This window comes from Vipera ursinii (assembly GCF_947247035.1).
Source record: "Vipera ursinii genome assembly, chromosome: 16".
NCBI lineage: Eukaryota > Metazoa > Chordata > Lepidosauria > Squamata > Viperidae > Vipera > Vipera ursinii.
In genome coordinates this window covers 2212169-2355804 of record NC_139529.1, presented here as the reverse complement: position 1 = coordinate 2355804, position 143636 = coordinate 2212169, and the positions used below count along the sequence as shown (strand labels likewise).

The 143636-nt window shown below is 47.7% G+C and overlaps 2 protein-coding genes and 1 long non-coding RNA gene across 3 annotated transcripts; all 3 read right to left on the bottom strand.

Moving 5' to 3' along the window:
* Window positions 1–34484: 34484 nt before the first annotated feature.
* LOC310647728 (uncharacterized protein) lies at window positions 34485–37918 on the bottom strand. Its single transcript, XM_083375226.1, has 2 exons — window positions 37272–37918; window positions 34485–34786 (listed from the first exon to the last, which is right to left on the bottom strand). The coding sequence occupies exons 1-2, from the start codon at window positions 37678–37680 to the stop codon at window positions 34761–34763; spliced, it is 435 nt and encodes a 144-aa protein (XP_083231352.1). The 5' UTR covers window positions 37681–37918; the 3' UTR covers window positions 34485–34760.
* Window positions 37919–49257: 11339 nt separating this feature from the next.
* LOC310647543 (uncharacterized protein) lies at window positions 49258–135750 on the bottom strand (the record flags this gene model as incomplete). The annotated part of the gene is made up of 3 exons (XM_083374862.1): window positions 135205–135750; window positions 50219–51113; window positions 49258–49325 (listed from the first exon to the last, which is right to left on the bottom strand). Exons 1-3 carry the CDS (start codon window positions 135367–135369, stop codon window positions 49258–49260), a joined length of 1128 nt encoding a protein of 375 aa, XP_083230988.1. The 5' UTR covers window positions 135370–135750.
* LOC310647756 lies at window positions 53857–97425 on the bottom strand. The gene is made up of 2 exons (XR_014493937.1): window positions 97077–97425; window positions 53857–54809 (listed from the first exon to the last, which is right to left on the bottom strand). It is a non-coding gene; the product is annotated as an uncharacterized lncRNA (long non-coding RNA).
* Window positions 135751–143636: the final 7886 nt, after the last annotated feature.

The following is a 143636-nucleotide window of genomic DNA, read 5'->3' as shown; positions in this document are numbered from 1 at the left end:
AAGTTCCTCTACTTGCTGCTGCTGTTGGAGAGATAGATTGCAACCCATACTTACCTCAGAGGGGTCCCGTAGGACGAAGGTACCTTTGGGTTCTATTCCAGATGAAGGTAAATATGTTGAAAGTTGCTCCCCCGGAGGGAGGTTCCTATTCCAAATCTCTTTTTGTTTGTTTTTAAAGATTTATGGGTCCCTGTTCAGGGTGCCAAAATGTGGGATTCAAAGACCAGTCAAGCAGGGTGTCCCAAATATGTCTGTCTGCCTACGCAGAGTTTATTGTATTTATACAGTGTTAACAAACAGGAAATTACGCACAGCAAAAGCATTATCTATTGTTCTACTCCCTAGTCAATCTTAGAGAACATCCCAAACCTCCCAAGCGAGGGAAGAGTCTTCCTTATCTAGCCAGTTCTTATCTGGCTGGTTCTTGCAGTCCTTGGCAAGGCTAGTTAGAATGAGCTCATAGAACATGGGAATAAGATACTAAGACAGGCAGTTTGCTGCGCACGTCCCTTCATATCCTTGACCTCCATCTCTACATACCACGATTCCATGATGATAAGCCACCCTAGAAATAGTTTTCAAAGATTGTATCCCGCATAACTAACAAAGAAGCCAGGATCCACTCAGGGATGTTCAAAAGTGGCTTTCTGGGATATCCAAGGGCAGGGAATTTGGGGGATGTGCCCATTTATTTAGGTATGACTTCTTTTCTTACACTCGGAGGATTGTCCATCTCCCAAAATTACAAGGGAAAAATTCACCTACACATGTATTATAAAGCAAACACATCATGTATTATAAATCAAAGTTTTCTACACACACACACACACACACACACACACAAAGCCCGTTAAACAATGCCAGGGGTCTGGGTGTGCAAAGCCAGGAGTGAGGAAGCAGGTCACGTGAACAGAACCTTGGGTACTGCTGTGTCCCCCTTCAGGTTGCTGTATGTCAGAGGTGAGGAACGATGCTCTTTTTATTATTTGTGGACTTCCGCTTGCAGAATTCCTGAGCCAGCATGGACAGTATTTGGCTGGCTGAGGAATTTTGGGACTTGAAGTCCACAAGTCAAAAAAGGGCCATAGTTCTAATCTAGGCAATTGCCCAGTTCATCCCTTTCCTTTTCCCGCTGACCACCTGCAGAGGGCACCAGGAGCCTCACTCTGTTCTGCCAGCTGCAAACAATGCGACAGCAAGCTCAGTTAACTTTTGCTTCCGCCTGCTGGAAAGATGGCACTTGCAGTGCTTCCGCCCAGCACAAAGATGGTGCCTTCCAGCACTTCCATTCACAGGTCTTCTCCACTGCGGTCATGGACAATGAAGGAAGCTCCACTTGCCCTCGCCGCCCGGGCGGCCTTCCAGCTCCGGCCCCCACGACCCCCGGGCTGACCCACTGAGATCTTTGCTGTAACTACCCCACCGGCCATCAGGGGGTAGCAAAGGACAGCTGTTGGCGCCACCTGCCGGCCCTCGGGAGCCCAGCAGCCCAGATATGCTCGGTGATAGGAGGGGACAGAGAAATTGGCAGTGCTACCGGTCTCCATGCTGCCACTGTCCGTCGCTATGCCTCATGGGTGGGTGGGGCTGGTCCTGGTAAAAGGGAAGCCTCGTGGCTGCAAGGCTAGTTCAGCGAGGGGACCATGGAGGTGCTGGTGGGGGGTGGCGCTGATCTGCAACCTGGTTGCGTCCATCAAAGCCAGAACAAGCTCAGCCTTGGATTCACGGGGCAGCCCTGGAACCAGCGAGCCACCCCGCCAACAGGCTGTGCACACAGGAGACGGCCAGCACCCTGGGTGAAGTAAGCCTGTGGGGCAAGATAGTCAGCAGGGTCACCAGACTCCACTGCACCCAGGGACAAACGTTGCGGGTTCCAGGGCTGCCCTGTGGATCTAAGGCGGGTTCTGACTTTGATGGACGCAACCAGGTTGTACATCAGTGTCTGGTTGACCTGGGCTGAGCCGAGATGCCTTGGGCTGCCATCTCGGTGGCAATCCTGGTTCCAGCTGAAACCTTTACTGAAGGAGAGATAAGGAGCCAGAAACTGCCCCTCATAAAAATACAGATGGCAGACACAAAACAGACCAACAATTCTTCCACCTTTTTTCTGCTCCAGTCAACCACCAGCATAAATACTTTGCCCAGTTTGAGTCCCTCAAATACTTTACACAGCCATTTGTCTGAAATGGTATAGGGTTTCCTGTCTGGACTAGGTGACCTGCAAGGTCCCTTCCAACTTTATTACTATTATTAAGTTTCAGAGGACAAGGTGAATGGTCGAGTCCACCTGTTGAAGCAAATAGTAGGGGTAACTTTTTATCAAATCTCAATCTAGTGTCTCCCAGGGCTGTATTTAGACAAATGGAAAATATGTTTCTACGTGATGGGAAACAGGAAGGTGGGAAACGACAGGTGACAAAGACCACAGAAGCCCAGAACTGGTTTCCACCAGAGGCACCTTTTGCTTCAGTCTGATGAAGTTGAGGGTCTTTCCTTCGTAAGGGTCCAAGTTGGGGTAGGTCAGACACCTAGATTGTGACACGGCACACTTGTTCAAATTAGAAGATCATTTAAAGGCAACATTAATCTCACAAGGAGGTTTCTCTTAATGAAAAGAGCACAGGACACAAACAGTAGAAAAAGTACAAAAGAACAGTTGATTGGACAGAAGAAATCCTGTTAATCAGAAACGTGGACAGTAAGTTAAATATCCCATAACATAACATAACCATTTAAAACCAATGTATTAAAAGGAGAACGTTCGCATGGGAAAAGGGATCATGAGCATCATGAGCCACAGAAATCTGTTGTGAAAAGTTACCATTTCGGCCAGCTGAAACTTTAGCATGTACAAATGAAAAAGTCCTTTGCTATTCAGCCTGAGAGAGTGCCTTGATTTGCAGTTAGAAAGTTACAGGCACCTAGAATATTACAAGGTTATCATAAAAATATTAAAGTTACAAGAAAGCACAACCAAGTTCAAGAAACCCGTTGCTTGGCCTTCAGCAAGGACTGTATTCCTGCAACACAGACGTCTTCAGAGGAGGCAAAGGTTATGGCCCGCATAAGGAGAGACAAGGGTAAATTGACTCATTAATTGATTCAGTAATAATTAACTGATTCAATAATAAGTGGTTTGTTCTCTGTGTGGAAGGAGGGAGTGTGCCAAAAGGTACGGAAGAGGCAAGAGTCCTATTTCAAGGGGAAAATTAACCCAGAAGGGTCTGATTTCCAGGCCCATGGAAAGAACTGTGGGCACAATGGAAATTGCTAAGTTTCTTCAGAACATTCCAGTAGCAGCTTCTGAATCTCAAAATGAAATGAGAAGAAATTGTGATACGGGTTTGTGGAATTGAATAGACTTCTACTCATAAGATTACGTACCCCTTTGAAAAGTGTGTAAGATTCAAATTCAACTATTAGACATCGCAGAATAGCAAAATCATTAAACAGAGTAGCAATAAAGGGAACAGTAAAATGGTGAAACACAAAGGATGAGGTGGCAATGAAGGGTAAGTGTTCACACCTTCCAAACTCTAGACATATGGTTTCTCTCCTGTGTGAATTCTTTGATGTCTATGAAGACCCCTATTTTCAGTAAAGCTCTTTTCCCCCTGAATGGATCCTTTGATGTACATAAAGGCTTTCCTTCCAAGTGAAGCTCTTTCCACACTCCAGGCATTTATGTGGTTTCTCTCCTGTGTGGATCCTTTGATGTCTATAAAGGTGTCCCCTCAGACTGAAGCTCTTTCCACATTCCAGGCATTTATGTGGTTTCTCTCCTGAGTGGATCCTTTGATGTACATAAAGGTTGCTTCTCCGACTGAAGCAATTTCCACACTCCAGGCATTTAAATGGTTTTTCTCCTGAGTGGATCCTTTGATGTCTATAAAGGCTTCCCCTGTGACTGAAGCCCTTTCCACACTCCAGGCATTTAAATGGTTTTTCTCCTGTGTGGATTCTTTGATGGCTATAAAGGTGTCCCCTCCGACTGAAGCTCTTTCCACACTCCAGGCATTTTAATGGTTTTTCTCCTGAGTGGATTGTTTGATGGCTATAAAGGTTTCCCCTCCGACTGAAGCTCTTTCCACACTCCAGGCATTTATGTGCCTTCTCTCCTGAGTGGATCCTTTGATGTTTATAAAGGTTTCCCCTCAGACTGAAGCTCTTTCCACACTCCAGGCATTTAAATGGTTTTTCTCCTGAGTGGATCCTTTGATGTGTATAAAGGTGTCCCCTCCGAGTGAAGCTCTTTCCACACTCTGGGCATTCATACGGTCTCACTCCAGTATGGATTCTTAGATGCTTGTTAAGATCTCCATTTCTTTTGAAGGATTTTCCACATTCCGAGCACTGATATTTCTTTCCTCCTCCCTCCTGGATTCTGTGGCGTTTCCCGAGTCTCCCGCCTTTTCTGAGGGACCCTCCGCCCTCCAGGCCCGTCTCGGGGTCTCCGCCCGTTTCCTGCTCCCCGCTTCGCCCTCCAGGCGGCCTCCTTTCCCGGAGTCCCCTTCGGCTCATCCCTTCCGCGCCTTCCCCGCCGTCTCCTCCAGGGGCTGCTCCGCGGGGCCTCCTTCCTTCCTTCCTCCGCCGGGGTCGCCCGAAGTCCTGCAGGGGCGAAGGGGGAGAGGTGGGTCCCGGCTTCGTCCCTTCCCGGAGGGGAGTCCCAGTCCCGCCCGGGAACCAAGGCCGAAGCCTCGGCCTCTCAGTGAGACTTTCCGGGCAGGCCTCCCTCCCAGCGCCCCTCCCGCCAGAGCAAGCCTCGGGCTCCCCCCTCCCCCCTTTCTCCGCCAGAGAAGAGCTCGGACTGCGACTCCCGGCATCCCTTGCGCCCTACCTGGCTCCGAGCCCGTCCGCGACTGAGTCAATTAAGCGCCTCAGTTCTATTCGTTCCCGGAAGTGGAGGCGAGAGTTCCATGCGCGCCCTTTTGCTGGTTGCTCTTCCTCTTTCGCTTGAAGGGACCGCCCCTACGAGTCCTCCTGCCAATAGCCGCTCTCGCCAGAGCGACCAATCGGCGTCCTCCTTGCATCCATCAGCTACATGGCGCCTGCGTAGTAGCGAAGTCAGTCTTCGTCCCGGCGCAAAGGGGAATTCTGCTACAATTCTGGGGTCCCGTCTTCGCCCCTTCGCCCCCCCCCCGCATCCAGGCCGGCGGAGCTGACGGGCCTCCCGGGCTGCGTCTGCGTCCCTCCCTCCCCCTCCGGGGTCTCTCCCCAGGCAGGGCGGGGGGGAGTTGGGGGGGCGCTTCCTCCCTTATTCCTCCGGGGGGGCTCCGGCCAGGCTCCCCCCGCGGCCCCCAGGGCGCCCCTTATTTCTTCTTTTCTCTCTCTGATTAGTTTCCATCCAGTTTGTTATCTTGCCTTCTGATGCTTTGGAAGTAGGTGGACCCCATCTTCTTTGTGGCACCCCCTCAAATACTGAAATGCTGCTATCAGGTCACCCTTATTCTTTTCACTAGACTAGCCAAAGCCAAATCTTGCAACCTCCTCTCAAAGAAGCCCCAAAGAGGCAGCAGCGTTAGATGTTATACAGCACCCCAAATCTACCCCAGTCCAACGCACCCCGAGAGGCTGGGAAAGGTGGTCCTCGGGGCCATTTTCTGGCAGCGTCTCCTCCCCTTCGTCCTCCCCCCTTTCCTCCCTCCACTTTGCGAGGGCAGAACTGGGGGAAAACATTTCGAAAAAACATCATTGGAATAGAAATCTTCAAAATCAAACACTGCCTGCGACTCCATCTTCTCCTCCCGCCACTCCCTTGCATGGAGGTTCCAGTGTGAATGCAGAGGAAGGGAATGGAGAGGCAGAGTTTGACATGCCTGCTCTAGAGCATGTTGGGCAGACTACCTGGGCAGGTGGTTGTGAGGCGTTAATCTGGGGAGACCCAGCGCCCCACCTCCTTGGCAGGAAGGCAGGCTAGGAGTGGCCCTTCAAAGAAAACTTGGGGCTGAGCATCTCAGGGAGGGCCTGCAGATGGCACAAAGTCTGGTCCTTTGCTGCCCCCTGATGGCTGTTAGCAGAGCTGCTACTCTGATCTAATTCCATCTCAAGAACCCAGGTGGCTTTGGCAGCTCCCACAGTAAGGATGGCAGTTGGGTCCTTCAAAGTGCTCCCCTGACCTCTCTGGTGGTTCCTCAGCAGGTGCAAGGGCCCTTGGACCATGGGGGCCAAAAAGCAGTGGCGGGTGCGGACGGAAATGGCTCCATAGTCCCCATCTGTGCCTTCCTGGCCAAGAATAGCTTTGTTTGCCTAAAGTCACTTGCATCAGCTATATTATATGCCTAGGCAGAAAAGAAGTTTTCAGTGCCAGAGAAATGCTGTTCTCCAATTTCCGCTGCCTTCTATCAAACGCCAGGAACACTGGTGGTGTGTTCCTAGCCCCCTGAGGGTTTTTTTTTCCATATAGACAAATCCAAGATTGCTCCACCACCACCACCCCTGCTGGATACCCCGGGAAAAGTTCCTCATTTACCCAGGAAATCAGTTCCAACAACCTGCTCTGCAGCTTCCAAGCAACAGTCTGGCTGACCTGATCAGGTGTCAGGACCCACGCCGGTCCACATCTTAGGAAAGAACCTTTGGAGACAGGATTGTCCAAACAGGAACTTTTACTAAAACATGATTGACAGTGGATAATCTAGACAGGATCTACAAAATGTGTCGCAGATCGATATTGGTTTCTACTGCAGATATGCAAGACAGGATCTGCGAAAAGTATTTCTACAGCGGTATATCATCAGATAGCCATGATAGCGTAATGCTGGGGGCACATCTTCTGCCCCCCCACTCCCTTGCATGGAGGATCCAGTGTGAATGCAGAGGAAGGGAATGGAGAGGCAGAAGCTCCGATGAGCCAAACCCCCAAGAAAGGCAGGATCATTCATTAGATCAGTATCACAAGAGCTTGGAAGGACCTTGTAGGTTGTATGTATGTATAAATGAGTAAGTTAGAAGGGAACTTGGAGGTCTTCTAGTCCAACCCCCTGCTCAGGCAGGAAGCCCTACACCATTTCAGACAAATGGCTGTCCAGTCTCTTCTTTAAAACCTCCAGTGTTGGAGCACGTTCAGCTTCTGGTGGCAAGCTGTTCCACTGGTTAATTCTTCTCCCTGTCAGGAAATTCCTCCTTCCTGCCTGGCTGCTGCCTTCCCCTCTCAGTTTCCCTCCGTCGCTGCTTCTCCCGCCTTCGGGGGGGGCTTTGGGGAAGAGCTCGGCTCCCTCCTCGGGGCGCCCCCCCAGATATGGGAAGGCTGCTCTGCCGCCTCCCCCGCCCTTCTCCCCATTTGGTCTGACCCCCGCCCGGGAGGGCGGCTGCCTGGGGGCTGCGGGGGGGCCTGGCCGGAGCCCCCCCAGAGGAATAAGGGAGGAAGCGCCCCCCCAACTCCCCCCTGCCCTGCCTGGGGAGAGACACAGCCCGGGAGGCCCGTCAGCTCCGCCGGCCTGGATGCGGGGTAGGGGGGTGGGAAGATGGAACCCCAAAGATCAAAGGGAGCCCCTCGCTCCCCTTCCAAAAGAAAACCTTCGCTACTGCGGAGACGCCAAATGGATTATGGATGGAAGGACAACGCCGATTGGTCGCTCTGGCGAGGGTGGCGATTACCATAACAACTCCTAGGGGCGAAAGAGAAAGAGCTCCCAGGAAAAGGGCAGGCAGAGAAGTCCCGCCTTCACCTTCCGGGATCAAACAGAACTGGGGCACTTAATTCCTGTCTCAGGACTTCTGGGAGTTGAAGTCCACAAGCCATAAAGGGGCCAAAGTTCCCCTATGCTGGCTCAGGAATTTTGGAGTTGAAGTCCGCGAGTCATGAAGGGGCCAAAGTTTCCTCCATGCTGGCTGAGGAATTCTGGGAGTTGAAGTCCGTGAGTCATGAGGGGGCCATAGTTCCCCCATGCTGGCTCAGGAGTTCTGGGAGTTGAAGTGCAAGAGACATAAAGGGGTCAAAATTTCCTCCATGCTGGCTGAAGAATTCTGGGAGTTGAAGTCCACGAGTCATAAAAGCCAAAGTTGCCTACCCCTAGTATAGGATGTCCTGCTCAGGCAGGGGGCTGGACTAGAAGACCTCCAAGGTCCCTTCCAGGTCTGATTGCAAACCTCCCACCACTGTGCTTGGGGTCTCACCTCAGCCATGGCTTCAGAGCTACTGGGATTCTTCTCATGCGCAGTTTGCGGTAATCCCAGAGAGCAGAAAGGCCCATCTTGGCCTTGCCTTCTGACGGGGAGAGAGGAGCTAAAAAGCTGCTCTTCCTCTCTTCTGTCACCTGAATAGTCAGTCAGTGGATAGAGCCACCTAACCATCTCGTTGCTTGATGTGGCGTCGGCAAATTAAGCCCCTTCACACAATGCAATTCAAGAGAAGGGAGTGTGGAACAAGAGGGGGCTCCCCACAGTTTATTGGCTCACACCCCCCCACAACTTGATTGACATTTAAAGGTGCTGTGTTAAAAGCAGAATTTGTGACCCTGAAAATTCTTTAGGGAAATTTAATCAGAAGCTGTGGGTAACCAAAAGCAGTTACACCGTCATTGTTGGTGTCTTCCAGGTTACCTGTCCTACCAGACTATTGCATTTTTCAGAAAATAAGATTGGAAAAATTAAGATTTGCAAAGAAAACCAACTTAGGAATATTGGTGGTGACAGGATGGGCACCAAATGGGCCAAAGATGCATTCTTAGAAAAGAAAAGAATCCCCTTTGCTCTGCGCTGGCTTTCCAGACTTCGCCTTGTCCTCCCACAATCAACTGTTTCTCTGCAAAAGTTCAGAATGGATTAAGTCTTGCTTTCCTTAGTGACCAGCTGAGGCAGTTCCTTAGAAACCCATAACAGAAGGGCACCAAAAAGAGTAAGTCTTATTGCTTTTAAGCCTTCTATGGACAGGGTTATCGAATCAAAGGGTCTAGAGAGCTTCAGAGAATAACAGCAGTTCTTCCACAGTTCTTCAGCCTTTTTCTTTGCTCAGAAGTGATGATAAAAATATTAGGCATGCTCTACCGAATAACAAGTGCTAGCCAGGGGCAGGTAGGCATGCATTACATTTATACAACCACACACTTTAATAAAAGCAGAACGTAGAAGCCAGTAAAGAACCTCCCAGCTCCTCCATACCCAGCGTATCCCCCCTTGTCTGGAATCACTGAGGGTCTCCTGCTGGAGCTGGGGTTGGACTAGAAGACCTCCAAGGTCCCTTCCAGCTCGGTTGCTCTGTTGGCTGGTAAGAGAACGCCCTGCCTATGTCTAAAAGCACCTGGAGGGCGTCGCTGGGCTCCAGCATCGGATCTCGCAGCCAAGGAGAAGCTGGGTGGAGCCTGAGAGCAGCAGGAGCAGGAATCCCTCCAGCCTTTGGGGAGTGCATGGAATGCGGGGAGCCCCCCAAGGCCGAGGGTCCCGGGCCAGGCTTTCCGGGGGAGAGGGGCGCACTTGGGGGGGCAGCGGAGGAAAAGGTTTCCCTTTCTGGAGGATTCGACCTCAGGAGGCCAAGAGGTCCGAGAGGCCCAGATGTTAAGGGGGGACTGCCTGGATGCGGGGCAGGGAAAAGCGGACCCCCAAGTTCAAAGGGAGCCCCTTTCCCGGCTTAAATGGACTCCAGAAGATGGTAGAGGACAGGAAGGCCTGGAGGAACATTGTCCATAGGGTCGCGATGGGTCGGACACGACTTCGCAACTAACAACAACAACAACAACAAGACCAGATTGCAAGGGAAGCGATGTGAGACAGTCAGAACAATTGCAATTGGCTAGAGCAAGGTCCATCACACGGCCAATGAGCAGAGCACGGAACCAAACAGGCTTACCAATGGTTTTTTTCAAACCTTCAATGCTTTCTCTGATGATGCTGGCAGAGGACCAGCGAAAGCTTAGATTAGGTAGATATACTTTAAACAGTTACTTTTTATTGTTTATTATGATCTTTTAGCAATAAACAACTGTTTTTATCCATCCCGGTGTTCGAAGATTTTATACTTAAATGTATATATGTATATGTATGTGTGTGTGTGTGTGTGTGTGTGTGTGTGTAGAGAGAGGGGGGAGGGTCTGCAGCTCTCTTGGGAGAAAAGCACAAACAAGCGGCCATTGCTGCCTTTCCAATTCCAGTCCCTGCCATGCTCCAAGTGCTAAAGAGGCTGGACCTCAATTAACCTTTTTCCAAACCAGCCATTAGTCAACTGAGCAGGCAAACCATCCTTGGGTCAATCCCAGACACTTCAAGGCATTTTCTGGGCTGCATCAGATGGGGCTGCTTCTTTTTTAAGCTTTGTAGTGCTAGACATCATCTCTTGCATTTCCTGGTGGTCCCCCATCCAAGCCTAAGCAAGCTTTCCTTCCCAAGTCAGCCAAGGCTGCCCAGGTACAGACTGAGAGTCACCTTCCTGGAGAAGTTTCCCAGTGGAGTCCCTGCAATAAGCCTCAGTGGCAAGGGAAGCCCCGCACACATCTAGGGTCTGCTTAATTTGCCGGGTTAAATTGACACGCACTAAGCCTGTTAAACAACGCCAGGGGTCTGGGTGTGCAAAGCCAGGAGTGAGGAAGTAGGTCACGTGAACAGAACCTCGGGTACTGCTGCATCCCCCTTCAGGTTGCTCTAGGTCAGAGGTCAGGAACGACTGTCTTTTTATTATTTGTGGACTTCCGCTCGCAGAATTCCTGAGCCAGCATGGACAGTATTTGGCTGGCTCAGGATTTCCGAGAGTTGAAGTCCACAAGTCGAAAAAGAGCCATCTTTATAATCTAGGCGATCGCCCAGTTCATCCTTTCCCTTTTTCCGCTGACCGCCTGCAGAGGGCGCCAGGAGCCTCGCTCTGTTCCAGCAGCAGCAAAGAATGTGACAGTGAGCTCAGTTAACTTTTGCTTCCACCTGCTCCAAAGATGGCACCTGCAGCGCTTCCGCCCATCACAAATATGGCCTCGTCCAGCACTTTCACTCACAGGTCTTCTCCGCTGCAGTCTTGGATGATGAAGGCCGCACCACTTGTCCTGGTCGCCCAGGCAGCCTCCCACCTCCAACCCCCGGACCGCAGGAAGCACCAACAAAGGGATCTTTGAGGGACCCACTGAGGTCTTTGCTGGGGGGCACTGCGGCCTTTCCCGGCCTTCAAGATGAAGTACAGCCGAGCAGCAACTCCCCCACCGGCCATCAGGGGACAGCAAAGGATGGCTATTGGCGCCACCTGCCGCCCCTCGGCAGCCCTGCAGCCCAGATATGATCGGTGATTGCCAGTGCTACTGGTCTCCATGCTGCCACTGGTCATTGCTATCCCTCATGGGTGGATGGGGCTGGTCCTGATGAAAGGGAAGACTTGTGGCTGCAAGGCTAGTTCAGCAAGGGGGCCATGGAGGTGTTGGTGGGGGATGGCGCTCATCTACAACCTGGTTGCATTCATCAAGCCAGAACAAGCTCAGCCTTAGATCCACGGGGCTGCCCTGGAACCAGCAAGCCTCGCCACCAGGGTGTGCATACAGGAGACGGCCAGCACCCTGGGTGATGTCAGCCTATGGAGCAAGACAGGCAGCAGGGTCAACATACTCCGCTGTGCCCAGGGGACGGCAGGGCAGGGCAGGGGCACGTTGCTGATTCCAGGGCTGCCCTGTGGATCTAAGGCTGAGCAGGTTCCGACTTTGGTGGATGCAACCAGGTTGTAGATAAGCATCTGGTTGGCCTGGGCTGGGTCAAGATGCCTCAGGCTGGTCCTTTCTTGTTCCAGAGCAGGTCCCGGGACAGACGGAGAACATGGCGGGCTGGATGTGGTCTTGTGTTTGACATGTCTGCTCCAGAGCTAGACATATCCTGGCCAGTCCAGTAAATTTTGATTTAATTCACGCAACACTATTCTCTCCATAGGATCTAACACCTGCATTTGCTAAGCATGGCAGTGTTGAGCTGGATTTGTGGGGCTTTACCTGTTGTCTATGTCCAGCCTTCATTACTTCCTGGCTGAGTTCAAGTCAGTCTCTCAGTTGCCCCATCTCGGTGGCAATCCAGGTTCCAGCTGAAACCTTTCTGGAAGGAGAGATAAGGAGCCCGAAACTGCCCCTCATAAAAACACAGATTGCAGACACAAAACAGAGACCAAGAATTCTTCCACCTGGTTCTGCTCCAGTCAACCACCAGCATAAATACTTTGCCCAGTTTGAGCCCCTTAAATACTTTACACAGCCATTTGTCTGAAATGGTATAGGGTTTCCTGCCTGAGCAGGGGGGTTGGACTAGATGACCTGCAAGGTCCCTTCCAACTTTATTACTATTAAGTTTCAGAGGACAAGGTGAATGGTCGAGTCCACCTGTTGAAGCATAAAGTAGGGGTATCTTTTTATCAAATCTCAATCTAGTGTGAAATCAGTTGAAACTGATGCAATGAAACAGCATTGATAGTTCCTTGCATAATGCATCGGGTGTAAATTTTGATTTATGACTAGCATTCTTCAAAGTAAAAAAAATGGCATGGACAAAATCACTGCATGAAGGCTTTGTAGATTTTAAACCTACATTTGACTCCATTTGAGAAAAATCTGGATGAACATGGTACCTCTTCAGTCTCCCAGGGTTGTATTCAGACAAATGGAAAATATGTTTCTATGTGATGGGAAACAGGGAGGGGGAAATGACAGGTAACGAAGACCACAGCAGCCCAGAACTGGTTTCTACCAGAGGCACCTTTTGCTTCGTTGATGGTCTTTCCTTCATAAGGGAGCCAGTTGGGGCAGGTCAGGTACCTAAATTCTGCCACGGTACACATTGTATTAAAAGGAGAACGTTCGCATGGGAAAAGACATCATGAGCATCATGAGCCACAGAAATCTGTTGTGAAAAGATACCATTTCGGCCAGCTGAAACTTTAGCATGTACAATTGAAAAAGTCCTTTGCTATTCAGCCTGAGAGAGTGCCTTGTTTTGCAGTTAGAAAGTTACAGGCACCTAGAATATTAGAAGGTTATCAAAAAAATATTAAAGTTACAAGAAAGTGCAACCAAGTGCAAGAAACTCGTTGCTTGGTCCTCAGCAAGGACTGTATTCCTGCCACACAGAGGTCTTCACATGAGGCAAAGGTTACGGCCCACATAAGGACAGAAAAGGGTAAATTGACTAAGTAATAACCAAGAGTGTAGTTTGTTCTCTGTGTGGAAGGAGGGAGTGTGCCAAAAGGTACGGAAGAGGCGAGAGTCCTATTTCAAGGGGAAAATTAACCCAGGAGAAGGGTCTGATTTCCAGGCCCATGGAAAGAACCGTGGGCACAATGGAAATTGCTAAGTTTCTTCAGAACATTCCAGTAGCAGCTTCTGAATCTCAAAATGAAATCTCACCAATGAGAAGAAATTGTGATACGAGTTTGTGGAATTGAATACAATTCTACTCATAAGATTACGTACCCCTTGAAAAGTGTGTAAGATTCAAATTCAACTATTAGGCATCGCAGAATAGTAGAATCATTAAACAGAGAGTAGCAATAAAGGGAACAGTAAAATGTTGACACACGAACTCTAGAAATATGGTTTTTCTCCTATGTGAATTCTTTGATGTTTACAAAGACCACCACTTTCAGTAAAACTCTTTCCACACTCCAGGCATTTATGTGGTTTTTCACCTGAGTGGATCTTTCGATGTCTATAAAGGGTGGTCCTCTGACTGAAGTTCTTTCCACACTCCAGGTATTTATGCTGTGTCTCTCCTGAGTGGATTCTTTGATGAACACAAAAGGTGCTACTATCCCTGAAGCTCTTTCCACACTCAAAGCATTCATAAGGTTTTTCTTCTGTGTGGATCCTTTGATGTATATAAAGGCTGCTCCTCCAACTGAAGCTCTTTCCACACTCTGGACATTCATACACTTTCTCTCCACTGTAGATTCTTAGATGCTTTTTAAGATCTCCTTTTGAAGGATTCTTCACATTCCGGGCATTTATGTGGTTTGTCTCCTGAGTGGATACTTTGATGTCTATCAAGGTGTCCTGCCTGCCTGAAGCTCCTTCCACACTCCAGGCATTTATGTAGTTTTTCTCCTGTGTTGATTCTTTGATGTATATAAAGGGTACTGTTCTTAGTAAAGGTCTTTCCACACTCCAGGCATTTATATGGTTTTTCTCCAGTGTGGATCCTTTCATGTCTATAAAGGTTTACCCTCTGACTGAAGCTCTTTCCACACTCCGGGTCTGTCTCCAGTGTGGATTCTTAGATGCTTGTTAAGATCTCCATTTCTTTTGAAGGATTTTCCACATTCCGGGCACTGATATTTCTCTCCTGGATTCTGTGGCTTTTCCCGCCTGTCCAAAAGGACCCTTTGCCCTCCAGGCCCGTCTCGGAGTCTCTGCTCGTTTCCTGCTCAATGCTTCACCTTCCAGCCAGCCTCCTTTCGCGGAGTCCCCCTTGGCTCATCCCTTCGGGCCTTGCCCGCTGTCTCCTCCTGGGGCTGCTCCGTGGGGCCTCCTTCCTTCCTCTGCTGGGCTCACCCGAACTCCTGCAGGGGGGAATGGGGAGGAGGAGAGGTGGGTCACGGCTTCATCCCTTCCCGGAGGAGAGTCACGGCCCACCGGGGGAAGAAGGCCGAAGCCTCGGCCTCTCAGTGAGACTTTCCAAGCAGGCCTCCTTCCCAGCGCCCGTCCCACCAGACCAAGCCTCGGGATCCCCCTACCCCCTTCCTGCACCAGAGAGCCTCTCAGATTGCAACTCCCGGCATCCCTTGCGCCCTACCTGGCTCCCAGCCCGTCCACGGCCGGGTCTAATAGGTGCCTCAGTTCTATTCATTCCCGGAAGTGAAGGCGGGACTTCTCTGCACACGCTTTTCCTGGGAGCTCTTTCTCTTTTCTTGAAGTGACCGCCCCTAAGAGTCCTGTTGTGAATCGCCGTCCTCGCCAGAGCGACCGATTGTTGTCGTCCTTCCATCTGTAATCCATTTGGCGTCTGTGCAGTAGCGAAGGTTTTCTTTTGGAAGGGGAGCAAGCAGTCCCGTCTTCCTCCCCCCCACCCCGCATCCAGGCCAGTGGAGCTGACGGGCCTCCCAGGCTGTGTCTCTCCCCAGGCAGGTCAGGGGGGAGTTTGGGGGGTGCTTCCTGCCTTCTTCATCCAGGGGGGTTCTGGGCAGGCTCCCCCTGTGGCCCCCAGGCAGCCCCCATCCCATGCAGGGGTTGGACTAGATGGGGAGAAGGGAGAAGTTAGAATATTATAAACTACACAGTGGACAACAGTTGGCGTTACTATTCTTAGATGCCCAGAAGGCCTTTGATAATGTTAAATGGTCATTTTTATATCAACAACTTAATTATATGGCTATGGGTGAAAAATTTATAAATACAATAAGGGCAATCTATACTAACCAGGAAGCAAAAGTAATTATTAATGGGGAAACATCTAGGAAATTTCAAATACAAAAGGGAACACGGCAAGGTTGCCTCTTATCTCCACTGCTGTTCATATTGACACTAGAAGTTCTAACGAGAATAATTAGAAATGAACCACAGATAAAAGGATTAGATATTAAAAAGGAAACTTTTAAATTTCAAGCATTTGCGGACAATCTGGTCTTTATCATGGAGGACCCAAAACATTCAGGACCAAAATTATTGGAAGAATTAGTTAAATATGGTGAAGTCGCTGGGTTGAAAATAAATAGACATAAGACTAAGATGATTGCTAAAAATATGACTAACAAACAGAAAGAAAACTTGGCTAGAATTATGGACATAGAAATAGTAAAAAAAATACTTAGGAATCAATATCATGGCTAGATGCACTTCACTTAAAGAAGATAACTACGATAAAATAGTGAAACAAATAAAAGGTGATTTGGAAAGATGGAGAAACTTGAACCTTTCATTACTGGGGAGAATTGTGGTGATTAAGATGAACGTCTTGCCTAAAATCTTGTTCTTGTTCCAACTTGACTCAAAATTTTTCCAAAACTTGAACAAACTGTCATTAAATTTTATTTGGCAAGGGAAAAAACCAAGAATTAAAATGAAATATTTGCAGGACACAAAGAAAACCGGGGGATTTGGATTGCCAGTCTGGGAATTATATTACCATGCTGCGGCGTTAAATTGGATTAGAGAATGGATAATTCTGAAAAATACAAGATTACTGACTTTAGAAGGCCATGACTTACAATTTGGTTGGCATGCTTTTTTATGGAATGAAAAACAAGGATTATTTTCACATTTTCAAAAACATTGGATTAGGCAAGCACTATTTAACATTTGGAATAAAATCAGAAATTATAACTATACTAAAGTACAGGTCTGGCTATCCACCCTCGAAGTGATTGTCTATCCAAATCTATTTAACTTGGATAACAAAATTTCATATAAGGACATCATGAATAATGAGGGGGAATTGAAATCCAGAAATGAATTAGAATTACAAGGGATAAAACTAGATTGGTGGGCCTATTTACAGATTCAATCAAGATTCGGGAAAGATAAAAAAGAATGGGGGATTACCCAGGAAACTGCTTTGGATAAAATATTATTGGGGCCAGATAATAAACAGATAAAGAAATTATATAATTTGCTCTTGGGATATAAATTGTTTGAGGAACAAGTGAAGGACCCTATGTTGACTTGGGCCAAAAATTTGGGACATGGCATTGATCTTGACACATGGCAAACGCTCTGGGACAGAAATAAAAGAATAACTCTGGCCTCAGCCTACAAAGAAAATTTATTTAAAATGTTCTATTGATGGCATCTTCCCCCAGCACGCTTAGTCAAAATGTATAAGACAGTATCTCCTAAATGTTGGAAATGCTCCAAAGAAATAGGCACATATTTTCATACATGGTGATCTTGCAGCAAGACTCAAAGATATTGGCAAATGATTTGGACTTGGCTAAAAGAAATACTAAGACGAAAAGTTGAGTTTAGTCTAGAATTTTTCTTATTGGGCATAATAAAAGAGAAATACTCCAAAGAAGAGTTGTATCTGATGATTCATATTATTACGGCAGCAAGAATGTCGTTTGCCCAGAATTGGAAAAGGAGTGAAATACCGGTAGAAAACGAGGTAATAAAGAAAATTTGGGAGTGTGCAGAAATGGACAAATTAACTCTGGAAATTAAGAATAAAGATCAATCAGGCTACTATAAAATCTGGAATAAGTTTTATTTCTGGTGGGAACAAAAGGAAGGTCTCCATTAGAATTTATAGATTGGTTGATTGCTCTAGATATTGTATTATTATATATAACTGATATGTATTTTAAGTGTATCTTATGTGTATATATATATGTAAATTTTAAAAATAATGTAGACAAGAAGGTATGTCAGTCCGTTCTCACCGTGTCCAATGTTTTAAATAATAAATTCAATTTTTTTTTAAAAAAAAAGATATGAAGGGACCATGTGCATAATACTGCCTGCCCAGTATCTGTTATCCACATGTCTATGAGCTCATTCCAATTAGCCTTGCCAAGGACTGCAAGGAACCAGCTAAGATAAGGAAGACTCTGCCCTGGCTTGGGAAGTTTGGATGTTCTCTAAGATTGACTAGGGAGTACACCAATAAACAATGCTTTTGCTGTGCGTAATTTCCTGCTTGTTAACTGTATAAATACAATAAACCCTGTGTAGGCAGACAGACATATTTGGGACACCCTGCGTTGACTGGTCTCTGAATCCCCACATTATGGCGCCCGAACAGGGACAATAAATCTTTAAAAACAAACAAACCAACGAAAAGAGATTTGGAACAGGGAGCCCTCCCTCTAGGGGAGCAACTTTCAACATATTTACCTTCGTCTGGAATAGACCCCAAAGGTACCTTCGTCCTATGGGACTCTGCAAAGGTAAGTACGGGTTGCAATCTATCTCATCAGCAGCAACAATGTGTAGAGGAATTTACCTTCCTGCTACAAAATTCAGGGCTTAAAGCACCTGTGGCAGAGATAAGGAAGCTCATAGGAGAGATAGGGAAAAATTGTCTTTGGTATCCGGAGTGAGGGACGCTCCGTTTACAGGACTGGGTAAAGATAGGGCATACTTTACATCTTGAACCTCAGGCTCCAGTTGAGATATTACATCTATGGCTTCAATGCCGTCAAGCAGTGAAAAAATTTGGCTTTGATGCTTTGGCTGGACACCAATTGACCGCAACACCTCCACCTAATTATGATCAAAAAAAATTTTCCCTCCAAAGTTATCTTTAATTGGACCTTCAGCTCCTCATGAAGAGGTTAATTCTTCTGCTTCTTCACAGCCATTGTATACCGCCAAGAGGCAAATTTTAGAGGAACAATTAGCAAAAGAAGGGGGGAATGTAGAAGAAATTGCTGACGGGTCTGGTCCCTTTGTTCCAGTTGATGCTGAAATTGTTTTACCAGCGTCCATTCTACAGGTTTCTTCTGAATACGCTTACCAAGCGTTTGGAAAAGTATCTGTTTCTGGCAAACCTCATCAAGCCTTCTCTAACATCAGGCAGAAGGCTACTGAGCCGTATCCTGATTTTGTTAACAGATTACAGGATATCGGAACAGCCTTTTATCAAACCAATTTATTGGCAGCCGCTTTATCACAAGGCAGCAAGCCCCAAGGAAAGTGTTATAACTGTGGAAAACCTGGTCATTTTAAAAGGGAATGTCGAAACCCAGGGGGAGGGGGGATGTCTGCAGCATCTCACAGCCCTTTCTATCAGAGGTTGAAACCAAAAGCAAGTTTTTTCTTCTGTCTTTTTCTTTTAATCTGGCTCTTTGGACTATTTGATTCTTTTGTCAGAGGTGAGGACACCTCCCACTTCACAAAAAATCTCAGGTTCAATATTCCTTTTAGTCTTTCCCCACTGTCTTTTGAAGTTGGTGGGATAAATTGTAAGTAAAGGGAAAAAAATAAAGGTTATTCTTTTATAAATTGTATAAAATGTAACACCAATGAATTGTATCAAATGTAACACTAAGTTGTGGGGCTGTTTCCTGCTCAGACAGAAAATTCACAAATGGTAATCAACAAAGTTCTTTTGAAAAGCTTCAAAGAAGATAGGAGGTTGCAAGTAAACAAGATAGTGAGGGATGTAAGGAAGTTGTTACAATAAGTCATTTTGAGTGTGAAAAGCTTCAAAGAAAATCTTTTAGAAATGTAAATGACTTCAAAGACTAACTTAAGTTTCTTAGGGGGCATGTATCGGGAAAAGAAAGTATAAATGCCTGGGTTGAAACTTGCCCAGTGCGCTCTTGGAACACAATCCAATTTGGTAAGGGTCTTAAGAGGCCGCCTTTGCAAACGCTTTTATTTTTTATTTTCAATTTTATTTTCAATAAATTTTTGCCTTTGTTAAACAGACTTGTCTTTGAGTTGTGAGTATCAAATTTTGGGCTTTTAAATCTCACATAAGTAACCATAAAAGTTCCTCTCCTTTTAATTAAAAGGAGAACTTGTTTCTGATGTGTGTTTTGTTTTGTTACTTATATTTGTACATTTGGAACATTAAGCTTGGACTTGGAATGGTGATGTGAGATTTAAAAGCCCAAAATTTGATACTCACAACTCAAAGACAAGTCTGGATAACAAAGGCAAAAATTTATTGAAAAGAAAATTGAAAATAAAAAAATAAAAGTGTTTGCAAACACGGCCTCTCAGACCCTTCCCTTTTTGGATTGGGTTCAAAGAACGCGCTGAGCAAGTTTCAAACTAAGCATTTTATACTCTTTCCTTTAATTCCACCCTTTTTTTCTTCTACCTGAATTATTCTACTTTTAGGAATTCATCATTCCCTAATTTTTCTTCAAATTCCTGTGGAAGCAAGTTATTATATTCTGAGTTTTCTTTCCCCAAACCCTTGTTTTCTTAGCTTCATTATTAACATTGTTTTTTTCTTCCCTTTTTCAATTGAAGTTGTTATTAAAGTCATACTTTTCATTGTTCGCCTTATTAGTATTTGTATGAGAGGAATCAAACATGGTAAAAACATAATAGCCAAGAATCCTAATATTGCAAATTTTGCTAATTCTTTCCAATTTGCAAACCACCCTCCGAACCAGTTATTTACCCCATCTAAGGTCAATCCCTTCCAGGTTTGGACTGGGACATGAGCTAATTTTATCATTTTGTCTGTAATTTCCTTTACTACCTTACCACTCTCATCTACTTCAATGCAGCAATTGCTCAAATTAAATTTTCCACATACTTCCTTCTTGAGCTAATAAGTAGTCTAAGGCTAACCGATTCTGCATGATGTAGGTTCGAGACTTTACACTTTCCTTAGCTAAATGTGTTAGAGTACTTACAATGTCATTGGTAATTACTTCAAGTACTGCTTATAGCCTAATTACCCTATTTAGAATATAGATGGGCTCTCTGGCACCTAAAGTGCCATCTTCCGCCCATGTAGCTGGTCCATAATAGTTGATGATCTTCTCTGGAGTCCAATCATCATCTTTCCAGGTCCCAATTTTTATATCGCTTGGTTGTATGGCTCTTTTCTCTCGGACTTTATCTGATAAATCATATAGTTACAGTTGCAAGAAAAAGTATGTGAACCCTTTGGGATTACGTGGAGTTTTGCATGAATTGGCCATAAAATGCGCTCTAAATGTCACAACAATAGAAAAACACAGTCTGCTTAAAATAATACTACACAAACATTAACTGTTGTCATGTTTTAATTGAACATAACATGTAAACATTCACAGTGCAGGGTGGGAAAGTATGTGAACCCCTAGCCTAATGACTTCTCCAAGAGCCAATTGGAGCCAGGAGTGAGCCAACCTTGACTCCAACCAGTGTGATGATATTGGATGTGTTGCTGACAGCTGTCCTGCCCTTTAAAAACACACACCTGTTTTGGGTTTACTGGTCTCAAGAAGCACTGTCTGATGTGAACCATGCCTCGCAGAAAAGAGCTCTCAGAAGACCTGCGATCAAGAACTGTTGACTTGCATGAAGCTGGAAAGGGTTACAAAAGTATCTCCAAAAGCCTTGATGTTCATGTGTCCACGGTAAGACAGACTGTCTACAAATGGAGAAAGTTTAGCACTGTTGCTACTCTCCCTAGGCATGGTCGTCCTGTAAAAATGACTGCAAGAGCACAGCGCATAATGCTTAATGAGGTAAAGAAGAATCCTAGAGTGTCAGCTAAAGACCTACAGAAATCTCTGGCACATGCTAACATTTTTGTTGACACATCTACAATAAGGAAAACATTAAACAAGAATGGAGTACATGGGAGGACACCACAGAGGAAACCATTGCTGTCCAAAAAAAATATTGCAGCATGTTTGAAGTTTGCAAAAGAGCACCTGGATGTTCTTCAGCACTACTGGCAAAATATACTGTGGACAGATGAAACCAAAATTGAGTAGTTTGGGAAAAACACACAACACTATGTGTGGAGAAAAAAAGGCACAGCACACCAACATCAAAACCTCATCCCCACTGTAAAACATGGCGGAGGTAGCATAATGGTTTGGGGCTGCTTTGCTGCCTCAGGGCCTGGACGGATTGTTGTCATTGATGGGAAAATGAATTCCAGAGTTTATCAGGACATTTTGCAGGAAAACGTACGACCATGTCTGCCAACTGAAGCTCCGCAGAGGATGGGTGATGCAACAGGACAATGACCCTTAGCATACAAGTAATTCAACAAAACAATGGCTTCAACAGAACAGAATACGCCTTCTGGAGTGGCCCAGTCAGAGTCCTGACCTCAACCCGATTGAAATGCTGTGGCATGACCTTAACAGAGCGATTCACACCAGACATCCCAAGAATATTGCTACACTGAAACAGTTTTGTGCAGAGGAGTGGTCCAAAATTACTCCAGATCGTTGTGCAGGTCTGATCTGCAACTACAGGAAACGTTTGGTTGAGGTTATTGCTGCCAAAGGAGGGTCAACCAGTTATTAAGTCCACAGGTTCACATACTTTTTCCACCCTGTACTGTGAATGTTTCCATCTTATGTTCAATTAAAACATGACAACAGCTAATGTTTGTGTAGTATTAAGCAGACTGTGTTTTTCTATTGTTGTGACTTACATGACGTTTAGAGTGCATTTTATGGCCAATTAATGCAAAACTCCACGTAATCCCAAAGGGTTCACATACTTTTTCTTGCAACTGTAGTCCCAGAAATTGTTTTTGTTCGATGGTGTCAGAGAGTAAATCAAAGAAATACTCCCTATCAGAGGTCGATGGAGATAAAGAAAAGGAAAGAAAAAAACTTAAACTAACCTCTTAGACTTGTGCACATAGTAGTAGAGCAAAGATATGAAACCAAAACATGGCTGGACATGTGACAATCACCTTGGTTACCATGATAAGATTACAGTACAGGTGGAATAAAAACAAACTGAGACATGCCTAGCTGACAAGCACAAAAGAACGCAGTGACAACCCCTTCTTTGTCAGTTAAGCAGAACTCAGATAAGGCACATCTTCTTACGCAGATTCTCATGCTGAGCTGCAGGAAGTGGCTTGTTAAGCATATCAGCAATCTGATCATGTGTAGGCACATATTGCAATTTCACAAAACCCTGTTTAACAACTTGTTTTATATTTTTATAATGGATGTCAATGTGTCTAGACCTAGAACCTGTAAAACGATTCTCAGATATATAAACCACAGATTCGTTGTCTTCCATCACAGTGATCGGTTGAATTGGGTGTGTCCAGATATCTGTGACTAAAGCATCAAACCACGTTATTATTATTTATTATTATTATTATTATTTATTTAATTTATATACCGCCCTTCTCTCAAGAGACTCAGGGCGGTTAACAGGGCAATACGTAAAAGACAAATACAAAAGTTAAAATTATTAAAACATGATTAAACAATGCCCATAGTACAAATTTAAAATTAAAGTCATAATAACAAACCCACCCCGTCCCATCAGGCCCAGGCCCGTTAGAGAATTACATGCATCTGAAACACAAGCATATTTAGCTTCAGTAGATGAACAAGACACAAAATTCTGTTTACGCACATGCCATTTAGAAACATCATATAACCTGAAGTACTTTTACATGATTTCTTATCACTCGCCCAATCAGAATCTGCATAACAACATAACTCTGCATAATCAGTATGTATGGGTTCTAACAATAAATTCATGTTTTTAGTGTGTTTTAGATATCTCAATAATTTCTTAACACATTTCCAATGAAACTGTTTTGCCTTGCCTACATGTTGTGATAAGAGATTAACACTAAGTGCAATGTCGGGTCTAGTCCAACTGTATATTTACAGCAGCGACCCAATTACTGAGCGATAGTGTTTGAACTTCGAACTCAGGACTTGGTTCATGTGCCAAGTTGTGAAAATCGGTTTGCATGGGTATACTCACTGTCTTAGCATCCTTCATGTTGCAGTGATGCAAAAGTTGTTCAATCTTATCTTCTTGTGAGAGACTAAACCCCTTCTGAGTTTTGACAACCTGAACACCCAAATAAGTATTAATATATCCTAAAGACTTCAATGTGAAATACTTTTGTAAAGCTTTAGCAAAGTTCTCATTCATCTGCTTATTTGGACCAATATAAACAATATCATCAACATAAATAAGAACAATCTCATACCTATTATCAGATCTTTTAGTAAACACGCATTCATCTGTTTCGGACTTAGGTAAAGGTAAAGCTTCCCCCGCACATGCGTGCTAGTCGTTTCCGACTCTAGGGGCCGGTGCTCATCTCCGTTTCAAAGCCGAAGAGCCAGCGCTTGTCCGAGGACGTCTCCGTGGTCATGTGGCCGGCATGACTAGACGCCAAAGGCGCACGGAACGCTGTTACCTTCCCACCGTAGTGGTCCCTATTTTTCTACTTGCATTTTTACGTGCTTTCGAACTGCTAGGTTGGCAGAAGCTGGGACGAGTAACAGGCGCTCACTCTGTTACGCGGCACTCGGGATTCGATCCGCCAAACTGCCGACCTTCAGATCGACAAGCTCAGCATCCTAACCCACTGAGCCACCGCGTCCCTTTGTTTCGGACTTAATAAAGCCCATTGAGTTTAGTTTGTCAGTAAGACATAAGTACCACATTGCACCAGACTGTTTCAGACCATAAAGACTTTTGTGTAGAAACCAAGTATCCCCTTCTTGCTGTCAGAACCCTGGAGGACCTTTCACATATTTTTCTTCATCTAGGTCAGCATGTAGATAAGCCGTTTCAACATCGAACTGGAAAGCTTCTAAACCAAGAATAGTTGCAGTGGCTAAGGCAATTTTCACACTCTCAGTCCGAACTGTCGGTGAGTAAGTATTTGTATGGTCCTCAGGATAACGTTGAGTGAAACCCTGAGTTACAAGTCTGGCTTTGTACAACGACTTACCATTTGGCTTCTTTTTAATTCTGTAGACCCACTGAGTGCCAATAACTTTCTTGTTTGCTGGAGGGCTTGCAGGCGTAAACACTTGAAGTTTCTTTAGACTGTCCATTTCAGCCTGCATTGCCTTATCTTGCTCGGATTCAGGAAGATGTTTGATTTGTGTGAACTTATCAGGAGGAAGTGTAACATTACAAATCAAAGGTAAAGGTGCTTTCGTTACTTGCCACGAATACCGTTTTGGAGGGATCCCCTTTGTGGCCCTCTTGGAACGTTTGCGAACAACTGTCCATTCTTCTTCCATTTCGTCCTCATCTTCATCATCGTCGCTAGCATCAGCATCAGCAGCTTGCGAAGACGGAACAGTGGGTTGAGAAGAACTCGTGGAAGGAACATTCGCCTGTGAATCTTGATCACCAGGATGCATGGCATTAGCAGCATCATCTCTAGGAAAATAAACTCCAGGATCGTTAGAATGAATCCTGGACCAGTCAGCATCTTCCTCAAAAGTAGCGGATTGGGAAATCACTATTACATGACGGGAGTCAATATATTTTCTCCATTTTGAATTATCATGAATACCCATAAATCTCATTCTTTTTGCCACAGGACCTCCTTTCTTTCTTTGAGCTAAAGGAATGTTCACCATAGCGTATGAAACAAAAATATGGAGATGCGAGAGGTCAGGCTTGTGTCCATATAACATGAAGTAAGGGGTCTGATTTATTACACTACTCCAAGTACGGTTGATAATATGATTGGCATATTTAATAGCCTCACCCCAGTATGGGAGACTGAGGTTAGCATCTTCAAGAAGGCAACGCATCATGGTTTGCAGTACCCCATTTCTGTGTTCTGCTACTCCATGTTCAGCCGGAGTGTAAGGAGCTGAGGTCTGGTGTAGTATGCCATTCTTACGCATCCAGTCCTGAAAACGCTGAGACATGAATTCAGCACCGTGATCACTCTGAATTCTGGCGATGCAAACTTTGTGTTGGGTATAGACAAGAGCGGCAAAGTCTTTAAAGATCTGAAAGGTCTCAGACTTTTCTTTCATAGGAAATACATATCCATATCTAGAGTAATTATCAACAATTGTCAAGAAATATTTTTTTACCACCAATTGTTGGCGCAAAAGGACCCACTATGTCAGTGTGTACCAAATCAAAAATGCATGTTGACAGGCGTGTAGCATGCTTTGGAATGGCTACTGCTTTGTATTTGGATTTTTTGCAGACAGCACAATCCAAAAACACCTTACACCCCTTTAGATCCAAACCTCTTGCGAACTCTGGCATCTTCTTAAGAACACGGAAACTGGCATGACCCAATCATCTATGCCACTTATGGATACACCTGCAAAGGTTTACCTGTTAGTGAATTCTCAACATTAGCATTTTTATTAGTAACCTCAGGCTTGCTGTGAGCAACCTGTGTCTTGTTTTCTTTCTTGTTGGCTTTAGGAACCTTTGGAGTAGCAACAGGATCTCTCTCTGGGACATCTCTCACTGGGCCTGTGCTCTCCTCTTTTGGAGTCTGTATACTTGCTTGCTCTTGCGGCTTAGACTTTGGCTTTATGTAATAAACACCACCAATCAACATGGTTTCAGCAACAATATCTCCATCTTTATCTACATAACTTGCTTTTTCAAGGTGATGGACCTGGAATTTTGATACTCTAGACAAGTGACTCTGACTAAGTAAACTATTATTTGCTGATGGTACATAATAAACATCAGGAATAAATGCATCGAGCTCTTCAATATAAACAGTTCCTTTTCCCATGACCTGAACAGAATGATTTGAAAAAGAGTAAAGTTCACGAAGTTTAGGTTCAGGCTCATGCATCTCTGTATAAAGCTCCTTTCTGTAGGTAACATGTAATGCTGCTCCACTATCCAAAGTCCAAAGAAGTCATCTGTCGTACTCTGGTTGAGGTTGTGGATCGTTGGTTAAAGCCAATGTGGTAAGTGGAGCTTGCGGATCATGCCTGGGACCATGACAACCTTGTCGTCCGCCTCTACTCTGCCCCCTCTGGAATCTGTTCCTCTGGGCTGGTACGTGGCGGGCGCTGGAAACCGTTGGGGACATTCCCGGGTGGCATCTTGGCATCCTTGGAATGTAGGCTCTTCCACGGAAAGAACGCCTCGCTGGAGCTCTTGATGCAGGTGGTCCTCTTAAATGTGGCGCGGCTTGATTAAGTGCCTTTTCTTCAGTTAAAATTCTGCATACATGATCCACTGTGCATTGAGCAATGGGCCCCTGATTAATTTTGGTAATGGCATCTTTCCATTCATAATTCAATGAGTTAATAATAATACTGATCATTTGAAAATCATCAATAGGATAGCCTTTTTCACCCAGTTCTTTTCTTATTCATTTTAGTTAAATGTTCTCCAATATGTTCACCAGGTTTTAATCTCGAACCATGGAACTCAGACAAAAGCACACATGTAGACTCAATTGAAGTAGGCCGATAGCATGCTTCTAATTGGGCCCAGATTTGTTGAGCAGTTGCATCTTGTGAAAAAGTGAGCTGCAATTCAGTGTCCATTGACATCAATAATGTTGTGCATGCTTTAGTATTTAAGTCCCATATGTCAGGAGCCCATGGCTGGTCAGGATGATTAAAAACCAGGCAATGGGTACCTTCTCTGCAGAGCAAAAGTCCAACTTCACTGACCCATGCCTTGTAAACATTAAGTTGGCCTGCAGAGGGTGCTGGCCTTTGTATTTGAGAGCCCAGTGGTGGCTGCACTTGGGCCAGGTGCTGCTGTGCTCCATCAGGGGCTGGAGCTTGGATAGCAGCAGTATCAATAGGAGGTGTTGCAGCTTGGAGCAATAATTCATTAATAGACATCTGTGAAAAAGAGAGCTGCAATCTCTGTATATGCTCCTGCAATACAGACAGTAATTCATTTCCTTCTTGTAGAACAGATTCACCAGCAGATGGTGTTATAAGATTAGATTCAGGCATCACTGTAGTCTTGTATGTCATGTGATCCTGCACAACATCATGGGACTGTGACGTAGGTGCTTTCTGTTCCCATTCGTCTGGCACAACGCCCACTTGTGGGAATGGCTTTGGCTTGGAAGAAGAAGGCAATATGGCTGAATCTGGGATTTGAATCACAGCAGTCCCTCTTAGTCTGCTTAATCAATGATGCATATGCCTTTGCCTGTTGTAGTCTCTGTTCAAATGCCTCTATTTGATCAAAATAACTTTGCATGGCCTTCTCATGCAGAGTTTGTTCAGGACTAGGGGGGGTAATAAATTACTTCCTTCCCTAGTGAAACTTTAGGTCTGGCACCAAGCCACTCAAAATCTGCATGGGCCCCTTGAGTGTGAACTCTTTCTGGGGCGGCTGCTTGAGAGCTTATAAAATCAGAAGATGGTGTAACTGACCTTAAATCATCATCTTCTCCACGACGTGTAGCAGATGCGAGCGGGGTCTGCAAACTGGAAGGGAGATGCCTCTGTGAAATAACCGTCTCCTTTTCAGCAGACTGATAACGAGCTTTCTTCTTCTTGCCCTTCTTTTTCAGCATATTGCAGTAATTAATCACAGTGTTCCTCAGTCGCTGAACTAACTGACAAATAGCCTATACGCTTATCAGCATCAAAAACACTTATCTCTTGAAAGTAAAAATAAACCATCCTCTGCTACCATTGTCAGAGAGTAAATCAAAGAAATACTCCCTATCAGAGGTCGATGGAGATAAAGAAAGCCCGAAGCATATTCTACTGTAAAAAACACTTTAATTAGAAAGCAAAGAAAAACTCCTAACCGCTTACATGTTCTTGCACAGAGAAAAGGAAAGGAAAAAAAACCTTAAACTAAATTCTTAGACTTGCACATAGTAGTAGAGCAAAGATATGAAACCAAAACATGGCTGGACATGTGACAATCACCTTGGTTACAGCTGGCAGAAAAACAGACTGAGACGTGCTTAGCTGACAAGCACAAAAGAACGCAGAGACAGATGGGGAGAAGGAAAAAGCCTGGCTTTATTATTCCTAAAATACAAGATCCATACCACCCCTTGGGTAGATACCCATAGGCATATTTTCCACGTATTCAATACATACCTTCTGGGGCTGCCCAGTCCAGGGTGTCATTTTCAGGATCTTTTAAATAAGCCATCTCAGTTATTTCAATTAATGTCTCTTTGATACTCCACTTCCTCCCCACCAACTGTCATTGTTCCATACAGACAAGCAAATCATGTCTCCTACTGCTACTTTTCTATTCTTTCTTTGTCTTTCATAACATACTTTCCCTACTAAATTTGTAGTTAATGCTCATGTTCCCTCTTTTCCTTTTGTGAACTTGAGTTTTATTTTTCCACATTTCCACCACAATGTTATTTTTTAATTCTTGAGCCTCCCATGGCCATTGTTCTCCCATATTTGTTCCTCCACAAACAAAACAATTACTCAGTGTTAGAGTCTTAGCAATTTCTTCAGCCAATTGTACAAACAAACAGTGGGGGAGTTTATTATTAAAATTTTGTAAAACTTTTCAATAAATAAAAAAAAGAAATCCCAGAACTACTGGGGTGCCAAGCTGTGTGATAATCCCATTTAATTCCTATGGCCTCATTAATTAATTTTACTACCCTTGCCGTAAAATGCGTCCCCTGGTCACTATCTATTACTTCAGGAAAACCATACCTGGGTATTATGTTTTCTAACAATATTCTGCCCGTGGTGCTAGCATTTGCATTCACATATGGAAAAGCTTCCACCCATCGAGTTAAATGATCCACTATGACAAGCAAAAACCTTATTTTTCCTGCTTTTGGTAATTCAGTATAGTCAATTTGAATTCTCTGAAAAGGTTGTATTCCCAACTCCCTTCCCCCCATTGGTTTTCTTAGCGCTGCTTTATTTGTTTTTAGACAGACCATACATTTTCTAACCATTTTTAAGGCCAGGCTAAATATTCCTTTACATCTGTGTATCAAATCTATTAAAGCCTGTGCCCCCAAGTGTGTCCGTTCATGTAACCTCTCAATCAGATTTCTCATGATAGGTTTATTTAACATCTTTCTCCCATCTGGCAATATCCACCTCTCACTTTCTTCTACTTCCCATGTTTCTCTCTTTCCATATTTCTATAGTGCATTCTTGTTCCTTCAGCATTCTAAGGCTTGTGTTAAGGCATACAATTCACATGTTTAGGATGACCCCATTAGTGGCAATCCCCTTGTTTCCAACAATTTTAACGCATGCAGTTCACAAATCTGTGCAAACCAACTTAAAAACAACTTTTCTGTTTCTCCCTTCTATTATCCATTCATTCACTGCCCTTCTGGCACTCTGGCCTAACTTCTGTCTTTTCTGCTTCCACAGCTTCTATCAACTTTTGCAAGAGCCAACTGTTTCCCTTAGCTATTAATCAGTCCTCTACATTTCTCTTCTCCAAAAGTATTGAAGATTCCATAATCCTTTTTTGGAGTCAGTGTATATGTTCCCCTTTTCCTTTATTAACAATCTCAGAGCCTGTTGCAAGGCATAAAATCCACAGGTTAGTGCTGATTAAGGGAGGGAAATTCTCCCAGCTTCCACTTCCATTTTCTTTCCATTTAGTATCCCACCTTCATTGTGTCTTTTTTTCCTTCTTTTTCTTTTTGTTTTCCCAACTACTTTGCTATGAGCAAGTGGATACCTCCTTTCGGCTTTCTGATTTAAAATTATTTTATTTTTTTATTTTAATTCCATTTATATCCCGCCCTTCTCCGAAGACTCAGGGCGGCTTACAAGCTTAGCAGTAGCCTTCATTCTATGTATATGCCTGCTTATTAGGGCTTTTGCCCCCCCCCAAGCGGCATTATTACAAAGTCAGCTTTTGCCCCCAACAATCTGGGTCCTCATTTTACCTACCTCGGAAGGATGGAAGGCTGAGTCAACCTTGAGCCTGGTGGGACTCGAACCTGATAAATTACCCACACTTAACAAGAAATGCTAACCACCAAGACTTCCCCAAATGTCAATTTTAGACAAAAATGTCACTGGCTGCCTCTTTTCCCCCACTTCTGGGTCAAAACCTCCTCCAAGCCATTTCTTTGCCTATATTTACAAACAAATTACCTAGTGAAGAGCCAACAAAGGAGCGCTCACCAAACTGTTAGAGCTTGTTAACATTAGGCTCCTTTTCTAACAGTTTTCAATACAAATCTTTAATCAAAACAGCATAGCTCATATACAATCCCCAAAATTTTCTCAACTCCTTTGTTTTAAACAAGGGTTGAATTACAATTCCTTCAATGCTCTTAGGTATTATTTTCTATCAGTGTGTCCTGCACACAGACATAAAAACATAAAAATAAAAACAACAAAAAGCAACTCTACAAAAAATAAGCTTAATAACATTTTCTGAGTTACTGAAATAGTCCTATACCAAGCTTTAATATTGCTTTTTAATATAAAGTTAGTCAGATTCCAATTTAATCCTATTCCAATCAGATGGAAACAAATTTCCATCAAGTAGGTTAAAACTTACAAATCTAAGCAAAACAATTCAAAGTAATTTCTTTTGGTTTATGAATATATATATATATATATATATATATATATATATATATATATGTCTAATTAAAACACAATTTCCAAAAAAGATTGTCTAACAATTAATCTCTCCTCTTTCAAGTAAAAAAAAAATTGCAAGCTGAAACTGCAAGAGTGGGCATTAAATTTCACATCCACCCCCACTTCCTCAGACTGGAATTCTAAGCAGAGAAAAAAAATGCTTAAAATGACCAGCCCCCCCTTCTTCTCTCTCTCTCTCTCTCTCTCTCTCTCTCTCTCTCTCTCTCTCTCTCTCTCTCTCTCTCTCTCTCTCTCTTAAAGTAACAGGGTAGGGGGGAAGAGAAAGAGACAGGAGAAAAAGAGTAAAAGAAATTTTACAAAAATCTCACCACTAAAATTTTTTTTGCTCTCCTTCACATGCATTTTCCATAAATTTTCTCACACATTGTCCATGAAACTTGTCTCATTGTTTTTTTTCATTTACTTTTACAACAATAAAATCTGCAATTTACTATTCCTTTCACAGCCTGGGACTGGTGGGGGTGAGTGATGTTTGAAGGCTAACACACATTTATATATCAACAAATTAACTCATTCACTTCCATTCTGACTGCTTGCATAAACAATTTCACATACAAAAATTTCATTTCATACTTTCTCCAGACAAACCATATATTGTTAAATAAGTTAAATAAATTTGTTTGGTGTTATCAGAGAGGATTTTGACCCTCTTCCAAGTCTTGGAAATAACACAGAACAACACAGACAGACATATATACACAGATACTATTAAAACAACATTTATTTAGACATATGGCCTGTCCGTGAGAAAAATCATGAGGTGATTCCAACCGAACATGGTTTCTATAGGGCCCTTTAAACACCTATTTTTCTCACCATTCCAAGTCCAAGCTTAATGTTCCAAATGTCCAAATATATATATATAACAAAACAAAACACACATATCAATTTGGGGTTTTAGGCCAAAACAGGTCTCCCCTTTTAATTAAAAAGGGGAAAAACATTTATGGTTACCTCCAATTTATCCCACCAACTTCAAAAGACAGTGGGGAAAGACTAAAAGGAATTTTGAACCTGGGGTCTTTTGCAGGTGTAAAGGGGGAGGGGAAAAGTAGCACCCTCCTCACCTCATCTTTGACAAAGGGAATTGAATAGTCCAAAGAGCTAGATTAAAAGAAAAAGATAGAAGAAAAACTTGCTTTTATTTCTTTGAATTTTCTTTTCTTTAGGTTTACAACAACTACAACAATTGCCCATCTTCTTTCAGAGTTTCCCTGATTATGGTTCCCTGAGGTTCTCAATTTTATGGCCACTCAAAATTTTCAACACCAGTTCGCTTCCCTTCAGGCTATCCTTTCCCCTCGCGGGTTAAGGAAATGCAACCTTTCAGGTCCGCACTCGCTTTGGACTTACCAGTGTTCCCAGAACACAGCCCATCACACTCACACAGCCATTATCGCAGAAACCTCCCACAATCGATCTCCTGACCACCCAGGTACAATTGCGTGCTTCCCTCCTTCGGGGCAAAAGTTTCTTACCTGGGCCAGTGCACTGGATTAACTGGTCCTGGGCCTCAGTTGTTGACTCTCTTCCTTTTCTTTTCTTTTTTTTCCCCTATTCTTTGATTTTGTAGACCAGAATTGTTAATTTAGTTTGGCTCGGAGCCTGCAATGGGAAGCTAGATCTCAGACAATTCCAGGCAGTTGAAATCAACAGGCGCACCCCTGGACTTTACTGAGAACAGCTCGCCCCAAGAGGCTCTTTCAAGCCCCAAGTTTGGTTGCCAAGATTGTGAGATTTAAAAGCCCAAAATCTGATACTCACAACTCGAAGAAAAGTCTGGTTAACAAAGGCAAAGATTTATTGAAAAGAAAATTGAAAAGAATAAAGAAAAGAATAAAGAAAGCGTTTGCAAACGCAGCCTCTTAGACCCTTTCCAAATTGGATTGGGTTCAAAGAGCACTCTGAACAAGTTTCAAACCAGGCACTTATACTTTCTCTTCTTGATATATGTTACTCCTAAAAAAAACCCTTAGTCTTTGATGTCATTTACACTTCTAAAAGATCTTCTTTGAACTTTTACATCCAAAAAGACTTATTGTAACAACTTCCTTACATCCATCACTACATTATCTTGTTTTACTCACCACCTTTGAGATGTTCCTATCCTTTTTAACATTTCAAAAGAGCTCTGTTGATTACCATGTGTGAATTCTCTATCTAAGCAGCAAATAGATGGCCCCACATCTTAGTGTTACATTTTATAAAAGAATAACCTTTATTTTCCTTTACCTTGAAACGTGTGTAAGATTCAAATTCAACTATTAGAAATCACAGAATGGCAGAATCATTAAACAGAGAGTAGCAATAAAGGGAATAGTAAAATGGTGACACACAAAGGATGAGATGGCAATGAAGGGTACATGTTCACTAGACATATGGTTTTTCTCCTGTGTGAATTATTTGATGTTTACGAAGACCACTATTTTCAGTAAAGCTCTTTCCACACTGGAGACATTTATATGCTTTCTCCCCTGAATGGATCCTTTCATGTCTATAAAGGTTTCCCCTCAGACTGAAGGTCTTTCCACACTCCAGGCATTTATGTCGTTTCTCCCCTGAATGGCTCCTTTGATGTACATAAAGGTTGCTCCTATGACTGAAGCTCTTTTTACACTCCAGGCATTTATGTGGTTTTTCTCCTGAATGGATCCTTTGATGCACACAAAGGCTGGACCTCTGATCAAAGCTCTTTCCACACTCCAGGCATTTATGTGGCTTCTCTCCTGAGTGGATCCTTTGATGTACATAAAGATGTCCCTTCTGAGTGAAGCTCTTTCCACACTCCAGACATTTAAATGGTTTTTCTTCAGTGTGGATTCTTAGATGCCTTTTTAGATCTCCATTTTTTTTTTGAAGGATTTTCCACATTCCAGACACTGATATTTCTCTCCTCCCTCCTGGATTCTGTGGCGTTTCCCGCGTCTCCCGCCTCTTCTGAGGGACCCTCCGCCCTCCAGGCCCGTCTCGGCGTCTCCGCCCGTTTCCCGCTCCCCGCTTCGCCCTCCAGGCGGCCTCCTTTCGCGGAGTCCCCCTCGGCTCATCCCTTCCGGGCCTTCCCCGACGTCTCCTCCCGGGGCTGCTCCGCGGTGCCCCCTTCCTTCCTCCGCAGGGCTCGCCCGAAGTCCTGCAGGGGCAAAGGGGGAGAGGCGGGTCACGGCTTCGTCCCTTCCCCGGAGGGGAGTCCCAGCCCCGCCCGGGGAAGAAGGCTGAAGCCTCGGCCTGTCAGTGAGACTTTCCGGGCAGGCCTCCCTCCCAGCGCCCGTCCCGCCAGACCAGGCCTCGGGCTCCCCACTCCCCCCCTTCTCCGCCAGAGAAGAGCTCGGACTGCGACTCCCGGCATCCCTTGCGCCCTACCTGGCTCCGAGCCAGTACGCGGCTGAATCAATTAAGCGCCTCAGTTCGATTCGTTCCCGGAAGTGGAGGCGAGAGTTCCCTGCGAGCCCTTTTGCTGGTTGCTCTTCCTCTTTCGCTTGAAGGGATCGCCCTTACGAGTCCTCTTGCCAATAGCCGCCCTCGCCAAAGCGACCAATCGGCGTCCTCCTTGCATCCATCAGCTACATGGCGCCTGCGTAGTAGTGAAGTCAGTCTTCGTCTGGGGTCCCGTCTTCTCGCCCCACCTCCCGGGCTGCATAATCCCGTGTTAAAATGTCTGGAAGGGACTGGGAGCTCTGTCTCAGCTGCCACCCTGTCTGGTTGCAGCCTGTCCAGTTTTGTGACCAGGCGGCGGCCCCAACATAATTCAGCGGGGCTTTTGCCAGTGGCTGTGCAGGGGGTAGAGTGCTGGGTTAATAGGAACTGTGCCAGACGTTGGTGCCAGTTGCCGGAGATGATACGTCGTAATGCGTCTTTCATTGTCCTGACCATGACTTCTGCCAGGCCGTTAGTGGATGGCCGGAAGCGAGCTGAAGTGATATGTTTAATCAAGTTGCCCCTGGTAAAGATCTGGAAATCGGCAGACGTAAATTGTGGCCCATTGTCAGAGACTATGATATCAGGGAGACCGTGCGTAGCGAAGAGCCCCCTTAGCGCTTGTACAGTGCTAGCTGTGGTTAGGCTTTTGACTGGGATGACCTCTAGCCACCTTGAGTAACTATCTACTATGATGAGGAATAGTTGTCCCTGGAAGGGTCCAGCAAAATCAATGTGGATCCTTGACCAGGGGTTTTGAGCTGCTTCCCACTTATGCAAGGGTGCATGTGGTGGGGCTGGTCTGGACCGTTGACAAGGGTGACATCCAGCTACGTGTTCCTCTATATTTGTCCAATCCAGGCCACCAAAGGTAGCTACATGCTAACGCCTTCATTTTTACTATGCTTGGATGACCTTCGTGCAATGCTAAGAGGGCTTTGGCTCTGTGTTTTTCCAGAATGACCACCCTGCTCCCCCATAAGACACAACCAAGGTGTGTGGATAGCTCATTTTTCCTAACGAAATAGGCCTGGAATTCAGGCCCTGGACTCTGGCCTTGCCAGCCGGAGGTTGTCCATGCTAATACCCTGCTAAGGATTTTGTCTTTGATTTTTGCTGAGGCAATGTCCTTTACTTGCAGGGGGCAATCAGGCAGTTCTTCTATGGCCAAAATTTGTCCCCCAGGTGCTGGGTCTGGGTCAATATTGGGTAAGGGCAGCCTGCTTAACCCGTCAGCATGACACATTTCCTTGCCTGGTTTGTAAAGTAATTTGAAGGAATATGCTGATAAAAATGTAGACCAGCGCAGGACGCTTGGGGACAGAATTTGAGGGGTCTGTTTATCTATGGTAAATAGTCCCAATAAGGGTTTGAGATCTGTAAAGATCGTGAATTCCCTGCCATATAAATAATCGTGGAATTTTTTTACCCCTGCAACAATGGCTAATGCCTCCTTGTCAATCTGGGCGTAATTCCTTTCTGCCTTAGATAATGTCCTGGAGTAGTATGCAATTGGTTTCTGGACTCCTCCTCCTTCTAAATGGCTTAGTACAGCACCAACCCCGTAAGGGGAGGCATCACAAGCTACACAGACTGGTTTGTGCTCATTATAATGGGTGATTGTTTAATTATTGGATAATAATTTTTTTAGGTCCCTGAAACAGCTTTCATGGAGAAGTGTCCACTTCCAAGGGTTTTTTTTAATCCAATAGTCTGTGTAGGGGCTCAGCTCTAGCTGCTTTCATGGGGAGGAAGGTGTGATAAAAATTCAAGAGCCCCAAGAAAGCTTGTAGTTCTGCTTTATTTTTAGGTGTTGGGGCCCTTTTGATAGCTAATACCTTAGATTCAGTTGGATGGATTCCTTGAGCATCTATCCTATACCCCAGGAATTCAGTGGATGTCACTCCTATTGAACATTTTTCTTTTTTAAGCTTTAATCCAGCAGCACGAAATCTGCTGAGCACCCTTTTCAGTCTTTCTGCTAACGCCCCTTCATCTTCACCTGCGATTAGGATGTCGTCAAAGTAAGGACACACCCCTGGGATGCCATTTAAAGTTCGCTCCATGATTTCCTGGAAGATACCAGAAGCAACAAAAATGCCAAACTGCAGTCTGTGTACTTTGAAAGCCCAATGGTGTGTCACGATCGTCTCCCTGGTAACAGGGAGCTGCAAGTAAGCATGCACGAGATCTAACTTTGCAAAGATGGCGCCAGACTGAATCACGGAAAGGACATGCTTCACTGCGGGGACAGGGTAAGCATGGGGGTTCAGGGCGCGGTTGAGGGTGGCCTTATAGTTCGTGCAGATCTGCACCTCCCCGTTAGGTTTAACAGGGTTGACAGTTGGGGTCTCCCAGGTTCCCCCTTCCACGGGTTCCAGGACTCCTAGTTTTACAAGGTGTTCCAGTTCATCCTCAATTTTTTGTATGAGGGCAAATGGAACCCTTCTGGCCTTAATTCTAACTGGGAGGATGTCGGGCTTTAATTTTAGGTTGATAGGGGGCCCTGTGTATTTCCCCAGGGAGCCATCGAATACGTCTGCAAATTGTTTGCAGACGGATTCGAGGCTTTTGGCCTGGGTAAAATGGACTCTACCCAGCCATATCCCCAGAGCCTGAAACCAATTGAGTCCTACTAAACTGGCCCCTTTCCCTTGGGTGACTAATACTTCTAATGGTCCCCGGAATCCCTTGAAGCTAATTGTTAGTGTAGCAATCCCCTTCAATTTAATCGGGGCCTGCTGAAAGTCAGCTAATTTCATATTGGTGAATTTTAGGGGAATCCTCCGCTTGCTGTGGCCACAGATTGTGTTATATGTCTCCGTTGAAATTATGAAGACCGAGGACCCAGAGTCGACCTCCATTTCGCAAGGGACTCCTTGCAAATGGACTACTATTTTTATCTTGGGCCTCAGCAACTGGTGGATATTTAATCAGCTGTCTGGTTTCCCAAGCCAATGAGTGGTCTGGACTAAGGGCCAGGGGGGCTCAACGCATGGGGGGTAGGGTTTTGTCGTACCTGGTAGGGATGATTCTAGGTCATTGATGTTCGCTCGGTTCTGGCTTTGGCAGACGGTGCGGATATGCCTGGTCTTGCTGCACTCGTGGCATTTGGCATTTCTGAACCTGCATGATGCCCGTGGGTGGGCTGCCCCGCAACTGGTGCATCTCTGTCCTGAACTTGTTGTACGGGGGCTTTGGTAGTTCGGTGTCTGCAGCCTGTTTGGTCCTCTTCCGGTGCTGCACTGTGCCTGGTTTTTTTTGAAGTTTTGTTGGATTACATCAACTCCGTTGTCGGGTTCAGTGGCCTCTTCGTCGCTTTCTGTAGAATTATTGTGGTGGATTGACCCGTTGGTGGGCTGATCTAGGGTCTCTTCGTGAGTAGTGTCGTGCGCTCGGATTTCACTTACGACCTCTGTTAGGCTCATTGTTGGTTTGGTGACAATTTTCCTTTGTAGCTGCTTGTCCAGGAGTCCTAGGAGGATCTCGTCCTGGAGCCTGTCTTCCAGGTCTGGAAAATGGCACAAGCGAGAGGCATGTCGCACAGCTGCGATGAAGTCGGTTGTGGCTTCGCTGGGACGTTGGGTCCGCTGGGCAAACCGCAGTCTCCAGTATAATTCAGAGCGCACCGGTATGAAATGTTTGTTCAGTAAGTCGGTCAGCTCCGCATATTATTATTATTATTATTATTATTATTATTATTATTATTATTATTATTATTATTATTATTACTATTATTATTATTATTATTATTATTATTATTATTATTATTATTATTATTATTATTATTTAGATTTATATGCCGCCCTTTCCCGAAGGACTCAGGGCGGTTTACAGGATGTTTAAAAGAGAATCAATACAAAAGTTAAAACAATTTTAAAAAGATTAAATGAAACCCTGAGAGAAAATAAAAATGGGATGGTTTACTGGGACCGAGTTACACAGTCCAGCGGCGATGTCGTAGACAGCTGGTCCGCTGAGGCAGAGTAAAGCAGCAGCCTTCGAGCAGTCTTCCACTATTTTGTTGAATAGTAGGTAGCCTTCTACCTGCCCCAAGTGCGATTCCCATCGCTCTGGGTATTTGATGTCAAATTTTCTGATCTGTCCCAATGAGGTCATGCTGTCCCGGTGAGTACTGCTTCGTGGATTCTTTGGGGTTGATTATCCCCAGTGACTTCAGCCAGTGAGTCAGCTCGTGACTTCAGCTCAATAGGTAGCTCTGTGAAGCAGTACCACCCTCGTCACCAGATGTAGTGTTCTCAGCGGGTTCCCGATCGAATAAGGACAGCAGCCAGGGATGCGATCAGCTGGTTTATTACATCTCCACAGGAACAACTTAGCCCGCTGTCAACCCCCCCCTTTTATAGCTGAGCTGGTGAGCCTTCAGCCAATCCCCGCCTGAGGATTCTCCCGCCGCTTCTGACTTTCACCAATCCGCGGTGAGCGCGTGTGGAGCTGTCAGCTAGCAGCTGTTTATCGGTAGCTGCATGTGGAGCTGTCAGTGGAAACCACGTGTGGAGCTGTCAGCTGTCAAAGAACTGTCAAACTTGCGTTAATCATTAAATGCTCTTTTAACTCATATATTACATTTTCCATATTCTAGGCACTGATATTGCTCTCCTCCCTCCTGGATCCTCTGGGGACTCCCGAGTCTCCTGCCTCTTCTGAGGGACCCTCCGCCCTCCAGGCCTGTCTTGGGGTCTCCACCCGTTTCCTGCTCCCCGCTTCGCCCTCCAGGCGGCCTCCTTTCGTGGAGTCCCCTTCAGCTCATCCCTTCCGGGCCTTCCCCGCCGTCTCCTCCCGGGGCTGCTCCGCGGGGCCTCCTTCCTTCCTCCGCCGGGCTCGCCCGAACTCCTGCAGGGGCGAAGCAGGGAGAGGAGGGTCACGGCTTCGTCCCTTCCCCGGAGGGGAGTCCCAGCCCTGCCCGGGGAGGAAGGCCGAAGTCTCGGCCTCTCAGTGAGACTTTCCGGGCAGGCCTCCCGCCCAGCGCCCGTCCCGCCAGACCAGGCCCCAGCCTCCCTTCTCCCTCCTGAAGTGGCTTAAAGACCACTCAGAGACACCTGGCTGGGTCTAACAGGTTTATTGTGGTACCGGACAAGTAGGTGCTCAGCTTCAGCTCTTTTATAGCCGGCAGCCGGCCGGCTGCACCAATCCGCTGCTTGTTCTTCTCCCGCCGGGACTGCTGAGCCAATCAGCTGCGGAGTGTTTTGACAGCTTTGCGTCCTCGTGGCGGTGGCGCATGCATGGTAGAGAACTTGTTTTGACAGCGGAGATCTGTCAGCTGGCTGCGCATGCGCTTTTGCTGGCAGCAGCTTTTGACAGCTGTCAAAAGCTCCCGCGTGTATTTCTGTCACCGTGTTTACCTCATACAACGTTAACATTCTTCTAACTCTTAAAATTACATTAAACATATAACACACCCCTTACCCTTCCCCTGGATCAGTTCTTTCCCCCCGTTGTTGCAGATTGCTCCCAGCCCAATCATAGTCTGTTAGGTAGGCTGGGGTTTCCCTGATTCGGCTGGAGCGGCGTAGGGGTGTTTCGCCGCCCTGCTCCCTTTCCCCTTGTTCTGGTTGTTGCAGGTCGGCGGTGTCGGGTAGTATTGGGTTGGGCAGCTCTCGGTCATCTTCTTGCGGGGTTTCTTGTTCCCCTATGTTAGGGTTTGCATGTCGAGATACATTTTGGGGGCTCCGTTCCCTTAATTGGTCTATGTGTTGTCGGAGGCGCCTGTTAGGGCCCGCGTCTATTAGATATGACAGGGGACCGGTTTGGTCTATCACAACCCCTTGCACCCATTTTTGCCCCCCCCCCCCGCGTAGTTCCTCGCCCAAATGGATTGTCCATTCCTTAAGGACCGTCGTGGAAGAGGCTGCTCTGCGTCGATGTTCGTTCTGTCTGGGTGCATTCTGTCTAGTCTGGTTATTAGTCTCCTTCCCCACCGCAGTTCCGCCGGCGATTTTCCCGTGGTCGTGCAGGGGGTAGTGTGCTGGGCTAAAAGGAACTGGCTTAGTCGTCGTTGCCAGTTCCCTTTGATGAATTTCTTTAAAGCTTCTTTAGTGGACCTCACCATAATCTCTGCCATACCATTAGACGAGGGATGGAACGGAGCCGACGTGACATGTCTAATAGAGTTCTCCGTGGTGAATATCTGAAATTCACGAGAGGTGAATTGGGGTCCATTATCGGAGACCAGGACATCAGGGAGGCCATCAGGAGGCGAAAAGCCCTCTGAGTACCTGAATGGTGGCAGTTGTGGTGGTGCTGTTGACTGGGACAACCTCGAGCCATTTGGAGAAACTGTCTACTGCTATTAGAAAGTGTTGTCCCTGAAGGGGCCCTGCAAAGTCTAGGTGTACCCGGGACCATGGATTTTTTGTAGTTTCCCATTTGTGGACAGGGGCCTGGGGTGGGTCTGGTCTTGCTAATTGGCACGGGTAGCACCCAGCCACATGGTCTTCGATGTTTTTATCTATTCCTGGCCACCACACATAGCTCCTAGCTAGGGACTTCATCTTTACCACTCCCAGGTGTCCTTCGTGCAGTGTGCGCAATGTCTGGGGTCTATGTTTCTCTGGAACCACCACTCTGATTTCCCATAGAAGGCACCCTAAATGGGAGGTTAGTTCCTGCTTCCTGGTGAAGAATGGGTGGAATTCCGGTTCTGGGCACTTCGCAGGCCACCCAGCCGTGACCCACCGCAGTACCCTGCTAAGATATTTGTCCCTGGCTGTGGTGGAGGCTATGTCTTTGGCTGACAATGGACATTCTGGTAGTTCTGAAATTGCTAAAATGTGCCCGGCTAGGGCCGGGTCGGGGTCCACTGCCTGCAAGGGAAGCCTGCTGAGTCCATCAGCGTGGCCCAATTCCCTCCCCGGTTTGTGTACCAGTTTGAAAGAGTATGCTGATAAGAAGGTTGACCATCTTAAGATTCTAGGTGACAGTATTTGGGGAGTTATTTTGTTCCAAGTGAATATACCTAAAAGTGGTTTATGGTCAGTAAAAATGGTAAATGGTCTGCCGTAGAGGTAATCGTGAAATTTCTTCACGCCGGCGACAATCGCTAATGCCTCCCTGTCAATTTGGGCATAATTTCATTCTGCTTTGGAGAGGGTTCTAGAATAAAATGCTATTGGTCTTTGTGTTCCGTTTTCGGTTAGATGGCTCAGGACGGCACCTATCCCGTATGGGGATGCGTCGCAAGCGATGCATAGAGAGAAATCCTCTTTAAATAGGGTGACAGTGGAGCTGTTACAGATGATGTCTTTTAGATTTTGGAAACTGGTTTCATGTCTTTTAGTCCAGGTCCATGGGGTCCCCTTATCTAATAATCTATGTAGTGGTTCGGCTATTGTTGCTTTATGGGGTAAAAATGCATGATAGAAGTTCAGTAAGCCTAAGAAGGCTTGCAGCTCTTGCTTATTTTTGGGGGTGGGGGCTGCTTTGATAGCCTTAAGTTTAGAGTTGGTTGGATGGATTCCGTGGGCATCGATTCTATGCCCAAGGAATTCCGTGGAAGGCACCCCAATTGAGCATTTTTCATTTTTCAATTTAAGACCGGCCGTTCTAAATCAGTTTAGAACAGCTGACAGTCTGTCTGCTAGGATTGTCTCTGATTCACCGGCGATGAGGACATCGTCGAAGTAGGGGCAGACCCCGGGAATTCCTTTTAAGGTCTTCTCCATTATTCCTTGGAATATTCCCGGGGCAGCTGATATGCCAAATTGTAACCGCTTGACTTTAAAAGCCCCACGGTGAGTGACGATAGTCTGCGCATCCGCGGTTTCCTTAGTTACTGGGAGTTGCAAGTACGCCTGAGCCAAGTCTAATTTGGCGAAGATGGCGCCGGAGCGGATGGAAGCAAGGACGTCTTTCACCGCCGGAAATGGGTAAGCATGTGCATTTAATGCTAGGTTCAGGGTGGCCTTGTAGTCGGCGCAGAGCCGAATTTGGCCGTTAGCCTTAATTGGGGTGACAATTGGGGTTTCCCAACTTCCCCCATCCATAGGTTCTAGGACCCCTAATTTAACCAGGCGTTCCAGTTCGTCCTCAATTTTCTTTTTGAGGGCAAATGGGACTCTTCTGGCTCTGATTTGGATTGGTTGTACGGTGGGGTTGAGTTTTAAGGAGATGGGTGGGCCGGAGTATTTCCCCAGGGAGCCATCGAAGACGTCTGCAAAGTGATTGCAGACGGCTTCGAGGCTTGCGGCCTGTGTTGCGTTGACCCCTGTGATGGCAATGCCTAAGGCCTTAAACCAGTTCAACCCGATTAGGCTAGTGCGCTCCCCCTGTGTTACTAACACCTTCAGTGGCCCTCGGAATTTTTTAAACTCCACCAACACTCGGGCCTTCCCTTTTAATTGAATGGGGGTTTTCTGGTAAGTCAGCCAGATGTATCCGGGGGGGGGGTTCTAAGGGAATTTGCTTATTGTTAAGCCGGCAAATTTCCTTAAAGGTTTTGAGGGAGATTAATGACACTGAAGACCCGGAGTCGACTTCCATGTCGCAGGGGACCCCTTGAAGTTTTGCTCTAATTTTTACCTTGGGGTTTAGTTGGTGGACCCCTTTAGCGTCCTTATCCCTGTCTACCACCTGCACTAGGCTCCCCGGGGGCTTCCTGCTATAGGCTCTGGTAGGTCTCGTACCTGGGGAGGTGGCCTCCAACTCGTGAAGATTCTCGCGGGGTCGGCTCCGGCATACTGTCCTGATGTGCCCGGTTTTTCCGCAGTTATGGCACTTGGCATTACGGAAGCGGCAGACGGCCCGGGCATGGTTGCCCCCGCAGCTAGCACAGGTGGACCGTTGTTCCCTGGGGTAGCTTCGAGGGGAGTTGTATCTTCTTGCTTTTTGTTGTTCTCCGTGGTCATTCTGGCGGTTTTGGAGTTTCTCCAGTCGCCGTTGTATGGCGTCCACGTCGGTCAGGTCTATGGTTTCGTCGTCACTAGGGGTTGTTTCATCCTGATGTACCGTCCCATGTTGTTCGCTGGCGGACCGTGCGGGGTCCCCTCGGTGGCTGTCCTCGTACGCTAGCACTTCCCTGGAGACCTCTGCTAAATTTAAATCGGGTTTTGCAATAATCTTCTTCTGGAGGCGCTCATCTTTGAGCCCGATGACTATTTGGTCCCTGATCCGGTCCTCCAAGTCTGGGAATCGGCAGCTTCAGGCGGCGTGCCGGACTCCTGCGATAAAGTCATTCGCAGATTCATCCGGTCGCTGGCGTCGACGCACGAATTGAACTCTCCAGTACAGCTCCGAACGTGCTGGCATGAAGTGTTTGTTGAGTCTCTCAGTTAGTTCAGCGTAGGGTACCTCCGCAATCGGTTCCGGGCTGAATAGCCCGACGGTGACGTCGTAAACTGCGGGGCCGCTTATGTATAGGAGGGCTGCCGCTTTGGCTCGGTCTTCCGTGATCTTACTGACCAGAAGGAACCCTTCGACCTGCCCTAGATGCGATTCCCAACGCTCCGGATGGCGGGTGTCGAATTCTCGTACGCGTCCAAAGTTGGCCATACTGTCTCAGTCCGGTAATCTGCTCCGCCGCGTTCGTGGAAGTTATAATTTCCCGTTGTGACTCAGCCGTGACTCGCTCTGGTCACCGGGAACTCTCTTCCCTGGCGGTGACTTCAGCTCGGCGAAGCAGATCCCACCTTCGTCGCCAGTGAAGTGGCTTAAAGACCACTCGGAGACAGCTGGCTGGGTCTAACAGGTTTATTGTGGTACCGGACAAGTTGGTGCTCAGCTTCAGCTCTTTTATAGCCGGCAGCCGGGCGGCTGCGCCAATCCGCTGCTTGTTCTTCTCCCGCCGGGACTGCTGAGCCAATCAGCTGCGGAGTGTTTTGACAGCTTCGCGTCCTTGTGGCGGTGGCCCATGCGTGGTGAACTTGTTTTGACAGCGGAGATCTGTCAGCTGGCTGCGCATGTGGTTTTGCTGGCGGCAGCTTTTGACAGCTGTCAAAAGCTCCCGCGTGTATTTCTGTCACCGTGTTTACCTCATACAACGTTAACATTCTTCTAACTCTTAACATTACATTAAACATATAACACACCTCCCTCCCTTCTCCGCCACAGAGCCTCTCGGACTGCAACTCCCGGCATCCCTTGCGCCCTACAAGGCTCAGAGCCTGTCCGCGGGCAAGTTAATTAGGGCGCCCCAGTTCTTTTCCTTTACGGAAGTGGAGGCGGAACCTCTCTGAGCGCCTTTTCCTCTATAAGCTCCGCCTGTTCCTCTTAGGAGTCCTCTTGCCAATCACCGTCCTGTCCCGAGTGACCAATCTGCGCCCTTCTTCCTGGAATCAGCCAGAAGGCGCCTGCGCAGTATTGAGGGGCGTGCTAGACTCGGCGCGGAATCAATTAAGCGCCTCAGTTTAATCCCAGATGTGCGCGCCCTTTTCCTGGAAGCTCTGCCTATTTCTGTACAGGGACCGCACTGAGCTGTCCTCTTGCCAATCGCTGCCGTCGTCAGAGCGAGCAATCGGCCTCCCTCCTTGAATCAGATAGCGCCTGCGCAGAAGCAGCGGGAGTTTTATTGTCGGGGCGGAGATGACAGGAGGGGCTCCCTTTGAACTTGGGGGTCCGCTCTTCCCCGCCCGGCATCCAGGCGGCCCCCCTTAACATCTGGGCCTCTCGGACCTCTTGGGTCCTGAGGCCGAATCCTCCAGAAAGGGAAACCTTTTCCTCCGTCACCCCCCCAAATGCGCCCCTCTCCCCCAGGAAGCCTGGCACGGGACCCTCAGCCTTGGGGGGCTCCCCGCATTCCATGCACTCCCCAAAGGCTGGAGGGATTCCTGCTCCTGCTGCTCTCAGGCTCCAGCCAGCTTCTCCTTGGCTGCGAGATCCGATGCTGGAGCCCAGCGACGCCCTCCAGGTGCTTTTAGACGTAGGCAGGACGTTCTCTTACCAGCCAACAGAACAACCGAGCTGGAAGGGACCTTGGAGGTCTTCTAGTCCAACCCCAGCTCCAGCAGGAGACCCTCAATGATTCCAGACAAGGGGGGATACGCTGGGTATGGAGGAGCTGGGAGGTTCTTTACTGGCTTCTACGTTCTGCTTTTATTAAAGTGTGTGGTTGTATAAATGTAATGCATACCTACCTGCCCCTGGCTAGCACCTGTTATTCGGTAGAGCATGCCTAATATTTTTATCATCACTTCTGAGCAAAGAGAAGGGCTGAGTTTAATAAACAGTGCAAAAACTCTTGTTATTCTCTGATTCGATAACCCTGTCCATAGAGGGCTTTAAAGCAATAAGACATTCTTTTTGGTGCCCTTCTGTTATGGGTTTCTAAGGAACTGCCTCAGCTGGTCACTAAGGAAAGCAAGACTCTTAATCCATTCTGAACTTTTGCAGAGAAACAGTTGATTGTGGGAGGACAAGGCGAGGTCTGAAAAGCCAGCGCAGATCAAACGGCATTCTTTGTTCCCAAAAGCCCACAGCCCTTATAGCCTGCCTCAATAGGGCTGGAAGGCACTCAAAGGTTGTCTAGTCCAGCCCTCTGCTCAAGTAGGAGACCTGGGTTACACCATCCTGCTCAAATGCTGGTTCAATCTGGAATGTAAAGACAAGATACGTATAAGCTAAAAAATATTGATAAATGTCATAATGTTTTTTACTTGATAACTGTATTAGCGTAATATGAGAGCAGATATTAAGGGGAAAAGAGAGGAAACATTTGTTATTTGAAATTTGTACTATAGATTTATGTATCTTATTGAACTTTTGATTAACCCAGCCACCAGGTTGCTTTTTTAATACTTAACTGGAAAATTAGAAAACTAATAAAATATTTTTTTAAAAAAAATGGTTGTTCGGTCTGTTTTTGAAAGGCTCCAGTGATGGAGCAGACATAACTCTGGGAGGTAAGCTATTTCACTCATTAATAGTTCTGTCAGAAAACTTTTATTTCTAGGTTTGATCTTTCCTTAACAACCTTCACCCATTACTCCTTGCCCTGCTTTCGGGTACTATGGAAAATAAATCAATCCTCTCTTCTCTGTTACAGCCCCTAAAGTAGCAAAAGGCAGCTATTCTCTCCCTCCCAACGCCTTCCCTTTGATAGGCTAGATCAGGGGTCTTCAAACTCGGCCCTTTTATGACTTGTGGACTTCCTCTTCCAAAATTCCTCTTAATACAGAACAGCTGGAAGTGACCTTGGAAGTCTTCTAGTCCAATCCCCTGCTCAAACAGGAGAACCTATACAGTATCAGGCAGGTGGATGTCCAGTCTTTTCTTAAAAACCTCCATTGATGGAGCGCCCACGATTTCTGGTGGCAGGCTGTTCCACTGGTTGATTGTCCTCACTCTCAGGAAATGTCTCCTTAGTTCCAGGTTGCTTCTCTCTTTGCTCAGTTTCCAACCATTGTTTCTCGTCCTTCCCTCTGGTGCTTTGGTGAACAATCTGGCCCCCTCTGCCTTGTGGCAGCCCCTCAAATACTGGAACAGAGCTATGATGTCTCCCCTATTTCTTCTTTTCCGGAAGATGCCCAGAGGTGGAGCCCAGGCCAAGCCTTTCTGATCCACTAAGGACTTCGTCTGACTCAAGGTCCTCTGATTCTCCGGCCTTCTCTTCAGGTTTTCTGTCTTCCACAAGAACTTTCTAGGAAATCCCTGTCCTTTGTCAGAGCTCTTCAATTCCCACGAGGAAATTTAGCCTGCAATTTGCCGAAGATTCTGAAAAACAGAACTAAGCTAGAGTATTATATAGAAACTGTCAACAAAAGTGCGTATAGTCAAGGCGATGGTCTTCCCAGTTGCAATGTATGGCAGTGAAAGCTGGACCATAAGAAAGGCTGAGCGCCAAAGAATTGAAGCCTTTGAACTATGGTGCTGGAGAAGACTCCTGCGAGTTCCTTGGACTGCAAGGCGATCAAACCGGTCAGTCCTAGAGGAGATCAACCCTGACTGCTCTTTAGAAGGCCAGATCCTGAAGCTAAAACTCAAATACTTTGGCCACCTAATGAGAAGGAAGGACTCACTGGAGAAGAGCCTAATGCTGGGAAAGATTGAGGGCAATAGAAGAAGGGGACGACAGAGAATGAGGTGGCTGGATGGAGTCATTGAAGCAGTAGGCGTGAGCTTAGATGGACTCCAGAAGATGGTGGAGGACAGGAAGGCCTGGAGGAACATTGTCCATGGGGTCGCGATGGGTCGGACACGACTTCGCAACTAACAACAACAAAATTATATAGAAAACTTCTGATATCAAGAAATTACCTTAATGACAAGATATCAGGGCTGTCCCAGAGAAGAGGGTGATGGCCACAGTGGGGGAATATTAGGGAGTGATCTGCATCAGTGAGTCTTTTTCAAGCAGCTGTCTTAATGGAGCTTCTACATGCAAAGAGGCAGACCTCTTCAGGCACAAAATGGAGGGGGGAGGGCTTTCCAAAGGAATAAGCCTGGCATTGCTAGTATGCATAATTGCAAGGGCAAATAATCCTTGTTAGCACTTCTTGATATTTAAGGGCAAGGAGGTCTTTGCTGGGGGGCGCCACGGCCTTTCCCCGCCCTCGAGATGCAGTACAGCCGAGCAGCAACTCCCACACCGGCCATTGGGGGCAGCAAAGGATGAGTGTTGGCGTCACCTGCCGGCCCTCAGGAGTGCTGCAGCCCAGAGATGCTTGGCCCCGGTCTTCTTTGGAGGGCAGCTCATCCTCCAAAGAGGGTAGTAGGGCAATGCCTGGCCCTAGATTGGAGCACACAACAACCTGGTCAGGTAGGCTGGCGAAGGCATTCCAGAGGCTGAATGGCAAGAAAGTTGCGAGTTTATAGTTCAGCACAACATCTTGTTTCCGTTCACACAACACAACTCCCTCCCTCCAAACTTTTAATAAACTGACCATAAGAAATTTAGATGTTATAGTTATCCAAGAGACTCATATTAAGGAACAGCATAGACAGGTGTTGGAATACCCTAAACTGCAAAAAATGTTTACATCTTTATCACAACACAAAAAAGAGGAGTAGCAATATATACCAGAGTCTCAATCTTAGCCAAGCAAATTTATAAAGATAAGAGAAGGTAGGATTTTAGTAGTGGAGATGATAATTAACCAAAACAGATCATATTAGTAGGATTCTATGCCCCAAATGGGGGGCAAGAACAGTTCTATAGGAAACTATATAATGCACTATGGGTGATAGACTGTGAGAACATCTGTATTATGGGCAGTTTTAATGCAATAATAGACAGAAGCTAGACTATAAAAGCAAGGAAGAAATAAAGGGACCCAGAAGAATATTGCCAAAATTTTTTCAAGATGGTGGACAAATTAGGGATGCAAGATATTTGGAGAGAAAGGAACCAAGGGGGAAGCCAATACACGTACTATTCAACTTGATATGACGTGGTCCAGGATAGCCCTGGAACCAGCGACGTGTGCCCCGCCCTGTGCCCCGGGCGCATGCGCAAGCAGTCTGATGACCTTGCTCCCTATCTTCCCTACAGGCTGACTTCACCCATGGCTCTGGAGCTGGCAATCTCCTGTGCGCACACCCTGTGGGGGGGGCACTCGCTGGTTCCAGGGCTGCCCTGTGGATCTAAGGCTGAGCACATTCTGGCTTTGATGGACGCAACCAGGTTGTAGATAAGTGCCACCCTCCCCCCACCACCTCCATGGCCCCCTTGCTGCCCTAGCCTTGTAGCCACGAGGCTTCCCTTTTACCAGAACCAGCCCCGCCCACCCACGAGGGATATCGAATTCAACCAGAATTGGTTTCTACGAGAGGCACCTTTTGCTTCAATCTGATGAAGTTGAGGATCTTTCCTTCCTAAGGGACCTAGTTGGAGCATGCCAGACACCTAGATTCTACCATGGCAAAAGAATAGTTGATTGAATGGAAGAAATCCTGTTAATCAGAAACGTGGACAGTAAGTTAAACATCCCATAATAACATAACCATTTAAAACCATTGCATTAAAAAGAGAATGTTCGCATGGGAAAAGGCATCCTGAGCCATATAAATCTGTTGTGAAAAGATACCATTTCAGCCAGCTGAAACTTTAGAATGTATCATTGAAAAAATCCTTTGCTATTCAGCCTGAGAGTGCCTTGTTTTGCAGTTAGAAAGTTACAAGGACCTAGAATATTACAAGGTTATCATAAAATTATTAAAGTTACAAGAAAGTGCAACCAAGTGCAAGAAACCTGTTGCTTGGCCCTCAGGAAGGACTGTATTCCTGCAAAACACAGGTCTTCATAGGAGGCAAAGGTTATGGCCCGCATTAAGGACAGAAAAGGGTAAATTGACACATTGACTCAGTAATAACCAAGAGTGCAGTTTGTTCTCTGTGTGGAAGGAGGGAGTATGCCAAAAGGTACGGAAGAGGCGAGAGTCCAATTCCAAGGGGAAAATTAAACCAGGAGAACGCTCTGATTTCCAGGCCCATGAAAAGAACCGTGGGCACAATGGAAATTGCTAGGTTTCTTGAGAACATTCCAGTAGCAGCTTCTGAATCTCAAAATAAAATGTCACCAATGAGAAGAAATTGTGATATGGCTTTGTGGAATTGAATACACTTCTCATTAAGATTACGTACCCCTTGAAATGTGTGTAAGATTCAAATTCAACTATTAGGCATCACAGAATAGCAGAATCATTAAATAGAGAGTAACAATAAAGGGAGCAGTACAATGTTGTCACACAAAGGATGAGATGGCAATGAAGGGTACATGTTCACATCTTCTAAACTCTAGACATATGGTTTTTCTCCTGTGTGAATTGTTTGATGTTTACGAAGACCACTTTCAGTAAAGCTCTTTCCACACTGGAGGCATTTATATGGTTTCTCGCCTGAATGGATCCTTTGATGTACATAAAGGTTTCCCCTCTGACTGAAGCACTTTCCACACTCCAGGCATTTATTTGGTTTTTCTCCTGTGTGGATCCTTTGATGTACATAAAGGTTTCCCCTCTGACTGAAGTTCTTTCCACACTCCAGGCATTTATGCTGTGTCTCTCCTGAGTGGATACTTTGATGAACACGAAAAGTTCCCCTATCACTAAAGCTCTTTCCACACTCCAGGCATTCATATGGTTTTTCTCCAGTGTGGATCCTTTGATGTATATTAAGGCTGCCCCTCAGACTGAAGCTGTTTCCACACTCCAGGCATTTATACGGTTTTTCTCCAGTGTGGGTCCTTTGATGTATATTAAGGGTGCCCCTCAGACTGAAGCTCTTTCCACAATCCAGGCATTCATATGGTTTTTCTCCAGTGTGGATCCTTTGATGTCTACAAAGGGTGCCCTTCCGACTGAAGCTCTTTCCACACTCCAGGCATTTATGCTGTTTCTCTACAGTGTGAATTTTTTGATGAGTATAAAGGTGTCCCCTCTGACTGAAGCTTTTTCCACACTCCAGGCATTTATATGGTTTTTCTCCAGTGTGGATTCTTAGATGGTTTTTAAGATCTACATTTCTTTGGAAGCATTTTCCACAGTCTGGGCATTTATACGATTTTTCTCCTGTGTGTATCCTTTGATGTCTATAAAGGTTTCCCCTCTGACTGAAGCCCTTTCCACACTCCAGGCATTTAAATGGTTTTTCTCCTGTGTGGATTCTTAGATGCCTTTCAAGAATTCCATTTGATCTGAAGGATTTTCCACATTCTGGGCACTGATATTTCTCTCCTCCCTCCTGTATTCTGTGGCGTTTCCCGAGTTTCCCGCCTCTTCTGAGGGACTCTCCGCCCTCCAGGCCCGTCTCGGCGTTTCCGCCCGTTTCCTGCTCCCCGCTTCGCCCTCCAGGCAGTCTCCTTTCCCGGAGTCCCCCTCGGCTCATCCCTTCCAGGCCTTTCCCGCCTTCTCCTCCCGGGGTTGCTCCGCGGGGCCTCCTTCCTTCCTTCCTCCGCCGGGCTCGCCCGTCCTCCTGCAGGGGGGAATGGAGAGGAGGAGAGGCGGGTCACGGCTTCGTCCCTTCCCGGAGAGGAGTCCCAGCCCCGGCCAGGGGAGGAAAGCCGAAGCCTCGGCCTCTCAGTGAGACTTTCCGGGCAGGCCTCCCTCCCAGCGCCCCTCCCGCCAGACCAGGCCTCGGGCTCCCCCCTCCCCCCTTTCTCCGCCAGAGAAGAGCTCGGACTGCGACTCCCGGCATCCCTTGCGACCTACCTGGCTCCGAGCCCGTCCGCGGCCGAGTAAATTAAGCGCCTCAGTTCGATTCGTTCCCGGAAGTGGAGGCGGGACTTCTCTGCGCACCCTTTTCCTGGTTGCTCTTCCACTTTCGCTTGAAGTAACCGCCCCTACGAGTCCTCCTGTCAATAGCCGCCCTCGCCAGAGCGACCAATCGGCGTCCTCCTTGCATCCATCAGCTACATGGCGCCTGCGTAGTAGCGAAGTCTGTCTTCGTCTGGGGTCCCGTCTTCTCGTCCCCCTTCCCGGGCTGCGTCTCTCCCCAGACAGGGCGGGGGGGGAGTTGGGGGGCGCTTCCTCCCTTCTTCCTCCGGGGGGGCTCCGGCCAGGCCCCCCCGCGGCCCCCAGGCAGCCCCCCTCCCGCGCGGGGGTGGGAGCAGATGGGGAGAAGGGCGGGGGAGGCGGGAGAGCAGCCTTCCCGTATCTGGGGGGCGCCCCGAGGAGGAGGGAGCCGGGCTCGTCCCCGAAGCCCCCCGAAGGCGGGAGAAGCAGCGACGGAGGGAAAGCGAGCGGGGAGGAGGGAGGAATTTCCTGACAGGGAGAAGAATTAAGCAGTGGAACTACCTGCCACCAGAAGCTGAGAAGAGACTGGACAGCCATTTGTCTGAAATGGTATAGGGTCTCCTGCCTGAGCAGGGGGCTGGACTAGAAGACCTCCAGGGTCCCTTCCAACTCTCATCATCATCATCAACTTATTTATTTATTTATTCATTAATTCATTTACAAGGTCTCTTCTAATTCTGTGATTCTGATCCTGATCTCATCCACGAATCTGCCTGTTTCGGTGTTTTGGCTCTCCAGAGCTTCTGCCCCTCCCTTCACTCGCTCTGCATTCACACTGGAACCTCTTCGTGCATGGGGGGGGGGGGAGGATATGCAATTACATGTATTGTTTGACTTTAAATATTTGTATTCATCTCATGCTTTTCCCAAATGATTTTCTTGGTTTTTTTTCTCATCTTCTGCCCTGCCAAAGAGGAAGGAGGAAACTGGGGAGAAGAGATGGTCCCATAAACTGGCCTTAAGAACCACCTTTCCCATTGAAGTCCCAACTAACCCTAATCAAGATTACTTCCCAGGACAGCCAATGATGTCCAGGGCCAGGCTGAGAGGTTCCCAGTGGACACCCTCCGGGCGGGTCCCTACAATAAGCCTCAATGGCAACATATGAGAGCAACCAAGAGCAACTTCTGTGGGTCCTCCTCCTGCTGTTGCCCTGTTTAAGGCTGGAGAGCTGCAAACGTAGGCCCGGGACGATGAAGGCCGAACCAGCCCTCCAGCTCCGGCCCCCACAATCTGCGGGTCCTTCCTTGCCCTTGCCCAGGAACTGCCAGTGAAAAGATCTTTGAGGGACCCGCTGAGGTCTTTGTTTGGGGGGGGGCGGAGTGCCATGGCTTTCCCAGCCCTGGAGATGGAAGTACAGCTGAGCAGCAACTCCCCCACGGGCCATCAGGGGCAGCCAAGGATGGGTCTTGGCGCCACCTGCTGGCCCTTGGGACCACTGCAGCCCAGATACGGTCGGCCCAGTGTTTCCTTTGGAGGGCAGCTATTCATCTCATGGAGGCAGGGCACTGTCTGGCCCTAGATGAGAGCTCACAACAACCTGCCCAGGAAGGCTGGTGAAGGCACTGTAGAGGCTGAATGGCAAGAAAGTTGCGATTTTGTACTTCAGCACAACGTCTTGTTTCCGTTCACACAATGCAACACAATTTCCTCCCTAGGATCTAACACCCACATTCACATATGCTAAGTGTGGCAGTGTTGAGAAGGGCTGGATTTCCGGGGCTTTGCCTATTGTCCAAGACCAGCCTTCCTTACTTCCTGCTTGAGTTCCAGCCAGCCTCTCAGCTGCCTCTTTTCTGGGCCATCCTGGCTGCAGCTGAGACCCCTCCTGAAGGTGGAGAAGGAGCCAGAAACTGTCCTCTCCTAAGAATTCAGATCAGGGCCATGAAACAGAGGCCGAGAATTGTTCTGATCAGTTCTGCTCTGCTCAACCTGAATCATAAACACTGTGCCCGGTTTGGGCCCCTCAAATTCTGTGCAGAAGAGTCAGAGAAGGACAAGGTGAATGGTCGAATCCTCCCATTGGAGCAAAAAGTATTCAGGGGTACCCTTTTACCAAATAATTTCAATTTACTGTGAAGTCCGTTGACACTGATGCAATTAAACAGTATTGACAGATCCTTCATAATACATTGGGTGTAAATTTTGATTTATGACTCTTCTAAATAAAAAAGTAGCATGGAAAATCAGGTGCTTCCTTTCATCAGGCAGCTTGGAAGGCACTAGAACTGTGAATTTGGAACCCTGGTGTCAGAATCCATTTATATTCCATTCCTAACACCCTATCTGTGCAACCCTAAATCTCTCCTCATTACTGGATTCTGCCATTCCCATTAATTGGCCATCCCTATCCATTAGATGGAAGGTTGTTTATTCAGCCTGCCTGGAGGCCATCATCAAAGACCAGGGAAGAACCTTTGAACTGAGAAGAACAAAGAAAGAGGGGGATTTATTTTATTTTATTAGATTTATATACCGCCCCTCTCCAAGGACTCGGGGCGGTGTACAGGGCAATTAAAATGCTAACAACGCACAAGGTATAAAAATTAAAATAAGATTAAATCAATATCCCTAAGTAATAAATACATTCTAAAATTTAAAATTTTTAAAATTTAAACTCTAAAATCCAATCCCTCAGTCCCGGCCGGCAAGTTCAAATAGCCAGGTCTTCAGGTCGCGGCGAAACAAGCGAAGGTCGGGAGCCATCTGGAGCTCAACCGGAAGCTGATTCCAGAGGGGAGGTGCGCCCACAGAGAATGCTCTTCCCCTGGGGGCCACCAGTCGACATTCCTTGACCGATGGCACCCTGAGGAGGCCCTCTCTGGGAGCGCAGAGGACGATGGGAGGTTAACGCCGGCAAAAGGTGCTCCCGTAAATAACCCGGAACCATGCCATTTAGGGCTTTATAGGTCATCACCAGCACCTTGAATCTGGGGGATGGGGGATTCTAGTTTGTATCTCCAATTGGAATTTGAAGGGGAGGAAGCAAATATTGTAAATGCATGGAAGTTCTCTTTTCCCATGAAGTGTTTTGGCACCTGAAACTTAACTGAACCCGGATTGACCAAATGGACAGAAGGGGTTTTTACTCGTGGACACTTTAAAAGTATCGACCTGCGAGACAGTTTCTAGATTCAGTCTAGATTATCCACTGTCAATCATGTTTTAGTAAAAGTTCCTGTTTGGACAATCCTGTCTCCAAGAGTTCTTTCCTAAGATGTGGATTGGGGTGGGTCCTGACACCTGATCAGGGCAGCCAGGCTGTTGCTTGGAAGCTGCAGAGCAGGTTGGTGGAACTGGTTTCCTGGGTAAAGAAGCAACTTTTCCTGGGGTATCCAGCAGGGGTGGTGGTGGTGGAGAGCACTCTTGCATTTCTCTATATGAAAAAAGAAAAAGAAAAACCCTCAGGGGGCTAGGAACACACCACCAGTGTTCCTGGCACTTGATAGAAGGCAACGGCAATTGGAGAACAGCATTTCCCTGGCAGTGAAAACTTTGTACCTCGACATATAATATAGCTGATGCAAGTGACTTTAGGCAAACAAAGCAATTCTTGGCCAGGAAGCCACAGATGGGGACTATGGAACAATTTCCCTCCGCACCAGCCACCCACCCAGCCCCTGCTTTTCGGCCCCCATGGTCCAAGGGCCCTTGCACCTGCTGAGGAACCACCAGAGAGGTCAGGGGAGCACTTTGAAGGACCCAACTGCCATCCTTACTGTGGGAGCTGCCAAAGCTGCCTGGGTTCTTGAGATGGAATTAGAGCAGCAGCTCTGCTATCAGCCATCAGGGGGCAGCAAAGGACCAGACTTTGCGCCATCTGCAGGCCCTCCCTGAGATGCTCAGCCCCAAGTTTTCTTTGAAGGGCCACTCCTAGCCTGCCTTCCTGCCAAGGAGGTGGGGTGCTGGCTGTCTCCAGATTAGTGCATGACAGCCACCTGCCCAGGTAGTCTGCCCAACATGCTAAATTTCATTGAGGGCTGCATTAGCATTGTGGTTGACCTTGGGGGGCCGGGATGGGGGTGGCCATCTCCACATTGCTCATGTCGGAGGGGGCACCCGTGGGGGCCAGGGCAGGGATGGGGTTGGGATCCATTGTCTCCAGGTGAGGAAGGCAAGACCAGGGCGAGCACCATAGCCTTGTCCACCAGAAGAGCCTGGCTGTCCCTCCCAGGCCATGCAGAGGACCCACAGTGATGCCAGCTGCTCGGGAGGCACCCAGCTGCACTTACCTTCAAGGCTGCTACTGATTGGCTCGCTCTCCTTGGCAATTTGATGGGAGACCACCAGGAGAGGTTAGGAGGAACTTACAAGAGATTGGCAAAAGGGCAGCATGGCTGCTTGTGGTAAACTGCTAAGACAGGACTTATCTCAGACCCTTCCTCTCATTATAATCTTCCTCCCTCCCCAATTTTCTTCTTTTTCCCATTAATTTTGAGTTCTTTTGGACATCCCAGCACTGCAAAGGTCCGAATACAATGATTAATGACATGTTTGGTGGCTTCTCCCCTTTGGGGGGTAGCCATGATGAATCCTGAAAAAGTATCAATTGAAACATGCAAATACTTCCATGGGGCAAATGGTGCATATTGTGTAACATCCATTTGCCAAATTTGGCAAGGCTCCAATCCCCTTTGATTGACACCCATAGGGATTGCAGTGGCTTGTTTGCTGCAGGTTGGACATTGCTGGCGAATTGCAATTGCTTCTGCAGCGGTGATGCCAAACTGCTTCTGCAAAGCTTTGGAATTTTGATGAAAATATGAATGACTTTCCCAGGGGGTGAGGGGTTGCAAGGAACAGGCTGAAGGTCTGGAGGCAGCCTGATCTGCAACAGTGTTTCCCTCTTGCAAAAAACCTGGAAAAGGCTGATGACTACGAATGTGAGCAACAAAAACAGGATGTTGGCGTTCAAAAAGCAAATTTTGCAAGGTTAAAAAAAGTTGTAACAAATCTGGTTGAATGGATGGGGATAAATAAGATCCATAAATCACTTGAATTGTGTGATAAACATAAAAGCTATCCACAATACGATTCAAAGGTTGAAAGGAAAAAATTTGACAGGCCAAAATTGAAGCAGCCAACTCAGCTTTTTGAGCTGACCGCTGGGGTGTTGTTTGCTTGGTTATCCATTGACCATTTTCCAACCAGGCACAGGCGCCACACTCCTTGCTCCCATCTGCAAAAACTGTAACAGCCGAATGTAGGGGGTGAGGAGACAAGGGTGACAACCAGTCAATGGGTACAGTGCAAACAATTTGCAAACGATAATCGGGTGGTGGGTGGCAAGAAACCTTGCCATGCCAATCAGCTAAGGAAAATTGCAATTCACTGGAGGTTTGAAAAAATGATTCCCAAATCCGCAAAGACATAGGCACAAAAAGAGTGTCTATCTCCAGCCCAATCAAGGCTTTTGTTCGGTGACGAATTTTAAAAATCAATTGAGCCAATTGTGCTTCTCTGGTTAAAACAGAAACTTTGGGCGTATGGGATAAATGAACCCACTCCAAAATTTTCAATTGGTTAGCACATTGAACAATAGCAGCAGTAAACAGTCCAGGTGTGTTTAAAATAATAGCAGCAAAAGGAACATTGATAACCATACGATCTACCCAGATCTTTTTTAATGCAGCATTTACCAACTGCAAAGTTTTAATATGTTGTTCTGACAAACAGATTTTGTCTGCTGGATGCTTTCCTAACGTTAAAGCATGAAACAAAGGAGACAAATCTGATGTTGTTAAGGACAGATATGGTCTTGCCCAATTAATGGTTCCTAGATATTGCTGCAATTGTACCAATGTTGGTTCTGATGGCAAAAATAATTTTGGAATATGAGGAAAAGCTGCTGTAGATAAAAGCTTATGGCCTAAATAGGAATAAGGCGACATGTGTTGAACTTTTTGTGGACTGACAAAAAATCCAAACTGATTTAAAATTTTTGTTAAAAATTCAAAAGTTGCCATAACAGTTCCTTTGGGGCCTGGTGCTGCAATTAAAATATCGTCCATATAGTGATAAACCAAAAAATGTGGATGTTTATCACGATATGGCTGCAACACTTTTGCCACGTACCATTGACACATGGTGGGGCTATTAAGCATGCCTTGAGGTAAAACCTTCCATTGGTATCTTTGGGCAGGTTCAGAGTTATTGAGAACAGGCAAAGTAAAAGCAAACAGTTGTCTATCTTCCTCACATAAAGGAATAGAAAAGAAAGCATCTTTCAAGTCAATGATCATGAGGTCGTAATTTTGAGGAATCAAATTCGGATTTGGCAGGCCAAGTTGTAGCGCCCCCATCGGTTTAATTATGGAATTTACCGCTCGGAGGTCGTGTAGGAATCTCCATTTACCAGATTTCTTTTTAATGACAAAGACAGGCGTATTGTAAGGACTGTTGGATGGCTCGATATGAGCACTTTCCAATTGCTCCTTAACTAATTGCTTTAAGGCGTGTAATTTTTCTAAGGTGAGGGGCCATTGGTTTATCCAAACAGGAGTATCAGTTGTCAATTGGAGCTTTAAGGGTGAAATAGACATAGTGAATCTATTCAAGTGTCAATTTAGCTTGGAACTGTTGCATCAAATCACGACCCCACAGATTTGTGTGAATAGGCAATATGATAGGTTGAAAGTAAGCGACTGAAGAAACAAAGGAAGAAGTTACCGGGAGCCACCTCTTGCTGCGCACGGCGTGTTGAATTCCCCCTACTCCTCTGACAGCAGGGGCGCTCTCAGTCTCCCAGCCCTGTGGCCATTCCGAAGATCGGATGACACTTACGTCCGCCCCTGTATCCAATAAACCAGAAAAACTCTGGTCATTGATAGTAAACGTCATCATGGGGCGACCATCTTGGACTGGCTGCTCAACTGCAAGCGCATCCGTGACCTCAGAGGAGGGCGGAGCCGTGGCTGGGACCAATAAAATGGCTGATGCCACAAGGTCCCCTTTGTGAAAAATTGTGGGTGAGTTTCCGGTAACCGCCATAGCAACAGAGGAAAAGTCATGAGAGTCTCGCAAGAATGGGGAAGCTAGAATTCCCCTAGCAATAAGATCGCGCACAGGAAAAACCAGGAGTGGGCCTTTAGGAGGTAAAGGGCATTTAGGATCGGGTTCAGTAGGCAGAAAATAGACTAAGCCAGGAACATTAATTTCAACCTCTTCTGAGGCGACTATGCGAATAGGGGGAGAATGAAAAAGAGGATCAGGGAAAAGTTCAGAGGGGTTAGAAGTGTTAAGAGGAAAAGAAATGTCAGCCTTTGGTGTCGGGCTGGCTGACTGCCCCTCCTCTAGTTTCCCTGCTGGGAGCTAGAAGAGGCGCGGCATTGATTGACCCAATGGAACCCCTTTTTGCAGCGGGGGCACACCATTTTTGGTTTAGCCAATTGATTGCCAAATTTGGAGGCACCTCCACCAGGGGCTCTACATTGAGATTTGAAATGGCCTGGCTTGCCACAGTGAAAGCAATTTCCCATTGGTTTTCTTTGTCCTCCATTATTTAGTGCCATAGCCAGGGCATCCATGGAATATGCCGTTGTGCCTACTATGCGACATGCGTTTAAATAATCAGCAAGAGTGGCATTTGGCATGGCAATAATTGATTTTAACAATTTCTTACAGTCTTCATTAGCATTTTCATAAGCCAATTTTAACAGGAGTTCATTTCGGGCATATTCATTGTCTATTTGCCTTGTTATTTCCTCCTGCAGTTTATCCACAAAGTCTGAATAAGCCTGATTGGGACCTTGATAAACCTTTGCAAAAGACATTTTAGCTTTTCCGTGAGGATCATCTATCTTGCGGAAAGCTGCTAAAGCCCCTTCCTGTATCAAATTAAAAGCCTCCCTTGGGCTTTGAGCCTGTTGGTCATTTGTAACGAATTGTCCTGTGCCAAATAATTGATCCCTGTTTACTCCTTGAGGTAATCCAGCAAGAATTTTTTTCTCTATTTCTTTTTTATACTCAGATTCCCAAACTACATATTGTGAAGGTGTCAGTATCATATGTGCAATGGACTTCCAGTCTACCAATGCCATCACATAAGTAGAGGCCATGGAAACGAAGAGTCCTTGTACAAAAGGCGATTGAATGCCATATGAAGCAACAGCTTTTTTAAGATCTTTCACTATATTCCATTGCAGTCCTTCATATGTGTGAACAGCATTTCCTCCAGCTGCCGGAGCTGGCTGGATGTTTACTGGATAGCAAGACAAATCTTCCAATGTTAGCTGTCCTGATCGGGCGGCCTGTCTAACAGCATTTGCCACCATTCCTTCTTTAGGATAATTGTTAATTACTTCTGGCTGAGCCTGAGGGGCACTGGGAGCCGCAGCTGAGGTGCCCTGCTGAGTTTCTCCCGGCTGAATAGGTTCCTCATAAGGAGGGGGAGCCGGAGAAACGGAAAAGGCTTCTTTAAGTCCCTTTTCGTGAATCAACAAACATTCCATTAAGACTCGCCAGGTTGTTAACATTTTTGGAGGTGCTCGAGGAGGTTCATGGAGCCATTCTCCAATTTTTCTCCATGTCCCTGTTTTCAACGAGCCCTTTTCCGGATAAGCCGGAGTATTTTCCCAAATATATTTCAGTAAAGCTTTCAGCTCCTTTTTTTGAAACTGCTGGCAATTGTTTGCCACTACTTTTAAGTAAAATATTAGAAGTTCTGACTATTTCCTCAAGCTCTTTCAGGTGCGCTGCCTGTTGCCTAGAAAATTTGTTCCCCATACTCACGAATGGATCGTCGTCTTCACGAGGCGAGATCGGGTGCACAGCCTATTCCAGGCTATGAGTATGGAGACCGTCAGAGACGTATCCGCTCACAGCAGATCACGTCGGGGTCACCAGTTGCGGGTTCTTCGCACCCGGCGGGCTCCTCATGGACTTGCCAATGAATGAGGACACGTCTCTCTGAGTGTTCTCGGGATGAGGGCCCAGACTGAAGTCCTAAGCTCTCTTTTATTGGAAACATAGGTTACAAAGTCAGCAAGTTAACACAGGTTACAAAGTCAGCACAAGCAACAAGCAGTTAAATGGTTACATTTTAGTTATGCAGGAAGGAATTATCTTATGTTTACAAATGGTTGCATTTCAACTATACATCAAGCAGGTATCTTAAGGTTATAAATTAGCTACGTTTCTGCATGGAATGTCTTTGTTCCTGTAACTATCTTGTATGTGTTACTTTCTTGTACGTGTTCCAACGGGTGTCCGTCTGCACGTAGCAAGGTCATCTGAAAACTTGTCTCTGCCCTGAGCCAGACCTGCGCCATTTTATGTGAGCCTAAGGTGAAAATATGACAGGTTTCCTACACTGAATAGCAAAGGACTTTTTCATTTGTACATGCTAAAATTTCAGCTGGCCGAAATGGTAACATTTCACAACAGATTTCTGTGGCTCATGATGCTCATGATGCTCATGATGCCTTTTCCCATGCGAACGTTCTCCTTTTAATACATTGGTTTTAAATGGTTATGTTATGGGATATTTAACTTATTGTCCACTTTTCTGATTAACAGGATTTCTTCTGTCCAATCAACTGTTCTTTTGTACTTTTTCTACTGTTTGTGTCCTGTGCTCTTTTCATTAAGAGAAACCTCCTTGTGAGATTAATGTTGCCTTTAAATGATCTTCTAATTTGAACAAGTGTTCCGTGTCACAATCTAGGTGTCTGACCTACCCCAACTTGGACTCATCAGACTGAAGTAAAAGGTGCCTCTGGTGGAAACCAGTTCTGGGCTTCTGTGGTCTTTGTCACCTGTCATTTCCCACCTTCCTGTTTCCCATCATGTAGAAACATATTTTCCATTTGTCTAAATACAGCCCTGGGAGACACTAGATTGAGATTTGATAAAAAGTTACCCCTACTTTTTGCTTCAACAGGTGGACTCGACCATTCACCTTGTCCTCTGAAACTTAATAATAGCAATAAAGTTGGAAGGGACCTTGCAGGTCACCTAGTCCAACCCCCTGCTCAGACAGGAAACCCTATACCATTTCAGACAAATGGCTGTGTAAAGTATTTGAGGGACTGAAACTGGGCAAAGTATTTATGCTGGTGGTTGACTGGAGCAGAACTAGGTGGAAGAATTCTTGGTCTGTTTTGTGTCTGCCATCTGTATTTTTATGAGGGGGCAGTTTCTGGCTCCTTATCTCTCCTTCAGGAAAGGTTTCAGCTGGAACCAGGATTGCCACCGAGATGGCAGCCCAAGGCATCTCGGCTCAGTCCAGGTCAACCAGACACTGATGTACAACCTGGTTGTGTCCATCAAAGTCAGAACCCGCCTTAGATCCACAGGGCAGCCCTGGAACCAGCAACGTGTGCCCCTGGGTGCAGTGGAGTCTGGTGACCCTGCTGACTATCTTGCCCCGCAGGCTTAATTCACCCAGGGTGCTGGCCGTCTCCTGTGTGCACAGCCTGTTGGCGGGGTGGCTCGCTGGTTCCAGGGCTGCCCTGTGAATCCAAGGCTGAGCTTGTTCTGGCTTTGATGGACGCAACCAGGTTGCAGATCAGCACCACCCCCCACCAGCACCTCCATGGTCCCCTCGCTGAACTAGCCTTGCAGCCACGAGGCTTCCCTTTCACCAGGACCAGCCCCGCCCACCCACGAGGCATAGAGACGGCCAGTGGCAGCATGGAGACCGGAAGCACTGCCAATTTCTCTGTCCCCTCCTATCACTGAGCATATCTGGGCTGCTGGGCTCCCGAGGGCCGGCAGGTGGCGCCAACAGCTGTCCTTTGCTACCCCCTGATGGCCGGTGGGGTAGTTACAGCAAAGATCTCTGGGTCAGCCCGGGGGTCATGGGGGCCGGAGCTGGAAGGCTGCCCGGGCGGCGAGGGCAAGTGGAGCTGCCTTCATCGTCCACGACCGCAGTGGAGAAGACCTGTGAATGGAAGTGCTGGAAGGCACCATCTTTGTGCTGGGCGGAAGCACTGCAAGTGCCATCTTTCCAGCAGGTGGAAGCAAAAGTTAACTGAGCTTGCTGTCGCATTCTTTGCAGCTGGCAGAACAGAGCGAGGCTCCTGGTACCCTCTGCAGGCGGTCAGCGGGAAAAGGAAAGGGATGAACTGGGCAATTGCCTAGATTAGAACTATGGCCCTTTTTTGACTTGTGGACTTCAAGTCCCAGAATTCCTCAGCCAGCCAAATACTGTCCATGCTGGCTCAGGAATTCTGCAAGCGGAAGTCCACAAATAATAAAAAGAGCATCGTTCCTCACCTCTGACATACAGCAACCTGAAGGGGGACGCAGCAGTACCCAAGGTTCTGTGTGAGTCTCTCTTTCTGAGATGCGGCCCTGGTGCGCAGTTGGGCTTGCTGCTGGTGTACCTTTCACCTAGTCACGCAGCAGCAGCCCTGCCTGAGCTGCTCGATGTCCTCTCTGGGCTGGTGGTTGAGTTCCCGAAACTTATAGTTTTGGGGGACTTCAATCTACTATCGCTGGGAGGATCATCTGAGTTGGCTCGGGAGTTCATGGCTTCCATGACGGCCATGGACCTGACGCAAGTAATTTCGGGACCGACTCATGAGGGAGGCCACACCCTTGACCTAGTTTTCTTATCTGGACGGTGGTTAGATGATCTTGGTGGGGGCTCTCCAATTATTATGCCCCTGTCATGGACCGATCATCATCTCCTGCGGCTGGTCTTCCGTTTTGCCACCCCGCGCCGTGGGTGTTTGGAACCAATTAAATGGTACCGCCCCAGACGCTTAATGGATCCCCAGAAGTTCCAGGCAGCGCTGGGGTCCCCACCTGCCTCCCTTGCTCACAGCTCGGCAGATGCCTTAGTGGAAGCCTGGGAAAGGACGGCCACTGAGGCTCTTGACCGGGTTGTACCCCTGCGGCCCCTGACCCGGTGCAGATCCCGTCGAGCTCCATGGTTCTCTGCGGAGCTCCGGGAGATGAAGCGTCGGAGACGGGGCCTAGAGAGCGGTTGGAGGTCCAGCCGATCCGAATCCGACCGATTGCGACTAAGAGCCTACATTAGGTCTTATCTCGCTGCGATAAGGGAGGCGAGGTCTAACCACTTCGCCACCCTTATCGCGTCCGCAGATAATCGCCCGGCCGCCCTGTTTAGGGTGACTCGCTCCCTCCTAAATCAGGAGGTGAGGGAGGATCCCTTACAGGGTCGTGCCGAGGAGTTTAACCAACATCTGTCAGACAAAATCGCTCGGATTCGGACCGGTCTGGACTCTGACTGGGCAGAGTCTGACGATCAGGACACGGGCGGTCTTGTCGATATCACCTGGGAGGAGTTTGATTCTGTGACTCCGGAGGAAGTGGACAGGATCATGGGGAGGCTGAGCACCACCACATGTTTATTGGACCCGTGCCCTTCCTGGCTGGTCTATGCAGCCCGGGAGAGGACACGCAGCTGGTTCCAGGCAGTTATATCGGCTTCTCTGAGTGAGGGTAGCTTCCCCGCCGTCTTGAAAGAGGCGGTGGTGAGGCCTCTCCTCAAGAAGCCTGCCTTGGACCCAGCTGTATTGAACAACTTTCGTCCTGTCTCCAACCTTCGCTTTCTTGCGAAGGTTGTTGAGAGTGTGGTGGCGCATCAGCTCCCTCTGGTCCTGGATGAAGCGGATTATCTGGACCCGTACCAATCGGGTTTCAGGCCCGGGCACAGCACGGAGACGGCATTGGTCGCGCTGGTGAATGATCTCTGGAGGGCTCGGGACAGGGGATATTCCTCTGTTCTAGTCCTATTAGACCTCTCGGCGGCTTTCGATACCATCGACCATGGTATCTTGCTGTGGCGTCTCAGGGGACTGGGAGTGGGAGGCACAGTCTTACAGTGGTTCTCCTCCTATCTCCGGGGACGTTCGCAGTCGGTGTTGGCAGGGGGGCAGAGGTCGACCGCGAGGTCTCTCATTTGTGGAGTTCCTCAGGGGTCGGTCCTCTCGCCTCTCCTGTTCAACATCTACATGAAACCGCTGGGTGAGATCATTCGTGGCTTTGGAGTTGGGTATCATCAATACGCTGATGATACCCAACTTTTCCTTTCGACCCCAAACCACCCCAGTGATGCCCTCAACGTGATGTCCCGTTGCCTGGAGGCGGTTTGGGTCTAGATGGGGAGGAACAGACTTCAACTCAACCCCGACAAGACTGAGTGGCTTTGCATACCTTCATCCCGGGTTTATTCGGACATTCCACCTCTGGCTATGGGGGGTGAACTATTACCCCCCGTAGATAGGGCTCGCAACTTGGGAGTCCTCCTAGACTCACGGCTCACCTTGGAAGACCATATAGGAGCTGTGACTAGGGGGGCCTTCGCCCAGGTTCGCCTGGTGCGCCAGTTGCGGCCCTATCTTAGCCGGGATGATTTGTGCACGGTCACTCATGTGCTCGTGTCCTCTCGTCTGGACTACTGCAACGCTCTCTACATGGGGCTGCCCTTGAGGACCACCCGGAAGCTCCAACTGGTACAGAATGCAGCCGCGAGAGTTGTGTTGGGAGTCTCCCGATACTCCCACGTTACACCTCTGCTCCGTGAGCTGCATTGGTTGCCAGTTGTCTTCCGGGTGAGATTCAAGGTACTGGTAATGGTGTTTAAAGCTCTCCATGGCATGGGGCCGGAGTACCTTAGGGAACATCTGCTGCCGGCATCAAGCTCCCTGCGCCCTGTGCGCTCCCACAGAGAGGGCCTCCTCAGGGTGCCACCGATCAGAGAATGTCGATTGGTGGCCCCCAGGGGGAGATCCTTCTCTGTGGGCGCCCTGGAGCTGTGGAATCAGCTACCGGTAGAGCTCCGGATGGCGCCCGATCTTCGCTCCTTTCGTCGCGATCTCAAGACGTTTCTGTTTGTTCAAGCCGGCCTAGCCTGATGGGGATTGGTGGGGTTTTTTATTTTTGGTGTCTTAATTTTAACTTGGTGTTTTAGAATTTTATTCCAATTGTTTTAACTTGGGCAATCATTTAATCTTTTTTTAATGTTTGTATTTAGTATTTTATTCTGCCCTGTGAACCGCCCTGAGTCCTCAGGGAGAAGGGCGGTATACAAATATTATTAAATTAAATTAAATTAAATTCACGTGACCTGCTTCCTCACTCCTGGCTTTGCACACCCAGACCCCTGGCATTGTTTAACGGGCTTAGTGTGTGTGTGTGTGTGTGTAGAAAACTTTGATTTATAATACATGATGTGTTTGCTTTATAATACATGTGTAGGTGAATTTTTCCCTTGTAATTTTGGGAGATGGGCAATCCTCCGAGTGTAACAAAAGAAGTCATACCTAAATAAATGGGCACATCCCCCAAATTCCCTGCCCTTAGATATCCCAGAAAGCCACTTTTGAACATCCCTGGGTGGATCCTGGCTTCTTTGTTAGTTATGCGGGATACAATCTTTGAAAACTATTTCTAGGGTGGCTTATCATCATGGAATCGTGGTATGTAGAGATGGAGGTCAAGGATATGAAGGGACGTGCACAGCAAACTGCCAGTCTTAGTATCTTATTCCCATGTTCCATGAGCTCATTCTAACTAGCCTTGCCAAGGACTGCAAGAACCAGCCAGATAAGAACTGGCTAGATAAGGTAGACTCTTCCCTCGCTTGGGAGGTTCGGGATGTTCTCTAAGATTGACTAGGGAGTAGAACAACAGATAATGCTTTTGCTGTGCGTAATTTCCTGTTTGTTAACACTGTATAAATACAATAAACTCTGCGTAGGCAGACAGACATATTTGGGGCACCCTGCTTGACTGGTCTTTGAATCCCACATTTTGGCACCCTGAACAGGGTCCTATAAATCTTTAAAAACAAACAAAAAGATTTGGAATAGGAACCTCCCTCCAGGGGAGCAACTCTCTCCAACAGCAGCAGCAAGTAGAGGAACTTACCTTCCTGCTACCAAAGTCAGGCCTTAAAGCAGCCATGGCTGAGTTAAAGAAGCTCATAGGAGAGAGAGGGAAACATTGTCCTTGGTATCCGGAGCGCAGGCCGCTCCATTTACAGGACTGGGTAAAGATAGGGCATACTTTACATCTTGAACCCCGGGCTCCAGTTGAGATATTACATCTATGGCTTCAATGCCGTCAAGCAGTGGAAAAATTTGGCTCTGATGCTTTGGCAGGACACCAATTGACCGCAACACCTCCACCTAATTATGATCAAATAAAATTTTTTCCTCCAGTGTTGTCTTTAATTGGACCTTCAGCTCCTCATGAAGAGGTTAATTCTTCTGCTTCTTCACAGCCATTGTATACCCCCAAGAGGCAAATTTTAAAGGAACAATTAGCAAAAGTGTGTGTGTGGGGGGAAATGTAGAAGAAATTGCTGACGGGTCTGGTCCCTTTGTTCCAGTTGATGCTGCAGTTCTTTTACCAGCTGCTACTTTACAAATTTCTTACCAAGCATTTGGAAAAATATCTGTTTCTGGCAAACCTCATCAAGCCTTCTCTAACATCAGGCAGAAGGCTACTGAGCCGTATCCTGATTTTGTTATCAGATTACAGGATATCGGAACAGCCTTTTATCAAACCAATTTATTGGCAGCCGCTTTATCACAAGGCAGCAAGCCCCAAGGAAAGCGTTACAACTGTCTTCTGTCTTAACCTGGCTCTTTGGACTATTTGATTCTTTTGTCGGAGGTGAGGACACCGCCCACTTCACACCTACAAAAGATCCCAGGTTCAATTTTCCTTTTAGTCTTTCCCCACTGTCTTTTGAAGTTGGTGGGATAAATTGTAAGTAACCATAAATGTTCCTCTCCTTTTAATAAAAAGGGGAGGCCTGTTTTGGCCTCAAACTCCAAATTGATGTGTGTTTTGTTTTGTTATATATATCTCTGTACATTTGGAACATTAAGCTTGGACTTGGAATGGTGAGAAAAATGGGGGATGGTTAAAGGGCCCTATAATCACTTCCTGATTTTCTCAATTCTGGCAGGACAAGCCATATGTCTAAATGAATGTTGTTTTACTAGTATCTGTGTATGTCTGTTTATGTTGTTCTGTGTTATTCCAAGACTTGGTCTAAATCCCCTCTGATAACAATAAACAAAAAGGCCTTATTAACAATAAACAAAAAGATTTGGAACAAGGAGCTCATTGACTTGTAAACAGCTCCCTGAAATTATAATAAGTGATTGGTTTGCGTGGAGAAAGTATGAAGTGTTTGCATGAGAAGATGCTGGCAGTTGGAAAGGACGCGAATGAGTTAATTTGTTGATGTGTAAATGTTTGTGTGTTAGCCACCTCCGTCCCAGGCTGTGAAAGGAACAGTAAATTGCTGATTTTATTGTTGTGTTTGCATGTGAAGTGTTTTATGGGGGATCTGTGAGTGAAATTCCTTTTAACTTTTCTTTCCCCCCTCCAGTCTCTTTCTCCCCCCCCCTCCCCGCTGTGTTACTCTAAGAATGAGAGAGAGAAACACACAGGAGGAGAAAGGGGGTGGCTGGTCGTTTTAACTGTTTTTTTCTCTCTGCTTGGAATTCTGGTCTGAGAAAGGGAGGGTGGATGTGAAATTAAAACCCATTGTTGCAGTTTCAGCTTGCAGTTTTGTTTTGTTTTGTTTTTTTCCTGGAAGAAGGAGACAGTACTTGTTGGACAATTCTGTGAGATTTGAAAGCCCAAAATCTGATACTCACAACTCAAAGACAAGTCTGGTTAACAAAAACAAAGATTTATTGAAAAGAAATTGAAAATAATAAAGAAAAGAAAGAAAGAAAGAAAGCGTTTGCAAACGCGGCCTCTTAGATCCTTCCCAAGTTGGATTGGGTTCAAAGAGCAAGTTTCAAACTAGGCATTTATACTTTCTTTTCTTTAGGTTTACAACAACAACTACAACAATTGCCCAGCTTCTTTGAGAGTTTCTCTGATTATGGTTCCCTGAGGTTCTCGATTTTATGGCCACTCAAAATTTTCAACACCAGTTCGCTTCCCTTCAGGCTGTCCTTTCCCCTCGCGGGTTAAGGAAATGCAACCTTTCAGGTCCGCACTCGCTTTGGACTTACCAGTGTTCCCAGAACACAGCCCATCACACTCACAAAGCCATTATCGCAGAAACCTCCCACAATCGCTCTCCTGACCACCCAGGTACAATTGCGTGCTTCCCTCCTTCGGGGCAAAAGTTTCTTACCTGGGCCAGTGCACTGGGTTACCTGGTCCTGCCTGGGGGCCGCGGGGGGGAGGCTGGCTGGAGCCCCCCCGGAGGAAGAAGGGAGGAAGCGCCCCCCCAACTCCCCCCTGCCCTGCCTGGGGAGAGACGCAGCCCGGGAGGCCCCTCAGCTCCGCCGGCCTGGATGCGGGGTAGGGGGGTGGGAAGACGGAACCCCAAAGATCAAAGGGAGCCCCTCGCTCCCCTTCCCAAAGAAAACCTTTGCTACTGCGCAGACGCCAACTGGTTTATGGATGGAAGGACGACGCTCATTGGTCGTTCTGGCGATGGCGGCGATTGGCAGGAGGACTCCCAGGGGCGGTCCCTTCAAGCGAAAGAGAAAGAGGTCCCCGGAAAACGGTGCGCAGAGAAGTCCCGCCTCCAACTTCCGGGATCAAACAAAAGTGAGGCACTTAATTGATTCTGCCGCGGACGGACTCGGAGTCAGGTGGGGATGCCGGGAGTCGCAGTCTGAGAGTCTCTGGCCGAGGAGGACGGGAGTGAGGGGGAGGCCGAGGCCTGGTCTGGCGGGACGGGCGCTGGGAGGGAGGCCTGCCTGGAAAGTCTCACTGAGAGGCCGAGGCTGGGACTCCCCTCCGGGGAAGCCGTGACCCGCCTCTCTCCGTTCGCCCCTGCGGGAGTTTGGGTGAGCCCGACGGAGGGAGGAGGCCCCGCATAGCAGCCTCGGAAGGAGACGGCGGGGAAGGCCCGGAAGAGATCTGCCGAAGGGGACTCCACGAAAGGAACCAGAGCGACCAATCGGCGGCGTCCTTCCATCCATAATCCATTTGGCGTCTGCGCAGTAGCGAAGGTTTTTTTTGGGAAGGGGAGCGAGGGGCTCCGTTTGATCTTTGGGGTCCCATCTTCCCACCCCCCCACCCCGCATCCAGGCCGGCGGAGCTGACGGGCCTCCCGGGCTGCGTCTCTCCCCAGGCAGGGCAGGGGGGAGTTGGGGGGGCGCTTCCTGCCTTGTTCCTTCGGAGGGGGGCTCCGGCCAGGCTCCACCCGCGGCCCCCAGGCAGCCGCCCTTTCTCTCGGGGGTGGGAGCAGATGGGGAGAAGGGCGGGGGAGGCGGGAGGGAGGGCGCCCCGAAGGGAGCCGAGCTCACCCCCGAAGCCCCCCTGAAGGCGGGAGAAGCAGCGACGGAGGGAAACTGAGCGGGGAGGAGGGAGGAATTTCCTGACAGGGAGAACAATTAACCAGTGGAACTCCAGGCATTAACCAGGGTGACATGATAGCAGCATTTCAGTATTTGAGGGGGTGCCACAAAGAAGATGGGGTCCACCTACTTCCAAAGCATCAGAAGGCAAGATAAGAAACTGGATGGAAACTAATCAGAGAGAAGCAATCAGGAATTACGGAGCAGTTTCCCAACAATAAGAACATTAACCAGTGGAACAGCTTCTCTTCAGAAGTATTGGGTGATTCATTACCGGAGGCTTTTAAGAAGAGATTGGACAGCGACTTCCGGTGGTGACGCGATGCTGAAGACAGCCATCTCCGGGCTGTCCGCTCCGCGGCTTTGTTGAATTGCCGAAAACAGCGCCGATCAGCTGTTTTGGTGATTCGGAAGCCCCCTCCCCGGGAGAAGAGGAGGGGGTGAGGCCCCAGGTAGGGGTTGAGCTCTCCGGGGCCGCCTGAGCTTTTAGTTTGGGCGGCTGAAGGATTGATCCCCCCCGAAGCCTGGGTTTGCTTCGGGCTGCGCAGCGCTTCTGCTCCGTGTTTTTTGGAGCAGAACCAAGCGTTAGCAACCACCCCTGCCAGAAGGAAAGACTTTCGAGTGTGAAGAGGCAGGCAGAGCGGTACAGGAGGTCAAGGTGAAGTGGACTTTTGTTCTCTAGTTCAATGGACTTTATGGCTTTTAAAATTGAAAGTGCGTAGTAAGTGAAAGTGGGGGAAGATGGTGACTAAAACTTCTAAAACTCTCCGGAGTGCGGGGGCTTCCCCGGTGCAACAGACCTCGTTACAAGCTTTACTTCCTCCTGCACCTGCTCCGGCACTGACGCTTAAGGATTTACAGGATGCCTTGGAAAAGCATTCACAACAAATATCAGACATGATGGATGAAAAGATGGAAAAGCTGGAGGAGAAGCTGGAGGAGAAGCTGGAAGAGAAGTTGGAAGAGAAGTTTAGAGCAATGAGGGCAGACATCTTGCCTGCAATTGAAGGTGTGGCTGTATGTATTCAATGTTTGGATGAAAAAATGGAGGATCTTAGTCAAAAGAATTCCAGACTAGAAGCAAAAGTATTAGAGAATGAAAATATAATGGATAAAATGGATGGAGACTTGACCCTCGTCCAGTACCATCAGATGGAGTTTGCTATCAGAATCAGAGGCTTGAAAGAGAATCCTAAAGAAGATTTAAAGCAGATGGTCTCTGAGGCTTTGGAAGCGGTACTGGGACAGCCAGCAGCTGAAATTGAGGGAAGTATAGACAAAATCTTTCGTGTGAACTCATGGATTGCAAGGCAGAGGAAGTTACCTAGAGATGTGGTGGTTTACTTTACAAAGAGAGCAATTAGGAATGAAGTTATTCAAGTTGCTTATGATACTAAGCTTGTGGTTGCTGAGCAAGAAGTTTTGGTTTTAAAAGAGATTCCTCCAGGAATTTTAAGGAGAAGGAAAGATTTTGCTTTTCTGGCACAGGAACTTAAGAAACGTGACATCAAGTTTAGATGGGAGATTCCAGTGGGCATGGTGGTGATGCATGAAGGTAAGAGACACCGTTTGGTCACAGTGATTCAGGCACGTGACTTTTACAGTAAAGTTTTAAAAGCAACCCCTCCACCACCTTTGGAATCTGCAAAGAAAAATGGCGAGGGAAAGCCTCAAGATGCTGAAGGAATACAGACAGAGGAGAATGGTACTGGAGGGGATCAAACTACAGTCTCATCGGCAGATGCTAGAGAGCAGAGGATGACGCGTGCCACCTTAAGACGAGTGAGACAAGAGCAAGAGCAAGATCAGCAGAAAGTTATGGAACCTCCAAAGCGTACCTATAGCGAAGCTGTGGGAGGGGCGCGGCCTAAGGAAGTTAAAGGGGTCCTGGCAGGCGTGCTCCAGAAGCTTCAGGATGCCAAGAATGGCGACTAAGTTCTTAACCTGGAATGTTAATGGATTAAACTCACCGCAGAAGAGAAAGAAAGTTTTTCAATATTTAAAGCAATTTAAGACTGACGTTATTTGCTTGCAAGAAACGCATATTAGGGTTATGGACCAAAAGTACTTGTTGAACTCAAGGTTAGGTACGCAATTTATTGCTTCTGCAATGAATAAGAAAAATGGAGTGGTTATTTATGTCAAGAATTCTCTGACAGCGGAACTAATTGAAGCAGATAAACAAGGAAGATATGTTATGATAGATTTGCTGTTAGAAGGTAAAAAAATGCTTTTAGTTGGACTGTATGCTCCTAATCAACAACAAGCTGACTTTTACAGTTCACTACATACAAAGATTACTCAGTTGGATTATAAATCTTTTATTTTTATGGGAGATTGGAATGGTGTCTTGGACGTACAGCTGGACAAATCTGGTTTTTTTAAACATGCCCCGAGTCACGCTAGGTTGCCTAAATCTTTTTTTGAAATGAAGGATGATCTGGAATTGCGAGACATTTGGCGAGAAACACATTTACATGAAAAGGATTATACTTTTTTTTCTGATAGACACCAATCTTTTTCTAGGATTGATTTTATATTACTAATGATTTTTTTTCTAGGATTAAGAAGATAAAGATTTGTGCAAGAACTATATCTGACCATAGTCCAGTCTGGTTAGAGATCAACAAGGACAATAGAGATAGGCGCTCTTGGTGCGTAAATGAGAATTTGTTTAGAAATCAGAGTAATGTGGAAGAATGCAAAAAGCAGATGAAGGACTTTTTTGAAATTAATATGAACAAGGATACTTCTATGGACATGGTTTGGGATGCTAGTAAAGCCTATATGAGAGGGGTGTTAATATATATGAATAACAAATACAGACGTAACTTGGAAGTTAGGAGGAAAGAACTGGAGAATGAAATTAGGGAAAAAGAAAAGGCCCTAATTTTGAATCCATCGGATGTGAAGATTAAAGAGGTTATTAACTTGCTAAGAGGACAATTTGATAAGTTGATGGCTGACCAGGTGGCAACTTACGGTTTGCTAGGCATAACACTTTTTGCAATGCCAATAAACCAGGCAGGTGGTTAGCTTACAGGTTAAGGAAAAAACAAAGGGCTTCTAACATAGATAAAATAGAACATAAAGGCAAGGTTGTGTTCCAACAGGATCTTATTAAGTAAGCCTTTGTGGACTTTTATTCTAAATTATATGCTAAGGATAAGATTAATGAAACAGATATTGATGTATATTTGAAGAACGCTAACATCCCGGTTCTTACACAAGAACAAAAGGAAGAGATTAATCAATTGATAACAGAAGAAGAAATTCTTTTAGCAATTAAGCAATTGAAGGTGGACAAAGCGCCAGGTACGGATGGACTGACTGCGGTCTATTACAAAAATCTATAATTGGAGTTGATAAAGCCATTAAGGGAATTGTTTCAGACAATTCAGAGGGGAGGAAGGGTGCCTCCATCTTGGAGAACTGCTTTTATTTCCTTGATTCCGAAGGAAGATCAGGATGTTACCCAAGTAAGAAACTACAGACCAATATCACTTTTAAATACGGACTACAAGATATTTGCCAAGGTTTTAGCTAATAGATTGATGAGGGTTTTGCAACAGATGATTTATGGGGATCAAACTGGGTTTATTAGTGGTAGACAAATGAAAAATAATGTGAGGCATATAGTTGACGTGGTGGAGTTTTTGGAAAGGAACAACCAGATCCCTGTGGCGTTAATCTTTCTAGATGCTGAAAAAGCTTTTGATCAACTGGATTGGCAATTTTTGATGAAAGTTCTAGATAAAATGGATTTTGGGGATAAATTTTTACAACCAATTAGGGCATTATATCAAAAGCAAACTGCCCGAATAATAGTAAATAATAGCTTGACTGAAGTATGTAATATTGAGAAGGGCACAAGACAAGGGTGTCCGTTATTGCCTCTATTATTTGTATTAACATTGGAGATATTATTGATAAAAATACGGAATTCGGAAAAAATTAAGGGTATTCAAATTAGAGATCAGGATTATAGATTGAGGGCGTTTGCAGATGATCTGGTTGTTACGGTGACCCAGCCAGAAAATTCTGTTGTGGACCTGATGGAGATAATAATGCAATATGGGAAGGTTTCTGGATTTACCGCCCCGAGTCCTTCGGGAGAAGGGCGGTATATAAAAACAAATAAATAAATAAATAAAATAAATAATTTAAGGTTAATGTACAAAAAACTAAAATATTAGCCAAAAACATGACAGTATCGCAAAAGGCCCTTTTAGAAGGATTAACTGGATTTGAGATTGTTAAAAGGGTCAAATATTTGGGGGTGTATTTGTCACCCTCAAATGCAAAGTTGTATAAAAATAATTATGAAAAGGTATGGGGAAAAATTCAAAAAGAATTGGAGAGCTGGGGAAAATTGCAATTGTCTTTACTGGGAAGAATTGCAGCAGTGAAAATGAATGTCCTGCCTAAATTTTTATTTTTATTCCAAATGATACCGATTCTTAAAAAAGACTCTAATCTGGAAGAATGGCAACGGGGTATCAATAAATTTGTATGGGCAGGGAAAAGGCCACGAGTTAAACTTAAAATTATGCAGGATACGCGTGAAAGAGGTGGTCTTAAAATGCCCAATCTTAAATTATATTATGAAGCTGCTGCGTTGTCAGGAATAAGTGATTGGATTAATTTGACACAAGGGAGATTATTAAATCTTGAGGGCCACGACTTGTTATTTGGCTGGCATGCATATTTGTTATATGATAAGAAGGTAGATAATGTGTTTAAAGTGCATATTTTAAGACAGGCATTGCTGAGAGTTTGGAAGAAGTATAGACACAAGTTAGACTACAAGATACCGTTGTGGGCAATCCCAAAACATGCAATAGAAAACATAAATGTTGGTGTTATGACTCAGGGCCAGCCTGTGGGCCCGACAGCCGGCTCCGACGTATCGGAGGACTCAGATGTGGGGGAGGAGGTTAACGAACCGGCTGAGGATGATTTGGAGACCTTGCAGAGTCCTCAGCCGGGAACCTCTGCTCAGCTGTGTGAGCCCGAGAGTGCGGAGGATGATGACCCACAGCTGGCCCTGTTCAAGGACGCCCGACGCAGGAGGCAGTCGAGCAGGGACAAACAAAGGAAGGCTATGGGACTCCTCGGGAGGAGGCACAGGGAGACCACGCCCTGAGCTCTCTATAAAAGGAGTGTTTGGGGAGTGGCTGGTTGCTGGAAGCAACTCTTTACTTGGAAAGATAAGCTCTTGTATGTTTACTATTAAATCTTGGCAGAAGCCTTTTAGCTTTGGACGCTTTCCAGACTCTTCTTTTGGAATAGGGGTTACGAGAAGAGGGCTGGTTCAGAACAGTTGGCTTCAAACATGATGTGACTACGTACAAGGAGATCTTAAGCTTGGAGAGGAATGTCTGGTGTTTGAAGCCGTACAATCTTTTGCGAGATGAGAAGATCGTTCAAACTTGGTTTCAATATGGTCAATTACGGGCCAGCTGGAAAGAAGACCAGAAAGTTGGTTTCTCAATGACTGATGAAAATTTGGTAAAGCAAATTAGAAACCAGGGTCCAGCACATATCAAACGGATTTATCTTGCATTGATAGACATTGATTCAGAAACAGAACTTGTTAAAGACTGCATGATAAAATGGGCTCAGAATATTCAAGAAGTTATTACAATGGACACTTGGGAAAAGATCTGGGTGAGGAACGTAAAATTTACACAAGCCCAAAATTTAAGGGAGAACTTTTATAAAATGTTTTATAGGTGGCATTTAGATCCTAAAAAGCTTGCAAGTATGTATCCGAACTATCAACCTAAATGTTGGAGATGTGGTGGCGAAGATGCAACGTATTTTCATATATGGTGGACCTGTAAAAAGGTTAAGGCTTTTTGGATATAAATTTGGTGGAATATGCAGAAGATCTTCAAGCAAAGGATAAAGTTTTGTCTGCAATTGTTCTTATTGGGCATAATCACAGATACTACTGTTGTGGACACTAAGTTGATGTTGAATTTAATTACAGCAGCAAGACTCTTAATAGGTCAATATTGGAAGAAGGAGGAACTCCTGACTATAGAAGAATGGACTCTAAAAGTTTCTGACCTGGCGGAAATGGCAAAGATTTCGGCTTATTTGAAAGATCACTCGCAACAACGTTATATTATGGAGTGGAAAAAGTGGATTGATTATATCCAGAACAAATATGGGACTAAAAAGTTTCATTTAGCATTTGAATAAGTTTTTTTTTCCTTTGTATATTAGTATTGCTTGTAGTCATTTCATATGAGCTAGAGTGCGATAGACTTAATAGTTTATTGTTATTAGCATATGGTTGTTTATGATTGTTTTTTGTTTTTATACCTTGTACTTAGCTCTGGGAAGTCGGGGGGGGAGGGGGGAAGGGGGGGAGGGATAGGGAGGGTTAGGTAGGGGTGGGTGGAGGGAGGGGGGGAGGGATTGTTAAAGATAAAATGTATTGTAAAACTTTTCAATAAAAAAAAGAAGAGATTGGACAGCCAGTTGTCCAATCTCTTGGACTCAGAGTCTCCTAGGCTTAGACTAGGAGACCTCCAAGGTCCCTTCCAGTTCTACTTTGAATTTGAATTTGTCTTCACTAACAGCCAATGTTTAACCCTGAACTGTTCCCAGGAACTAATTTCAGCTTCAGCAGCTGAAGCATCAAAACCTGGTGATGGGGAGCAAAGGAAAGCATACTTAGCTTTTCCTATCCAGGTCAGAGAACCAGCCCAAGTTATCAATTTCCTGATGGTGCCGCCAGCATTACGCTATCATGGCTATGTGATGATACACCGCTTTAGAAATACTTTTCGCAGATCCTGTCTTGCACATCTGCAATAGAAATCAGGATCTTCTCATGGATGAGAAAAAGAAAGCAGAAAAGAACATACACTTGTGGGCAAAACACATTGTATTATAAATGGAAGCTGACTCCGAGCTCCCTCTGCCCAGAGGAAGGCAGTGCTAGGAAGGGCCAAGATCCTCCGCAGAAGCGTCAATCTCCCGGTCCTGCGATGGAAGAGTCAGACTGAGGAAGAGACACAGCTGCCACCCTAGGGGGGGGGAATGGAGCCCCCAAAGGGGCAGCAGCGTTAAATGACGTACGGCCCCCTAAATCTTGCCCCACCCCCTGGTCAGACGAAGACAACCTTCGCTACTGCGCAGGCGCCATCTTACTGATGGAGGGAAGGAGGACGCTGATTGGTCGCTCTGGCGAGGGTGGCGCTTAGCACCACTACTCCTAGAGGCAGTCCCTTCAAGCGTAAGAGGAAGAGCAACTAGGAAAAGGGCTCGCAGGGAACTCTCGACTCCACTTCCGGGGAAAAATAGATCTGAGGTGCCATAATTGATTCGGCTACAGATTGGGTTGGAGCCAGGTAGGGTGCAAGGGATGCCGGGAGTCGTAGTTTGAGAGGCTCTCTGGCAAAGAGAGGGAGGGGTGAGGCCGAGTCCTGGTTTGACGGGACGGGCGCTGGGAGGGAGGCCTGCCCGGAAAGTCTCACTGAGAGGCTGAGGTTTCGGCCTTTCTCCCCGGGTGGGGCTGGGACTCCCCTCTGGGGAAGGGACGAAGCTATGACCCGCGTCTCCCCCTTCGCCCCTGCAGGAGTACGGGGGAGCCTGGCAGAGGAAGGAAGGAGGCCCCGCGGAGCAGCCCCGGGAGGAGACGGGGAAGACTCAGAGGGGATGAGCCAAGGGGGACTCCGGGAAAGGAGGCCGCCTGGAGGGCGAAGCGGCGAGCAGGAAACGAGCGGAGACCCCGAGACGGGTCTGGAGGGCGGAGGGTCCCTCAGAAGAGGCGGGAAATTCGGGAGTCCCCAGAGGATCCAGGAGGGAGGAGAGAAATATCAGTGCCCGGAATGTGGAAAATCCTTTAAGAGAAATGGAGATCTTAAAAATCATCTAAGAATCCACACAGGAGAAAAACCATTTAAATGCTTGGAGTGTGGAAAGAGCTTCAGTCAGAGGGGACATCTTTATACACATCAAGGAATCCACACCGCAGAGAAACTGTATGAATGCTCGGAGTGTGGAAAGAGGTTCACTTTGAGGGAAAAGCTTTATGCGCATCAAAGAATCCATACAGCAGAGAAACCTTATAAATGCACGGATTGTAGAAAATGCTTCCAAAGAAATGTAGATCTTAAAAACCATATAAGAATCCACACTGGAGAAAAACCATATAAATGCCTGGAGTGTGGAAAGAGATTCAGTGAGAGGAGAACAGATGGAAGACTCAGGAGTCCTCAGAGGATCCAGGAGGGAGGAAAGAAATATCAGTGCCCAGAATGTGGAAATTCCTTCATAAGGAATGACCATCTTGAAAGACATTTAAGAATCCACACAGGAGAAAAACCACATAAATGCCTGGAGTGTGGAAAAAGCTTCAGTGAGAGGGGAAACCTTTATAGTCATCAAAAAATTCACACTAGAGAGAAACTGCATAAATGCCTGGAGTGTGGAAAGAGTTTCAGGCTGAGGGGCACCCTTTGTAGACATCAAAGGATCCACACTGGAGAAAAACCATATGAATGCCTGGAGTGTGGAAAGAACTTCAGTCGGAGGGGTACCTGTAATAGACATCAAAGGATTCACACAGGAGAATAACCGAATAAATGCACAGTGTGCGCAAAGAGCTTCACTCGGAAGAGCAACCTGTGTAGTCATGAACAAATCCATAGAGGAGAAAACCCTTAGAAATGCCTGGAGTTTGGAAAGAGCTTCAGTCGGAGAGGCAATCTTTATAGACATCAAAGAATCCACTCAGGATAAAAACATTATTATTATTATTATTATTATTATTATTATTATTATTATTATTATTATTATTATTTATTGGATTTTTATACCGCCCTTCTCCCGAAGGACTCAGGGTGGTGAACAGGGCATATAAATAGAAATACAAAAGTTAAAAAAAGATTAAATAAATTGCCCAATTAAAACAATCAAATATAAAAACCCATTAAAACCCTGACATTCCCCCATCAGGCCAGGCCAGCTTGTTTGAATAAATGGGTCTTTAACCCGCGCCGGAAGGAGTGGAGATCCGGTGCCATCCGGAGCTCAACCGGCAGTTGGTTCCATAAAGCCGGGGCGCCCACAGAGAAGGCCCTCCTCCTGGGGGCCACCAGCCGGCATTCTCTGAACGGAGGCACCCTGAATGCTTTGAGTGTGGAAAGAGCTGCAGGGATACGAGCACCTTTCGTGTTCATCAAACTATCCACTAAGGGGAGACACAGCAAAAATGCCTGAAGTGTGGAAAGAACTTCAGTCAGAGGGGAAGCCTTTATGTACATCAAAGGATCCACTCAAGTGAAAAACCGTATCAACGCCTAGAGTGTGGAAAGAGCTTTGATCAGAGGTCCACCCTTTATGTACATCAAAGCATCCATTCAGGGGAGAAAGCATATAGATGCCTCCAGTGTGGAAAGTGGTGGTCTTCATAAATATCAAAGAATTCACACAGGAGAAAAACCATATAAATGCCTGGAGTGTGGAAAGGTGTGAACACTTACCCTTCATTGCCCTCTCATTCTTTGTGTGTCAACATTTTACTGTTCCCTTTATTGCTACTCTGTTTAATGATTCTGCCATTCTGTGATTTCTAATAGTTGAATTTGAATCTTACACACTTTTCAAGGGGTACGTAATCTTATGAGTAGACGTGTATTCAGTTCCACAAAGCCGTATCACAATTTCTTCTCATTGGTGAGATTTCATTTTGAGATTCAGAAGCTGCTACTGGAATGTTCTGAAGAAACTTAGCAATTTCCATTGTGCCCACGGTTCTTTCCATGGCCCTGGAAATCAGAGTGTTCTCCTGGGTTAATTTTCCCCTTGAAATTGGACTCTCGCGTCTTCCATACCTTTTGGCACACTCCCTCCTACACAGAGAACAAACTGCACTCTTGGTTATTACTGAGCCAATGAGTCAATTTACCCTTTTCTCTCCTTATGCGGGCCATAACCTTTGCCTCCTGTGAAGACCTCTGTGTTGCAGGAATACAGTCCTTGCTGAGGGCCAAGCAACGGGTTTCTTGCACTTGGTTGCAAGGGACTCTCTCAGGCTAAATAGCAAAGGACTTTTTCAATTGTACATGCTAGAGGATTCAGCTGGCCGAATGGTATCTTTTCACAACAGATTTTTGTGGCTCATGATGCTCAGGATCCCTTTTCCCATGCGAACGTTCTTCTTTTAGTACAATGGTTTTATATGGTTATGTTATTATGGGATGTTTCACTAACTGTCCACGTTTGTGATGTAACACGATTTCTTCCATCGAATCATCTATTCCTTTGTACTTTATCTTCTCTATGTGTCCTGTGCTCTTCTTTTCATTTAGGGAAACCTCGTAAGATTAATAAGTTGCCTTTAAATGATCTTCTAATTGGAACAAGTGTGCCGTGGCAGAATCTAGTTGTCTGACCTGCCCCAACTGGGTCCCTTAAGAAGGAAAGATCCTCAACTTCAGATTGAAGCAAACCTTGCCTGTTCTGGAAACCAATTCTGGTCCAATTGGCTATCCTTCGTGTGTCGGCGGGGCTGGTCCTGGTGAAAGGGAAGCCTCATGGCTGCAATCTCCCCCCCCCATCACCCTTTTCTGAGCAGAGGAAGGAAAGAGATGAGAAGGAAGGAAGGAGGAAGAAAGGAAAAGCAATCCTGTATCCATTGAGACTTGGGCTCAAAGGAGAAAGCACAGGCAGGATTTTATTGGCAGTCCAAGTTAACATTGGTATTCTTGAATTATGAGCTCTTTAGGAAAGTGTCCCCTCCTTGTGTGTTGCAAAGAGCCATTTCCAGTGAGGAAAACAGGACAGAGCAGAGTGGCGGAAAACATTTTCCTTTGCTATATTTCCAGTCTGAATTAGACCAAGGCAGGGTCCCTACAGGAGAGCCCTTGTAAGGGTTATGTATTAATAGAAAAGCAACTAACTTACATCTGATCCAAAATGCTAAAGCTGTTGCACATAAAAAAAAGAGACGCTCTTACCAACTATCACAGCCACCATTTTGACAGTCTTGCTGTACTGTTGTCTGTGGACGTCCCCACTAAATGCAGGCATGGGATAAAAAACCTGGCTTGTTCTCGGTCTTTTAAGTGGCCACAGACTAATAGCCAAAGTAGCATTTGATCACAAGGTTAGAAGGCATAGAGAAATATTTCCCCTTTTGCCTTTCAGCAAAAGGGGGGAAGGAAAAAGAAATGGGAATGGCAGAATCCAGTAATGGGGTGAGATTTAGGGTTGCACAGATAGGGAGTTAGGAATGGAATATAAATGGATTCTGACACCTGGGTTCCAAATTCACAGCTCTAGTGCCTTGAAAGCTGCCTGATCAAAGGAAGCACCTGATTTTCCATGCTATTTTTTATTTAGAATCATAAATCAAAATTTACACCCAATGTATTATGAAGGATCTGTCAATACTGTTTAATTGCATCAGTGTCAACGGATTTCACAGTAAATTGAAATTATTTCGTAAAAAGGAACCCCCTATATACTTTTTGCTCCAATGGGAGGATTCGACCATTCACCTTGTCCTTCTCTGACTCTCCTGCCCAGAATTTGAGGGGCCCAAACTTGGCACAGTATTTATGATGCAGGTTGAGCAAAGCAGAACCGATCAGAACAATTCTCGGCCTCTGTTTCATGGCCCTGATCTGAATTCTTAGGAGAGGACAGTTTCTGGCTCCTTCTCCACCTTCAGGAGGGGTCTCAGCTGCAGCCAGGATGGGCCAGAAAAGGGGCAGCTGAGAGGCCGGCTGGAACTCAAGCAGGAAGTAAGGAAGGCTGGTCTTGGACAACAGGCAAAGCCCCAGAAATCCAGCCCTTCTCAACACTGCCAGACTCTAGGGAGGAAATTGTGTTGTGTTCTGTGAACGGAAACAAGACGTGCTGAAGTACAAAATCGCAACTTTCTTGCCATTCAGCCTCTACAGTGCCTTCGCCAGCCTACCTGGGCAGGTTGTTGTCAGGTCTAATCTAGGGCCAGACAGTGCCCCACCTCGAGAGGAATATCTGCCCTCTAAAGGAAACACTGGGCGGAGCATATCTGGCCTGCAGCGCTCCCAAGGGCCAGCATGTGGCACCAAGACCCATCCTTGGCTGCCCCCTGATGGCTTGTGGGGGGAATTGCTGCTCAGCTATACTTCATCTACAGGGCTGGGAAAGCCGCGACGCCCCTCCCCGCCCTCAGCAAAGACCTCAGTGGGTCCCTCAAAGATCTCTTCGCTGGCAGTTCCTGGGCAAGTGCGAGGAAGGACCCACGGATTGTGTGGGCTGGAGCTGGAGGGCTGGCGTGGCCTTCATCGTCCCGGGCCTACGTCTGCAGCCCTCCAGCCTTGAATGGGGCAGTAGCAGGAGGAGGACCCACAGAAGTTGCTCTTGGTTGCTCTCATACGTTGCCATTGAGGCTTATTGCAGGGACTCGCCAGGAGGGTGTCCACTGGGAACCTCTCAGCCTGGCCCTGGACATCATTGGCTGTCCTGGGAAGTAATCTTGATTAGGCTTAGTTGGGACTTCAATGGAAAAGGTGGTTCTTAAGGCCAGTTTATGGGACCATCTCTTCTCCCCACTTTCCTCCTTTCTCTTTGGCAGGGCAGAAGATGTGAGAAAAAAACCCAAGAAAAACATTTGGGAAAATCATGAGATGAATACAAATATTTAAAATCAAACAATACATGTAATTGCATATCCCCCTTCCCCCCCCCCATGTACGAAGGGGTTCCAGTGTGAACGCAGAGCGAGTGAAGGGAGGGGCAGAAGCTCTGGAGAGCGAAAACACCGAAACAGGCAGATTCGTCCATGAGATCAGGATCAGAATCACAGAATTAATGTAAATGAATTAATAAATAAATAAAGATGATGATGATGAGAGCTGGTAGGGACATTGGAGGTCTTCTAGTCCAGCCCCCTGCTCAGGAAGGAGACCCTACACCATTTCAGACAAATGGCTGTCGAGTCTCTTCTTAAAACCTTCCAGTGTTGCAGCATTGACAGCTTCTGGTGGCAGGTAGTTCCACTGCTTAATTCTTCTCCCTGTCAGGAAATTCCTCCCTCCTCCCCGCTCGCTTTCCCTCCGTCGCTGCTTCTCCCGCCTTCGGGGGGCTTCGGGGACGAGCCCGGCTCCCTCCTCCTCGGGGCGCCCCCCAGATACGGGAAGGCTGCTCTCCCGCCTCCCCCGCCCTTCTCCCCATCTGCTCCCACCCCCGCGCGGGAGGGGGGCTGCCTGGGGGCCGCGGGGGGGCCTGGCCGGAGCCCTCCCAACTCCCCCCCGCCCTGCCTGGGGAGAGACTTCGCTACTACGCAGGCGCCATGTAGCTGATGGATGCAAGGAGGACGCCGATTGGTCGCTCTGGCGAGGGCGGCTATTGGCAGGAGGACTCGTAGGGGCGGTCCCTTCAAGCGAAAGAGAAACAGCTACCAGGAAAAGGGTGCGCAGAGAAGTCCCGCCTCCACTTCCGGGAACGAATCGAACTGAGGCGCTTAATTGACTCGGCCGCGGACGGGCTCGGAGCCAGGTAGGGCGCAAGGGATGCCGGGAGTCGCAGTCCGAGCTCTTCTCTGGCGGAGAAAGGGGGGAGGGGGGAGCCCGAGGCCTGGTCTGGCGGGAGGGGCGCTGGGAGCAGAAAGTCTCACTGAGAGGCCGAGGCTTCGGCTTTGTTCCCGGGACGGGCTGGGACTCCCCTACGGGGAAGGGACGAAGCCATGACCCGCCTCTCCCCCTTCGCCCCTGCAGGACTTCGGGCGAGCCCGGCGGAAGAAGGAAGGAAGGAGGCCCCGCGGAGCAGCCCCGGGAGGAGACAGCGGGGAAGGCCCGGAAGGGATGAGCCGAAGAGGACTCCGGGAAAGGAGGCCGCCTGGAGGGCGAAGCGGGGAACAGGAAACGGGCGGAGACCCCGAGAAGGGCCTGGAGGGCAAAAGGTCCGTCGGAAGAGGCGGGAAACTCGAGAAACACCACAGAATCGAGGAGGGAGGAGAGAAATATCAGTGCCCAGAATGTGAAAAATCCTTCAAACAAAAAGGAATTCTTAAAAACCATCTAAGAATCCACACAGGAGAAAAACCATTTAAATGCCTGGAATGTGGAAAGAGCTTCAGTCAGAGGGGAAACCTTTATAGACATCAAAGGATCCATTCAGGAGAGAAGCCACATAAATGCCTGGAGTGTGGAAAGAGCTTCAGTCTGAGGGGAAAACTTTATACACATCAAAGTATCCACACAGGAGAGAAACCACATAAATGCCTGGAGTGTGGAAAGAGCTTCAGTCAGAGGGGAAGCCTTTATAGACATCAAAGGATCCACACAGGAGAGAAACTACATGAATGCCTGGAGTGTGGAAAGACCTTCCGTCGGAGGGGAAGCCTTTATTTACATCAAAGGATCCACTCAGGAGAAAAACCATTTAAATGCCTGGAGTGTGGAAAGAGCTTCAGTCAGAGGGGAAGCCTTTATACACATCAAAGGATCCACACAGGAGAGAAACCACATGAATGCCTGGAGTGTGGAAAGACCTTCAGTCGGAGGGGAAGCCTTTATCTACATCAAAGGATCCACTCAGGAGAAAAACCATTTAAATGCCTGGAGTGTGGAAAGACCTTCACTCGGAAGGAAAGCCTTTATAGACATCAAAGGATCCACTCAGGAGAGAAACCACATAAATGCCTGGAATGTGGAAATTGCTTCAGTCGGAGGGAACACCTTTATAGACATCAAAGGATGCACTCAGGAGAGAAACAATACAAATGCCTGGAGTGTGGAGAGAGCTTCACTCAGAAGGAAAGCCTTTATGTACATCAAAGGATCCACTCAGGAGAGAAACCACATAAATGCCTGGAATGTGGAAATTGCTTCAGTCGGAGGGAACACCTTTATGTACATCAAAGAATCCACTCAGGAGAAAAACCATTTAAATGCCTGGAGTGTGGAAAGACCTTCAGTCAGAGGGGAAGCCTTTATACACATCAAAGGATCCACTCAGGAGAGAAACCACATAAATGCCTGGAATGTGGAAATTGCTTCAGTCGGAGGGAACACTTTTATAGACATCAAAGGATGCACTCAGGAGAGAAACCACATAAATGCCTGGAGTGTGGAAATTGCTTCAGTCAGAGGAGCAACCTTTATGTACATCAAAGGATCCATTCAGGGGGAAAAGAGCTTTACTGAAAATAGGGGTCTTCGTAGACATCAAAGAATTCACACAGGAGAGAAACCATATGTCTAGAGTTTGGAAGGTGTGAACACTTACCCTTCATTGCCACCTCATCCTTTGTGTTTCACCATTTTACTGTTCCCTTTATTGCTACTCTGTTTAATGATTTTGCTATTCTGCGATGTCTAATAGTTGAATTTGAATCTTACACACTTTTCAAAGGGATACGTAATCTTATGAGTAGAAGTCTATTCAATTCCACAAACCTGTATCACAATTTCTTCTCATTGGTGAGATTTCATTTTGAAATTCAGTAGCTGCTACTGGAATGTTCTGAAGAAACTTAGCAATTTCCATTGTGCCCACGGTTCTTTCCATGGGCCTGGAAATCAGACCCTTCTGGGTTAATTTTCCCCTTGAAATAGGACTCTCGCCTCTTCTGTACCTTTTGGCACACTCCCTCCTTCCACACAGAGAACAAACCACTCTTATTACTGAATCAGTTAATTATTACTGAATCAATTTTTTTTTAAATTCCATTTATATCCCGCCCTTCTCCGAAGACTCAGGGCGGCTTACAAGCTTAGCAGTAGCCTTCATTCTATGTATATGCCTGCTTATTAGGGCTTTCACACACACCCCAAGCGGCATTATTACAAAGTCAGCTTAATTGCCCCCAACAATCTGGGTCCTCATTTTACCTACCTGGGAAGGATGGAAGGCTGAGTCAACCTTGAGCCTGGTGGGATGCGAACCTGCACTAATTGCAGGCAGCTGGTGTTACCTAAGGAGGCATTAGCCCACTGCTCCACCAAGGCTTAATTAATTAATTAATGAGTCAATTTACCCTTGTCTCTCCTTATGCGGGCCATAACATTTGCCTCCTCTGAAGACCTCTGTGTTGCAGGAATACAGTCCTTGCTGAAGGCCAAGCAACGGGTTTCTTGAACTTGGTTGTGCTTTCTTGTAACTTTAATATTTTTATGATAACCTTGTAATATTATAGGTGCCTGTAACTTTCTAACTGCAAAACAAGGCACTCTTTCAGGCTGAATTGCGGGTTCTTCGCACCCGGCGGGCTCCTCATGGACTTGCCAATGAATGAGGACACGTCTCTCTGAGTGTTCTCGGGATGAGGGCCCAGACTGAAGTCCTAAGCTCTCTTTTATTGGAAACATAGGTTACAAAGTCAGCAAGTTAACACAGGTTACAAAGTCAGCACAAGCAACAAGCAGTTAAATGGTTACATTTTAGTTATGCAGGAAGGAATTATCTTATGTTTACAAATGGTTGCATTTCAACTATACATCAAGCAGGTATCTTAAGGTTATAAATTAGCTACGTTTCTGCATGGAATGTCTTTGTTCCTGTAACTATCTTGTATGTGTTACTTTCTTGTACGTGTTCCAACGGGTGTCCGTCTGCACGTAGCAAGGTCATCTGAAAACTTGTCTCTGCCCTGAGCCAGACCTGCGCCATTTTATGTGAGCCTAAGGTGAAAATATGACAGGTTTCCTACATCTCCTCCTTTTTTGTTTTTTAGACCCAAGGGGCTCAGGAGGACAGAGATGTGGTGCATTCCGTTGCTAAGCATAAGGCTTTCTTTTGGCCCTCCTCGCCATCTGTGTCTAATGCGAAGGAGGCCTTTTCAATGGCACGGTCCGTAGTATCTGACTCAAGGTCTTCTTGAGGCAATAACTGATATTTTCTTTCCCACAAGGCATTTACATGCTTGATGGCACGTTGTTCTGCTATAAATGAAATGCTATTAGAAATAGTTCTAACAAAAATAGGTAAAATACAAGGCAAAATAATACATCCTAAAGCAATCATACTAATTAAAGCTACAATAGCTTGCAAACCAGGTAATTTGGGAAACCAGGAGCCAAATAATTCCTGAAAGTTAAAACCATTCCATGTTTGAACAGGAACATGAGCTACTTTAATCATTTTGTCTGTGATCTCCTGAATCACTTTCCCACTGTCATCAATTTCAATACACCAATTTGTAAGATTAAATTTTCCACATACCCCCCCTTCTTTAGCTAAGAGATAGTCCAGGGCCAATCGATTTCGCATAATATAAGTTCTTGATTTAGCACTTTCTTTTGCTAAATGGGTCGTGGCTGAAACTGTTTCATTAGTGACAATTTCTACAACTGCTTGCAGCCGAATCAGACGATTGAGTAAGTAAATTGGGGTCCTATAGCCATAGGTCCCATCTTCTGCCCAAGTTGCAGGTCCATAATAATGGATTATACGGTCGGGGGGGCCATTCATTGTCCTTCCAAACACCCCAATGAATGTTTTTTGTGTCTCTTTCACTACGGATGTTACCAATTTCTTCATAAACTGGAACACCCAACACTTGTCGCTGTTGGAGAGGCAAAAGGAAAAAGCTAGGCCTGATGGCTCCTAGAACACAAGAACCATACCAGTCCTTGGGAAGAAAATTATAAGCAAAACGTCCACAAATCCAATATAGGCCGGTAGGAGCTTTCCATTGCAAGGTGTTGTTTTCTGGATCTAACAGGAAGGCCATGTTTGTCATTTGTGCCAATGCGTTGCTGGGCTGTGAGTCCGAAGAACCTGACCACCAAGTATTGTTCTCCCAAGTCCCTTTGCATCTTAGTGAGCCCACGTTACTATGGCGAAAATCAGTCTTTTTACGTTGGTAACAAATGTTGCCTACCAATTTGGTAGTTATAGCCCAAATTTCTTGTCCTTTCTGATTAAAGGTGTAATTGGCCTGATTTTCTAACATTTGAGTGTAATTGAGTTCATGGGCTTCCCATGGCCATTGATCACCCATGTTAGTGCCCCCACACACAAAACAATTTTGTACCGTGAGCTCCTTTGCAATAGTTTCTGCCAAGGCCAAAAACATGTTGTGAGCTCTAGGGGGAAGTACCAACCCCTCCATTTGTTGGCTTTCTTGATAATAAGAATGAAAAAGTGACTGACTAAGGGGATCTAAATTGTGCTGAATAATCTGGATTGTTAAGATTACACTGGGATCTGAGCCTGTTCCGTCGATACCCAGCCCATATTGATTGTTGACCCCTTTCCAGGAATGCGATCCCAACCAATTTTGTGGGACCGGGAATGTCAAATTTATTAGGTTGCAATTATGCCGGTGGCAGGAGGAGTTTGCTGGCAATCTGGTAATATAAAGTGTTTTATGCTGATTATACCTGGGTATGGTATCTGGATGGACAGTCATTCCTCGGGACTGAAAATCCACACATTTCCAGTCCCCACAATAGGTGCCTCTGCCGCAAGAGTCACGGTAGTTGGATCGTCGGGCGCATAGATACTTTTCGTTGTTGGAGTAAGTTCGCCGCCATTCTAAGGATCCGCATGTACTGGCCCCTTCGTCCATGGCTCTGCACGCATCAAAGATGACAGATTGAGAAACCTCTTTGTTATAAAAATCATGACTAACCAGGAGAGCTGACCCTGCTTCAATTTTAATTGTGTATCGATGAGTGGGTCCCTTTGGATTGAAACATTGAATCTTACCAGCATCGGTACAGATGGAGTATGATGTACCATTATAGGTGCATTGATGTGAAAGTTTGGTTTTGCAAGATAGGTGAGTGTGAAAAATCAATGTTCTAGTTATGAGGGTGCCTTGTTTGGTGGTTGCCATGCAAAGTTCACATTGTCCTTTAGTCTGAAGCACCGTGGTCGTATGAGCTGGTAATGTTAATGAAAAACCGATAAGAGTCACAAACCATATTGTCATCTTTAGCGGGGTCCATAGTTGTTTTTGTGGAGGTATGATATGGGCGAACATGACGACCGGGGATCCACAGCACTTTGTCTGGCAGTTGAACAGCTGCGTAGCCTCTGCCCCAGATGATAAGGTCTGCAGGGCCTTGCCAAGTCAGGTCTGGAAGTTGTCGGTACCAAACCTGTGGCTTAGGGAGATCTGAAGAAGAAGAAGAAGAAAAATGCTGCTCTGCAGCTGTGGTTAAGGAATGGCCAGTCAAGTTTGAAAAGTTCAGAGTGTAGAGGCAAAGGTTAAGAATTTCTTGCACTGCTGGGAGGTTGGGGTTTCGTTTTCCCCCGTTCTGATTTTTATAGCGATCTAAAGCATGTTTCAAAGTTTGGTTAGCCCTTTCTACCAAGGCTTGGCCTTGGCTATTATATGGAATTCCAAATTTGTGTGTGATTTGCCAATGATGACAAAATTCTGCCATGGCTTGACTGCTATAAGCAGGGCCATTATCTGTTTTGAGTTCTTTTGGACATCCCAGCACTGCAAAGGTCCGAATACAATGATTAATGACATGTTTGGTGGCTTCTCCCCTTTGGGGGGTGGCCATGATGAATCCTGAAAAGGTATCAATTGAAACATGCAAATACTTCCATGGGGCAAATGGTGCATATTGTGTGACATCCATTTGCCAAATTTGGCAAGGCTCCAATCCCCTGGGATTGACACCCATAGGGATTGCAGTGGCTTGTTTGCTGCAGATTGGACATTGCTGGCGAATTGCAATAGCTTCTGCAGCGGTGATGCCAAACTGCTTTTGCAAAGCTTTGGAATTTTGATGAAAATATGAATGACTTTCCCAGGGGGTGAGGGGTTGCAAAGAACAGGCTGAAGGTCCGGAGGCAGCCTGATCTGCAACATTGTTTCCCTCTTGCAAAAAACCTGGAAAAGGCTGATGACTACGAATGTGAGCAACAAAAATAGGATGTTGGCGTTCAAAAAGCAAATTTTGCAAGGTTAAAAAAAGTTGTAACAAATCTGGTTGAATGGAGGGGGATAAATAAGATCCATAAATCACTTGAACTGTGTGATAAACATAAAAGCTATCCACAATAAGGTTCAAAGGTTGAAAGGAAAAAAGTTGACAAGCCAAAATTGAAGCCAGGCACAGGCGCCACACTCCTTGCTCCCATCTGCAAAAACTGTAACAGCCGAATGTAAAGGGTGAGGAGACAAGGGTGACAACCAGGCAATGGGTACAGTGCGAACAATTTGCAAACGATAATCGGGTGGTGGGTGGCAAGTAACCTTGCCATGCCAATCAGCTAAGGAAAATTGCACTTCACTCGAGGTTTGAAAAAATGAGTCCCAAATTTGCAAAGACATAGGCACAAGAAGAGTGTCTATCTCCAGCCCAATCAAGGCTTTCGTTCGGTGACGGATTTTAAAAATCAATTGAGCCAATTGTGCTTCTCTGGTTAAAACAGAAACTTTGGGCGTGTGGGATAAATGAATCCACTCCAAAATCCTCCAAATCCTCTTCCTCTACTCTCATTAACATACTGGTTCCTACAGCATTCTAAGGCTTGTGTTAAGGCATACAATTCATGCATGCAATTCACAAATCTGTGCAAACCAACTTAAAAACCACTTTTCTGTTTCTCCCTTTTATATCCATACATTCACTGCCCTTCTGCCATTCTGGCCTAACTTCTGCAGCTTCTATCAACTTTTGCATGAGCCAACTGTTTCTCTTAGCTATTAATCAATCCTCTACATTTCTCTTCTCCAAAAGTATTGAAGATTCCATAATCATATTTGGATTCAGTGTATCTTTATTAACAATCTCAGAGCCTGTTGTAAGGCATAAAAATCACAGGTTAGTGCTGATTAAGGGAGGGAAATTCTCCCAGATATCACCTTCTATCAATGTGTCCTGCACACAGACACAAAAACATCAAAAACAAAAAACAACTCCACAAAAAGATCAGAGTAATTTCTTTTGGGTGATGTTTAACTAAAACTCAAAGAATTCAAAAAACTTGTCCAACAAAGAATCTCTCCTCTTTTGAGTAAAAAAAATTGCAAGCTGAAACTGCAAGAGTGGGCATCAAGTTTCACATCCACCCCCCTTTCTCAGACTGGAATTCTAAGCAGAGAAAAAAAAATGGTTAAAAGGATCAGCCACCCCCCTCCTTCTGGCTGTCTCTTCCTTTCTCACTCTTGAAGTAACACAGCTGGGTTGGGGGGGAGTGAGTAAAAGAAACTTTACAAAAATCTCACCACTAAAAAAAATAGTTTGCTCTCCTTTACATGCATTTACTCTCACACATCATCCATGGCTTTTACAACAATAAAATCTGCAGTTTTGAGGGCTAACACACTCACATTTACATATCAGCAAATTAACTCATTCACTTCCATTCTGACTGCCTGCATAAACAATTTCACATACAAAAATTCCATTTCATACTTTCTCCAGACAAACCATACATTGTTAAATAAGGCCTTTTTGTTTGGTGTTATCAGAGAGGATTTTGACCCTCTTCCAAGTCTTGGAAATAACACAGAACAACACAGACAGACATATATACACACATACTATTAAAACAACATTTATTTAGACATATGGCTTGTCCTACGAGAGGTGAGAAAAATCATGAGTTGATTCCAACCGAACATGGTTTCTATAGGGCCCTTTAACCATCTCCTATTTTTCTCACCATTCCAAGTCCAAGCTTAATGTTCCAAATGTCCATATATATATATATATAAAACAAAACAAAACACACATATCAATTTGGGGTTTTAGGCCAAAACAATAGTCCAAAAAGCTAGATTAAAAGAAAAAGATAGAAGAAAAACTTGGTTTTATTTCTTTGATTTTTCTTTTCTTTAGGTTTACAACAACAACTACTTTCCTATTCTTTGATTTGGTAGACCAAAATTATCAATTTAATGGGAAGCTAGATCTCAGACAACTCCAGGCAGTTGAAATCAACAGGCGCGCCCCTGGACTTTACTGAGAACAGCTCGCCCCAAGAGGCTCTTTCAAGCCCCACATTTGGTCGCCAAGATTGTGAGACATGCGTTTAAATAATCAGCAAGAGTGGCATTTGGCATGGAAATAATTGATTTTAACAATTTTTTACAGTCTTCATTAGCATTTTCATAAGCCAATTTTAACAGGAGTTCATTTCAGGCATATTCGTTGTCTATTTGCCTTGTTATTTCTTCCTGCAGTCTATCCACAAAGTCTGAATAAGCCTGATTGGGATCTTGATACTTTTGCAAAAGACATTTTAGCTTTTCCCTGAGGATATCTTGCGGAAAGCTGCTAAAGCCCCTTCCTGTATCAAATTAAAAGCCTCCCTTGGGCTATGAGCCTGTTGGTCATTTGTAACGAATTGTCCTGTGCCAAATAATTGATCCCTATTTACTTAATCCATCAAGAATTTTTTTTCCTCTATTTCTATTTTATACTCAGATTCCCAAACTACATATTGTGAAGGTGTCAGTATCATGTGTGCAATGGACTTCCAGTTCCTCCAGCTGCCAGAGCTGGTTAGATGTTTACTGGATAGCAAGACAAATCTCTCAATGTTAGCTGTCCTGATCAGGCGGCTTGTCTAACAGAATTTGCCACCATTCCTTCTTAGGATAATTGTTAATTACTTCTGGCTGAGCCTGAGGGGCACTGGGAGCCGCAGCTGAGGTGCCCCGCTGAGTTTCTCGCGGCTGAATAGGTTCCTCATAAGGAGGGGGAGCCGGAGAAACGGAAAAGGCTTCTTTAAGTCCCTTTTCGTGAATCCACAAACTTTCCATTAAGACTCGCCAGGCTGTTAACATTTTTGGAGGTGCTCGAGGAGGTTCGTGGAGCCATTCTCCAATTTTTCTCCAAGTCCCTGTTTTCAGCGAGCCCTTTTCCGGATAAGCCGGAGTCTTTCCCCAAATATATTCCATTAAAGCAATCAACTCCTTTTTTGACACTGCTGGTAATTGTTTGCCACTACTTTTAAGTAAAATATTAGAAGTTCTGACTATTTCCTCAAGCTCTTTCAGGTGCGCTGCCTGTTGCTTAGAAAATTTGTTCCCCATACTCACGAATGGATCGTCGTCTTCACGAGGCGAGATCGTGTGCACAGCCTATTCCAGGCGATGAGTATGGAGACTGTCAGAGACGTATCCACTCGCAGCAGATCATGTCGGGATGCTGGGAACCCGTTGCTTGAAGCAGCCGGGTTGCTGGGAACCTGTTGCTGGGAACCTGCTGCTAGTGAACAGCCAGGTTGAGCACGGCCACCATCGGGTGAATGAGGATGGACGGCTGAAGACGTATTCCGCAGAATCACGTCGGGGTCACCAGTTGTGGGTTTTTCGCACCCTGCGGGCTCCTCATGAACTTGCTGATGAATGAAGACACGTGTCTGAGCTTTCTCGGGATGAGGGCCCAGACTGAAGTCCCAAGCTCTCTTTTATTGAGATACCAGCAGCGCATAAGCAACAAGCAATTAGCAACAAACAATTATCTAAGCGTTCAGCTATCCATGAAAACCGTTATCTTAAGGTTGCGAATGGTTACATCTCAGCCATGCACTAAGCAATTATCTCAAGGTTATAAATCAGCTACATATCTGTATGGAATGTCTTTGTTCTTCTAACTATCTTGTATGTGTTACTTTCTTGTACGTGTTCCAACGGGTGTCCGTCTGCACGTAGCAAGGTCATCTGATTTTTGGTAAACTGCAACTTATACACAGAAACGAAACTTATTTCTGCCCTGAGCCAGACCTGCGCCATTTTATGTGAGCCTAAGGTGGAAATATGACAGGTTTCCTACACAGAACATTCCAGTAGCAGCTTCTGAATCTCAAAATGAAATCTCACCAATGAGAAGAAATTGTGATACGGCTTTGTGGAACTGAATACACGTCTACTCATAAGATTACGTACCCCTTGAAAAGTGTGTAAGATTCAAATTCAACTATTAGAAATCACAGAATGGCAGAATCATTAAACAGAGTAGCAATAAAGGGAACAGTAAAATGTTGACACACAAAGAATGAGAGGGCAATGAAGGGTAAGTGTTCACACCTTTCCACACTCCAGGCATTTATATGGTTTTTCTCCTGTGTGAATTCTTTGATATTTATGAAGACCACCACTTTCCACACTGGAGGCATCTATATGCTTTCTCCCCTGAATGGATGCTTTGATGTACATAAAGGGTGGACCTCTGATCAAAGCTCTTTCCACACTCCAGGTGTTGATACGGTTTTTCACTTGAGTGGATCCTTTGATGTACATAAAGGCTTCCCCTCTGACTGAAGTTCTTTCCACACTTCAGGCATTTTTGCTGTGTCTCCCCTTAGTGGATTGTTTGATGAACACGAAAGGTGCTCGTATCCCTGCAGCTCTTTCCACACTCAAAGCATTCATAAGGTTTTTATCCTGAGTGGATTCTTTGATGTCTATAAAGATTGCTCCTCCGACTGAAGCTCTTTCTAGACTCTGTGCATTTATTCGGTTTTTCTCCTGTGTGGATCCTTTGATGTCTATTAAGTTTGCCTCTCCGACTGAAGCTCTTTCCAAACTCCAGGCATTTCTAAGGGTTTTCTCCTCTATGGATTTGTTCATGACTACACAGGTTGCTCTTCCGAGTGAAGCTCTTTGCGCACACTGTGCATTTATTCGGTTTTTCTCCTGTGTGAATCCTTTGATGTCTATTACAGGTACCCCTCCAACTGAAGCTCTTTCCACACTCCAGGCATTCATATGGTTTTTCTCCAGTGTGGATCCTTTGATGTCTACAAAGGGTGCCCCTCAGCCTGAAACTCTTTCCACACTCCAGGCATTTATGCTGTTTCTCTCCAGTGTGAATTTTTTGATGACTATAAAGGTTTCCCCTCTCACTGAAGCTTTTTCCACACTCCAGGCATTTATGTGGTTTTTCTCCTGTGTGGATTCTTAAATGTCTTTCAAGATGGTCATTCCTTATGAAGGAATTTCCACATTCTGGGCACTGATATTTCTTTCCTCCCTCCTGGATCCTCTGAGGACTCCTGAGTCTTCCATCTGTTCTCCTCTCACTGAATCTCTTTCCACACTCCAGGTGTTTATGCGGTTTCTCGCCTAAGTGGATCCTTTGATGTCTATAAAGGTTTCCCCTCTGAGTGAAGCTCTTTCCACACTCCAGGCATTTATATGGTTTTTCTCCAGTGTGGATTCTTATATGGTTTTTAAGATCTACATTTCTTTGGAAGCATTTTCTACAATCCGTGCATTTATAAGGTTTCTCTGCTGTATGGATTCTTTGATGCGCATAAAGCTTTTCCCTCAAAGTGAACCTCTTTCCACACTCCGAGCATTCATACAGTTTCTCTGCGGTGTGGATTCCTTGATGTGTATAAAGATGTCCCCTCTGACTGAAGCTCTTTCCACACTCCAAGCATTTAAATGGTTTTTCTCCTGTGTGGATTCTTAGATGATTTTTAAGATCTCCATTTCTCTTAAAGGATTTTCCACATTCCGGGCACTGATATTTCTCTCCTCCCTCCTGGATCCTCTGGGGACTCCCGAATTTCCCGCCTCTTCTGAGGGACCCTCCGCCCTCCAGACCCGTCTCGGGGTCTCTGCTCGTTTCCTGCTCGCCGCTTCGCCCTCCAGGCGGCCTCCTTTCCCGGAGTCCCCCTTGGCTCATCCCCTCTGAGTCTTCCCCGTCTCCTCCCGGGGCTGCTCCGCGGGGCCTCCTTCCTTCCTCTGCCAGGCTCCCCCGTACTCCTGCAGGGGCGAAGGGGGAGACGCGGGTCATAGCTTCGTCCCTTCCCCAGAGGGGAGTCCCAGCCCCACCCGGGGAGAAAGGCCGAAACCTCAGCCTTTCAGTGAGACTTTCCGGGCAGGCCTCCCTCCCAGCGCCCGTCCCGTCAGACCAGGACTTGGCCTCACCCCTCCCTCTTTGCCAGAGAGCCTCTCAAACTACGACTCCCGGCATCCCTTGCGCCCTACCTGGCTCCGACCCAATCTGTAGCCAAATCAATTATGGCACCTCAGATCTATTTTTCCCCGGAAGTGCAGTCGAGAGTTCCCTGCGAGCCCTTTTCCTAGTTGCTCTTCCTCTTACGCTTGAAGGGACCGCCTCTAGGAGTAGTGGTGCTAAGCGCCACCCTCGCCAGAGCGACCAATCAGCGTCCTCCTTCCCTCCATCAGTAAGATGGCGCCTGCGCAGTAGCGAAGGTTGTCTTCGTCTGACCAGGGGGTGGGGCAAGATTTAGGGGGCCGTACGTCATTTAACGCTGCTGCCCCTTTGGGGGCTCCATTCCCCCCCCTAGGGTGGCAGCTGTGTCTCTTCCTCAGTCTGACTCTTCCATCGCAGGACCGGGAGATTGACGCTTCTGCGGAGGATCTTGGCCCTTCCTAGCACTGCCTTCCTCTGGGCAGAGGGAGCTCGGAGTCAGCTTCCATTTATAATACAATGTGTTTTGCCCACAAGTGTATGTTCTTTTCTGCTTTCTTTTTCTCATCCATGAGAAGATCCTGATTTCTATTGCAGATATGCAAGACAGGATCTGCGAAAAGTATTTCTAAAGCGGTGTATCATCACATAGCCATGATAGCGTAATGCTGGCGGCACCATCAGGAAATTGATAACTTGGGCTGGTTCTCTGACCTGGATGGGAAAAGCTAAGTATGCTGTCCTTTGCTCCCCATCACCAGGTTTTGATGCTTCAGCTGCTGAAGCTGAAATTAGTTCCTGGGTACAGTTCAGGGTTAAACATTGGCTGTTAGTGAAGACAAATTCAAATTCAGAGTAGAACTGGAAGGGACCTTGGAGGTCTCCTAGTCTAAGCCTAGGAGACTCTGAGTCTATGAGATTTGAGACAACTGGCTGTCCAATCTCTTCTTAAAAGCCTCCGGTAATGAATCACCCAATACTTCTGAAGGGAAGCTGTTCCACTGGTTAATGTTCTTATTGTTGGGAAACTGCTCCGTAATTCCTGATTGCTTCTCTCTGATTAGTTTCCATCCAGTTTCTTATCTTGCCTTCTGATGCTTTGGAAGTAGGTGGACCCCATCTTCTTTGTGGCACCCCCTCAAATACTGAAATGCTGCTATCATGTCACCCTGGTTAATGCCTGGAGTTCTACTGGTTAATTGTTCTCCCTGTCAGGAAATTCCTCCCTCCTCCCCGCTCAGTTTCCCTCCGTCGCTGCTTCTCCCACCTTCGGGGACGAGCTCGGCTCCCTTCGGGGTGCCCTCCCTCCCGCCTCCCCGCCCTTCTCCCCATCTGCTCCCACCCCCGAGAGGAAGGGCGGCTGCCTGGGGGCCGCGGGTGGAGCCTGGCCGGAGTCCCCTCCGGAGGAACAAGGCAGGAAGCGCCCCCCCAACTCCACCCCGCCCTGCCTGGGGAGAGACGCAGCCCGGGAGGCCCGTCAGCTCCGCCGGCCTGGATGCGGGGTGGGGGGTCGGAAGACGGGACCCCAAAGATCAAAGGGAGCCCCTCGCTCCTCTTCCCAAAGAAAACCTTCGCTACTGCGCAGACGCCAACTGGATTATGGATAGAAGGACGCCGCCGATTGGTCGCTCTGGTTCCTTTCGCGGAGTCCCCTTCCGGGCCTTCTGCATTATATTCAAAACATAATGACAGCTGTCATAGGCCGCTTTTACGTGGCCGCACTGACAGCTGTCAAAAGACTACGCATGCGCAGCCGCCCACGCGGCCTACAAGCACACGCGGCCGTTTGACAGCTCTGGGGAGATTCTGCCCTAACAGCTGACCGATTGGCCCCCTGTTCTTGGCGGGAAAACGCGCCCAGCTGATTTGCTGTCCCGTTCGACAGCTGCCTATATAAGGCATGTTTTTCCCTGTTCTGTTGTCCGGGCTAACTGAATAAACAACCTGTTAATGAAGACGCGTCTCCCTTGTCCTTCCTGCCGATAATCTACCTGGCGACGAGGATGGGATCCCGGTACTAGCTGAAGTCACGGGCCAGGAGCGTTGCTGTCCGGTCAACCGCTGAAGTCACTAGCTAAGTCACCGACCGGACAAGCCAACCTTCCAGGTGCCCGAAGTACCGCGGACCCGGAATGGCAAACCTAGGACACATAAGGGAGTTCGACGTCCGGCACCCCGAAGGATGGGAGTCGCATTTGGGCCAGGTCGAGGGGTACCTCCTTGTGAATAAAATCACAGAGGACCGCCACAAGGCCGCCGCGCTCCTATGCCTGAGCGGGCCAGCGGTATACGATGTCGCCGTTGGCCTCTGCAGCCCGGACCCGGTCGCCACCATTCCGTACGCCGAGCTCACAGACCGCCTCAGCAAACACTTCATGCCAAGGCGGTCAGAACTGTATTGGCGGCTCTATTTCGCCCGACGGAAGCAGCAGCCTGGTGAAACCTCCACCGCTTTCATCGCAACCGTCAGGCACGCCGCCCGCAAGTGCCATTTCCCCGACCTGGAGGACCGGATCCGCGATCAAGTTATTGCCGGTCTCCAGAACGCGCGTCTGCAGAGGAAGCTTGTGGCAAAGCCCACAATGGACCTCGCAGAGCTCACGCTGGAGATAATGGCGTTCGAAGACAGCCATCGCGACGAAACCGAGACGTTTGGCGAAAACTCAGGCAACTCTGTCCATCAGGCCAGGGAGCTCGACCAAGGGCCGCCGGAGCCCGAATCCGGGGTCGATGCGATCCTCTCCCGCTTCAACCGGATGACCGCCGGCCGGGAAAGGAACCGCAACCAAGACCGACAGACGGGCCCCAACACGAAGAAACCGCAGACCAACGCCAGGGCGAAGTGTGCAAGCTGCGGTGGAAGCCATGCCAGAGCCACCTGCAGGTTTAGGAACGCGAAGTGCCACGGCTGTGGCAAGACCGGCCACATCCGATCAGCTTGTCGCAGCCTAAACCGGGAGACCCTCCACGACCTTGACGAGATCCCCGCAGGTAGGACCGCCCCTCCCTGCCCTCCCCCAAGGGTTGTAGGGTCCGTATGCTCCCTAACAAAAACTCTCGCTAACAACATCCCCAGAGCCAAGGTTAGAACGTGGGTCAAAATACAGGGAATCCCCTGTGAAATGGAGGTCGACTCAGGATCCTCCGTTTCCATCCTGTCAGGGGACACCCTCCAGAAAATAGCCAACAAAACAAATCACCGCATTCCCATCCAACCCTCCAGGGTCATGCTGGCAGATTTTCAAGGGGCGCAGATAGATTTAAAGGGACAAGCCGTCCTGAAAGTCGAATTTAAAAAATTCTCAGGCCACTTAACAGCCCAAATAACAAAGCAACCAAGAACTAGCTTAATAGGATTAGATTGGTTTGAGGCATTAGGCATTCGCCTCGAAGGGACAAACCGCATCCAAACCAATTCTTTAGAAAATATCTGCAAAAAATTTGCGGATGTGTTTGACGGCTCACTGGGCAAATACAACGGCCCCCCCATCGACCTCAAGTTCAAACCGGAGGTCGGACCAATTAGAATAAAAGCCAGGAAAGTTCCCTTCGCCCTAAAACCAAAAATAGACAGGGAATTAGACCGCTTGCTCAAACTAGGAGTCCTTGAACCCACTGACAGCGGAACTTGGGAAACCCCCATAGTGACACCTGTCAAACCCAATGGTGAAGTGAGAATCTGCGCGGACTATAAAGCGACCCTCAACCGCGCACTCAATCCTCATGCATACCCAGTCCCATCAGTTAGAGATGTTCTTTCAGAAATAGGGTCCGGCTCCATTTTTGCCAAATTAGACTTGGCACATGCCTTCCTGCAACTCCCTGTAACCAGGGAAACCGCAGAAGCCCAAACCATAGTGACGCATAGAGGGGCGTTCAAAGTGAACCGCCTCCAATTTGGCATCTCCGTGGCACCTGGAATATTCCAGGAAGTCATGGAACGAACTCTCAAAGGCATCCCTGGAGTCTGCCCGTATTTTGATGACGTCCTCATCGCGGGCGACTCCTCCCACTCCCTAGCAACCAGGCTGCACGAAGTCCTCTCAAGATTCCGCACAGCTGGCTTAAAATTAAAACGTGAGAAGTGCTCAATCGGAGTACCCTCCGCAGAGTTCCTGGGGTACAAAATAGACGGCAAAGGCATTCACCCCACCAATGCAAAAATACAAGCAATACAAGCCGCACCCCCCCCCAAAAATAAAACGGAGCTCCAGGCATTCCTAGGGCTCCTAAATTTTTACCATTCATTTTTGCCCGGAAAAGCCACAATAGCAGAACCCCTTCATAGACTCCTGGACAAAGGGGCTCCCTGGCAGTGGACCCCACTTCATAATGACAGCTTCAAACAGCTAAAACAATTACTTTCCAGCGATACAACCATATCGCACTACAACGAAACCAAACCTCTATGCATCGCCTGCGATGCTTCACCTTATGGCATCGGGGCAGTCCTCAGCCACTCCCTTAACGATGGCACGCAAGCCCCAATCGCATACTACTCTAGGACACTTTCAAAAACCGAGCGCAACTACGCGCAAATAGATAAGGAAGCCCTGGCTATAGTAGCTGGAATTAAGAAATTCCACGATTACCTCTATGGCAGACCTTTTACAATCTATACAGATCACAAACCTCTCCTGGGCATATTCACATGGGACCGCCAGACCCCACAAATTTTATCCCCGCGAATGCTTCGCTGGACGACATTCCTCTCTGCTTACTCTTATCAATTAATCTACAAGCCTGGAAAGGAAATGTCCCATGCAGACGGCCTCAGCAGGCTCCCACTGCCTCAAATTGACCCTGACCCAGCCCCAGCCGGCCAAGTCCTGGCCATACAAGAACTCGCAGAATGCCCAGTAACAGCAAAAGACATCGCACACACCACAAGCAGGGATCCCACCCTCAGCAGGGTACTCTCATGGGTCACATCAGGATGGCAATCATCCTGCCCCTCTCCCCCCATCCAACCATATTTTGCAAAACGACACGAGCTTTCAACACATTTAGGCTGCATCCTCTGGGGGTGCAGAGTAATAATCCCTTCATGCCACAGGGCAAGGGTTCTCCAAACACTACATGAGGGCCACCCTGGCATTTCAAAAATGAAGGCCCTGGCACGCAGTTATGTCTGGTGGCCATCCTTAGACAGGGACATCGAGCAGCATGTAGCCGGCTGCTATCTCTGCCAGCAAACCAGACCCTCCCCTCCGCACGCCCCAGTTCACAAATGGGAAACCACTTCCAATCCTTGGTCCCGCATCCACCTCGATTACGCAGGACCATTCCAGGGACAAACCTTTTTAATCATTGTAGATAGTTACTCTAAATGGCTGGAGGTTCTCCCGGTTTCAAGCACCACATCAGAGGCCACCATTCAAGCATTAAGGGGAGTTTTTGCCACCCACGGTCTTCCAGATGTCATAATCACTGACAACGGGCCTCAATTTACCTCCCGTGACTTCCAGATCTTCACGAGGAGGAACTGTATTAGACACGCAACATCGGCCCCGTTCCACCCGTCCAGTAATGGCCTCGCAGAGGTCATGGTGAAGACCACCAAAGACTCTCTGCGCAGAATGATCGTCGGAAACTGGCACCGTCGACTCGCCCGCTTCCTCCTCGCACACCACACCACTCCCGTGTCCACCACCGGAAAATCTCCAGCAGAACTAAGATGGGGTCGCCGACTGGTCACTCGACTTGACAGACTGCACCCAGACAGGCCAGCGGCCGAAAAAACCAACAACTTGCCACACAAAACATTTTCTAAGGGACAAAATGTCTGGGCCCGAAATTATGGGGGAAGGGATAAATGGACCCAGGGGGTGGTTCTCGATCAAACCGGCCCCCTGTCATACACCATTAACGTGGGCGGGGGACTCACATTTAGGAGGCACGCAGACCAGCTTCGCCCCCGGTCACCCCCCAACTCCACCACGCCAGAAGTGGCGGCAGAAAATTTTGAACCCCCCAGCACCAACTACCCGGAAGAAATCCCGTGCCACACAGACCCTCCGCCCATTTCCCCCGTAGAGGCCCCTGAAACCATAGAAGCACCTGCACCCCGCAAATCCACTCGTCAGAAGAGGCCGCCAGCATACTTAGCGGATTTCGAATGGGCCGGAAGTTCGCCGAACAGTTCCAACACCAGTTGAAAGTTACTCCAAGTTATGTGTTCAGTTCAAGGGGGGGGGAAAGGGGTGCATTATATTCAAAACATAATGACAGCTGTCATAGGCCGCTATTACGCGGCCGCACTGACAGCTGTCAAAAGACTACGCATGCGCAGCCGCCCACGCGGCCTACAAGCACACGCGGCCGTTTGACAGCTGTCAAACGGCGCGCATGCGCATTACCGCTTGAACTGTCAAAACCGCGGCAAGCCCCCGGCAGCCGCCGCAAGCTGTCAAAGTTAGCGCATGCGCAGTAGCGGCGGCGAGCTGTCAAAACGCCGGCCGCGCGCCAAAACCAGCTGACGGGATTCCCCTGCCTGGCTAACGCGCTAGCATTGTCTCTGGGGAGATTCTGCCCTAACAGCTGACCGATTGGCCCCCTGTTCTTGGCGGGAAAACGCGCCCAGCTGATTTGCTGTCCCGTTCGACAGCTGCCTATATAAGGCATGTTTTTCCCTGTTCTGTTGTCCGGGCTAACTGAATAAACAACCTGTTAATGAAGACGCGTCTCCCTTGTCCTTCCTGCCGATAATCTACCTTCCCCGCCGTCTCCTTCCGAGGCTGCTACGCGGGGCCTCCTCCCTTCCTCCGTCGGGCTCGCCCGAACTCCCGCAGGGGCGAACGGAGAGAGGCGGGTCACGGCTTCCCCGGAGGAGAGTCCCAGCCTCGGCCTCTCAGTGAGACTTTCCGGGCAGGCCTCCCTCCCAGCGCCCCTCCCGCCAGAGCAAGCCTCGGCCTCCCCCTCACTCCCGCCCTCCTCGGCCAGAGCCTCTCGGACTGCGACTTCCGGCATCCCCACCTGACTCCGAGTCCGTCCGCGGCAGAATCAACTAAGTGCCTCACTTTTGTTTGAACCCGGAAGTTGGAGGCGGGACTTCTCTGCCCGCCCTTTTCCGGGGAGCTCTTTCTCTTTCGCTTGAAGGGACCGCCCCTGGGAGTCCTCCTGCCAATCGCCGCCCTCGCCAGAGCGACCAATGAGCGTCTGCGCAGTAGCGAAGGTTTTCTTTCGGAAGGGGAGCGAGGGGCTCCCTTTGATCTTTGGGGTCCCGTCTTCCCACCCCCCCACCCCGCATCCAGGCCGGCGGAGCTGAGGGGCCTCCCGGGCTGCGTCTCTCCCCAGGCAGGGCGGGGGGGAGTTGGGGGGCACTTCCTCCCTTCTTCCTCCGGGGGGGCTCTGGCCAGGCCCCCCTGCGGCCCCCAGGCAGCCCCCCTCCCGCGCGAGGGTGGGAGCAGATGGGGAGAAGGGCAGGGGAGGCGGGAGAGCAGCCTTCCCGTATCTGGGGGGCGCCCCGAGGAGGAGGGAGCCGGGCTCGTCCCCGAAGCCCCCCGAAGGCGGGAGAAGCAGCAACGGAGGGAAACAGCGGGGAGGAGGGAGGAATTTCCTGACAGGGAGAAGAATTAAGCAGTGGAACTACCTGCCACCAGAAGCTGTCAATGCTGCAACACTGGAAGGTTTTAAAGAAGAGACTGGACAGCCATTTGTCTGAAATGGTGTAGGGCTTCCTGCCTGAGCAGGGGGTTGGACTAGAAGACCTCCAGGGTCCCTTCCAACTCTCTTCATCATCATCAACTTATTTATTCATTAATTCATTTACAAGGTCTCTTCTAATTCTGTGATTCTGATCCTGATCTCATCCACGAATCTGCCTGTTTCGGTGTTTTGGCTCTCCAGAGCTTCTGCCCCTCCCTTCACTCGCTCTGCATTCACACTGGAACCTCTTCGTGCATGGGGGGGGGGGGGGAAGGAGGATATGCAATTATTGTTTGACTTTAAATATTTGTATTCATCTCATGCTTTTCCCAAATGTTTTTCTTGGGTTTTTTTCTCACATCTTCTGCCCTGCCAAAGAGAAAGGAGGAAAGTGGGGAGAAGAGATGGTACCATAAACTGGCCTTGAGAACCACCTTTCCCATTGAAGTCCCAACTAAGCCTAATCAAGCTTTACTTCCCAGGACAGCCAATGATGTCCAGGGCCAGGCTGAGATTCCCCGGCTGGAGAAGGTTCCCAGTGGACACCCTCCGGGTGAGCCCTAGAATAAGCCTCAATGGCAACGTATGAGAGCAAGGCTGGAGGGCTGCAATCTTAGGCCCAGGACGATGAACGCCGCACCAGCCCTCCAGCTCCGGCCCCCACAATCCGCGGGTCCTTACTCGCAGTTGCCCAGGAACTGCCAGCAAAGAGATCTTTGAGGGACCCACTGAGGTCTTTGCTGAGGGGGGAGGGGGGCGTCGCGGCTTTCCCGGCCCTGTAGATGAAGTACAGCTGAGCAGCAACTCCCCCACCGGCCATCAGGGGCAGCCAGGGATGGGTCTTGCCGCCACCTGCTGGCCCTTGGGAGCACTGCAGCCCAGATACACTCGGCCCAGCAGATATTCCTCTCCAGGAGGTGGGGCACCGTCTGGCCCTAGATTAGAGCTCACAACAACCTGCCCAGGTAGGCTGGCGAAGGCACTGTAGAGGCTGAATGGCAAGAAAGTTGTGATTTTATACTTCAGCACAACATCTTGTTTCAGTTCACACAACACAACCCAGTTTTTTCCCTAGGATCTAACACCCCATTCACACATGCTAACTGTGGCAGTGTTGAAAAGGGCTGGATTTCTGGGGCTTTGCCTGTTGTCCAAGACGAGTCTTCCTTACTTCCTGCTAAAATTCCAGCCGGCCTCTCAGCTGCCCCTTTTCTGGGCCATCCTGGCTGCAGCTGAGACCCCTCCTGAAGGTGGAGGAGCCAGAAACTGTCCTCTCCTAAGAATTCAGATCAGGGCCATGAAACAGAGGCTGAGAATTGTTCTGATCAGTTCTGCTCTGCTCAACCTGCATCATAAACACTGTGCCAAGTTTGGGCCCCTCAAATTCTGTGCAGAAGAGTCAGAGAAGGACAAGGTGAATGGTCGAACCCTCCCATTGGAGCAAAAAGTATATAGGGGTACCTTTTTACCAAATAATTTCAATTTACTGTGAAATCCGTTGACATTGATGCAATTAAACACTATTGACATATCCTTCATAATACATTGGGTATAAATTTTGATTTATGACTTTCTTCTAAATAAAAAAATAGCATGGAAAATCAGGTGCTTCCTTTGATCAGGCAACTTGGAAGGCACTAGAGCTGTGAATTTGGAACCCTGGTGTCAGAATCCATTTGTATTCCATTCCTAACTCCCTATCTGTGCAACCCTAAATCTCACCCCGTTACTGGATTCTGCCATTCCCATTAATTAGCCATCCCTATCCATTAGAAAGGGATGCGGTGGCTCAGTGGGTTGGGACGCTGAGCTTGTCGATCAGAAGGTTGGCAGTTTGGTGGGCCGAATCCCGAACGCCGCATAGCCTGTTACTCGTCCCAGCTTCTGCCAACCTAGCAGTTCGAAAGCACGTAAAAATGCAAGTAGAAAAATAGGGACCACTACGGTGGGAAGGTAACAGTGTTTGGCATCTATTCATGCCAGCCACATGGCCACGGAGACGTCCTCGGACAAGCGCCAGCTCTTTGGCTTTGAAATGGAGATGAGCACCGGCCGCTAGAGTCGGAAACGACTAGCATGCATGTGCGGGGGAACCTTTACCTTTTACCTTTATCCATTAGATGGAAGGTTGTTTATTCAGCCTGCCTGAAGGCCATCCTCAAAGACCAGGGAAGAACCTTTGAACTGAGAAGAACAAAGAAAGGTGGTGGGGGATTCTGGTTTGTATCTCCGATTGGAATTTGAAGGGGATGAAGCAAATGTGGTAAATGCATGGAAGTTCTCTTTCTCCACGAAGCGGTTTGACACCTGAAACATAACTGATCCCGGACTGACCAAATGGACTAAGGGGAGGGGTTTTTCCTCGGGGACACTTTAAAAGAATCGATCCTGTCTAGATTATGCAGTGTCAATGATGTTTTAGTAAAAGTTCCTCTTTGGATAATCCTGTCTCCAAGAGTTCTTTCCTAAGATGTGCACCGGCGTGGGTCCTGACACCTGATCAGGTCAGCCAGGCTGTTGCTTGGAAGCTGCAGAGCAGGTTGTTGGAACTGGTTTCCTGGGTAAAGAAGGAACTTTTCCCGGGGGATCCAGCAGGGGTGGTGGTGGTGGAGAGCAATTTTGGATTTATCTATATCACAGGTTGGCAACCCGTGGCTCCGGAGCCACATGCGGCTCTTTAACCCGTCTCCTTTGGCTCCCAGTCGCCCGGTGCATGCGCACCTCTCCGAACAGGCAGTGGCGCCGCCCGCTTGGAGAGGTGCACGCACACCTCTCCGAAATGGCAGAGGTGCGCGCGTACCTCTCCGAACAGGCAGTGGCGCCGTCCGTTTGGAAAGCTGCTGCAGCCCATTTGCAGAGCTGCCGCCTTCCTCCAAAGGCGGTAGCTATGCAAACGGGTCGCGGCAGCTTTCCAAACCGGCGGCAGCAGGTCTGCAAATGGGTGGCACCGCCACCCGTTCAGACGGAGGTGCACGCGCACCTCTCCAAATGTTTGGTGAGCTGCACGCGTGCCCCCGCCCATTTGGAAAGCTGCCACAGCCAGTTTACAGATCTGCCGCCTTTGGGTGGTGCTGCTGCCCATTCGGAGAGTGGGAAGGTTTGGACAGCTGCACGCATACCTCTCCGAACGTGCAGCAGTTTGGAGGTCCCGGGGGTGGCTCCAGCAGCGCCTGGGCTGAAGGCGGCACCGCAACCCAGCACCCGTCATCAGGGAGACCCATCGCCGCCGCCGTACAGGTGCCTCCCGTTTTGTGCATGGGCAAAATGTTTTGGGTTTTGCGCATGCGTGGACACACACGCACGGCTCCCACTTTTTTGTGTGTACGATGGAACCGGTTCCCAGTGGCTCTTTTGCTTTTTTAGGTTGCCGACCCCTGGTCTATATGAAAAAAGAAAAACCTCAGGGGGCCAGGAACACACTACCAGTATTCCTGGCACTTGATAGAAGGCAGCAGCAATTGGAGAACAGCATTTCTTTGGCACTGAAAACTTCTTTTCTGCCTAGGCAAATAATATAGCTGATGCAAGTGACTTTAGGCAAACAAAGGTATTCTTGGCCAGGAAGCCACAGATGGAGAGTATGGAGATATTTCCCTCCGCACCAGCCACCCACCCAGCCCCTGCTTTTCGGCCCCCATGGTCCAAGGGCCCTTGCACCTGCTGAGGAACCGCCAGAGAGGTCAGGGGAGCGCTTTGAAGGACCCAACGGCCATTCTTACTGTGGGAGCTGCCAAAGCTGCCTGGGTTCTTGAGATGGAATTAGATCAGAGCAGCAGCTCTGCTATCAGCCATGAGGGGGCAGCAAAGGACCAGACTTTGCGCCATCTGCAGGCCCTCCCTGAGATGCTCAGCCCAAAGTTTTCTTTGAAGGACCGCTCCTAGGCTGCCTTCCTGCCAAGGAGGTGGGGCGCTGAATCTCCCCAGATTAACGCCTCACAAGCACCTGCCCAGGTAGTCTGCCCAACATGCTCTAGAGCAGGGTATCAAACTCAACTTCATTGAGGGCTGCATTAGCGTTGTGGTTGACCTTGGGGGGCTGGCCATCTCAACATTGTTCGCTTTGGGGGGGTGCCTGTGAGGGCCCAGGTTGGGGCGGGATCCATTTTCTCCAGGTGTGGAAGGCAAGACCAGGGCGAGCACTAAAGCCTTGTCCACCAGAGGAGCCTGGCTGTCGTTCTCAGGCCATGCAGAGGACCCCCGGTGATGGCAGATGCTCGGGGGGCACCCGGCTGCATTTACCTCCTCCTTATGGTTGCTGCTGATTGGCTCGCTGTCCTTGGCAATTGGATGGGAGACCACCAGGAGAGGTCAGGAGGAGGGGACAAGGGATTGACAAAAAGGCACCATGGCTGCTTTTGGTTAAGTGCTAAGGCAGGACTTCTCTCAGACATTTCTCTTTATAATCTTCCTCCTGCCCTTTTCCCTTTCCTTCTTTTCTTTGTCTTTCCTCTTTCCCTTTCTCCTTCCCTGTCCCTTGGATGTTGAAAGGCAAAAGGGGAGACATTTCTCTATGCCTTCTTGACTTGTGATCAAATGCCACTTTGGCTGGTAGTCTGTGGCCACTTAAAAGACCGAGAACAAACCAGGCTCAGTTTATCCCATGCCTGCATTTAGTGGGGACGTCCACAGACAACAGTACAGCAAAAGTGTCAAAATGGTGGCTGTGATAGTTGAATAGAGCTCCTCCATTTTTTATGTGCAACAGCTTTAGCATTTTGGATCAGAGGTAAGTTAGTTGATTTTCTATTAATACATAACCCCTACAAGGGCTCTCCTGTAGGGACCCTGCCTTGGTCTAATTCAGACTGGAAATATAGGAAAACGTGTTCTTTTCCCCACTGGAAGTGGCTCTTTGCAACACACAAGGAGGGGACACTTTCCTAAGAGCTCACAATTCAAGAATACCAATGTTAACTTGGACTGCCAATAAAGTCCTGTCTGTGACAAAAGAGAACATAAAATTGCTTTCTCCTTTGAGCCCAAATCTCAATGGATGCAGGATTGATGCTACCAAGGTGCTTTTTGTCACTGCACGTTTTTTTTTGTTCGTCAGAAAAGTTCATTTCTAACTGTACATTTCCCCTGCTCTCTGCACCTGTTGTGATAACTTATCTAGTAACCATAGTGAATCCCATATGACTAGCTATGTTATGGTTTCAGTCTGTTTAGTGCGCATGTCTAGAAGAAGTTCCCAGAGTTATTATCTGTATTGTTTTTTTTCACTTTGCTGTTACTGTCTGTTACGTTAGGATGAAGCTAGCTAGCTCTGTATAATATATATTTAGTTTTTATATTTTTGTAAGTAAAAGGTATTTAGTAAGATTATGCGTCGTGTTTTTCTTGCCTTCCTGCAAGTGTATCATGCATTCTCTGAAGCACGGTCCGTCGCCCTCTACAAAGGTGATTTTTACCTTGACATTTTGGTATCGAGGATGGTTTGATTTATGTTTTTGGAGATGCATGTTTCTGCGGCTGTTATCAGTTAGTTAGTGCTAGTGAGGCAGCGGTGATTAACTGCTGAAACATGTCAGGAAGGAAACCACGGCTGAAAAGGAGTCTTTCTGTGGGGCAGATCCCTTCGACCTTAAGAACTCCGATAGCTTCGGCCACACGCCTTGGAGAAGACGCACCTGCTCCTGTCCACGATGCAAGGTCAGTCACTCCTTTTTCTACTTTTCCAAGCTCCCTGGCAGCTGCTTTTGGAAATGTTCACACTCCAGGGGCTCAAGATGATTTTCAAAGGCTTGGAGCGAAACTTAAAGTCCAGCCAAAGAAAATTTCTTCTGCTCCTTCAAGCCCCAAGCAAACTATGCGAGATAGGGCTATGCAAGGCTACTGTGAACTAATTGGGGTTTTTGAAAGGCGTTTGCAGCAGGCAAAGAAATATGTGTCAATGGTTCAGCAATATGAGAGGAATTATGAGCACGAACCGGCCATATTGCCACACCCACAAGGAGAAGCCATATTGCCTCCTTCTTCCCCAAAGCCAAAGTCACGCCCATCATTGAGTGTCATGCAAGACGAATGGGAACCGGAGGCTCCTGTGTCACATGATTATGGGCTGTCCCAAAGGACATACAGAGCCACAGTGATGCCTGAAGCAAATGTTATAGCACCATCTACTGGTGAAGCTGCATTAAGACATGAATTGGAGCTCTCACTCTCGCAATTGTCTATGGAGGAGTCTTTGCTCAGAGATACAAGATTTCTGCCGTTATCTGAGGCTCCAGTCCCTGATGGTGCTAGGATTCCTGCTACTATTGCTTCTCCTGTTAATATTGCTTCTATGCAAGCCCCTCTACCTGGCAGAACACAGCCATATTTAACCCACATGCAATTGCCACCGGGTTCTTATATGCGAAGGCCAGTGTCATCTGCAGGTTATGCTAATGCACCAGCCCCAGCGCCAGCGCCTCCTGCTGGCCAGGGTGGAATAGCAGCTCAAAGACAGTCACAGCCAGCACCAAGACTACCGGCAGCTTCAATGCAACTGCCGCATGTCCAGGCACAGGCACAGACGCCACTGGTGCCCCCTGCAGGTTATGGTCGGATTGCACAACCTGCACAGCCAGTACCTCAATTGTATTTTCCTCATCAAACACCTTCTATTGTACCACTGGCTGGTGATTCAAAATTAAAGAAGTCAGGACAGAATTACAGGGCATGGGTCAGTGAGGTTGGACTTTTGCTACGCAGAGAAGGTACTCACATGATGGTGTTTAATCCTCCTGCCCAGCCATGGACTCCTGACATATGGGACTTGGATAATAGAGCATGCACAACATTATTGATGTCAATGGACACTGAATTGCAGCTCACGTTTTCACAAGATGCAACTGCCCAACAAATTTGGACTCAGTTAGAGGCATGTTATCGGCCTACATCAATTGAGTCTACATGTTTACTTTTGTCTGAGTTCCATGGTTCCAGATTAAAATCTGGTGAACATATTGGAGCACATTTGACTAAAATGAAAGGTATTAGAAAAGAACTGGGTGAAAAAGGCTATCCTATTGATGATTTTCAAATGATCAGCATTATCATCAATTCTTTGAATCATGAGTGGAAAGATGCTATTTCCAAGATTAATCAAGTGCCTATTGCTCAACGCACAGTGGATCATGTATGCAGAATTTTAGCCGAAGAAGAGGCACTTATGCAAGCTGCGCCACATTTAAGGGAACCACCTGCATCAAGAGCTTCAGCGAGGCGTGCCTTCCGTGGAAGGACTTACGTTCCAAGAATGCCAAGATGCTACATCTGCAATCGTGTGGGACATGCCACCCGGGATTGTCCCCAACGAGTTCCAGCGCCCGTCACATACCAGCCCAGAGGAACAGATTCCAGAGGAGGCAGAGGTAGAGGCGGACAACAAGGTTGTGGTCGTGGTTCCAGGCGTGATCCACAAGCTCCACTTGTCACATTGGTTGTGACCAACGATCCACAGCCTCAACCAGAGTACGACAGACGACTTCTTTGGACTTTGGACAGTGGAGCAGCATTACATGTTACCTACAGAAAAGAGCTTTACACTGAGATGCACGAGCCTGAACCTGAACTTCGTGAACTTTACTCTTTTTCCAATCATCCTGTTCAGGTCATGGGAAAAGGAACTGTCTACATTGAAGAGCTTGATGCTCTCATTCCAAATGTTTACTATGTTCCGTCTGCCAGTAGTAATTTGCTTAGTCAGAGTCACTTGTCTAGGTTTTCTCATTTTCAGGTCCACCATCTTGAAAAAGCAAGTTATATAGTCAAAGACGGAGATATTGTTGCTGAAACCATGTTGATTGGTGGTGTTTATTACTTAAAACCAAAGCCTAAGCAGCAAGAGCAGGCAAGTATACAAGCTCCAAAAAGGAAGAGCACAGGCCCAGAGAGAGACGTCTCAGAGAGAGATCCTGTTGCTACTCCAAAGGTTCCTAATAATGATAAAAATACAAAAAAGACACAGGTTGCTCACAGCAAGCCTGGGGTTCCTAATAAAAATGCTAATGTTGAGAATTCACTAACAGGTAAACCTTTGCATTCCAGGTGTATCCATAAGTGGCACAGAAGATTGGGTCATGCCAGTTTCCGTGTTCTGAAGAAGATGCCAGAGTTCGCAAGAGGTTTGGATCTAAAGGGGTGTAAGGTGTTTTTGGACTGTGCTGTCTGCAAGAAAGCCAAATCCAAGGCAGCAGCAATTCCAAAACGCGCTACACGCCTGTCAACACGCATTTTTGATTTGGTACACACTGACATAGTTGGTCCTTTTGCACCAACACTTGGTGGTAAAAGATATTTCTTGACAATCGTTGATAATTATTCTAGATATGGATATGTATATCCTATGAAAGAAAAATCTGAGACCTTTCAGATCTTTAAAGACTTTGCTAGTCTTGTCTATACCCAATTCGAGGTCAACATTGCCAGAATCCAGAGTGATCGCGGTGCTGAATTCATGTCTCAGCGTTTCCAGGACTGGATGCGTGAGAATGGGATAGTACATCAGACATCTGCTCCTTATACTCCAGCTGAAAATGGGGTGGCAGAACGCAGAAATGGGGTTTTGCAAACCATGATGCGTTGCCTCCTTGAAGATGCTAACCTCAGTCTTCCATACTGGGGTGAAGCTATCAAATATGCTAACCATATCATCAACCGCACTTGGAGTTGTGTGATAAATCAGACCCCTTATTTCATGTTGTATGGACACAAGCCTGATCTCTCACATCTCCATATTTTTGGTTCCTATGCTATGGTGAATATTCCTTTAGCCCAAAGAAAGAAAGGGGGTCCTGCAGCAAAAAGGATGAGATTTATGGGCATTGATGATAATTCAAAATGGAGCAAATACATTGACTCTCATCATGTTATTGTGGTTTCACAATCTGCTACTTTTGAGGAAGATGCTGACTGGTCCAGGATTCATTCTAACGATCCTGGAGTTTATTTTCCTAGAGATGATGTTGCTGATGCCACGCAACCTGATCAAGAATCACAGGAGAATGTTCCTTCCACGAGTTCTTCTCAACCTACTGTTCCGTCTTGGCAAGCCGCTGATGTTGCTGCTGGCGACGATGATGAAGACGAGGACGACATGGAAGAAGAATGGACGGTTGGCCCGAGACGTTCCAAGAGGTCCACAAAGGGAATCCCTCCAAAACGGTATTCGTGGCAAGTAACAAAAACACCTGTACCTTTGATTTGTAATGTAACACTTCCACCTGAGAAGTTCACACAGATCAAACATCTTCCTGAATCAGAACAGGATAAATGGTTTGAGGCAATGCAGGCTGAAATGGACAGTCTAAAGAAACTCCAAGTGTTTACGCCTGCAAGCCCTCCAGCAAACAAGAAAGTTATTGGTACTCGATGGGTCTACAGGATCAAAAAGAAGCCGAATGGTGAGTCGTTGTACAAGGCCAGACTCGTAGCCCAGGGTTTTGCTCAACGTTATCCTGAGGACTATACAAATACATACTCACCCACAGTGCGGACTGAAAGTGTGAAAATTGCTTTAGCCACTGCAACTATCCTTGGCCTGGAAGTTTTCCAGTTCGACGTTGAAACGGCTTATCTTCACGCTGATCTTGATGAAGACATCTACGTCAAAGGTCCTCCAGGTTTCAGACAGCAAGAAGGGGATACCTGGTTTCTACACAAAAGTCTTTATGGTCTGAAACAGTCTGGTTTAATGTGGTACTTATGTCTTTCTGACAAACTAAATTCAATGGGCTTTATTAAGTCCGAAACAGATGAATGCGTGTTTACTAAAAGATCCGGTAATAGGTATGAGATAATTCTTGTTTATGTCGATGATATTGTTTATATTGGTCCAAATAAGCAGATGAGTGAGGTTTTTGCTAAAGCTTTACAAAAGTTTTTCACGTTGAAGTGTTTAGGATGTATTAACACTTATTTAGGTGTTCAAATTGCCAAAACTCAGAAGGGGTTTAGTCTCACACAAGGAGAGAAGATTGAACAACTGTTACATCACTGCAACATGGAGAACGCTAAGCCTGTGAGTATACCCATGCAAACTGACTTTCACATTTTGGCACATGAACCAAGTCCTGAGTTCGAAGATCAAACACTCTATCGCTCAGTCATTGGGTCACTGCTGTATATTAGTAGTTGGACTAGACCCGACATTGCACTTAGTGTTAATCTTTTATCACGACACGTAGGCAAGGCAAAACAGTTTCATTGGACATGTGTTAAAAAGTTATTGAGGTATCTAAAACACACCAAAGACATGAAGTTGTTGTTGGAACCAACACATACTGACTATGCAGAGTTATGTTGTTTTGCAGATTCAGATTGGGCGAGTGATAAGAAGTCACGGAAAAGTACATCAGGTTACATGATGTTCTTAAATGGATGTCCTGTTTACTGGCATGTGCGTAAACAGAATTTTGTTTCTTGTTCCTCTACAGAAGCTGAGTATGCTTGTGTGTCTGATGCATGCAATTCTTTAACCTGGTTTGATGCTTTGGTCACAGATATCTGGACACATCCGATTCGACCAATCACAGTAATGGAGGATAATGAATCTGTGGTTTATATTTCTGAAACACGTTTTACAGGTTCAAGGTCCAGACACATTGACATCCGATATCAAAACATAAGGCAACTGGTTAAACAAGGTTTTGTGACGTTACAGTATGTGCCTACACGTGATCAAATTGCTGACATGCTGAACAAACCACTTCCTACAGCCCAGCATGAGTATCTGCGTGAGAAGATGTGCCTTACTTGAGTCTTCACTTTGCTGACGAAAGAAGGGGAATGTCACTGCACGTTTTTTTTTTGTTCGTCAGAAAAGTTCATTTCTAACTGTACATTTCCCCTGCTCTCTGCACCTGTTGTGATAACTTATCTAGTAACCATAGTGAATCCCATATGACTAGCTATGTTATGGTTTCAGTCTGTTTAGTGCGCATGTCTAGAAGAAGTTCCCAGAGTTATTATCTGTATTGTTTTTTTTCACTTTGCTGTTACTGTCTGTTACGTTAGGATGAAGCTAGCTAGCTCTGTATACTATATATTTAGTTTTTATATTTTTGTAAGTAAAAGGTATTTAGTAAGATTATGCGTCGTGTTTTTCTTGCCTTCCTGCAAGTGTATCATGCATTCTCTGAAGCACGGTCCGTCGCCCTCTACAAAGGTGATTTTTACCTTGACACTTTTCCTACCTCCCTTGTTCCCTCACTTCTCATCTCTTTCCTTCCTCCACTCAGAAAAGGGTGATGGGGGGGGAGGGAGATTGCCAGGGCTGCCGGTCTTGCAGCCATCAGGCTCCCCTTTCACCAGGACTAGCCCCGCCCACCCACAAGGGATAGCGAATTGGACCAGAATTGGTTTCTACTACAGGCACCTTTTGCTTCAATCTGATGAAGTTGAGGATCTTTCCTTCCTAAGGGACCCAATTGAGGTAGGTCAGACACCTAGATTGTGCCACGACACACTTGTTCCAATTAGAAGATCATTTAAAGGCAACTTATTAATCTCACAAGGAGGTTTCCCTTAATGAAAAGAGGAGCAAATGACACATACAGAAGAAAAAGTACAAAAGAATAGTTCATTGGATGGAACAAATCCTGTTACATCAGAAACATGGACAATACGTGAAACATCCCATAATAACATAACCATTTAAAATCATTGTATTAAAAAGAAACATTCACATGGGAAAAGGTATCCTGAGCATCATGAGCCACAGAAATCTGTTGTGAAAAGATACCATTTCAGCCAGCTGAAACTTTAGCATGTACAATTGAAAAAGTCCTTTGCTATTCAGCCTCAGTGTGCCTTGTTTTGCAGTTAGAAAGTCACAAGCACCTAGATATTACCAGGTTATCATAAAAATATTAAAGTTACAAGAAAGTGCAATCAAGAGCAATAAACCTGTTGCTTGGCCCTCAGCAAGGACTGTATTCCTGCAACACAGAGGTCTTCACATGAGGCAAAGGTTATAAGGAGAGCAAAGGGTAAATTGACTCATTAATTGACTCAGTAATAACCAAGAATGCAGTTTGTTCTCTGTGTGGAAGGAGGGAGTGTGCCAAAAGGTACGGAAGAGGCAAGAGTTCAATTTCAAGGGGAAAATTAACGCAGGAGAACTATCTGATTTCCAGGCCCATGGAAAGAACTGTGGCCACAATGGAAATTGCTAAGTTTCTTCAGAACATTCCAGTAGCAGCTTCTGAATCTCAAAATGAAATCTCACCAATGAGAAGAAGACACTTCTACTCATAAGATTACATATCCCTTGAAAAGTGTGTAAGATTCAAATTCAACTATTAGGCATGACAGAATAGTAGAATCATTAAACAGAGAGTAGCAATAAAGGGAACAGTAAAATGTTGGCACACAAAGGATGAGGTGGCAATGAAGAGTAAGTGTTCACACCTTCCAAACTCTAGTCATATGGTTTTATTCCTGTGTGAATTCTTTGATGTTTACGAAGACCCCTATTTTCAGTAAAGCTCTTTCCACAATGGATGCATTTATATGCTTTTTCCCCTGAATGGATCCTTTGATGTACATAAAAGTTGCTCCTCCAACTGAAGCAATGGATTCTTTGATGAACATGAAAGGTGCTGCTATCATTAAAGCTCTTTCCACACTCCAGGCATTCATATGGTTTTTCTTCTGTGTGGATTCTTTGATGTCTATAAAGGTGTCCCCTCAGACTGAAGGTCTTTCCACATTCTAGGCATTTATGTTCTTAGTAAAGGTCTTTCCACATTCCAGGCATTTAAATATTTTCTCCCGTGTGGATTCTTTGATGTGCATAAAGTTTTCCAAGATGAATGAAGCTCTTTCCACACTCCAGACATTTATACGGGTTTTCTGTTGTGTGGATCATTCAATGTATATAAAGGTTTCCCCTCTGAGTGAAGCTCTTTCCACACTCTAGGCATTTATGTGGTTTTTCTCCTGTGTGGATGCTTTGATGTCTATAAAGGGTTCCCCTCAAACTGAAGGTCTTTCCACACTCTAGGCATTTATGTGGCTTCTCTCATGAGTGGATCCTTTCATGTACATAAAAGTTTCCCCTCTGAATGAAGCTCTTTCCACATTCCAGGCATTTAAATGGTTTTTCTCCTGTGTGGATGCTTTGATGTCTAAAAAGGGTTCCCCTCAAACTAAAGGTCTTTCCACACTCTAGGCATTTATGTGGTTTTTCTCCTGAGTGGAGTCTTTCATTTACATAAAGGTTTCCCCTCAGACTGAAGGTCTTTCCACACTCCAGGCATTTATATGGCTTCTCTCCTGAATGGATCCTTTGATGTGCATAAAGGCTTCCCCTATGACTGAAGCTCTTTCCACACTCCAGGCATTTATGTGGTTTCTCCCCTGAGTGGATCATTTGATGTACATAAAGGCTTCCCCTCTGACTGAAGCTCTTTCCACACTCCAGGCATTTAAATGGTTTTTCTCCTGAGTGGATCCTTTGATGTAGATAAAGGTTTCCCCTCCGACTGAAGGTCTTTCCACACTCCAGGCATTCATGTGGTTTCTCTCCTGAGTGGATCATTTGATGTACATAAAGGTGTCCCCCCTGAGTGAAGCTCTTTCCACACTCTAGGCATTTATATGGCTTCTCTCCAGTGTGAGTTCTTAGATGCCTTTCAAGATCTCTATTTCTTTTAAAGGATTTTCCACATTCTGGGCACTGATATTTCTTTCCTCCCTCCTGGATTCTGTGGCGTTTCCCGCGTTTCCCGCCTCTTCTGAGGGACCCTCCGCCCTCCAGGCCCGTCTCAGGGTCTCCGCCCGTTTCCCGCTCCCCGCTTCGCCCTCTAGGCGGCCTTTCCCGGAGTCTCCTTCGGCCCATCCCTTCCGGGCCTTCCCCGCCGTCTCCTCCCGGGGCTGCTCCGAGGGGCCTCCTTCCTTCCTTCGCCGGGCTCGCCCGAAGTCCTGCAGGGACGAAGGGGGAGAGGCGGGTCATGGCTTCGTCCCTTCCCCGTAGGGGAGTCCCAGTCCCGCCCGGGAACCAAGGCCGAAGCCTCCGCGTCCCAGTGAGATTTTCCGGTCAAGCCTCCCCCCCTAGCGCCCGTCCCGCCAGACCAGGCCTCGGGCTCCCCCCTCCCCCCTTTCTCCGCCAGAGAAGAGCTCGGACTGCGACTCCCCGCATCCCTTGCGCCCCACCTGGCTCTGAGCCTGTCCGCGGCCGAGTCAATTAGGCGCCTCAGTTCGATTCGTTCCCGGAAGTTGAGGCGGGACTTCTCTGTGCGCCCTTTTCCTGATAGGTTTTTTTCGTTCGCTGGAAGGGACCGCCCCTAGTCGTCGTCCTGCTAATCGCAGCCCTTGCCACAGCGACAAGTTGTCGTCCTCCTTCCCTCCATCAGCCACATGGCGCCTGCGCCGGGCTCGCCCGAAGTCCTGCAGGGGCAAATGGGGAGAGGTGGGTCACGGCTTCGTCCCTTCCCCGGAGGGGAGTCCCAGCCCCGTCCGGGGAGGAAAGCCGAAGCCTCGGCCTCTCAGTGAGTCTTTCCGGGCAGGGCTCCCTCCCAGCGCCCGTCCCTATTAAACCAAGAGGTGAGGGAGGAACCCTTGCAGGGTCGAGCCGAGGAATTTGGTCAATATCTGCTGGATAAAATCGCTCGGATTCGAACTGGTCTGGACTCCAACTGGACTGAGATGGAAGAACAGGACACGGGCGGTCTTGTCGATGTTATCTGGGAGGAGTTTGATTCTGTGACCCCTGAGGAAGTGGACAGGATTATGGGGAGATTGAGCTCCACCACATGTTTATTGGACCTGTGCCCTTCCTGGCTGGTTTATGCAGCTCGGGAGGGGACACGAGGCTGGTTCCAGGCGGTTATATCTGCTTCTTTGAGTGAGGGTAATTTCCCCTCTGCCTTGAAGGAGGCGGTGGTGAGACCTCTCCTCAAGAAGCCCGCCTTGGACCCAGCTGTGTTAAATAACTTTCGTCCGGTCTCCAACCTTCGCTTTCTTGCGAAGGTTGTTGAGAGTGTGGTGGCGCATCAGCTCCCTCTGGTCCTGGATGAAGCGGATTATCTACACCCGTGCCAATCGGGTTTCAGGCCCGGGTACAGCACGGAGACGGCATTGCTCACTCTGGTGAATGATCTCTGGAGGGCCCGGGACAGGGGATATTCCTCTGTCCTAGTCCTATTAGACCTCTCGGCGGCTTTCGATACCATCGACCATGGTATCCTGCTGCGGCGTCTCAGGGGATTGGGAGTGGGAGGCACAGTTCTTCGGTGGTTCTCCTCCTATCTCCTGGGACGTTTGCAGTCGGTGTTGGCAGGAGGGCAGAGGTCGACCCCAAGGTCTCTCGTTTGTGGAGTTCCTCAGGGGTCGGTCCTCTCGCCTCTCCTGTTCAACTACATGAAACCGCTGGGTGAGATCATTCGTGGTTTTGGAGTGGGTTATCATCAGTATGCTCATGACACCCAGCTTTTCATCTCGACCCCAAACCACATCAGTGATGCCCTCAACGTGATGTCCCGTTGCCTGGAAGCGGTCCGGGAATGGATGGGGAGGAACAGGCTTCAACTCAACCTGGACAAGACTGAATGGCTGTACATACCGGCATGTCAGGATATTCAGAGTATTCCATCTCTTAATATCGGGGGCGAGTTATTACCCCCCATAGATAAGGCTCGCAATCTGGGTGTCCTCTTAGATTCACAGCTCTCCTTAGAAGATCATATAGGAGCTGTGACTAGAGGGGCCTTCGCTCAGGTTCGTCTGGTGCGCCAGCTGCGACCCTATCTGGACCTGGATGCCTTGCGTACAGTCACCCATGCACTTGTGACCTCTCGTCTTGACTACTGCAACGCTCTTTACATGGGGCTGCCCTTGAGAACCACTCGGAAGCTTCAGCTGGTGCAGAGTGCAGCTGCACGAGTGCTTTTGGGGGTCTCCCGATACTCCCATATTACACCTCTGCTCCGTGAGCTGCACTGGCTTCCAGTTGCCTTCCGGGTGAAATTCAAGGTGCTAGTGATGACATACAAAGCCCTACATGGCGTGGGTCCGGATTACCTACGGGAGCACCTACTGCCAGCGTCAACATCCCTCCGTCCTGTGCGCTCCCACAGAGAGGGCCTCCTCAGGGTGCCGTCAGTCAGAGAATGTCGGCTGGTGACCCCCAGGGGGAGAGCATTCTCGGTGGGTGCGCCAATCCTTTGGAACCGCTTACCAGCTGAAATCCGGATGGGCCCCGACCTTCGCTCCTTCCAGCGTGATCTAAAAACTTATCTATTCCAACAAGCCGGCCTGGCCTGATGGATTTGGGTTTTAAAATTTTTTCACTCTATTGCTTTATTGTATTCTTACTTTATTGCTCTGTACACCGCCCTGAGTCCTCTGGGAGAAGGGCGGTATATAAAACAAACAAACAAACAAACAAATAAATAAGGCTATTGCTAAGCACATTGATTTGGGCTTCTTAGATTGTAAGCCGCCCTGAGTCTTCGGAGAACGGTGGGATATAAATGGGATTTTAAAAAAGGCTGCTGCTGATAGGCTCACTCTCCTTGGCAATTTGATGGGAGACCACCAGGAGAGATCAGGAGGAAGGTACAAGGGATTGGTAGCATGGCTGCTTATGGTTAAGTGCTAAGGCAGGACTTCTCTTGGTCCCTTCCTCTCTTTATAATCTTCCTCCATCCCCAATTTTCTTCTTTTTCCTTCCCCCCTTTCCTTCTTTTTATTTCTCTTTCCTCTTTCCCTTTCTCCTTCCTTCTCCCTTGGATGCTGAAAGACAAAAGGGGAAACATTTCTCTAGGCCTTCTTGCCTTGTGATCAAATGTGACCACTTAAAAGACCGAGAACAAACCAGGTTCAGTTTATCCCATGCCTGCATTTAGTGGGGACTTCCACAGACAACAGTACAGCAAAAGTGTCAAAATGGTGGCTGTGATAGTTGATCAGAGCTCCTCCATTTTTTATGTGCAACAGCTTTAGCATTTCGGAGCAGGTTTAAGTTAGTTGCTTTTCTATTAATACATAACCCTTACAAGGGCTCTCCTGTAGGGACCCTGCCTTGGTCTAATTCAGACTGGAAATATAGCAAAAGAAAATGTTTTCCTCGGGAGAAGAGGAGGGGGTGAGCCCCCAGGTGGGGGTTGAGTTCTCCGGGGCCGCCTGAGCTTGGAGCTTGGGCGGCTGAAGGATTGAACTCCCCCGTAGCCTGGGCTGCTCCCAGCTGGCTAGCGTCTCTGCTCCGGACTTCATGGAGCAGAGCCAGGCGTCTGCGACCATCCCTGCTTGAAGGAGAGACTATGAAAGGGAAAGAGCAGGCAGAGCAGTACAAGAGGGAAAGATGAAGAGATGAAGAAGATTTTATTTTACTCTCAAGCTTGATGGACTTTGCTTAAAACTTAAAGTGAAAGTGCGTCACAATTGTAAGTAAAAGATGGCGGCTAAACCTCCCCCTAGAACTTTTCGGAGTGCTGGAAATTCTCCGGTGCAACAACAATCATTGCTGCAGGCGTTGCATTCTCCTGATGTATTGACATCGAAGGATCTTGAAAAACATACCCAGTTAATTTTGGAGTCAATGGGTGTTAAATTTCTACAGATGGAGGAGAAATTGGAGAAATTGGAGCAGAGAATGGAAGAAAGGATGGAACAGAAACTTAGAGAAATGAAGGTAGACATTTTGTCCTCAGTGCAAAAAGTTGCTAAATGTGTGGAGGTGCTGGATGATCAAGTGCAAGATTTGATTCAAAAGAATGCTTTATTAGAAGCAAAAGTATTGGAAATTGAAGATTTAAAAGACAAAATCGACAGTGAACAGAGCTTGGCCCAATTTTACCAGATGCAGTTTGCTGTGAGAATTAGAGGCCTAAAAGAGAATATTAAGGAAGATTTAAAGCAGCTGGTTTCTGAGGCTTTAGAGGGAGTATTGAACCATCCAGCATCTGAATTAAAACAAGGTATGGACAAAGTGTTTCGTGTGAATTCGTGGATTGCTAAACAGAGAAAGTTGCCTAGAGATGTGGTGGTTTATTTTGTAAAAAGGGAAATTAGAGATGAAGTTATACAAGCTGCCTACGATACCAAAGTTGTGATTGCTGGTCAACAAGTTTTGGTTCTAAAAGAAATTCCTCCAAAGATTTTAAAGAGAAGGAAGGATTTTATATTTCTTGTGCAAGAGCTCAAGCAAAGAGATATAAGGTTCAGATGGGAGATCCCAGCTGGGTTGAGCTTCATGTATGATGGCAAAAGGTACTGTTTGAGTAATGTGAAGCAAGCGCATGATTTTTATAATAATGTCTTGAAAGTAACCCCATCAACACTTCTGGAAGCTGCAGAGGGATCTGGAGAAGGAGAACATCAAGAGGATGAAGATGCACAGATAGACGAGAAGGGTACAGGAGGAGTTCAAGCTGCAACTCTTTTGGATGATCTTAGAGAACAGAGGGTGACGCGTGCTGCCTTAAAACGCTCAAAAAAGGAAAAAAAATAAGACCAGTAGAAATCTATGGAACTTCCACAAAATATTTATAGTTAAGTGGTAGTTGTGTTTTTTTTAAAAAAAAAAAAAAAAAAAAAGTTTTGGGATGCTATGTATGGTAATAGATTTTTTTTTTTTTTAATTTGGAATTAATGGACAACTTACTACAGAGGAAGAGGAAGAAAGTTTTGTGGGTTAATGTGGGTTAATTTGTGTAAGAACTATTTATTAATGTGCAAATGAGAATATGTTAAGGTAATAGTGAATTGTGGAAGAACATAGATGGGAATGATGCTAGTTTTCTTTTATTTTAGTTTTTTATATATATTTAGTATTATTAAGGATTGGTTTACTATATACAAGCTAGAGAGTGATGGATTTTAGAGTTTATAATTGTTAGTATATGATTGTTTATGATTGCCTTTTAGATATATACCTTGTATTTTGCTCTGGGAAGTCGGGGGGGGGGAGGGGGGAGGAGGGGAAGTGGAGGGGGGGAGGTAGGGGAGGGAGGAGGGGGAGGGGGAGGGGGGGAGATAGGGGGGAGGTAGGGAGGGGAGGAGGGAGGGGGAAGGGGGGTTTTTTTAAAGGAAAATTGTATTTTATAAAACTTTTCAATTAAAAAAAAAAAAAAAAAAAAAGAAAATGTTTTCCCCACTGGAAATTTTTGCAACACACAAGGAGGGGACACTTTCCTAAAGATCTCACAATTCAATACCAATGTTAACTTGGACTGCCAATAAAGTCCTGTCTGCGACAAAAGAGAACACAAAATTGCTTTCTCCTTTGAGCCCAAGTCTCAACGGGTGCAGGATTGATGCTACCAAGGTGCTTTTCCTTCCTCCCTTGTTCCCTCCTTCCCTCCCTTCTCATCTCTTTCCTTCCTCCGCTCAGAAAAGGATGATGGGGGTGGGGAGGTTGCAGCCACAAGGCTTCCCTTTCACCAGGACCAGCCCCGCCCACCCACGAGGGATAGCAAATTGGACCAGAATTGGTTTCTACGACAGGGACCTTTTGCTTCAATCTGATGAAGTTGAGGATCTTTCCTTCCTAAGTGACCCAGTTGGAGCAGCTCAGACACCTAGATTCTGCCACAGCACACTTGTTCCAATTAGAAGATCATTTAAAGGAAACTTATTAATCTCACAAGGAGGTTTCCCTTAATGAAAAGAGGAGCAAATGACACATACAGAAGAAAAAGTACAAAAGAACAGTTCATTGGATGGAAGAAATCCTGTTACATCAGAAATGTGGACAGTAAGTGAAAAATCCCATAATAACACAACCATTTAAAATCATTGTATTAAAAGGAGAACATTCACATGCGAAAAGGGATCCTGAGTATCATGAGCCACAGAAATCTGTTCTGAAAAGATATTTCGGCCAGCTGAAACTTTAGCATGTACAATTGAAAAAGTCCTTTGCTATTCAGCCTGAGAGAGTGCCTTGTTTTGCAGTTAGAAAGTCACAGGCACCTAGAATATTACAAGGTTATCATAAAAATATTAAAGTTATGAGAAAGTGCAACCAAGTGCAAGAAACCCGTTGCTTGGCCCTCAGCAAGGACTGTATTCTTGCAACACAGAGGTCTTCACAGGAGGCAAAGGTTATAAGGAGAGAAAAGGGTAAATTGACTCATTGACTCAGTAATTTATTTATTTATTTATTTATTTATTAGTTTTTATAAACCGCCCTTCTCCCGAGGGACTCGGGGCGGTGTACAGAGGAAGGAAGGTATACAGATCAACAATAAAATAATAAGAAACACTAATGAACACAAACTGGGACCCCAATTAACGCTATCATGCCAGGCCAGCCTGCTGAAACAGGAAAGTTTTTAAGTCGCGACGGAAGGTACGGAGGTCAGGGGCCATCCGGATTTCTGTTGGTAAGGTGTTCCAGAGGGCTGGCGCACCCACTGAGAATGCCCTCCCCCTGGGGGCCACCAGCCGACATTCCTTGAGCGGTGGCACCCTGAGGAGGCCCTCTCTGTGGGAGCGCACAGGACGGTGGGGTGCTGACATCGGCAGAAGGTGCTCCCGAAGGTAGTCCGGACCCATGCCATGTAGGGCTTTGTATGTCATCGTTAGCACCTTGAACTTCACACGGAAGGCAGCCGGAAGCCAGTGCAGCGCACGGAGGAGAGGTGTGATATGGGAGTATCGGGAGGCTCCCAAGAGTGTCCGTGCCGCCGCACTTTGCACCAGTTGAAGCTTCCGAGTGGATCTCAAGGGCAGCCCCATGTAGAGAGCGTTACAATAGTCTAGGCGAGATGTCACAAGGGCATGGGTGACTGTACGTAAGGAATCCAGGTCCAGATAAGGCCGTAGTTGGCGAACTAGTCGAACCCGGGAGAAGGCCCCCTTGGTCACAGCTCCAATGTGGTCTTCCAGGGAGAGCTGCGAGTCTAGGAGGACACCCAGGTTGCGGGCCCTATCAACAGGGGGAAGTAACTTGTCCCCAATGTTAAGCAGTGGGACGTTCTGAATCTCCTGGCTTGCCGGTACGTACAGCCATTCAGTCTTGTCCGGGTTCAGTTGAAGCCTGTTTCTCCCCATCCATTCCCGGACCGCTTTCAGGCAGCGGGACATCACGTCTAGGGCATCACTGATATTGTTTGGAGTTGAGATAAAAAGCTGGGTGTCATCAGCATACTGATGGTACCCTACTCCAAAACTGCGAATGATCTCACCCAGCGGTTTCATGTAGATGTTGAACAGGAGAGGCGAGAGGACCGACCCCTGAGGGACTCCGCAAGCGAGAGGCCTCGGGGTCGACCTCTGTCCCCCTGTCAGCACCGACTGCGAGCGACCCTGGAGAAAGGAGGAGAACCAACGCAGAACCGTGCCTCCCACTCCCAGTCCCCTGAGTCGTCGCAGCAAGATACCATGGTCGATGGTATCGAAAGCCGCCGAGAGGTCTAATAAGACTAGGACAGAGGAATGGCCCCTGTCCCGGGCTCTCCAGAGATCATTCATCAGAGCGACCAATGCCGTCTCCGTGCTGTAGCCCGGCCTGAAACCCGATTGGTACGGGTCTAGATAAACCGCTTCATCCAGGATCTGAGGAAGTTGGTGTGCCACCACGCTCTCAACAACCTTCGCAAGGAAGCGAAGATTGGAGACTGGACGAAAGTTATTCAAAGAGGATGGGTCCAAGGTGGGCTTCTTGAGGAGAGGTCTCACCACCGCCTCCTTCAAGGCGGTGGGGAAGTGACCCTCACTCAGAGAAGCAGAGATGACCGCTAGGAACCAGCCTCGTGTCGCCTCTCGAGCTGCATAGGCCAGCCAGGAAGGGCACGGGTCCAGTAAGCATGTGGAGGAGCTTAACCTTCTCATAATCCTGTCCACTTCCTTAGGAGTTACAGGATCAAATTCTTCCCAGATGACGTCGACAAGACCGCCCGTGTCCTGTTCGTCAGTCTCTGCCCAGTTGGAGTCCAGACCAGTTCGAATCCGAGCGATTTTATCCAGCAGATATTGACCAAATTCCTCGGCTCGACCCTGCAAGGGTTCCTCCCTCACCTCTTGGTTTAATAGGGAGCGAGTCACCCTGAACAAGGCAGCCGGGCGATTATCTGCGGACGCGATGAGGGTGGAAAAGTAGTTGGATTTTGCCACCCTTATCGCAGCGAGATAAGACCTGGTGAGGATTCTTAGTCGCAATCGGTCGGATTCGGATCGACTGGACCTCCAACGGCTCTCTAGGCCCCGTCTCCGACGCTTCATCTCCCGGAGCTCCTCGGTGAACCACGGGGCTCGCTGGGATCTGCGCCGGGTCAGAGGCCGCAAGGGTACAACTCGGTCCAGAGCCTCCGTGGCTGCCTTTTCCCAGGCTTCCACTAAGGCTTCCGCCGAGCTGTGAGCAGGGGGTGCATGCGAGTCCCTAAGCGCTGCCTGGAACTTATCAGGGTCCATTAGGCGCCTAGGGCGGTACCATCTGACTGGCACCGTGCACCCACGGTGGGGGGTGGCAAGGGGGAAGTCTAGCCGCAGGAGGTGGTGATCGGTCCATGACAGGGGCGTAACAGTTGTGGCACCCCCCCCGACATCATCACGCCACCGTCCAGACAAGAACACCAAGTCTGGGTTGTGGCCTCTCTCATGAGTCGGCCCAGAAATTATTTGCAACAGGTCCATGGCCGTCATGGAAGCCATGAACTCCCGAGCCAGTTCGGACGATCCTCCCAGGGACGGTAGATTAAAGTCGCCCAAGACCATGAGTCTTGGGAATTCAACCACCAACCCTGAGAGGACATCGAGTAGCTCGGGCAGGGCCGCCGCTGCACGATTAGGTGGTAGGTACGCCAGCAGCAGACCCAGCTGCGCCCCTGGGCCGAATCTCAGTAGGAGAGACTCACACCCGACCATCTGAGGGACGGTGGTCTCTCGCGGGCTAAGGGATTCCCTGATGATAACTGCCACTCCCCCGCCCCTCCCATGAGCCCGGGGCTGGTGCAGTACCTGGAAACCTGGCGGGCAGAGGTCAACCAGAGGAACACCCCCCTCTGGGCCCAGCCAGGTTTCCGTGATGCAGGCCAGGTCCGCATGCTCACTCTCCAAAAGGTCACGAATGAGGTGAGCTTTGTTGGCTGCGGACCTTGCATTCAGGTAGACCAGCCTCAGCATGGGAGGGTGCGCACCTTTGCTCCCGGGTCCTCCGGGGGAGAACAGAGGGTCGGAGCGTCTCACCGCCTTTACAGAGCGGAGATGACACTCCCGGTGACGATACGGCCCTCTGTCTGTGCACCTTCTGCCATTCCCCACCATCCTAGGGATGGGACGTTCGTCAGTACGCCACTGGGTGTTATCGGCGACTGGCCCTCGTTGTACGCCGTCGCGAACGGCCGTGGGCCTGGCATGCGTTATGGTGGCTGGAAGGTGTGCCTTTCCCGCGCAACCATAGTCTCCTCCCTCCCCCCTCCCTAACCCCACAAAAAACTTAGCTAAGAACTTAATCAGGGGCCTCTTGTTGGGAATGTGCTGGAGGCCCCTGACCCTGCCCGGCCATCTCTCAGAGGCCCAGTGGTTGGGCCCGTCATCAAGATTGGGTGTGATGCAGGCGGGTCGCACCCAGGAGAGTGGGGAACCCCTGAGGGCGTGCAGAGCTATGCTAGAGTATTGAACAAGCATAGTCACAGGTGGTTCCGGGAAGGCTGTCCCCTGGATGGTGAGTTTGCAGGAGGGTCGAGCCGGGTAGGTGCGTATCTGGATCGTCGCCCTGCCACTGCCACTTGGCCGGGCGAACCCCCAGAAGCAGGCCACTCATCATCCTCTCACGATGGGTTGTGTCTCTGCTTCCGGAGGTGGTCCAGAACGTACTCTGGGTGAGGCATACCCCATAGAGCTCTCACCACTATGGGGTAGCAGGTGTATGGCCCAGCCACTCTGCCACCGTGGCTAGCACCCAGGCCCGTTATGTCCTGTGGGGAGAGAATGGGCAAAGATGGGTGAGAATTGGCAGAAGGCAGGATGGAGGGATCCATTGCTTGGCGTCAGCTCCGGTGGTTCAGCCGCCCCAAACAGTTCCCTTCCTGATCCTCTGGGCGTTGTTCCCGGCCGCAGTTCCATGGCCCTTATTGGTTGGGGATCGTCCAGAGCGTGGCCTCTCAGAGGTACGGGAGTCCCTGGTGTCATGCCCCTGGTGTTGCCGTCTCCGATCTGGTCCAGCTGGTCCGCGGCGTCTCCGCTGATAACCTGGAGACGCCGCCGTCGCCCGGGAGCCGGTGGGGGGGGCCGGGGCAGAGCAGAGCCTCCGGCCACTCCTGGATGGCTGCGACGGCTGTCGTGGTCCAGGGGCGGGTCTCTCACCTCCGGCGCCGCCGATGCCTCCGCCTCCGCCACCCAGCTGGTCCAGCTGGTCCGCGGCGTCTCCGCTGATAACCTGGAGACGCCGCCGTCGCCCGGGAGCCGGTGGGGGGGCCGGGGCAGAGCAGAGCCTCCGGCCCCTCCTGGATGGCTGCGACGGCTGTCGTGGTCCAGGGGCGGGTCTCTCACCTCCGGCGCCACCGATGCCTCCGCCTCCGCCACCCAGCTGGTCCGCGGCGTCTCCGCTGATAACCTGGAGACGCCGCCGTCGCCCGGGAGCCAGTGGGGGGGGCCGGGGCAGAGCAGAGCCTCCGGCCCCTCCTGGATGGCCAGGGGGGGCCTGGAGACGCCCCGCCGCCACCGCCATCGCCGTTGCCAGCCTCCCTGGATCCATGACCAGCCTGGGGGCTTGATAAAATCGTCGCCGCAGCCGCTGCCATCCTTCCCGCCGGGGCCTCCGCCGCACAGCTGATCGGCGGAGGCGCCGCCCATGCTCGGCAGTTGACAGCGGCAGAGGCAGGGCGGAGGGTGCTGGCTCCGTTATAACGGTCGCCAGCGGCCCAGGCGGCGAGGCAGGGATGTCCTGGCACCCCTGCAGTTGTTCCGGGAGGCAGCGGGCGGCATAGTTACCCAGCTGTTTTGCCCGAAATTCTTGCCCCACCCCAGGGGACCATTGACGTCCCTGGGGGGCTCCTGGGGGGACGCCTTGCTGTTGGGGGCTACAGAGCTCTCCCCAGCGCGTCCGCCATCTTCGGAGCTGGCAAAAAAAAAAAAAAATATAACCAAGAGTGCAGTTTGTTCTCTGTGTGGAAGGAGGGAGTGTGCAAAAAGGTACGGAAGAGGCGAGAGTCCTATTTCAAGGGGAAAATTAACCCAGGAGAATGGTTTGATTTCCAGGCCCAAGGAAAGAACCGTGGGCACAATGGAAATTGCTAAGTTTCTTCAGAACATTCCAGTAGCAGCTTCTGAATCTCAAAATGAATACACTTCTACTCATAAGATTACGTACCCCTTGAAAAGTGTGTAAGATTCAAATTCAACTATTAGAAATCACAGAATAGCAGAATCATTAAACAGAGTAGCAATAAAGGGAACAGTAAAATGTTGACACACAAAGGATGAGGTGGCAAAGAATGGTAAGTGTTCACACCTTCCAAACTCTAGACAAATGGTTTTTCTCCTGTGTGAATTCTTTGATGTTTACGAAGACCACCACTTTCAGTAAAACTCTTTCCACACTGGAGGCATTTATATGCTTTCTCCCCTGAATGGATCCTTTGATGTACATAAAGGGTTCCCCTATGATTGAAACACTTTCCACACTGGAGGCATTTATACGGTTTCTGCTTTAATAAGCAGGCGAGACAGCGAGTTTATAGTTTAACTCTTTATTTAGAACCAGGCAAGAAACATAAGAACATGACATCTATTTATACTAGCAGCTGTCGGCAGTTTGACCAATCAGGGGTGAGTTCGTTCCCGCGCCGTTTGGTTCCGCCAATCGGGGCCGTCCGGTTTTGACAGCTCGGAGCTGTCATCGGTAGCGCGTGTTGAGCTGTCAGCCGGTTGGCGCCTGCGCAGTTCCGCCCGGCAGCTTTTGACAGCTGTCAAAAGCTGCCGCGGCTTTTACCTCAGCCCTGTTAACTTCTATTATAACACAACGTGTGAATACATAACAATAAGTAAATACACAACACCCCTTAACCCTCCCTCTGATTGAGTTGATGTTTCCCCAACTGTTTCTTTTTCGGGTTTCCCCATTCGAACTCTTTTAGGTAGGTGGGAGGTCTTTTAATTCTTTCGGAGCGCCGGGGGGTTGTCTCGGTTGGTTGTTCCTTTTCCCCAGGGGCTTCTAGGTCTGACTCAGGGGGCAGGGGGCATGGCTCTGAAGGTTCCGCGTCGCATGGGGCGGGGTGTTGAAATGGTATATTTTGATGGGGGGGCTTCTAGGTCTGGCTCAGGGGGCAGGGGGCATGGCTCCGAAGGTTCCGCGTCGCATGGGGCGGGGTGTTGAAATGGTATATTTTGATCGGGGGGATTTTGGCGTGCACGACTTTGCGGTAGTGCTTCTGTCAGTATTTCGTCGTTATTCCTTACCCCTATGTTTTGAGGACTGCGACGCCGAAGTTGGTCGATGTGTCTGCGGATATGGATATTATGTCCAATGTCTATGATGTATGATAGGGGGCCCATTTGTTCAATGACCACCCCCTGTGTCCATTTGTTGCCCCCCCCATAATTCCTCGCCCAGACAGCCTGCCCTGTGTTGAGAGTTCTATGTTGGAGGGGTGGTTCTGGGTCTGGGGGGGATCTGTCAGGATGTAGACGGTCTAGTCTGGTAGTTAATCTTTTGCCCCAGCGGAGCTCTGCTGGAGACTTTCCTGTAGTTGTGCATGGGGTGGTGTGCTGTGATAAAAGGAATTGAGCCAGTCTTCGGTGCCAATTGCCGGAGATGATTTTCCGCAGTGCCTCTTTGGTTGATTTCACCATCACCTCTGCCAAGCCGTTCATCGATGGGTGAAAAGGAGCCGTGGTGGTGTGCCTAATAGAGTTCGCCGTTGTGAAACTCTGGAATTCGTAGGAGGTAAATTGGGGGCCGTTATCGGAAACTATAACATCTGGAAGCCCATGTGTTGCGAGTAACCCTCTTAAAACTAGTATTGTGGCAGTTGAAGTTGTGCTAGTTACTGGTGCCACCTCTAGCCATTTCGAATAGCTATCCACGACTATTAAGAATGATTGTCCCTGGAATGGACCTGCATAATCTATATGGATACGAGACCAGGGTGTCTTTGTAGTTTCCCATCTGTGTATGGGAGCATGTGGCTGGGCGGCTCTAACAAGTTGGCAGGAATAGCAGCCGGCTACATGTGTTTCAATCTGCTTATCTAATCCTGGCCACCAGACATAGCTTCTGGCTAGAGCCTTCATTTTGACGGTCCCAGGGTGACCTTCGTGGAGGCTTTCTAACACCTTGACTCTGTGTTTGTCGGGTATGATTACCCTGCTGCCCCATAGTAGACACCCTTGATGGGTGGATAATTCCTTTTGCTTTAAAATATAAGGTTGGAATTCTGGGTCTGGGGGTGTGTATTGCCAGCCAGACGTGACATAGCCTAAGACTCTGCCTAAAATTTTGTCTGCAGCAGTAGCTGCAGAGATGTCTTTAACAGATAATGGGCATTCTGGTAGGTCTGAGATAGCCAGTATTCTTCCAGCTGGTGCTGGGTCTGGGTCGACTATTGGTTGGGGCAGTCTGCTAAGGCCATCAGCATGGCCCATGGATTTCCCTGGCTTGTATTCCAAGTTGTATGAATAGGCTGACAGAAAGGTAGACCATCTCAGGATGCGGGGAGATAATATTTGTGGTGTTAGTTTGTTTACTGTAAAAAGTCCTAACAGGGGCTTATGGTTCGTAAAAATGGTAAAGGGTCGGCCATATAGGTAGTCATGAATTTTTTTTACGCTAGCTACTATAGCTAAAGCCTCCTTGTCAATCTGAGCGTAATTACGCTCAGGTTTTGACAGCGTTCTGGAATAGAACGCTACAGGTGTCTGTGTCCCCTCTTTAGTTAAATGGCTTAGGACCGCTCCGATGCCGTAGGGGGAGGCATCTCAAGCCAGACATAAGGGCAGCTGTTCGTTATATAGGGCTACTGTTGTATTGCTGGAGAGTAAGTTTTTTAATAGATTAAAACTTTTATCATGCTCAGATGACCAAGTCCAGGGTTTGCCTTTGTCTAATAGCCTATGTAAGGGTTCAGCAATGGAGGCTTTATGAGGCAGGAAGGTATGATAAAAGTTAACTAACCCTAGGAAGGCTTGAAGTTCTTGTTTATTTTTAGGGGTTGGTGCTGTTTTAATAGCTTTAATTTTTGTTTCAGTGGGGTGAATTCCTTTAGCGTCTATTTTAAAACCTAAGAACTCTGTTGAGGGCACCCCGATGGAGCATTTGTCTCGTTTTAATTTGAGGCCAGCCTCCCTGAACCTAAGGAGCACTTTTGTTAATTTGTCAGCTAGGTCTTTTTCTGATTCCCCTGCAATTAGGACGTCGTCAAAATATGGACAGACCCCGGGGATCCCTTTAAGTGTTTTTTCCATGATTTCCTGGAAGATCCCCGGGGCTGCAGAGATGCCGAATTGAAGGCGGTTAATTTTAAATGCTCCCTTGTGGGTGACGATTGTCTGAGCTAAAGCGGTGTCAGGGTGACAGGCAGCTGTAAATACGCCTGCGCCAAGTCTAACTTGGCAAATATGGCGCCTGACTTAATGGCCGCGAGGATGTCTTTGACAGCCGGGACCGGGTAGGCATGTGCATTTAATGCGAGGTTGAGGGTCGCTTTATAATCGGCACATAATCTTATTTGGCCATTTGGCTTAACTGGGGTCACTATGGGTGTCTCCCACTCAGCCCCTTCTACCGGTTCTAGGACTCCTAAGATAGTTAATCGGTCTAGCTCAGCTTCTATTTTTTCCCTCAAGGCGAAGGGAACTCTTCTTGCCTTGATTCTGACAGGCATTACATTCGGGTTTAGTTTAAGTGATACGGGCGGTCCAGTGTATTTCCCTAGCGAGCTGTCAAAGACGTCTGCGAATTGAAGGCAGACGGATTCTAAATTTGACAGCTGAATGGCGTTGACACCTGTCAACGCTATTCCTAGTGCCTCAAACCAGTCTAGTCCTAGCAGGCTGATTCTGTTTTCTTGGGTCACAAGAATAGGGAGGGATCCTTTAAATTGTTTGAACTCCACAGGGACGGACGCCTTTCCCCGGAGTTTAATGGGCGTTTTCTGGAAGTCAGCTAGGCGGAGTTTGGTGGGTCGAAGGGCGGGCCGTTTTCTACTTTGGTTACAAATGTCCCTGTAGGTTTGCCACGAAATGAGTGAGACGGAGGACCCAGAGTCCACTTCCATCTCACAGGGGATTCCATGAATTAGAACGTCCACCTTGACTTTGGGCTTAAGGGTGCTGTGGACTGTGTATTCCCCCGCCCTTCCCCTCACATTAAGCACTAAGGACTGTGCCTGGCTCTGGGTGTGTGTTGGCTCATACCTGCGGTTGTCACCTCCAGTTCATGCAGATTTTCTCGACTCCGGCTGCGGCACACGGCTTTGAGGTGACCTGTCTTTCCGCACCCATGGCATTTGGCACTGCGGAACCGGCACGTTGCTCTCGGGTGGCTTCCGCCGCAGCTGGCACACTTAGCCCTGTTTGGCTGGAAGTTAGCGCCCCTCGGATTGTTGGCAGGCCCCCCTCGGTAGTTGCGTTGCAGCCTGAGCTTTTCGAACCGCCGCTGTACCGCGTCGATGTCCATGGAGACGTCGTCATCTTCGGGACCGCTGAACCCGCCGTCCTCCTGGTGCACGGACCCACTGGGCCCGCTGTCAGGTGAACATCGGTTGTCGCCGTGGCAGTCCTCGTATGCGATGACTTCCCTCGCCACATTGGTCATTGTCATTTCTGGCTTGGCGATCAGCTTCTTCCTCAGCCGTTCGTCTTTGAGCCCTATGACGATCTGGTCCCGGATTCGGTCTTCTATGTCCGGGAACCGACACCGTCGCGCGGCGTGTCTGACCCGAGTTATGAAGTCATTTGCTGGCTTGTCAGGAAGCTGTAGTTTTCGGGCGAAGTTTACTCTCCAGAAGAGTTCTGACTTGATGGGCATGAAGTATTTGCTCAGCCCCTCGGTCAGGTCGGCGTAGGAGATAGTGGCGATCGGCTCAGGGGTGAAGATTCCCACAGCGGCATCATATACGGCGGGCCCGCTGAGCCAGAGGAGGGCGGCTGCCTTGGCCCAGTCGTCCGTAATCTTCTTAACCACCAGGTATCCTTCTACCTGGCCCAGATGAGACTCCCAGCCTTCTGGGTGGCGGGTATTGAATTCTCGAATGTGGCCATGGTTCGTCATGCTGTCTGTAACTGTGGGTGCCGCTGCTTGCGTGGAAGGGAAGTTCGGCTTCCGAGTGACTTCAGCGAGTGACCAGCTCAGCTAAGGGAAAAAATCTCTTCTCCCCTTAGGTAGTGACTTCAGCTTAGGCAAGCAGGCATCCCACCCTCGTCGCCAGTGCTTTAATAAGCAGGCGAGACAGCGAGTTAATAGTTTAACTCTTTATTTAGAACCAGGCAAGAAACATAAGAACATGACATCTATTTATACTGGCAGCTGTCGGCAGTTTGACCAATCAGGGGTGAGTTCGTTCCCGCGCCGTTTGGTTCCGCCAATCGGGGCCGTCCGGTTTTGACAGCTCGGAGCTGTCATCGGTAGCGCGTGTTGAGCTGTCAGCCGGTTGGCGCCTGCGCAGTTCCGCCCGGCAGCTTTTGACAGCTGTCAAAAGCTGCCGCGGCTTTTACCTCAGCCCTGTTAACTTCTATTATAACACAACGTGTGAATACATAACAATAAGTAAATACACAACAGTTTCTCTCCTGAATGGATCCTTTGATGTACATAAATGTTTCCCCTGTGACCAAAGCTCTTTCCACATTCCAGGCATTTATGTGGTTTTTCTCCTGTGTGGATCCTTTGATGCACACAAAGGGTGGACCTCCGATCAAAGCTCTTTCCACACTCCAGGCATTTATATGGTTTTTCACCTGAGTGGATCTTTTGATGTCTATAAAGGGTGCTCCTCCGACTGAAGTTCTTTGCACACTCCAGGCATTTATGCTGTGTCTGTCCTGAGTGGATTCTTTGATGAACACGAAAGGTGCTCCTATCCCTAAATCTCTTTCCACACTCAAAGCATTCATAAGGTTTTTCTCCAGTGTGGATCCTTTGATGAATACGAAGGTGTCCACTATCAGAAAAGCTCTTTCCACACTCCAGACATTCATAAGGTTTTTCTCCTGTGTGGATCCTTTGATGTATATAAAGGCTGTTCCTCCGACTGAAGCTCTTTCTACACTCTGTGCATTTATTCGGTTTTTCTCCAGTGTGGATCCTTTGATGTGTACGGAGATGTCCCATCCGAGTGAAGCTCTTTCCACACTCTGCGCATTCATATGGTTTTTCTCCAGTGTGGATCCTTTGATGATTACGGAGGTTTCCACTATCAGAAAAGCTCTTTCCACACTCCAGACATTCATATGGTTTTTCTCCTGAGTGGATTCTTTGATGTCTATAAAGGCTGCTCCTCCGACTGAAGCTCTTTCCACGCTCTGTGCATTTATTCAGTTTCTTTCCTGTGTGGATCCTTTGATGTCTATAAAGGTTTCCCCTCAGACTGAAGCTCTTTCTACATTCCAGGCATTCATACGGTCTCTCTCCAGTATGGATTCTTAGATGCTTTTTAAGAGCTTCATTTGATTTGGAGGATTTTCCACATTCCGGGCACTGATATTTCTCTCCTCCCTCCTGGATTCTGTGGCGTTTCCCGAGTTTCCCGCCTCTTCTGAGGGACCCTCCGCCCTCCAGGCCCGTCTCGGGGTCTCCGCCCGTTTCCTGCTCCCCGGTTCGCCCTCCAGGTGGCCTCCTTTCACGGAGTCCCCATCGGCTCATCCCTTCCGGGCCTTCCCCGCCGTCTCCTCCCGGGGCTGCTCCGCTGGGCCTCCTTCCTTCCTCCGCCGGGCTCGCCCATCCTCCTGCAGGGGGGAATAGAGATGAGGAGAGGCGGGTCACGGCTTCGTCCCTTCCCTGGAGGAGAGTCCCAGCCCCGCCCAGGGAAGAAGGCCGAAGCCTCGGCCTCTCAGTGAGACTTTCCGGGCAGGACTCCCTCCCAGCGCCCGTCCCACCAGACAGGCCTCGGCCTCCCCCCTCCCCACTTTCTCCGCCAGAGAAGAGCTCGGACTGCGACTCCCGGCATCCCTTGCCCCCTACCTGAGTCAATTCGGCCCTTCTGTAATGTTTGATACCGGAAGTGGAGGCGGGACTTCTCAGAGCGCCTGTTAGCTCTTCTTTCCATTGAATGGACCGCCTTGAGAAGTCCTTGTGCCAATCGCCGCCCTCGCCAGAGCGACCAATCAGCGTCGTCCTTCCATCCATAATCCATTTTGCGTCTGCGCAGTAGCAAAGGTTTTCTTTTGGAAGGGGAGCGAGGTGCTCCCTTTGATCTTTGGGGTCCTGTCTTCCCACCCCCCTACATCCAGACCGGTGGAGCTGAGGGGCCTGCCGGGGTTTTTTCTGACCTCCCTTCTTCCTCTGGGGGGCTCCGGCCAGGCTCCCCCCGCAACCCCCAGGCAGCCCCCCTCCCGCGAGGGGGTCAGAGCCGATGGGGAGAAGGGTGGGGGAGGCGGGAAAGCAGCCTTCCCTTATCTGGGGGGCGCCCCGAGGAGGAGGGAGCCGAGCTTTTTAAACGTTCCATTGCTAGACATCATCTCTTGCATTTCCTGGTGGTCCCCCATCCAAGCCTAAGCAAGCTTTCCTTCCCAAGTCAGCCAAGGCTGCCCAGGTACAGACTGAGAGTCACCTGCCTGGAGAGGTTCCCTGGTGGAGTCCCTGCAATAAGCCACAGTGGCAAGGGAAGCCCTCACACATGCAGGGTCTGCTCAGTTTGCCAGGTTAAATCGGCATGCACTGAGCCTGTTAAACAACGCCAGGGGTCTGGGTGTGCAACGCCAGGAGTGGGGAAGCAGGTCGTGTTAACAGAACCTTGGGTACCGCTGCGTCCCACTTCAGGTTGCTGTATGTCAGAGGTGATGAACGACGGTCTTTTTATTATTTGTGGACTTCCGCTCGCAGAATTCCTGAGCCAGCATGGACAGTATTTGGCTGGCTCAGGATTTCCGGAAGTTGAAGTCCACAAGTCAAAAATTGGCCATCGTTTTAATCTAGGGCAGGCGATCGCCCAGTTCGTCCCTTCCCTTTTCCCGCTGACCGCCTGCAGAGGGCGCCAGGAGTCTCGCTCTGTTCCGACACTTGCAAAGAATGCGACAGCGAGCTCAGTTAACTTTTCCTTCCACCTGCTGGAAAGATGGTGCCTTCAGCCTGCAGCGCTTCCGCCCGGCACAAATATGGTGCCTTCCAGGACTTCCACTCACAGGTCTTCTCCGCTGCGGTCGTGGATGATGAAGGCCGCACCACTTGCCCTGTCCGCCCGGACAGCCTTCTAGCTCCAGCCCCCACGAGCCCTGGGCTGCAGGAAGTGCCAACGAAGGAATCTTTGAGAGAGCCACTGAGCTCTTTGCTGGGGGGGCGCCGTGGCCTTTCCCCGGCCCTCGAGATGAAGTACAGCCGAGCGGCAACCCCCCTACCGACCATCAGGGGACAGCAAAGGACAACTGTTGGCACCACCTGCCGGCCTTTATGCTCGGTGATAGGAGGGGACGGGGAGATTGCCAACGCTATCGGTCTCCATGCTGCCACTGCCCGTCACTATGCCTCGTGGGTGGGCAGGGCTGGTCCTGGTGAAAGGGAAGCCTGTGGCTGCAAGGCTATTTCAGCAAGGGGACCGTGGAGGTGCTGGTGGGGGGTGGCGCTGATCTACAATCTGGTTGCGTCCATCAAAGCCAGAACCTGCTCAGCCTTAGATCCATGGGACAGCCCTAGAACCATGAAGCCGCCCCACCACCAGGGTGTGCGCACAGGAGATGGCCAGTACCCTGGGTGAAGTCAGCCTGTGGGGCAAGATAGCCAGGAGACTCCACTTGGGTGTGCACCCGGTAAGCAGGGCAGGGAACGTCGCTGGTTCCAGGGCTGCCCTGTGGATCTAAAGCTGAGCACGTTCTAGTTTTGATGGACGCAACCAGGTTGTAGATCAATGTCTGGTTGGCCTGGGGTGGTCTTTTGTTGTTCCAGAGCAGGTCTCCGGGACAGACGGACAACATTGCAGGCTGGATGTGGCCCGTGGGCCTTGTGTTTGACATGTCTGCTCCAGAGCTTGAGATATCGTGGCCAGACCAGTAAATTTTGATTTGATTCACGCAACACTACTCTCTCCATAGCATCTAACACCCACATTCACATTTGCTAAGTGTGGCAGTGTTGAGAAGAGTTGGATTTCTGGCTGTTGTCCAAGTCCAGCCTTCATTACTTCCTGGCTGAGTTCAAGCTGGCCTATCAGTTGCCCCGTCTCGGTGGCAATCCTGGTTCGAGCTGGACCTGCAAGGTCCCTTCCAAGTTTCAGAGAAGGACAAGGTGAATGGTCAAGTCCCCCTGTAGAAGCAAAAAGTTAGGGGTACCTTTTTATCAAATCTCAATCTACTGTGAAATCAGTTGAAACTGATGCAATTAAACAGCACTGATAGTTCCTTGCATAATACATTGGCTGTGAATTTTGATTTATGACTAACATTCTTCTAAATAAAACAAAATGGCATGGACAAAATCACTGCATGAAGCCTTTGTAGATTTTAAACCAACATTTGAGAGAAATCTTGATGAACATGGCGAATACAGTACAAAGGGATGTTACTTTTTCTCATTCAGCATTTGTATGAAATGTGCTAATCAACCTGGTACCTCTTCAGTCTCCCAGGGCTGTATTTAGACCTCCACGCTCTTTACGTAGCAACTCCGCTGCTCAACAGCTCATCTGATCATTCTCCTGCTTACACCTGTGTCAATCCCTGGGCCCTACTTCTCCTCCTATATGCTGAGGATATGGATCGTATCTCACAAAGCTTTGTTGGCCTTAGAGTCTCTTGTTTCTGCTAAAAAGCTTTATAAAGATAAGGGAACTACTGAGAGCATCCAATTTACAAGAGTTTCAGATATCTGGGGATGGTCTTACATGGTGCTGACATTTGGAAAACCCATTTAGATTATATCAAACAATGACATCCCCAACCATGAAGGCCAAATTAGCTCTAGAGCCAGGTCCTGCCAGTTCCTGCCATCTGGACGGGCATTGGGAGTGGGGTGGGGTGTGGACAAAGGGAAAATTTGTACCTGATGGGACACTTGTTCCAATTAGAAGATCATTTAAAGGCAACTTATTAATCTCACAAGGAGGTTTCCCTTAATGAAAAGAGGAGCACAGGACACATACAGTAGAAAAAGTACAAAAGAATATGTAGCATGTTTCCTGAGTCCATCTTGAAGTACACATTCTGTATGTTCCTTTTTGGATGGCAAAGCTCAGACAGGGACTGCAAAGGATGTGTACAGAGTGGGCTTGAAATAACATGCAAAAACCAAGATCTTAAATTAGAAAGATAAGCTTATGGAATGCAGGAAACTGGATCATATATTATTCCTTGTGTTAATTGAAAAGGATAAGCAATAGATAAGGAAAAACAACCAATTTCGGGATGGCATGTAAACTGTTAATGTTTAACTGCTAAAGCTATTGTTTAAGACATACATATATGAGTGAATGTTAAACAATAAAGAACACAGCTGCTCAAGATTCGTGTGAGTCTCCTTTCATACTACAAGAATAGTTGATTGGATGGAAGAAATCCTGTTAATCAGAAACATGGACAATAAGTTAAACATCCCATAATAACCATTTCAAACCATTGTATTAAAAGGAGAATGTTCACATGGGAAAAGGCATCCAGAGCATGAGCCACAGAAATCTATTGTGAAAAGGGACATTTATAGGCAGCTGAATCTTCTAGCATGTACAACTGAAAGTCCTTTGCTATTCAGCCTGAGAGAGTGCCTTGTTTTGCAGTTAGAAAGTTACAAGCACCTAGATGCTAAGGCAGAAACCTTCTATATTACAAGGTTATCACAAAAACATTAAAGTTACAAGAAAGTGCAACCAAGTGCAAGAAAGCCGTTGCTTGGCCCTCAGCAAGGACTATATTCCTGCAACACAGAGGTCTTCACATGAGGCAATGGTTATGGCCTGCATAAGGAGAGAAAAGGGTAAATAGACTCATTAATTGATTCAGTAATAACCAAGAGTGCAGTTTGTTCTCTGTGTTGAAGGAGGGAGTGTGCCAAAAAGTACAGAACTATTTCAAGCGGAAAATTAACCCAGGAGAGAGCGCTCTGATTTCTAGGCCCATGGGAAGAACATTTCAGTAGTAGCTTCTGAATCTCAAAATGAAATCTCAGCAATGAGAAGAAATTGTGATATGAGTTTGTGGAATTGAATACACTTCTACTCATAAGATTTTGTACTCCTTGAAAAGTGTGTAAGATTTAAATTCAACTATTAGGCATCACAGAATAGCAGAATCATTAAACAGAGAGTAGCAATAAAGGGAACAGTACTGTAAAATGTTTTTTTTTATTGAAAAGTTTTAAAATACATTTTATCTTTAACAATCCCCCCTCCCCTACTTATCCCTCCCTACCCCTCCCCCCTCTCTCCCCCCACCACTTCCCAGAGCTAAGTACAAGGTATAAAAACAGGAAACAATCATAAACATCCATATGCTAACAACAATAAGCTCTTAAATCTATTGCCCTCTAGCTCATATAACATAAAGGGAGCAGTAAAATGTTGTCACACAAAGGATGAGATGGCAATGAACAGTAAGTGTTCACACCTTCCAAACTCTAGACATATGGTTTTTCTCCTGTGTGAATTCTTTGATGTTTACGAAGACGACTATTTTCAGTAAAGATCTTTCCACACTGGAGGCATTTATATGCTTTCTCCCCTGAATGGATCCTTTGATGTACATAAAGGTTTCCCCTTAGACTGAAGCTCTTTCTACACTCCAGGAATTTATGCTGTGTCTCTCCTGAGTGGATTCTTTGATGAATGGAAAAGGTGCTCTTTCCACGCTCAAAGCCCTCCAGGCATTTATACGTTTTTACTCCTGTGTGGATCCTTTGATGTCTTCGGAGGTGTCCAGCCACAGTAAAGCTCTTCCCACACACCAGGCATTCATATGGTTTTTCTCCAGTGTGGATCCTTTGATGGATATAAAGTGAATGTCCTATCCGAGTGAAACTCTTTCCACACTCCAGGCATTTAAATGGTTTTTCTCCTGTGTGAATTCTTTGATGATTAGAGAGATCTCCGCTCTGACTGAAGCTTTTTCCACATTCCAGGCATTTATATGGTTTTTCTCCTGTGTGGATCCTTTGATGATTACTGAGTTTTTCACCATTAATAAATCTCTTTCCACATTCGAAACATTCATATGGTTTCTCTCCAGTGTGAATTTTTTGATGTTTATAAAGGTTTCCTCTCTGACTAAAGCTCTTTCCACACTCCAGGCATTTATGCTGTTTTTCTCCAGTGTGAATTTTTTGATGTTTATAAAGGTTTCCCCTCACATTGAAGCTTTTCCCACATTCAAGGCATTTATACGGCTTTTCTCCTGTGTGGATCCTCCGACTGTGTGCCCCTCCGACTGAAGCTTTTTCCACAGTCAGAGCATTTATGCGGTTTCTCTCTTGTGTGGATCCTTTGATGGATACGAAGGTATCCCGTCGGAGTGAAGCTCTTTCCACACTCCAGGCATTCATATGGTTTTTCTCCAGTGTGGATTCTCAGATGCCTTTCAAGATCTCCATTTCTTTCAAGGGATTTTCCAAACTCCGGGCATTTAATTGGTTTTTCTCCAGTGTGGATTCTTAGATGATTTTTAAGATCTCCATTTCTCTTAAAGGATTTTCCACATTCTGGGCACTGATATTTCTCTCCTCCCTCCTGGATTCTGTGGCGTTTCCCGAGTCTCCCGCCTCTTCTGAGGGACCCTCCGCCCTCCAGGCCCGTCTCGGGGTCTCCGCCCGGTTCCTGCTCCCCGCTCCTCCCTCCAGGCGGCCTCCTTTCCCGGAGTCCCCCTCGGCTCATCCCTTTCGGGCCTTCCCCGCCGTCTCCTCCAGGGGCTGCTCCGCGGGGCCTCCTTCCTTTGTTGGGCTCGCCCGAAGTCCTGCAGGGGCGAAGGGGGAGAGGCGGGTCACGGCTTCGTCCCTTCCACGGAGGGGAGTCCCAGCCCGTCCCGGGGAGGAAAGCCGAAGCCTCGGCCTCTCAGTGAGACTTTCCGGGCAGGCCTCCCTCCCAGCGCCCCTCCAGCCAGACCAGGCCTCGGGCTCCCCCCTCCCCCCTTTCTCCGCCAGAGAAGAGCTCGGACTGCGACTCCCAGCATCCCTTGCGCCCCACCTGGCTCCGAGCCCGTCCGCGACTGAGTCAATTAAGCGCCTCAGTTCTATTCGTTCCCGGAAGTGGAGGCGGGACTTCTCTGCGCACCCTTTTCCTGGTAGCTGTTTCTCTTTCGCTTGAAGGGACCGCCCCGAAGAGTCTTTTTGTTAATCGCCGCTCTCACCAGAGTGACCAATCCGCGTCGCCCTTCGTCAGCCAGCCAGGTGGCGCCTGCGCAGTAGCGAAGTCTGTGGATTTGGGGGTGCCGTATAACGTCTTAACGCTGCTGCCCCTTTGGGGGCTCCATCCCCCCCCCACGAGGGTGGCAGCTATGTCTCTTCCTCAATCCTGACTCGTCCATCGCAGGGCAGGGAGACTGAAGGTTCTGCGCCGGATCTTGGCGCTTCCTAGCACTGCCTTCCTCTGGGCAGAGGGAGCTCAGAGTCGGCTCCTGGGGTGCCAAGAAGCCCCTCGCCCAGCTTGGGACTCCCCGCCCTGAGTGCTCTGATTGTGACTACTTCCACATATAGTAAAATCAATCTTTTACTTTTGCAATAGTTCTTATGCTTTTTCATACACCTAACTCTACTCTTCTCTCTTTGACCCTAATAAAGCTTTGATTAGAAACCAGCTGAGTATTTCCAGGGCAGAAGACTCTTCAGTGGGGTGAGATGCTTTATTTTGGATTCAACCATTCCCACATTTATCTCCTGAGTTTGCAAAGCTTTAGCAGACCAAATTTAACTGTAGGGTGTACCAAAAGTACAACAGTGTCATTTTCTTCCCTTGAAAAGCCAAACTGTGTCCATGAGGTTGAAGTTTGGGGACTGAGTTGGAATACTGGCTGGGAACAGAGAGTGGAGCAGTTTTTCTACCCAATTGGGCTAGTTTTGGAGATTGGTTGCAGGACAGTTCTGTTTTGGGGGATATTATGGGGTGTTTTTCAAGGGCTGTAGAGAGAGTCCTCGACTTAACACCATTTGTTTAGTGATTGATGTTACAGCAACTCTGAATAAAAGTGACATGATCAATTTGCACAATTGTGAGCATTGCAGATCCCCATGGTCACGTGACCAAAATTCAGGCAACTGGCGTGTATTCCCGACAGTCGCACAGTGCCAGGCTCACGTGCTCACACTTTATAACCTCTGCAGCTGCCGTCTGACAAGCAAAGTCAGCGAAGGAAGCCAGATTCGCTTAACAATGGTGTGAGTCACTTAGCAGCTGCACTAACTGGCTTAAAAACTGGGGAGATGACCTGAAAACTATAGCAAAAAAAGGTAGTAAAATGGAGCGCAACTCACTTAACAACGGTCAGCAACAGAAACTTTTGGTTCAATTGTGGTCATAGGTGTACAGTTTGGGGTCAATATATCAATCTGTCATGAACGATAACTGCAAATTACATCAGGGGCAGCAAAATTATTGTGTCAGTCAGCCCCCTCGCCTCTAGTTGCAACCCTAGCCCCTCCTTGCCCAGATCCAGCTTCTCTCTGGCCCCTTCTCTCCCCAGGACCCCTTTGCAAAACTGCAGCTGAGGGAAGGGAAATCCCTCCAACGCCTCTCCCCTTAACACTTGGATTTTTCAACCTCTATTGCCCACACAGGCAATATCCTCCCTATCTCCCATTTTCCTCCCTATCTCCCCTTCGGAAGGGGCTCCTGTTGCTGCCGTGGCCAGTGTGTCCTGAGACACAGCCCTCCAACCCTGGGCTGGCACCTGTCTCATATTGCTAAGCACATTTGATTTGTGCTTAGATTGTAAGCCACCCTGAGTCTTCGGAGAAGGGTGGGATATAAATGGGATTAAAATAAATAAAATAAAATTTCCTCTTCTTCCTGCAGCTGACTGGCAAAACAGTGCACCTGCTTGTCTGCCAGCACATTTGCAAGTTAACCCCCCTCCCTCCACTCGAACTCCTTTCGTCACCGGAACATTTTCCAGGCCATTCCGGGCGGTTCCAAGTTCAGATATATATATGTGTGTACAGAAGACACCGTGACAATCTCACCTGGCCATATGTTTGTGTGTTTGTATGTGTGTGTGTATGTGTATATGCGTGTGTGTGTATATATAGAGAGAATAAATGTGTTTATATCTGTATGTGTGTGTATGTATGTATGTATGTATATCCCCTCCTCCCATCTCTCTCTACACACACACACACACACACACACACACACACACAATTTAAAAAGTATAGTTAAAAAAGTAAATTGCCAGGTGAGATTGTCACGGCATCTTCTGTGCCTCAAGAGAAGAGAGCCAGGCAGGATTTCGCTGTCCCACCTGAACGCAAATTGCGTTGCCATAAAGATG

Bases quoted from the DNA above. Each gene is read 5' to 3' on its own strand.
- LOC310647728 (XM_083375226.1), bottom strand. From the start codon at position 37,680: ATGAGCCTAACAGAGGTCGTAAGTGAAATCCGAGCGCACGACACTACT. The intron at 34,787-37,271 runs GTACGACAAAAC...GCCGATTTCCAG, and splicing joins CCTAGAATCATCCCTACCAG to ATCTTTACCAGGGGCAACTT.